Raw genomic sequence first — 121,896 nt, 5'->3', positions numbered from 1 at the left:
TGATCTCTTCCAGACAAGGGAAGGTGTTGGGCAGTGTGGCAGAGCTGAGGGAATGATTCAGAAGAAAATAAGTACATTTGAATGGGTGGGTGAATGGATGGATAAGTAGGTGGATGGAGGAATGTGTGGATGGATGGGTGAGTGAGTGGATGAATGACAGTTTCTTTTTTCTCCCCAATTTCATGGTATCCAATTGTTTTAGTAGCTACTATCTTGTCTCATCGCTACAACTCCCGTACCGGCTCGGGAGAGACGAAGGTTGAAAGTCATGCGTCCTCCGATACACAACCCAACCAAGCCGCACTGCTTCTTAACACAGCGCGCATCCAACCCGGAAGCCAGCCGCACCAATGTGTCGGAGGAAACACTGTACACCTGGTAACCTTGGTTAGCGCTCACTGCGCCCGGCCCGCCACAGGAGTTGCTGGTGCGCGATGAGACAATGATTTCGCTACCGGCCAAACCCTCCCTAACCCGGACGACGCTAGGCCAATTGTGCGTCGCCCCACGGACCTCCCGGTCGCGGCTGGTTACGACAGAGCCTGGGCGCGAACCCAGAGTCTCTGGTAGTACAACGCCCTTAACCACTGCGTCACCCGGGAGGCCCCTGGATAAATAACAGTTTCAATCATAAGACCTTCCTCAGGACCCTGAGTTCCTTCATTTATGTTATTTGGTATAATAACAAACAATAACGTTTCCCTTAAAACCACTTCCTGAAGTCAAACCAAATATCCAGTGTGTACAGTATTTCTTATGAGTAGCCTCACCTAGATGAGGTTCCCAGGGCTGTGAGTAGTGCTTGCAGCAGGCCGATTAACAAGTAGAGGGTTCCCGTGTGTCATGGTGAGGTAAAGTAGAGGCGGTGTAACCAGGCTGTGAACCAGCTGGCCTGTCATCACACACAGACTGTGCAGCTGACATCCACCCACCTCTCCAAGATCTTCCCTGCTATCAAGGACAGGATCCTCACTGGGGCGTACCTGATGGACGGAGACAAAGCAGAGTTGTGTTGCATTTATGTGCACCACTGAACATTGGAAAGAAAGAAACAATCCCACAGGGAAACCTCTAAGAGAGCATGAACGCAGCTTTAGGGCCACCCAGAATATACACAGGCAGAATGTTATCAAATGCCTTCTTTAGAAATTGTGTTCTAAAATTATTTATATAGTAATTATTGTTATTGTTATTATTTAAAAAATATATATACATAGCAAGATGGTCTAGCCCACTATTAATTATTTGTTTACTTACCAGATGATAGTAAGTAACCTGGCACATGATGGCTTCGTTCAGGCAGTCAAAGAAGTCCTTCAGAGGTCTTCAACTCTCTCAGGACCAGACCAGACCAAAGCCTATAGAGAAAGACCACTAGACCTAGAGCATTCACCCTACTGGAGGAGCCCACAACGGGCACCATGTCACCCCCCTGAACCCCTGTAGGGCTGGGTGGGCTGGAGGAGGAGGGCTGCTTTCTACCATGCTGTCTTAGTACATGTGGGGTCAAACGACATTAGGAGGGCTAACTCCAAACTGCTGAAAATGGATTTGAAAGAACTGATTCTAACTCTGAAAGACTCCAAAATCGTCCGATTATTTCAAGCCCTATATCATTGCTGGGCAACAGGCTACTGGCTTTACACATCTGGCTAAAAGACTACTGTAGGTCTGTTGGCATAATTTGTATAGATAACTTTGACACATTTTGGAAACAGAGGATGCTCTAGTCTACAGGAATGACGGAATCCATCCAAATGATCTTGTTGCCTGGACTTTGTCCTCATATTTCAAGGCCGCGTTGAGACAATGACTTAATAGGGACCCGAGCCATGCGCCCTATCATTGTGTTACTGAATTGTTGTAGTGTTGCTGCAAATGTACATTGTCCCAGGGGCGTTGAAAGTCATAATGTAAGTAATCTAATTTATGCTCGTCTATCTCCCCTGAATGCCTCTGTCAATCCAACAGCTATTGTCAGCAATCATGCGCCCATGAACCTGAGCTATACTGTGCCCTAGTAGGAAGACCACTGTGGAGGTGTGCCCTAGTAGGAAGACCACTGTGGAGGTGTGCCCTAGTAGGAAGACCACTGTGGAGGTGTGCCCTAGTAGGAAGACCACTGTGGAGGTGTGCCCTAGTAGGAAGACCACTGTGGAGGTGTGCCCTAGTAGGAAGATCACTGTGTGCAGCTCACCCTGCACTATACAAATAAATACCAATAAAAACAATATAGAGTCCCCAATAAATATCCCACATTAACATATGTAGCCAGGGAAACAAGGTTCATGAATCCGGTACTAAATGGGTATACCCAATAAACAGTCCGATGAGTGTATATTGGGCTCTCATTATTTCTGTGACAATATAGGGCCTACTTAAACCTTTTAAACGATGCAGTGTTCTTTAATGCCAATTCAAATTCATTTTTGATTCTACTCCTCAATAGTTAAGTTGGATACAACCTATTGTGCCGGGAGTTGAATGCAGGTCCTAACAGGTGGTTTTCTCATCAATGTGCCACTGCCAAGAAGAGAGGCCATGTGCAGTGACCCTAAATACCAGAACACTGGCCTTATCCAAGAGTTCACCCACGGTGTGCTGAGATGGATATCATTTATCAACATATTGGTTGTGTCAATAATCATGTTTCAATTAACATGGGAAAAAAACGATGTCAATATAGCCAGTAAACATGTAGATATAAAATTCTCAGAGTTATACATAAATAAAACATACATTCCTCATAATCCCGCCCACTCCCAAGCCCCAGTTGTAAAAGACAATGGCACCCTATTTCCCTGTATGGTGTACTACTATTGACCACAGCCCCTACTTTTAACCAGGGGCTCCGGTCAAGTGTAGTCCAATATATAGGGAATAGGGTTCCATTTTGGGACACATGCAGTGTAACCTGAGAGCAGTGTGAGGCATCAGTCAGCCACAGAGCAGCACTAAAGGCTGATACAACGCTGAAGGCATGCTGGAAGACAGCCCTTATTCTCTGCTGTCAAAGCGGCTGCCATTCAGATGGTGGTGGTGGTGGTGGTGGCGGTGGTGGTGGTGATGGTGGTGGTGGGGGGAATGATGAAATGCTGCCATTATAAAGAGAACTAAAGGGCTCGGTGGCAGGAGACACCCGATCTAACCTGGCAACCTGGCCTCCCTTTGTCCCCCATGCAGCCATTTCATATCTGACATATCCACAGTCCACCACACCACAGGCCTGGCTTCATACTGATACGTGCCATGGCACAGAGGCACCAGGGTGGTGGGCTGAGAAATGGGGAATAAGCAGACGATCTTCACGGCGCAGCAGCTTGATGCGTATCAGGTCGGTGTGTGTGTGTTTGTGTGTGTGTGTGTGTGTGTATGTGTGTGTGTGTGTGTTTGAGTGTGTGTTTGAGTGTGTGTGTGTGTGTGTGTGTGTTTGTGTTTGAGTGTGTGTTTGAGTGTGTGTGTGTGTGTGTGTGTGTGTGTGTGTGTGTGTGTGTGTGTGTGTGTGTGTGTGTGTGTGTGTGTGTGTGTGTGTGTATTTATTTAACCCCCTCAGTGTGGTGATGACTAACTTTCTTCAGATAGCTTGTTGATTGAGACAAATTGCTTCACCCGTCTAGCTTGGTGTTGCTTTCATGTGGGTACTGTAATTAGTGAATGGGGGTATTGTAATTTGTGATTGGGGGTACTGTAATTAGTGAATAGGGGTATTGTAATTTGTGATTGGGGTACTGTAATTAGTGAATGGGGGTATTGTAATTTGTGATTGGGGGTACTGTAATTAGTGAATAGGGGTATTGTAATTTGTGATTGGGGTACTGTAATTAGTGAATAGGGGTATTGTAATTTGTGATTGGGGTACTGTAATTAGTGAATGGGGGTATTGTAATTTGTGATTGGGGTACTGTAATTAGTGGAAGGGGGTACTGTAATTATTGAATGGGGGTATTGTTATTTGTGATTGGGGTACTGTAATTAGTGAATTGGGGGGTACTGTAATTAGTGAATGGGGGTACTGTAATTAGTGGATGGGGTACTGTAATTAGTGAATAGGGGGTACTGTAATTAGTGAATGGGGATACTGTAATTAGTGAATGGGGTACTGTAATTAGTGGATGGGGGTACTGTAATTAGTGGATGGGGTACTGTAATTAGTGGATGGGGGTACTGTAATTAGTGGATGGGGTACTGTAATTAGTGGATGGGGTACTGTAATTAGTGGATGGGGTACTGTAATTAGTGGATGGGGTACTGTAATTAGTGAATGGGGTACTGTAATTAGTGAATGGGGGTACTGTAATTAGTGAATGGGGGTACTGTAATTAGTGGATGGGGGTACTGTAATTAGTGGATGGGGGTACTGTAATTAGTGGATTGGGTACTGTAATTAGTGGATGGGGGTACTGTAATTAGTGGATGGGGGTACTGTAATTAGTGGATGGGGGTACTGTAATTAGTGGATGGGGTACTGTAATTAGTGGATGGGGTACTGTAATTAGTGAATGGAGTGCATTGATACAAAACACAGGTCTTGGCACACTTCCTTTGCAGCTGTGAGCTGAGAAAACAGACACAGCAACAGACACAGAGAAACGGTCAAGTGCTTAATGTGATGTTATGGACCACAGCTGTGTGGTCTTATTCAGGTCTAACAAACCAAAGCTAGTGAGACAACCACAGCACAATGTTTAATCTGAACCACAAGTCACTTTCTTAAAATGAAAAAGGAACCTCTTGAATTGTTGCAGCTGTGAATCATTATTTTTTTTAATAGTATTTTGGGACTCCCTAGTGGCGCAGCGGTCTAAGGCACTACATCTCAGTGCTAGAGGCATCACTACAGACCCTGGTTCGATTCCAGGGTAGGGTTTGGCCGGGTTAGGGTTCGGCCGGGGTAGGGTTCGGTAGGGGTTCGGCCGGGGTAGGGTTCGGCCGTCATTCGGTAGGGGTTCGGCCGGGGTAGGCCATCATTGTTAATAACAATGTCTTCTTAACTGGCTTGCCTACTACAATAAAGATTAAATAAAATACATTTTAAAAAATGTTGCATTTGCAGGACTGCACATTCTTCACAAGGAAGGAAATTCTAAGGTGAGAGGAAGCTCCTACATAATGTTTTAAACTAGTTCAGTATTCAGTATAACTAACTAAGCCTAGGCAGAATATGACACTTAACCACTGATAAGTTCTTAACCACTTTCAAATGTAGCTGCTTGGATTTTGTTCAGTTCTGCATCGTGAAACCTTTCACTAGGATGAAAGTTATTCTGTACACACACACACACACATGTAACAGTAGACCAAAGATGCTGGGACATACATACTGTATTGTTATCTGAGCTCACATGTCAAAACAAAAGCCTGAGACCAATGCTTTTGCTTTACACATTGCTTAGGTTGAATATACTGTATCTACTGCAGTTTCAACAAAGTTGTTTACTAGGCTTTAACAGTACATGTATATTTGTTCACTTCACAAATTGACCTGCTATTCTTTGAAATATCTTATTATTTGATTTGATAAAGAAAGTCTGCACATCTGATATACTTCAGGTTCAACTTTCTTTCCCCCCTCCTAGACTATTCGACCGTTATCGAGACTTGGCACCACAGCTCGTTCCTCTCGACTACACAGACCAGCCAGATGTGAGGCTACCATACGAGCTCATTGGCAGCATGCCAGAACTGAAGGTATACCCTCTGTCCCGTGTTTGCACACACATATTAGTGGATAAGTCCCAAATGACAACTTGTTCCCTTTCTACTGCACCTGTTTTGACCCTAAACGCTATCTAGGGCATAGGGTACAATTTGGAATGTGTCCATCCATTATTAATACACAACTAATTGACAGTAGTCTCTGAACGGTTGGCTATATGTTATCTGACTCTAATAAACCACAAGAAGGCCAGGGCGACCTACAGGGCACTGAGTACGACTGGGTCCACTATGAGCTTCTTTACATATCGAGACACATTTCCTCACAACGACAACAGCAGAAACAACTGATATCAACGCAGTCCTCTTGTATTTCCTATCCTGTCCCTTCTGGCTTATTCCCTGTGATTGTGTTAGCGAATGTCAAAGCTTTAGCTCAGCGTGCTAACGCAGTCAATGTGTCTCTCCTCAGGACAACCCGTTCCGCCAGAGGATCGCTGAGGTTTTCTCGGAGGACGGAGAGGGAAACATGACCCTGGATGACTTCCTGGATATGTTCTCCGTGCTGAGTGAGATGGCTCCACGAGATCTGAAAGCCTACTATGCATTTAAAATCTACGGTTAGTGTGTGAGATGTGTATGCCTTTAATAACATCTACCATCAGCAGGTCAGAAATACTTCTGGTTTGCTCTCAAAACAGTTTTGGTTATGTGAAACAATCTGCCCAGCAAGAAATAATATCATGATAACATAATCAGCAACTTGATGTTTGGTATTTGGAGTTTTGGTATTTTATTAGGATCCCCATTAGCTGTTGCAAAAGCAGAAGCTACTCTTCCTGGGGTCCAACACAGAACAGGAAACATGATATAATACAGAACATTAAATAGACAAGAACAGAACTACATAAATAGCTACATATTAATACACACAGAATATCTAGGTCCAATAGGGGAGAGGCGTTGTGCCGTGAGGTGTTTCTTCATCTGTTTTAAAAAAAACAGGTTTGCTGTTTATTTGAGCAATATGAGATGGAATGGAGTTTGATACAAAATGTCTCTATGAAATACTGTACGCTATCTTGAATTTGTTCTGGATTTAGGGACTGTGTAAAGATCCCTGTTGGCGTGTCTGGTGGGATAAGCCTGTGTGTCAGAGCCAGTGGTGAGCCATGGCATCATAATGATGGTAATAAGAGGTGGATTAATTCGGGTGGGACTGTGTAGGACCTCACTGAAGGCCCAGGGCCCACCACTGGTCAGAGCTGTGTCTAAGTTGACTGCAACACAATTTGGGATTTTCAACACATGAATGTTTCTAAATAGAAAGAAGAAGTGATGCAGTCAGTCTCAACTCTTAGCCAAGAGAGACTGGCAATGCATAGTATTTATATCAGCCCTCTGATTACAATGAAGAGCAAGATGCCCCACTCTGTTCTGGGCCAGATGCAGCTTAACTAGGTCTTTCCTTGCAGCACTGGACCACACGACTGGACAATAATCAAGATCAGACAAAACTAGAGCCTGCAGAATTTCTGGAGTGTGGTGTCAAAAAAGCAGAGCATCTCTTTATTACGGACAGACCTCTCCCCATCTTTACAACCATTGAATCTATTATGTTTTGACCATGGCAGTTTACAATCTAAGGTAACGCCAAGTCATTTAGTCTCCTCAACTTGTTCAACAACCACACCATTCATTACCAGATTCTGCTGAGATCTAGAACTTAGGGAATGATTTGTACCAAATACAATGCTTTTAGTTTTAGAGATGTTCAGGACCAGTTTATTACTGGCCACCCATTCCAAAAACAGACTGCAACTCTTTGTTAAGGGTTTCAGGGATTTCATTAGCTATGGTTGCTGATGTGTATCTGGTTGAATCATCAGCATACATGGACACACATGCTTTGTTTAATGTCAGTGGCAGGTCATTGGTAAACATAGAAAAGAGTAGAGGGCCTAGAGAGCTGCCCTGCGGTACACCACACTTTACATGTTTGACATTAGAGAAGCATCCATTTAAAGAAAACCCTTTTTGAGTTCTATTAGATAGATAGCTCTGTATCCACGATATGGCAGAGGCTGAAAAGCCAAAACACGTACATTTTTTTCAACAACAGGTTATGGTTAATAATATCAAAGGCTGCACTGAAATCTAACAGTACAGTTCCCACAATCCTTTTATTATCAAGTTCTTTCAACCAATCATCAGTCATTTGTGTCAGTGCAGTACATGTTGAGTGCCCTTCTCTATAAGCATGCTTAAAGTCTGTTGTTAATTTGTTTACAGAGAAATAGCATTGTATTTGGTCAAACACAATTTTTTCCAACAGTTTGCTAAGAGCTGGCAGCAAGCTGATAGGTCTGCTGTTAGAGCCAGTAAAGGCTGCTTTACCACTCTTGGGTAGCGGAATGACTTTGGCTTCCCTCCAGGCCTGAGGACAAAGACTTTCCTCTAGACTCAGATTAAAGATATGACAGATAGGATTGGCTATAGTATAGTTCTCAATGCCAGGAGGTTTGTCATTATTATTATTAGGTTTGTCATTATTGATTGATAACAATAATTTTTCCACCTCTCCCACACTAACTATACAAAATTCTAACTTGCAATGCTTTTCCTTCATTATTTGTTTTTTTATGCATGAATACGATGGCTCACTGTTCGTTGTTGACATTTCCTGTGAAGTTCGCCAATGAAGTAATCATTCAAATAATTGGCAACATCAAATAGTTTTATGATAAATATGCCATCTGATTCGATGAAAGATTTGCAGTAAGTCAGCCAATCAGATGCAGTGCAGCCAGACTTATTAGCCACTCATTTTGCCCCATCTCTGTGAATGATTGATAAGGGCATTATAGAGGGGCCCAAACAGGCTGTATGGACAGGGCAGGCAGGCCTGTACAAAAAAAGGCCTTGCACGGTCTGTGTTGCTAGAGTCACCCTAATTAACTGGCGATGACAGATGACGTTTCACCGCAGGCGGCTATGCAGTGACATGACCACGGTCATGGGTCAATAAAACCCAAAGGAAGGCTCTGTTTGGAATTGTTTAGTTACAGGACAAAAAGGGAAGTCTATGCTTCCCGAAAAGCACCCTAGCCTAGTGTTCAGAGCGTTGGGTCAGTAACCAAAGGTTGCTGAATTGAATCCCTGAGCTGACAAGGTAAAAATCTGTTATTCTGCCCCTGAACAAGGCAGTTAACCCACTGTTCCCCTGAGCAAGGCAGTTAACCCACTGTTCCCCTGAACAAGGCAGTTAACCCACTGTTCCCCTGAGCAAGGCAGTTAACCCACTGTTCCCCTGAGCAAGGCAGTTAACCCACTGTTCCCCTGAGCAAGGCAGTTAAGCCACTGTTCCCCTGAGCAAGGCAGTTAACCCACTGTTCCCCTGAACAAGGCAGTTAACCCACTGTTCCACAGGCGCTGAAGACATGGATGTTGATTTAAGGCAGCCCCCTGTACCTCTCTGATTCAGAGGGGTTGGGTTAAATGCAGAAGACACATTTCAGTTGTACAACTGACTAGGTATCCCTCTTTCCCTTTAGTACACTGCTACTACCAGGGACCAAAGTAAGCTGTAAACTAAAAGAGGGGAATGTGAACTTTCATCTTTAACTGGTCATTTGAATAATGACATCCTACTAATGTTTCTGTTCCTCCTCCAATCCTCTCAGACTTCAACAATGATGACTTCCTGTGTAAGTCTGACCTGGAGAAGACGCTGAACAAGCTGACGCGGAATGAGCTAACGGAGGATGAGGTCCGGATGGTATGTGAGAAGGTGATCGACGAGGCCGACCTGGACAACGATGGACGTCTCTCACTGGAGGACTTCCAGCACATGATCGTCCGTGCTCCAGACTTCCTCAGGTCTGCAGTAGTTGTCACGTAACCAATGGCCAAGTGTTTTTTTTCCTGGGCAGTTCTTAACTTTAATTTAGCCAAACAACTGGGAACTCAGGAAAAAAATAATCTCGGACTTGGAAAATCATGACATCAGTGATCTTTAGGTCGGAGAAGTCAGAGCTCTAGGATGATGTCAGAGTTTCCGACTTGTAATTCTGAGTTGGATGACTTTTCAAAACAATTTTTCGCAGTTCTGAGTTGTCTTGAACGCACTGAAGTAGGAGTTTTCCCAGTTCTGAGTTGTCATCAACGCACTGAAGTAGGAGGTTTCCCAATTCTGAGTTGTCTTGAACGCACTGAAGTAGGAGTTTTCCCAGTTCTGAGTTGTCATCAACGCACTGAAGTAGGTTTCCCAATTCTGAGTTGTCTTGAACACGGTGAAGTCGGAGGTTTCCCAATTCTGAGTGTTCTTGAATGCAGCATAACTCATTTAGAACAAATTCTAACATGTTGACTTTTCTTCCACAGCACCTTCCATATAAGGATATGAAGACTAAAGAGATGCCATGGACACTACCACCATGGATCCAAACATTTTCTCTACCAAAGATGTTATAGGGACCTTTAAAGTGTGCACTATGCAGGCTTAGGCTAGTTGTTTTTTACTTTGATGTAGGCCGGAGACAGCCCACTGACCTGTTGACAGCTGAATAGTCTATTATTATAGAGCTATTGTAGCTATCAGGACAGGGCTCATTAGCTATGACGGCCAACAGTTGATTAGTATTCTCTTCTATGAAGGCTCAGTTACACCAGGCTTTAAAATAAACATCTTCCCCCATATTCCACTGAACCATGGAGGGGCAGTGGAGGGTGAGGCATCTGTGTCATGTATAAATTAACGCTCCATTATAAAATCATGGGTTCAGCTAACAGTCAATTGTGCTTAATCATTCTGGATACATTCATACAATGTCATTTAAAGAGTCAATCTGAGGGTGAAACAACAACAAAGCAGCCCAACTCTTCTTTGGTAAACAGCTGAGGGAGGCGGCTGGAGAAATGTAACCACTCTCAAATTCATAGATGAAGCTCTGGATGCGAGGACCGACCATCCATGAGATCAAAATGATAGTTTCAAGCTATACCGTGTATGTTTACAATTATATTGTTTACATTTTTTTGTTTTTTGTAAAACAAGCTTGTATTTGGGGTTCTGATGGGGGTAAGACAGTCAAACTAAGCTCATGAGGAATGTATACGTTTATTCTTCAGGAATCAGTGACTATATATTAAGATTAAAGTCCAAAAATGTATGTACCAATTCCAGACTGCCCCTTTGAAGAAAAGAAATGATGACTCACAGCTCTTTAAAATTATTGTATTTTATTCAATCAAAGTGCAGATATCTACAAAAACTGTAGATCAATTTCAATATGATTGTATTAAGTATAGTACAATTACAGTAGATCTCTTCTCTCTTTTGAATGTGATATATTAAAAACAGCATTTTATATTTTCTTAAAATGTCATTTCTTTCTCATGGTGTACCTCACAATCGACAATGGAATACAGATGTGGTCATAAAAAAAAGCAATGTAAGTGATATGCATTTAGGGGGGTGAACTCTGACTTTTCCTAAACCTACATTTCCACTTAGTCATGCATTGGTGTCAAGCGGAAGTTCGCCACGTACTGACAGAGAGAACAAGGAGAGATGGATAACACATTTTAGAGGTCGTTTTGACAGAAAATGTTTGGACTAAAATGACACACACCTGTCTTTTTCTACACTGTTGTAAAGATGTCAAGCTATCAAAATAAAAAAGATAAAAGTAGTCTCCTTTGTGCTCACCTCTACCTGAATTGGTATCTCGAACCCACAACCCTAGCACTACAAGTACCATGCATGCTCTACTAACTGAGACACATTATCACATCACATTACTGTAGTGGTCATTGTTTTTCTTCATGGTGATAGAAAGTCTACAGGTACAAACCTAGATTATCAGCCTACTGTATGTACAATACAGTAATGTATATTTACATTGTGGTTTGTAAGGATGGTAAATTAATACTGCACAAAAATGGGTTGTTTTCCATGTTATTTGATCAAGAAAAATCTATGTTTTTATCTTTGTCCATAACTTTGCACCTTTTGATGTAAATGTTTGAGGACAGGTGTATTTATTTCTGCATTCCATTAGAATGACATCACAGAGAAAGAGACAGGGTTGTGTTCTTTCTGGATCCCATTAGAATGACATCACAGAGAAAGAGACAGGGTTATGTTCTGTCTGGATTCCATTAGAATGACATCACAGAGAAAGAGACAGGGTTGTGTTCTTTCTGGATTCCATTAGAATGTCATCACAGAGAAAGAGACAGGGTTGTGTTATTTCTGGATTCCATTAGAATGACATCACAGAGAAAGAGACAGGGTTGTGTTCTGTCTGGATTCCGTTAGAATGACATCACAGAGAAAGAGACAGGGTTGTGTTCTTTCTGCATTCCATTAGAATGACATCTCAGAGAAAGAGACTGGGTTTTGTTCTTTCTGGATGCCATTAGAATGACATCACAGAGAAAGAGACAGGGTTTTGTTCTTTCTGCATTCCATTAGAATGACATCACAGAGAAAGAGACTGGGTTGTGTTCTTTCTGGATTACATTAGAATGACATCACAGAGAAAGAGACTGGGTTGTGTTCTTTCTGGATTCCATTAGAATGACATCACAGAGAAAGAGACAGGGTTTTGTTCTTTCTGCATTCCATTAGAATGACATCACAGAGAAAGAGACTGGGTTGTGTTCTCTCTGGATTCCATTAGAATGACATCACAGAGAAAGAGACTGGGTTGTGTTCTTTCTGGATTCCATTAGAATGACATCACAGAGAAAGAGACTGGGTTGTGTTCTTTCTGGATTACATTAGAATGACATCACAGAGAAAGAGACTGGGTTGTGTTCTTTCTGGATTACATTAGAATGACATCACAGAGAAAGAGACAGGGCAGAAAGATACTGATCTTACTGTTCTTATTTATACCTTTTTTTGTGTGCCAAAGATGAGATACTAAAAATAACTTTTGCTCGCCCTACAGACATGGACACTCAGCAAAAAAAAGAAACATCCTCACTGTCGACTGTGTTTATTTTCAGCAAAATTAATATGTAAATATTTGAATGAACATAAGATTCAATAAACTGAGACAAAAACTAAATAAGTTCCACAGACATGTGACAAACAGAAATAGAATAATGTGTCCCTGAACAAAGCGGGGGTCAAAATCAAAAGTAACAGTTATGTGGTGTGGCCACCAGCTGCAATAAGTACTGGAGCGCATCTCCTCCTCATGGACCGCACCAGATTGGCCAGTTCTTGCTGTGAGATGTTACCCCACTCTTCCATCAAGGCACCTGTAAATTCCCGGACATTTCTGCGGGGAATGTCCCTAGCCCTCAACCTCCGATTCAACAGGTCCCAGACGTGCTCAATGTGATTGAGATCAGGGCTCGTCGCTGGACTTGGCAGAACACTGACATTCCTGTCTTGCAGGAAATCACCCACAGAATGAGCAGTATGGCTGGTGGCATTGTCATGCTACGGTCACAAGACGCAGGCCTCCTAATTGTCCCTAGAATTTCTAAGCAAACAGCTGGAGGCAGGGCTTTCTCCTATAGAGCTCCATTTTTATGGAACGGTCTGCCTACCCATGTCAGAGACGCAAACTCGGTCTCAACCTTTAAGTCTTTACTGAAGACTCATCTCTTCAGTGGGTCATATGATTGAGTGTAGTCTGGCCCAGGAGTGGGAAGGTGAACGGAAAGGCTCTGGAGCAACGAACCGCCCTTGCTGTCTCTGCCTGGCCGGTTCCCCTCTTTCCACTGGGATTCTCTGCCTCTAACCCTGTTACGGGGGCTGAGTCACTGGCTTACTGGGGCTCTCTCATGCCGTCCCTGGGGGGGTGCGTCACCTGGGTGGGTTGATTCACTGTTGTGGTCAGCCTGTCTGGGTTGGCGCCCCCCCCTTGGGTTGTGCCGTGGTGGAGATCTTTGTGGGCTATACTCGGCCTTGTCTCAGGATGGTAAGTTGGTGGTTGAAGATATCCCTCTAGTGGTGTGGGGGCTGTGCTTTGGCAAAGTGGGTGGGGTTATATCCTTCCTGTTTGGCCCTGTCCGGGGGTGTCCTCGGATGGGGCCACAGTGTCTCCTGACCCCTCCTGTCTCAGCCTCCAGTATTTATGCTGCAGTAGTTTATGTGTCGGGGGGCTAGGGTCAGTTTGTTATATCTGGTGTACTTCTCCTGTCCTATTCGGTGTCCTGTGTGAATCTAAGTGTGCGTTCTCTAATTCTCTCCTTCTCTCTTTCTTTCTCTCTCTCGGAGGACCTGAGCCCTAGGACCATGCCCCAGGACTACCTGACATGATGACTCCTTGCTGTCCCCAGTCCACCTGGCCATGCTGCTGCTCCAGTTTCAACTGGCCTGGGCCCTAGGACCATGTCCCAGGACTACCTGACATGATGACTCCTTGCTGTCCCCAGTCCACCTGGCCATGCTGCTGCTCCAGTTTCAACTGTTCTGCCTTACTATTATTCAACCATGCTGGTCATTTATGAACATTTGAACATCTTGGCCACGTTCTGTTATAATCTCCACCCGGCACAGCCAGAAGAGGACTGGCCACCCCACATATGCTCTCTCTAATTCTCTCTTTCTTTCTCTCTCTCGGAGGTCCTGAGCCCTAGGACCGTGCCCCAGGACTACCTGACATGATGACTCCTTGCTGTCCCCAGTCCACCTGACTGTGCTGCTGCTCCAGTTTCAACTGTTCTGCCTCATTATTATTCGACCATGCTGGTCATTTATGAACATTTGAACATCTTGGTCATGTTCTGTTATAATCTCTACCCGGCACAGCCAGAAGAGGACTGGCCACCCCACATAGCCTGGTTCCTCTCTAGGTTTCTTCCTAGGTTTTGGCCTTTCTAGGGAGTTTTTCCTAGCCACCGTGCTTTTACACCTGCATTGTTTGCTGTTTGGGGTTTTAGGCTGGGTTTCTGTACAGCACTTTGAGATATCAGCTGATGTACGAAGGGCTATATAAATAAATTTGATTTGATTTGATTTGATTTGATGCTGGAGGGTCATGTCAGGATGAGCCTGCAGGAAGGGTACCACATGAGGGAGGAGGATGTCTTCCCTGTAATGCACAGCGTTGAGATTGTCTGCAATGACAACAAGCTCAGTCCGATGATGCTGTGACACACCGCCCCAGACCATGACGGACCCTCCACCTCCAAATCGATCCCGCTCCAGAGTACAGGCCTCGGTGTAACGCTCATTCCTTCGACGATATACGTGAATCTGACCAGCATGAGACAAAACCGCAACTCGTCAGCGAAGAGCACTTTTTGTCAGTCCTGTCTGGTCCAGCGATGGTGGGTTTGTCCCCATAAGCAACGTTGTTGCCTGCCTTACAACAGGCCTACAAGCCCTCAGTCCAGACTCTCTCAGCCTATTGTGGACAATCTGAGCACTGATGGAGGGATTGTGTGTTCCTGGTGTAACTCGGGCAGTTGTTGTTGCCATCCTGTACTTGTCCCGCAGGTGTGATGTTCGGATGTACCGATCCTGTGCAGGTGTTGTTACACGTGGTCTGCCACTGCGATCAGCTGTCTGTCCTGTCTCCCTGTAGCGCTGTCTTAGGCGTCTCACAGAACAGACAATGCAATTTATTGCCCTGGCCTCCTTGCAGCATGCCTAAGGCACGTTCACGCAGATGAGCAGGGACCCTGGGCATCTTTCTTTTAGTGTTTTTCAGAGTCAGTAGAAAGGCCTCTTTAGTTTCCTATGTTTTCATAACGGTGACCTTAATAGCCTACCGTCTGTAAGCTGTTAGTGTCTTAACGACCGTTCCACAGGTGCATATTCATTAATTGTTTAAGGTTCATTGAACAAGCATGGGAATCCGTGTTTAAACCCTTTACAATGAAGATCTGTGAAGTTATTTGGATTATATATATATATATATATATATATATATATATATATATATAAAAATATCACCTTTATTTAACCAGGTAGGCTAATTGAGAACAAGTTCTCATTTACAACTGCGACCTGGCCAAGAATAAAGCAAAGCAGTTCGACACATACAACACATATGCGTCCACTAACACTAATAAATGCCCAATGCCCTAATTTTGTGAGATAAAAATATAGAGAAATATATATATATATTTTTTTTTTTCAGGGGGTACTTCGTGTGGTTACACTACTGTCTACCAATCTTCAGGATCAAACACTTGGCATATCATTGCATTGAAAGTATCAACATTTGAAAAATAATTATAAATTACTAATGTTCTTGTCTCAATGCAAGACAAACAAATCCCATATTCTTTCTTTAAGAGTGCCATTAAATTTCACATCAGTACATTTAAAAAAAACAAAACAATGTATGAATTATTTGCAGGGCAACAATTTTCCCAGATAAATAACTCTCAAAATATCACATGAAAGCAAACAAATACACAAAAATGCAGGAGGTATAAATGTCATAATGCAATAGCTCCAAACTGATGTTTCTACTCTCCTGCCAACTGCTTTTGGAATTGTCATGACAAAAGTTTGCAAAAGCTTGACAAGAACCATGTTTCCATCGCACATATTTATGCGAGAAAACGTCAGATAAAACCTGTAATGACAGGCCTAATGGAAACATAACATTTTGAAGTAAACTTTCCGAATGTCAACAAAACAAAAATATGCTAGAGAGAAGGTGGGATCTTGGTGTGTCTGTAAAATGTTTTAATTATTTATTTAACCTTTATTTAACTGGGCAAGTCAGTTAAGAACAAATTCTTATTTACAATGACGGCCTACCAAAAGGCAAAAGGCCTCCTGTGGGGATGGTGGCCTGGGATAAAAAATACAATATAAATATAGGACAAAACACACATCATAACAAGAGAGACAACACTACATAAAGACAGATCTAAGACAACAACATAGCAAGGCAGCAACACATAACACAGCATGGTAGCAACACAACATGACAACAACATGGTAGCAGCACAAAACATGGTACAAACATTATTGGGCAGTCAACAGCACAAAGGTCAAGAAGCAGCCACAACTGTCAGAAAGAGTGTCCATGATTGAGTCTTCGAATGAAGCTCTTGAGATAAAACTTTTCAGTTTGAGTGTTTGTTGTAGCTCGTTCCAGTAGCTAGCTACAGCAAACTGAAAAGAGGAGCGACCCAGGGATGTGTGTGCTTTGGGGACCTTTAACAGAATGTGACTGGCAGAACGGGTGTTGTATGTGGAGGATGAGGGCTGCAGTAGATATCTCAGATGGGGGGAGTGAGGCCTAAGAGGGTTTTATAAATAAGCATCAACCAGTGGGTCTTGCGACGTGTATATAGAGATGACCAGTTTACAGAGGAGTATAGAGTGCTGTGATGTGTCCTATAAGGAGCATTGGTGGCAAATCTGATGGCCGAATAGTAAATAACATCTAGCCGCTTGAGAGCACCCTTACCTGCCGATCTATAAATTATGTCTCCTTAATCTAGCATGGGTAGGATGGTCATCTGAATCAGGGTTAGTTTGGCAGCTGGGGTGAAAGAGGAGCGATTACGATAGAGGAAACCAAGTCTAGATTCAACTTTAGCCTGCAGCTTTGATATGTTCTGAGAGAAGGACAGTGCACCGTCTAGCCATACTCCCAAGTACTTGTATGAGGTGACTACCTCAAGCTCTAAACCCTCAGAGGTAGTAATAACACCTGTGGGAAGAGGGGCATTCTTCTTACCAAACCACATGACCTATGTTTTGGAGGTGTTCAGAACAAGGTTAAGGGTAGAGAAAGCTTGTTGGACAGCTTTGTTGTAGAGAATTTAGCACAAAATCCAGGGAGGGGCCAGCTGAGTATAAGACTGTATCATCTACATAGAAATTTGATGAGAGAGTTCCTACTGCCTGAGCTACGTTAATGATGTAAATTGAGAACAATGTCGGGCCTAGGATTGAGCTTTGGGGTACTCCCTTGGTGACAGGCAGCGGCTGAGACAGTAGATTTTCTGACACTGCACTTAGAGAGGTAGTTAAGCAAACCAGGCCAAACACCCCTCAGAGACACCAATACTCCTTAGCCAGCCAACAATAATGGAATGGTCTACTGAATCAAAAGTTTTGACCAAGTCAACAAAAATAGCAGCACAAGCAGCACTTGCTTAGAATCAAGGGCAATGGTGAGATCATTGAGGACCTTTAAGGTTGTAGTGACACATCCATAACCTGAGGGGAAACCAGATTGCATACCATAGAGAATACTATAGGCATCAAGAAAGCCAGTCAGATGATTATTGACAAGTTTTTCTAACACTTTTGATAAACAAGGCAAAATAGAAATAGGCCTATAACAGTTATGATCAGCTTGATCCCCCCTTTAAGTAAAGGTTGAACTGTGGCTGCCTTCCAAGCAATGGGAACCTCCCCAGAAAGGAGAGACAGGTTCAAAAGGATGGAGATAGGCTTGGCGATGACAGGTGCAGCAACCTTAAAGAAGAAAGGGTTTAAACCATCTGACCCAGATTTTTGGGGGGGGGTCAAGTTTAAGGAGGTCCTTTAGCACCTCGGACTCAGTGACTGCCTGCAGGGAGAAACTTTGTAGCGGGGCAGGGGAAAAAGAGGGAAAGATGTAGAAGCATCGGGGATAGTCGCATTAGAAGAGGTGGGAGATGAGGAAATGTTGGATGGGCAAGGAGGGATGGCTGAGTCAAATAGGAATCCTAACTTAATGAAGGTGTGATTAAAGAGCTCAGCCATGTGTTTCTTGTCAGTAGCAACCACATCATCAACATTAAGGGACATGGGCAGCTGTGAGAAGGGTTTATTCTCCAGGTCTTTAACCGTTTTCCAGAACTTCTTGGGGGTAGACCCACAGAGAGAGAACTGTTCCTTAAAGTAACTAATTTTGGCCTTCCGGAAAGCCTGAGTGCTCTTATTTCTCATTTGCTTGAATGATAGCCAGTCAGCTTGTGTATGCGTGTGCTGAGCCTTTCGCCAAATGCAATTCTTGAGGTGGAGTAACTCTGCAAGATCATGGTCGAACCAGGGGGCTGAACCTGTTTTTAATTCTCTTGTTCTTTATGGGGGCGTGTTTGTTAACACTACCACTGAAAATATACCAACAGAAAGTCCAAGCGTCTTCGACAGAGGGGATCAATCTGATTCTATACCAATTTACACAAGCCAGTTCATGAAGGAAGGCTTGCTCGTTATTTTTTTAAATCGTCTATGACAAATCAGGACAGGTCGTTTCACTGAGCAGCCATTACGAACACAGGCTGTAAAACAGTGATCACTAAGGTCATTACAGAAAACACCAGACTGATACCTATCAGGATTATTTGTGAGGATAACATCGAGGAGAGCAGCCTTTTCTGGGTGTTTGGAGTCATACCTTGTGGGATTGGTGATAATCTGAGAAAGATTTAGGGAGTCCCATTGCTTTAGGACTTGGTCAGGTGGTTAAAGCATGTCCCAGTTTAGGTCACCTAGCAGGACAAATTCCGACTTAGTGTAAGGGGCCAGGAGAGAGCTTAGGGCAGGTAGGGTACAGGCCGGTGCTGATGGAGGACGATAACACCCAGCAACAGTCAACAAAGAGCTATTTGAAAGTTTAATGCTTAAAAGTAAATCAAATTGCTTGGGAACAGACTTGATGGAGACAACCGAGCACTGAAGGTGATCCTTGGTAAAGATTGCCACTCCTCCACCTTTGGAAGATCTGTCTTGCCGAAAAAGGTTATAACCAGAAAGGTTAACATCAGTATTCAAAACACTCTTAACCACGTCTCAGTAATGACCAACCCATCTGGATTGGAGCTATGAACCCACACTTTCAATTGATCCATTTTAGGTAATAAGCTTCAATTGTTAACGTGCAGAAAAACCAGGCTTTTACGAGAGCAGAAATCAGTGAAGCAGATATCAGAGCACAAGTAAGAATTGGGGCTAGCAACAATAGATGGGTCAGGGTGTACATGCACATTTCCAGATATCATCAGCAGTAATACAATCAGGGCACGGCAGAGGACAGGGAGAGATCTGCAGTGCTGATTTATGACATCTTAATGTGCATCAGATGGTAACAAGATCATATTGTACAGCAATTTCATCAAGTAACATGAATACAAAGCTGGAGAGAGGTGGTTAGAATAGGATGGAGGCCAAAAGTCTGTGTAACCAATAGAGAGTCAGAGTCCCAAGTGTGGGCACAAACATAGTCTGTCCCAATGTTGGGTAAAGAAAGTTTGTAGTCAACAAAGTATTCAGGAGTCATGAAGTAAATAGCAAAAAAGCTAAATGCACAATAATTAAAAAATATATATAACGACTTGAGACTACCCATTGTAAGTTCAGAGTCACTCACCCAAACAGCGCGTGTGTGCTGGGGGCGAGAGAAAGCTCGGGAGAGAGGGGGGAGTATGGTGGAGGTACCTGTACCAGACAGGGGGAGACAGACCAGGGAGAGAGGGGTGAGTGTGGTGGAGGTACCTGTACCAGACAGGGGAGACAGGCCAGGAGAGAGGGGTGAGTGTGGTGGGGGTACCTGTACCAGACAGGGGGAGACAGGCCAGGAGAGAGGGGGAGTGTGGTGGAGGTACCTGTACCAGACAGGGGAGACAGGCCAGGAGAGAGGGGTGAGTGTGGTGGGGGTACCTGTACCAGACAGGGGGAGACAGGCCAGGGAGAGAGGGGTGAGTGTGGTGGGGAACCTGTACCAGACAGGGGGAGACAGACCAGGGCAGACGGTGAACAGAGAGGGGTGAGTGTGGTGGGGGTACCTGTACCAGACAGGGGGAGACAGGCCAGGGAGAGAGGGGGAGTGTGGTGGGGGAACCTGTACCAGACAGGGGGAGACAGGCCAGGGCAGACGGTGAACAGAGAGGGGTGAGTGTGGTGGGGGTACCTGTACCAGACAGGGGAAGACAGACCAGGGAGAGAGGGGTGAGTGTGGTGGGTGTACCTGTACCAGACAGGGGGAGACAGGCCAGGGAGAGAGGGGGAGTGTGGTGGGGGTACCTGTACCAGACAGGGGGAGACAGACCAGGGAGAGAGGGGTGAGTGTGGTGGGTGTACCTGTACCAGACAGGGGGAGACAGGCCAGGGAGAGAGGGGGAGTGTGGTGGGGGTACCTGTACCAGACAGGGGGAGACAGACCAGGGAGAGAGGGGGAGTATGGTGGGGGTACCTGTACCAGGCAGGGGGAGACAGGCCAGGGAGAGAGGGGGAGTGTGGTGGGGGTACCTGTACCAGACAGGGGAGACAGGCCAGGGAGAGAGGGGTGAGTGTGGTGGGGAACCTGTGCCAGACAGGGGAGACAGACCAGGGCAGACGGTGAACAGAGAGGGGTGAGTGTGGTGGGGGTACCTGTACCAGACAGGGGGAGACAGGCCAGGGAGAGAGGGGGGTGTGGTGGGGAACCTGTACCAGACAGGGGGAGACAGGCCAGGGCAGACGGTGAACAGAGAGGGGTGAGTGTGGTGGGGGTACCTGTACCAGACAGGGGGAGACAGGCCAGGAGAGAGGGGGAGTGTGGTGGGGGTACCTGTACCAGACAGGGGAGACAGACCAGGGAGAGAGGGGGAGTGTGGTGGGGGTACCTGTACCAGACAGGGGAGACAGGCCAGGGAGAGAGGGGGAGTGTGGTGGGGGTACCTGTACCAGACAGGGGGAGACAGACCAGGGAGAGAGGGGGAGTGTGGTGGGGGTACCTGTACCAGACAGGGGGAGACAGGCCAGGGAGAGAGGGGGAGTGTGGTGGGGGTACCTGTACCAGACAGGGGGAGACAGACCAGGGAGAGAGGGGGAGTATGGTGGGGGTACCTGTACCAGACAGGGGGAGACAGGCCAGGGAGAGAGGGGGAGTGTGGTGGGGTACCTGTACCAGACAGGGGGAGACAGGCCAGGGAGAGAGGGGGAGTGTGGTGGGGGTACCTGTACCAGACAGGGGAGACAGACCAGGGAGAGAGGGGGAGTATGGTGGGGGTACCTGTACCAGACAGGGGGAGACAGGCCAGGGAGAGAGGGGGAGTGTGGTGGGGGTACCTCTACCAGACAGGGGGAGACAGGCCAGGGCAGACGGTGAACAGAGAGGGGTGAGTGTGGTGGGGGTACCTGTACCAGACAGGGGGAGACAGGCCAGGGAGAGAGGGGGAGTGTGGTGGGGGTACCTGTACCAGACAGGGGGAGACAGGCCAGGGCAGACGGTGAACAGAGAGGGGTGAGTGTGGTGGGGGTACCTGTACCAGACAGGGAAGACAGACCAGGGAGAGAGGGGTGAGTGTGGTGGGTGTACCTGTACCAGACAGGGGGAGACAGGCCAGGGAGAGAGGGGGAGTGTGGTGGGGTACCTGTACCAGACAGGGGGAGACAGACCAGGGAGAGAGGGGGAAGTGTGGTGGGGGTACCTGTACCAGACAGGGGAGACAGGCCAGGGAGAGAGGGGGAGTGTGGTGGGGGTACCTGTACCAGACAGGGGAGACAGACCAGGGAGAGAGGGGGAGTATGGTGGGGGTACCTGTACCAGACAGGGGAGACAGGCCAGGGAGAGAGGGGGGAGTGTGGTGGGGGTACCTGTACCAGACAGGGGGAGACAGGCCAGGGAGAGAGGGGGGAGTGTGGTGGGGGTACCTGTACCAGACAGGGGGAGACAGACCAGGGCAGATGGTGAACAGATCGCCAGGTGGAATCCAAGCAGCAGTGCAGCAGGCAATGGGAGTAGGTATCACACCCACTTGGGAGAAGCTTTCATTTCTGTAGGCAAATTTCCTGTAGAAAATGCCAGTGACTGGTCTTTGAACAGCAGGAGGGGACTTCTGAGGATGCTTCAAAGACTCCTGACACTTGTTGGGCCCAAAGGCCTTTTACGTCACACCTTAGTGCTAATTGAATTGGTATCTGGCTCAATTCCAGGTTGGAATGGCGTCCTCGGGACTCTGCTGTTTGTTGGCTAGAGCAACCTCCGTAAAAATAAAACCTTGGCAGCAGTAATCTCTTTGGTTAATCTTGGTCAAAATTAGGTTGTAGGTTTGGAGTTTTGATCTGGGGCGAAGGCCATGCTGTGGAGTGTAGCCTCCTACATACAGTTGAAGTTGGACGTTTACATACACCTTAGCCAAATACATTTAAACTCAGTTTTTCACAATTCCTGTAATTTAATCCTAGTAAAAAGTCCCCTGTTTTAGATCAGTTAGGATCACCACTTTATTTTAAGAATGTGAAATGTCAGAATAATAGTAGAGAATGATTTATTTCAGATTTGATTTCTTTCATCACATTCCCAGTGGATCAGAAGTTAACATTTTGGCCCATTCCTCCTGACAGAGCTGGTGTAACTGAGTCAGGTTTGTAGGCCTCTTTGCTCGCACACACTTTTTCAGTTCTGCTCACACATTTTCTATAGGAATGAGGTCAGGGCTTTGTGATGGCCACTCCAATACCTTGACTTTGTTGTCCTTAAGCCATTTTGCCACAACTTTGGAAGTATGCTTGGGGTTATTGTCCACTTGCGACCAAGATTTAACTTCCTGACTGATGTCTTGAGATGTTGCTTCAATGTAGCCAAGTGCACAAGTCCCTCCTGCAGCAAAGCACCCCCACAACATGATGCTGCGGAGGTCTTGTGGAGGTCTACAATTGTTTTCTGAGGTCTTGGCTAATTTATTTTGATTTTCCCATGATGTCAAGCAAAGAGGCACTGAGTTTGAAGGTAGGCCTGGAAATACATCCACAAGTACACCTCCAACTGACTCAAATGATGTCAATTAGCCTATCAGAAGCTTATAAAGCCATGACATCATTGTCTGGAATTTTCCATGCTGTTTAAAGGCACAGTCAACTTAGTGTAAGTACATTTCTGACCCACTGGAATTGTGATACAGTGAATTATAAGTGAAATAATCTGTCTGTAAACAATTGTTGGAAAAATTACTTGTGTCATGTACAAAGTATATGTCCTAACCGACTTGCCAAAACTATAGCTTGTTAACAAGAAATGTATTGAGTGGTTGAAAAACAAGTTAATGACTCCAACCTAAGTGTATGTAAACTTCCGACTTCAACTGTATATACCTGCCTAAAATCCAAGTTTATCCAACTCCAAATCTATCCTTTTGCAATGAGAGAAATGTTGGTGGAAAAGCTTTTATGAGCAAATATGGATATAATAACTATCATATCAATATCCATTTTGGAGTCACGCGATTACATGCTATTTGTCCTCCTACTATGACTCGTCTTTGAGAAAGCATGCAGTTTATTAGGCTACAGATGAAATACATTATGAATTTAACAGGGTGGTTATAGTGTATAGTGATGAGCTTTCCAATAAATGCCGAGGGCTTTATTCTGGTGACGCGGCCACTGATGCTTGGCTGCCATTTGACAAACAAAATTAATCTCGGTCTTTTGTCCAGAATTATCTCATGCTGGAGGCTATACTCGCACTGTATCTGCGAGCTGTACTGTATCTGCGAGCTGTTGGCTAGAGTGCAGGTTCTAATACCAGTGGGCATTTGCTATACAACACAACATTTTTAGTGAGAAAACCATCAGCAGAGTGGAAAATGGAAACACATTTCACTTGTAAAAAAAGAAATGGCCCTTTTTCAGGACCCTGTCTTTCAAAGACAATTCGTAAAAATCCAAATAACTTCACAAGTATTCATTGTAAAGGGTTTAAACCATAAACAATTAATGAACATGCACCTGTGGAAAGGTCATTAAGGCACTAACAGCTTACAGATGATAGGCAATTAAGGTCACAGTTCTGAAAATGTAGGACACTAAAGAGGCCTTTCTACTGACTCTGAAAAACACCAAAAGAAAGATGCCCAGGGTCCCTGCTCATCTGTGTGAATGTGCCTTAGGCATGCTGCAAGGAGGCATGAGGACTGCAGATGTGGCCAGGGCAATAAATTGCAATGTCCGTACTGTGAGACGCCTAAGACAGCGCTACAGGGAGACAGGACGGACAGCTGATCGTCCTCGCAGTGGCAGATCACGTGTAACAACACCTGCACAGGATCGGTACATCCGAACATCACACCTGCGGGACAGGTACAGGATGGCAACAACTGCCCGAGTTACACCAGGAACGCACAATCCCTCTATCAGTGCTCAAACTGTCCGCAATAGGCTGAGAGAGGCTGGACTGAGGGCTTGTAGGCCTGTTGTAAGGCAGGTCCTCACCACACATCACCGGTAACAACATCACCTATGGGCACAAACTCACTGTTGCTGGACCAGACAGGACTGGCAAAGCAGGAATGTCAGTATCCTGCCATGGCCAGCGAAGAGCCCAGATCTCAATCCCATTGGGCACGTCTGGGACCTGTTGTACTGGAGGGTGAGGGCCATTCCCCCCAGAAATGTCCAGGAACTTGCAGGTGCCTTGGTGGAAGAGTGGGGTAACATCTCACAGCAAGAACGGGCAAATCTGGTGCAGTCCATGAGGAGATGCACTGCAGTACTTAATGCAGCTGGTGGCCACACCAGATACGGACTGTTACTTTTGATTTTGATCCCCCCCCCCTTGTTCAGGGACACATTATTCCATTCCTGTTCATCACATGTCTGTGGAACTTGTTCAGTTTATGTCTCAGTTGTTGAATCTCATGTCCATACAAATATTTACACATGTTAAGTTTGCTGAAAATAAACGCAGTTGACTGCGAGAGGACGTTTATTTTTTGGCGGAGTTTATTTTCCTATTCGGCACATTGAATTGTTTTTATGTGCACTACGTCATCACTTACGTCTTTTATCAGGAACTATACAATTTGACGGAAACATCTCTGGTGGGAAAATGCATGTATTGTTTTTATGCAGATTTTTTTACAAATATTCACATGGAAATCTGTCCCCAATTGGATGGAAAACTAGCACAAACAGATCTGGGACCAGGCTAGGTCCAAACCGGGAAGAGTATTAGTTATTATTAAGACGTGGTTGAGAGGCAGGTGCAGCAGCAGGTCCCAGTACAGTAGATATCGAAAAAGGGGAAGGCTAGTTTAAAGGAGCCCTCCTGTCAATGTTGTGCATGTATTTTCATTGTTTTAGCCTGGTCCTAGATCTGTTTGTGCCCCTGCCAACTTCATTGTCAAGCTAAACATGACGATGAGTGACAAGGAGTTGGTATTATAACACAAACAGACTGGAACTCAGGCTATTTTTTAAACTCTTCAAAACACAGACATTTAATAGAACAGGAAGGGACAAACTGGGAAGTGTTGGGAGTAAGAGGACTCAATGGTTAAACACTGTATCAACGTAGGACACAAGCGATGCTAGGTGTGTATCACATATACACACCATTTTATCCTAGCACTTCCAAAACATATTCAAAAATATCACACTGCTTTTCAATGGATTTTTCAATTCATAACTAAGGACATTTCTTTCAATGCATTATTCCAATGTTATAAACAGCTGCCGGTGGTGATGTGCTGCCACCTAGCTGTCAAACAAGGTACTGACCAAAAAAAGACAGACACGACCACATAAAACCAAGACTCACAAGACCTTGATGAAGTTTTAGCTTGACTTCATAAGCCAAGAGAACATCACATTTAGATTATACTCAAATTTGTCAGGGCAGTAGCATACAACTAAAAACCCTTTTTACTAAAAACTGATACCAGGGCCTGTATTCTTAAAGCGTCTCAGAGCAGGATACTGATCTAGAATCAGTTTTGTCTTTAAATCACAACGAATAAGACAACCTTAGCCTAGGTCAGCATTAATATTCAGAGACATTTGTGACCAAAGGCCCTGAACCATAGAACACAAGTCATATCAGAAGTAGCAACGGGGAGGAAGCAATTTATAAAGGCGTAATACAGGCGTAATAAACAACACTAATCTAAAATGTGCCCAAAGTATCTACCAACCATTACCAGATCATGTCATTCAATTAAAATGGACAAAAATATGCTTGTTCTATATTGCAAAACTATCACTTGGCACAGACTACACACAACACTCAGGTTTACTGGTAAAGTGCAAAGGGATGGATTGCATTGGATCTGTTTGTCCGTCCACATTGTAACATGGATGTTTGTACTAGCAGACAGCCACTCCAGTTTAGAATGAAAAAGCGGAGTGTTTCACTAGCTAACTACCAGAGACGTCATATAGCTGGGAATAAACATGAGCTTATAAATGGATGTTGTTGCTGTAACTTGGACCGAAGAGAAAAAAAACCCCACTATCGCTGCTTTCGAAATGGCACCCTAATTTCCATACAGTGCACTCGTTTTGACCAGGTCCCATAGGGCTCTGGTCAAAAGTAGTGCACTAGAGAATGGAGTGCCATTTCAGACACTAATCAGTCCGTCTCTCCACTACCAGGAGCTAATGCTCAGGTTGGCTACGTGTCAACGCTCTATTGGCCTCAAACTCAACTCTGGATCTCGAAGCCAGTTCCACTGCATTTTCTCATTGTCACCTCTAAATCAGGGACTGATTTACACCTGGGACACCAGGTAGGTGCAATTAACTATCAGGTAGAATGGAAAACCAGCAGGCTCCGGACCTCGTAGGTTAAGAATTAAATAGCCCTGCTCCATTGGGCCACATTTCAACAGATTTCACACAAGAATGTTCTAGAGTAGAAAAAGTAGCCTCAGGCCTTGTGTTAAGAGCACAGCCGTGGGAAGCTAATACAAGACTATTTAAGGCCCAGTGCTGTACACTTGTCAAAACATACAGTACCAGTCAAAAGTTTGGACACACCTACTTATTCCAAGGTTTTTCTTCTTATTTTTTAACATTGTAGAATAATAGTGAAGCCATCAAAACTATGAAATAGCTAATATGGAATCATGTAGTAACCACAAAAAGTGTTAAATCAGAATGTATTTTAGATTCTTCAAAGTAGCCACCCTTTGCCTTGATGACAGCTTTGCACACTCTTGGCATCTCTTAACCAGATGTTCTTTTACCAAATAGGGCAAAGTCATTATTATGGCAAGAACAGCTCAAATAAGTAAAGAGAAACGACAGTCCATCATTACTTGAAGGTCAGTCAAGTCGGAAAAGTTTCTCCAAGTGCAGTTGTAAAAACCATCAAGCGCTATGATGAAACTGGCTCTCATGAGGACCGCCACAGGAAATGAGTTCCCCAGGAAGACCCAGAGTTCCCTCTGGTGCAGAGGATACGTTCATTAGAATAACTGCACCTCAGACTGCAGCCCAAATAAATGCTTCGGAGTTCAATTAAAAGACATCTCAACATCAACTGTTCAGAGGAGCCTGCGTGAATCAGGACTTCATGGTCAAATTTCTGCAAAGAAACCAGTACTAAAGGACACCAACAAGAAGAAGAGACTTGCTTGGGCCAAGAAACACGAGCAATGGACATCAGACTGGTGGAAATCTGTCCGTTGGTCTGATGTGAGTCCAAATGTGAGATTTTTTAATTCCAACTGCACGTGTCTTTGTGAGATGCAGGGTAGGTGAACGGATGATCTCTACATGTGTGGTTCCCACCATGAAACACAGAGGTGGTGTGATTTGCTACAATTCAAGGCACTCTTATCCAGCATGGCTACCACAGCATTCTGTAGAGATACACCATCCCATCTGGATTGGGCTTAGTGGGACTTTAATTTGTTTTTCAACAGGACAATGACCCAACAGACCTCCAGGCTGTGTAAGGGCTATTTGACCAAGAAGGAGAGTGATGGAGTGCTGCATCAGATGACCTGGCCTCCACAATCACCTGACCTCAACCCAATTGAGTTGGTTTGGGATGAGTTGGACCACAAAGTGAAAGAAAGCAGCCAACATGTGCTTAGTACTTTTCCTTCAAGACTGTTGGGAAAGCATTCCAGGTGAAGCTGGTTGAGAGAATCCCAAGTGTGCAAAGCTGTCATCAAGGCAAAGGGTTGCTACTTTGAAGAATCTAAAATATATGTTGATCTGTTTAATAAAAAAATGTTGGTTACTAAATAACTATGAAATAACACATGGAATTTTGATGTCTTCACTATTATTCTACAATGTAGAAAGAAATAGCACAAATAATGAAAAACCCTTGAATAAGTAGGTGTCCAAAATTTTGACTGGTACTGTATGTATGTAAAAAAAAAAGTCTAAATATATTTTTAAATTCAAATTTTTCAGGTGGTGCTGCAGCACTATGGTTAAGAGGCTGTGTGTTTGTTCTCAAGACAACATCTGGGACTGGCAGTAAACAAGTCAAACACTTCGGTACAATAACTTTGTCCAGGAAGAGAGGCCTGTTGCAAGTATAGAATAGCATCAAATTATTATCTTGGAATGTAAACAAAACGGAATATCATTAAATTGAATTTTCTTTTAGTCTGCGTAATTAAATTATTTAGCGATCAATCTTTCCTGAAGGATTGTGAATCTTCAAGTCATATTATATTCATTTAAAAACTCTGTTTCATCAAAAAATAAGCTTATCAGTCTCTGGCTCATGTTAACAATGTGGCTAGGGGAAGAGAGGTCTACAAATAGTATCTAAACATCCACGCATCATGTTCCCAATCCCAAACCTTTGGGTCATTCAAGCGATTGGAACTGAAAAGTAAACGGGGCTCCAACTTTGGCAGGTGTGGAGCCAGGTGGCTGCGTGTGAAAAATGTATGTACATAGAGACTAGTGTGAAACAGGAAGAAGAGCACATCTTTTCTGTGTGACATGTCATTTGAACCTTCTTTAAAAAAAAAAAAACAAGTGGTGTTTCCACCGGTTGGTCTGTCTGTCCGACCCGTGGTGAGAGAAAACAGGAGGTTGGTGTGTCTGTCCGACCCGCGGTGAGAGAAAACAGGAGGTTGGTGTGCCGCAGGAAGGACAGCAGCATTACCAGGTGTCACGGGGCCATTGTGGATGGAGTCGCGGTTACCGTACTCCAGCTACCCCAGGGCGTGACGTTGGGAGAGGTGGACAGTGAGGGAGAGAGAGAGGCAACCTGTCCTAATTATCTCCTTACCAATTACCATTGGCCCCAAGTCTTCGATGTTCACAAACAGCGAGCTCCAAAAGTATCGGGACAGTGACACATTTTTGGCTGTTTAGGTTCGGTACTCCAGTGCAGACTGTCAGCTTTAATTTGAGGGTATTTTCAATGTCGGGTGAACCGTTTAGAAATTACAGCACTTTTTTGTACATAGTCCCACCCCATGTTAGGGGAACTAAAGTATTGGGACAAATTCACTTATGTATTCACGTAATTAAAAGTGAAGTATTTGGTCATATATTCATAGCACACAATGACTACGTCAAGCTTGTGATTCTACAAATTTGTTGGATGCATTTGCTGTTTGTTATTGTGCTATTTTTCAGTCACTTTTATTGTAAATAATAATATAATTGTTTCTTAACACATCTACATTAAATGTGGATGCTACCATGGTTACGGATAATCCTGAATGAATCGTGAATAATGACGAGTGAAAAGGAAAATGACAGATGCACAAATATCCAAAGTGCTGGAGTACAGAGCCACAACAACCACACACGTGTCACTGTCCCAATACTTCTGGAGCTCACTGTATATGCAAGGTGTAAACAACTGCATGTACCTATTCAAACACTTCAGATACACACACATCTAAGGGTTAGGGCCGAGGGGAAGAGGCGGGGAGTGAATTGGGACTGGCTGAAGGGAATAGGGTAGAAGGAGAGGGGGGTGCTGGGAGCAAGCACAGTCCAGTTGTGTCCAGCCAGCACCCCAGCATATCCCAGCCAGGGCAGGCGGAGGGTAAGTAAGGCCTTTGGTATGCATCCCAAATGGCACCCTAGTCCCTACATAGTGCACTACTTTTGACTAGAGTTCTATGGGCCCTGGTCAAACATAGCACACTATATATGGAATAGTGGGCCATTTGGTATACACCCATGGTCTGGTCCTCACAGTAGGGCACAGCGGAAGAAGCTGCTCTTCTTCTGGGGCTGAGAGATCTTCACCTTGTGGCTGCTCCCCTGAGGACTGCTGCCCTCCTGCAACAAAGACAGACAGTTCAGTTTTTCAAATCAAATGTCCAGCATTTTTTTTATCTTTAAAAAAAGTTCCTTCTAAAACCTTATATGAGTTTGAATTTACCAATTTTGTGTCCATCTTTGATTTGATGTCTCTGGCAAGTGTCAAAAACGAGTTTTCCACGTTGATGTTGGCCTTTGCACTAGTCTCCATGAACTTAATACCGTACTCCAGCGCCAGCTGAGAAATGGGGGGAGTAATGCTTTGACTGTTGTTACGATCATCATTCTACACAGTTTCTATCTGGTTTTGGTCATTCAAGCAGGTCTTTGTTGTTGTTGACCTAGACAACATGGCAACGCTTAAGTTTGACAAGTGCTCTATATCATCCCAAGCCCTTTAATGTTGTACAGTACACAACCAGAACGGAGCTTGTGATTCATCACCATTGCAGCAGAACTCACCTTCTCTCCCCGGTCTTTGGACACCTGCCGTTTGTCATTGATGTCACATTTGTTACCGAGGACCATCTTTTCAACATCAGCCGATGCATGCTAAGGAGATAAGAGTAGTTGAACACCACAATACATACAGTATACAACCGTGAGGGGAAAAAGCATTTGATCTCCTGCTGATTTTGTATGTTTGCCCACTGACAAAGAAATGATCCGTCTATAATTTGAATGGTAGGTTTATTCGAACAGTGAGAGACAGAATAACAACAACAAAAAAACAGAAAAACCCATGTCAAAAATGTTAGAAATTGATTTGCATTTTAACGAGGGAAATAAGTAAGTATTTGACCCCCTCTCAAATCAGAATTCTGGCTCCCAGGTGTATTTTATACAGGTAACGAGATGAGATTAGGAGCACACTCTTAAAGGGAGTTAAACAGCACACTCTTAAAGGGAGTGCTTCTAATCTCAGTTTGTTACCTGTCTAAAAGACACCCGTCCACAGAAGCAATCAATCAGATTCCAAACTCTCCACCATGGCCAAGACCAAAGAGCTCTCCAAGGATGTCAGGGACAAGGTTGTAGACCTACACAAGGCTGGAATGGGCTACAAGACCATCGCCAAGCAGCTTGGTGAGAGGGTGACAACAGTTGGTGCGATTATTCGCAAATGGAAGAAACACAAAAGAACTCTCAATCTCCCTTGGCCTGGGGCTCCGTGCAAGATCTCACCTCGTGGAGTTGCAATGATCATGAGAACGGTGAGGAATCAGCCCAGAACTACACGTGAGGATCTTGTCAATGATCAAGGCAGCTGGGACCATAATCACCAAGAAAACAATTGGTAACACACTACACCGTGAAGGACTGAAATCCTGCAGCGCCTGCAAGGTCCCCCTGCTCAAGAAAGCACATATACATGCCCGTCTGAAGTTTGCCAATGAACATATGAATGATTCAGAGGACAACTGGGTGAAAGTGTTGTGGTCAGATGAGACCAAAATGGAGCTCTTTGGCATCAACTCGCCGTGTTTGGAGGAGGAGGAATGCTGCCTATGACCCCAACACCACCATCCCCACCGTCAAACATGGAGGTGGAAACATTATGCTTTGGGGGTGTTTTTCTGCTAAGGGGACAGGACAACTTCACCGCATCAAAGGGACGATGGACGGGGCCATGTACCGTCAAATCTTGGGTGAGAACCTCCTTCCCTCAGCCAGGGCATTGAAAGTGGGTCGTGGATGTGTATTCCAGCATGACAATGAATCAAAACACATGGCCAAGGCAACAAAGGAGTGGCTCAAGAAGAAGCACATTATGGTCCTGGAGTGGCCTAGCCAGTCTCCAGACCTTAATCCCATAGAAAATCTGGAGGGAGCTGAAGGTTTGAATTGCCAAACGTCAGCCTCGAAACCTTAAATGAATTGGAGAAGATCTGCAAAGAGGAGTGGGACAAAATCCCTCCTGAGATGTGTGCAAACCTGGTGGCCAACTACAAGAAACGTCTGACCTCTGATTGCCAACAAGGGTTTTGCCACCAAGTACTAAGTCATGTTTTGCAGAGGGGTCAAATACTTATTTCCCTCATTAAATTGCAAATCAATTTATAACATTTTTGACATGTGTTTGTTTTTGTTATTCTGTCTCTCACTGTTCAAATAAACCTACCATTAAAATTATAGACAGATCATTTCTTTGTCAGTGGGCAAACATACAAAATCAGCAGGGGATCAAATACTTTCCCCCTCACTACATACGGTTGACTTTGACAAGAGTACACCGAATATTTACTAGTCAGTCAGTATGGTATTCGTGTTTAGAACAGAATAGAACTTTAAGCAAACATACCTCCTCTATATTCCGTATCCAGTTCTTTATGTTTTCGAAGGACTTCTCGTTGGTGATGTCATAGACTAGCATGATACCCTGTGATGAGAAACAATGAAACGTCAAAATGAAAGAATACAACCAGGAAGTCAACACCTCAACGTTGTGATGAAGAAGAAAACACGCATAACAACATATGAAAACGTAACAAGCATGTTGTTAACCCACCATCGCGCCTCTGTAGTATGCTGTTGTGATTGTTCGAAATCGCTCCTGCCCTGCTGTGTCCCTGCAAAAACACAAGGACAACAGTTAGTTAGGTACATAGACAGTCATACATTTCCTTTTCGAATAGTTACCTAGCTATAACTGCAAGGCAAAATGCGTTGGGTGTAAGCCTACCCGTTTTCTTTCCTGTATAAAAAGCAGTCGTGGTGCTCGAGGTGACATGGAGGGCTTACCATATCTGTAACTTTATCTTCTTGTTGTCAAGCTCTATCGTTCTAATCTTAAAGTCAATGCCTACAGGAGAAACAGAAGAGAAGAATGATGAAATTAAACAACCTAGCCTTTACACACTATGGCTATGACTGTAGCTGTAGTTATACTCCAATCAATGCAATACACCATGGAAAAGGGGAACAAGCTCTAAAGCTAACTAGCGAGTTCGTTAAATAAAAGGTTAGTTAAGTTAGTTGTACACACTTATGAACATTTAGTGGCTAGTTAACGTTCATAACGGTTAGCCAGAGCAGGTAGCAAACGTTACCTAGTTAACGTACTGTAGCACTTTATCGTTTGGATTTCCAGCTGCGAGTTACAGAGTTAAGCAACGTTAGCTAGTAGGGCTAACTGTTAGCTAGTAGGGCTAACTGTTAGCTAGTAGGGCTAACTGTTAGCTAGTAGGGCTAACTGTTAGCTAGTAGGGCTAACTGTTAGCTAGTGGGGCTAATTGTTAGCTGGTAACGTTACTAGTAAGCTACAGGAAGTTAGCCAACAGGCTAGCTTTCTATATACCGACCGTTAGCTAGCATTACCTATATAGCTTGCTATAATGCAGCTATTACACAGCTAATGCCACTGTTACTTGTCACCTAGTGTTACTTGTCACCTAATCAGCAAGTTAACTTGAGTTAGTCAGTTACTTGAATCAATTTCGCCTAATAAGCTACAGTTAACAGCATATACTAGTAACGTTAGCTAGCTGCTTTCTGGTCGGGATGACTGTCGTTTTGTAAACATTGCATTGTGGCTAACCAAAGTCACACCTACCTATGGTGGAGATGAATGTCGAGTTAAAAGCATCCTCTGAAAACCTGAACAGCACGCAGGTCTTCCCGACACCGGAGTCTCCGATTAGCAGTAACTTAAACAAATAATCGTACGTCTTCGCCATAGTTGATATTGCGGAAATCCCGCCCGGCGAAAAGCTGCGCGCTGCCGCGTCGTTACAGGACGGCGACGCCCCCTTCTGTCACGTTATGAGGTCAGTATCCAAATACACATCTAAATAAATCATTATGATTGAATGACTAATTCAACGTTTATCACACCTACTAGCAAACATAACATTGTGATGTAACATAAATATGTAAACGTTGAATATGTGTTCATTATTTCCGATTGCGGATTTATTACACAAAATGTCCGCATACAAACATGTGCATGAGCATCCATGCAGCTATGTCTTACTATACTTGTGAGGACTTTGGGGACCAACAATTGATTCCCATTCAAAATCCCATTTTCCCTAACCCCAACCCTGACGCTAAAATAGCCTTTTTACAAGTGAGACCCAGCAAAATGTCCTCACTTCTCTGAATTTATGTTGGCTTACTATTCTTGTGAGGACTTCTGGTACTCAGTATAGGAAAACATACACACACAAATTAAAAGTTGTATTATACATTTTTATTATTATAGCTAACCACAGACATTTCAACCCCCAAAATGTTTGTTTGCAGAATATGTCTGTGAAAAAAAACTGGTCCATGGTAGCTATACAACTGATACAAGCATTCCTATATAGAGTCAGAGAGGAATCTTTGATAGTGTTTTGGTATCCAGCTACAGCTGTCAGTATATGCTCATTGTACTTATAAAAACTGTACTCATGACAGTAGGAAAGGACGTCGAAACATAAAAGCTACCGGTAGTATACGAAAATAGAGAATGGAAAAACAAGAATTACAAATAGTGGTCGGAAAGTACAACGTCTTTTCATGGTTGAGACGTTAAAACTGGACATGCCAAAAAAAGAATGGAACGTTGATTCTTCTTCTTCGGCTCCTAATTATGTTTAATTTCTTTACAAACTATTCAGCTCTATCAGTGTTTGGTCCAGGACTTGATGCATATCCAAGTTCTCTTCTTTTGCACTGGATAAATGTTCTGTAATAAAAGGTTGTAATATTCAAACTTTAGAAATTCGGTCCCCTTTGATATCTCTCTTTATGAGATTTGCTGGGACACAGACATTGTGAAGACAAAACGTGTAATGACTGCATCTGTAAACTGTTTTGTTATTCTTTAGTTGATAGTTATATACTATGTTAAAAATAAAAAAAAACTATATTTATTAGCAGAAAAAGGAGAGGATAAAAGCAGTAAAGTTGAGGTAGCAGATTTACAAAGTAAGGATTCAAGGAGAGGAAGTGCATAGAACAGGTCAAATTTTATTGAAACGTTGATTTTACAGAAAAGGTCTCGCAACAAGACAGAAAAGGCACGAAGAGATGATAAAATAAGAGAATGCAATAGAAGAGAGGAGAAGAGAAGAAAATAAAGGAAGGGAGGAGAAGAGAAGACAGGAAAAGAGAAAAGACGAGACAAGAAAAGGTGAAAGCGTCCCATTTCTATAAGTGAAGTGTGAAAGGTTAAAGGTCATCTATATGGCGGTCATGTCGGTGAGGGCATGGTCCAGCTCCTCACTGATGGCCTTGTACTTCAGCTTCTGAGAGTACAGTTCATCTAGAGGTCAGCCAAAGGTCAGCAGATCAGAGGAAATGAGCAGGCGTGGCAGGATGCAGCAGGGTCAGAAGAGCAGAGAGAACAGCACAGAGACCATAGAGGAAAAGGAGAGGGAGAGAGAGAGAGGGGTTAGAGGGAGAGAGAGAGAGGGGTTAGAGGGAGAGAGAGAGAGGGGGTAGAGGGAGAGAGAGAGAGAAAGAGGGGTGGAGGGAGAGAGGGGGTGGAGGGAGAGAGAGGGGGTGGAGGGAGAGAGAGAGGGGGCGGGGGGTGGAGGGAGAGAGAGAGGGGCGGGGGGTGGAGGGAGAGAGAGAGGGGCGGGGGTGGAGGGGAGAGAGAGGGGGTGGAGGGAGAGAGAGGGGGTGGAGGGAGAGAGAGGGGGGTGGAGGGAGAGAGAGGGGGGGTGGAGGGAGAGAGAGGGGGTGGAGGGAGAGAGAGGGGGGTGGAGGGAGAGAGAGAGGGGGTGGAGGGAGAGAGAGAGAGGGGTGGAGGGGAGAGAGAGAGGGGGTGGAGGGGGAGAGAGAGGGGGTGGAGGGGAGAGAGAGAGAGGGGGTGGAGGGGAGAGAGAGAGGAGGGTGGAGGGAGAGAGAGAGGGGGTGGAGGGAGAGAGAGGGGGTGGAGGGAGAGAGAGGGGGGGGTGGAGGGAGAGAGAGAGGGGGTGGAGGGAGAGAGAGAGGGGGTGGAGGGAGAGAGAGGGGGGGTGGTGGGGAGAGAGAGGGGGGTGGAGGGGAGAGAGAGAGGGGGGGGGGGTGGAGGGAGAGAGAGAGGGTGGAGGGAGAGAGAGAGAAAGAAAGAGGGAAATTGAGAGATTAGGGTCAAAGAATAATACAGCAGTAGAGATCAGTGTTGAATCCAGATGGTTTGACTCTGAGGAACCACAGTGTGCATAGACAAACAGTAATGAAATGCACTGTGTGTGAACTGTACCTTCTAAGTCATCAATGGTTTTTTCCAGTTTAGCCACCGATCTCTCTGCAAACTCAGCACGAGTCTCAGCCTAGAGAGATGGGACAGAGGACTGGTTATAGCCAGTAACGACAGATATCCCCTTACACATTATATGTGTGAAATAGGACCAATATACACGGAGTATAACAAACATTAGGAACACCTTCCTACTGTATGAGTTGCATCTCAAGCGCCGCACAATTGGCAAAGCGTCGTCTGGGTTAGCGGAGGGTTTGGCCGGGGTAGGCCGTCATTGTAAATAACAATTTGTTCTTAACTGACTTGCCTGGTTAAATAAAGGTTCAATAAAAATGTAAATAAAAGTTTGGGAGCCGAAGTCTATCCCTATTCGTCGGGTCATTGGTCAACAGTAGGGATTCTTCAATGAAGTGTGTGTGTGTTGTCGTTCAACGATAGACGACTTGTTTTCATTTACATTTTTTCCACTGTGAAATACTGTACCAAACATCTTAGTTCGATGTAAATTTACACAACTAAGGCGTCAAAATTAAAGACAGATTTATTGAGTTACCTTCGATTAATTCAGACTATTTTAAAGGAAGTGCATACTGGCTACGGTGTCTCAAGATGGACAAACAGTACTATTTTTTTCTTGTTTTTCAAACAATGGTCTTTTAAGGGAGTATGTGAGCACACTTGTTCGGTTCACTTAGCCGAGTTCGGCTGGAGCCTTAAGGGCAACATGCCACCAGGCAGCAACATGCCACGGCTGTCCTCACCTCTTTCAGTTTGTCAGTCAGCACTTTGATTTCATCCTCATACTTGTCTTCTTTTTCTGAATACTGCAGAGACAAAACATATTTATTAAAATGGAACTCATGTTACATGTCATTAATTATTATTCAGTAGCAGATTTCAGAGCTGATATTTTGCAAGAGTATTGTTCAGACAAAGGACACTCACCTTAACAGACTGAGCCTCTAGGGACTTGAGGTTGTTGGTTACATTCTTCAGCTCTTCCTCCAGGTCACCACATTTACTGTAGAGGAGGACAGAGGGAATCAACTTACATCAACAAGGCAATCTTGTTGTAACAGTATAACTTTAGACCGTCCCCTCGCCTCATACCTGGGCCCGAACCAGGGACCCTCTGCACACATCAACAACTGACACCCTCGAAGCATCGTTACCCATCGCTCCACAAAAGCCGCGGAACTACTACTTCAAGGTCTCAGAGCAAGTGCCGTCACAAGTTGAAACGCTATTTAGTGCGCACCACCGTTAACTAAGCTAGCCGTTTCACATCCATTACATTGGCCCAAGGTTGATTTGTCACTAGCCTGCAAAGGGGGGGGGGGGGCTGATTGGTGTGCCCCAACTATCACACCAGACTCCAATAATCAACTAATCACGATCTTCAGTTTAGAACGCAATTTGTTTAATCAGCTGTGTTTGCTAGGATGGAGGTAAAAGAAAGACACCAATCAGGCCCCAGAGGACTGGAGTTGCAAACCCCTGCGAGTAGCAAGTAAAAGCATTCTAACACAAGAAGTCTGACCAGGGCCAGCACCAGAACAAATCAGTTGGACTGGCATTTGATTTCCATAAGGGGCAAGTTTTTTTTTTCTTCAATGGGACCTCCTACACATTTTTTTTAAATGGGTTTTATCGTAAAGACATGTAATTTTACATGCCATACCATTTATGGCCAGAGAGCATCAGATACATGGGCTATTCATACAGAGACAGAGGGGGCGCTGTTTCCCTGTCCAGACAGCATCAGATACATGGGCTATCCATACCGAGACAGAGGGGGCGCTGTTTCCCTGTCCAGACAGCATCAGATACATGGGCTATCCATACCGAGACAGAGGGGGCGCTGTTTCCCTGTCCAGATAGCATCAGATACATGGGCTATCCATACTGAGACAGAGGGGGCGCTGTTTTGCTTGCTCCGATGCTTTATTTGAGATTGATGAGTCTTTCTGTTGGCTCGCATCTCGGTCAAATAAATTGTCAATCTTTTCATATTTGATTTGGACATGCAACGATGCACGTTAGGGTCGGCCAGGCCCCCTAAGGCCTGCCCCTAACGCCACCCTGTAGTCTGACTAACATAGTTGACACACATCTAGTGTGATGAGTATTGGTACTTACAGCTCAGAGATCTCTGCTCGCTCTTCAGCCCTCTCCAGTTCCCCTTCTAGGATGACCAGCTTACGAGCAACCTGAAACAGAACAACACAAACCATGGGTCAGAAGGGATCTCTTGGAGACTAAATTCAACATGAAATCAATAATCGTGCCTCATTACATTGACTCATCTGAAAATGTATGATGTCATGAACGGCGCCTGAGGTCTTCCTGACCACAACAACTAACCAAGAAAAACTCTGGGTTATACTGGTTATGACCAGCTATACCAGGGCCTTACGGATTAGACCCAGAGGTTTTCCTGGTCAGGGGAAACTCTTGGCTTAGTGGTTAGAGTGTTGGGCCAATAACCAAAAGGTTGCTGGATCAAATCCCTGAGCTGACAAGGTAAAGATCTGTCGTTCTGCCCCTGAGCAAGGCAGGTAACCCAGTATTCCCCAGGTGCCGAAGATGTAGCTGTTGATTAAGGCAGCCCCCTGCACCTCTCTGATTCAGAGGGGTTGGGTTAAATGAGGACGACACATTTCAGTTGAATGCATTCAGTTGTACAACTGACTAGGTATCCCCCTTCCTCTAATAACAAACTATGCTGTGACTCCAGGGTGAAGTTTTCACTGGGCACAGGATCTAGGATCAGCTTCCATTTAGTGGGGAAAATGCAAAACAGACCCAAGATCAGCATCTAGGGGCACCTTCACCCTACTATTCTGTGCTTCTTACCTCCTCGTACTTCCTGTCGGCCTCCTCAGCGATGTGCTTGGCCTCCTTCAGCTGCATCTCCTGGATCTCCATCTTCTCCTCGTCCTTGGAGGCTCGGTTCTCGATCACCTTCATGCCTCTGGAGCAACAGCAACACAGGGTTAGCTACAGTATAACCTACAGTATGTGAAGACTTAATACAAATGCTACATAGCTCTGTAAACTATCTACCTGTAAGCTAACTCTGATTACCATTATATCAAAAATAACTGTGTATAACCCCCCCCCCCCCCCCACACACACAGAGGAAGTCCGCAAAGTGTGGAGGCCACTTTCTCCTTTGTCCAAAAAGAAACACAATCCCTCCTTATAGCAGTCCATACCCATTGATAAACATGGACCCATAGAAAAGCCCTGTAGCGCTGTCCTATCTATATAATGACAGAGCAAATGGTGACTTGTTGTAGTCCTGATCTGACCTCTCACTCTCGTCGGCAGCCTTCTCCGCCTCCTCTAGTTTCTGCAGGGCAGTGGCCAGCCTCTCCTGAGCCCTGTCCAACTCCTCCTCCACCAGCTGAATCCTACGGTTCAGAGCCGCCACATCGCCCTCCGCCTGCAGAGAGGGAGGGGAGGAGGGGGGGCACAGGTCACAGGTCATGATAAAGATCAGAGGAAACAAAAAAGGAAAAAATATTCCCAATGGTACAGAACAACAGGTGATGAGGTGAAACAGGGAGCCTGCAGATAGCGTATCGTCACTGTTCAAGTCAGTCCTCAACCCACACAGTGTATTACCCAAGAATTAAGGACTCATTCAGAAGAGTAGGGGGACTCATGATGGGAATGGTTGAATCTTGATAAATTGTACACACTAGTGAAACATCCCCTCCTCAACAACGTACTGTAAACAGTCACTCAGTGTGAATAGTTGGCAGTCTGGGATGGCTGCTTATCAATATGCTTCCTGTGAGACGTCCATTGTAAAAGATAATCCTGACGTCTGTCTGTCTGCTTCTCTCCTGTCTGGTCCCTTCATTCAATAGGAAAAACTAACCTCTGCTTGTTCAAGACAAGGCATTTAACAAGCCTATCATTGTTAGTTTTTCAATGTAACGCTAATAGCAAATTAGGGGGTTAGCCACGACTGGGACTCAAATCTGGGTCCAGCAACTGTCAAGCCAAGAGGGCCGAACACCTTGATGAGGTCTCTAGGTGTTGGGTTAAGGTCGGTACATTACCCATCCTTCAGGAGAGTGGTCCCCACACTTCTCTACACCAAGCCCCCTCACGTGTACACAACTCTCCGATGGCCACACGGGTGCCATCCCACTTCTGACACCAGTGTAGCGAACCCGGGTCCATCGAATGTCATGCCAACACCTTTACCGTTGCTAGGTGTTGGGTTTTAAGGTCGCTACAATACAATTAAACGTAATCAAAAGTGAATGATTTTGTGGGAATTAAATTTGAAGGCACTTGACTTGACTATAGGAATACTTGGTTTCCTGACTGTCCTCTTCTCTTCACATCTCAATAGAAAACGTTCCTCAACTTCCAATGATCAGCCGACATTACAACCAGAATATGAATGAACTCAATTACATGCCTCACTTCAAGGTAGTGCATAGTAGCACTGACTTTTTAGTCGATATAATTTTAGACTACTTTAAAATGGGTTTTCTGCCAAAGAATAAGTAAGTAAAATAAACGTGGCGAACAGGTAATGATAAAACTGTAGCCACAACATTCTCACGTTTTCGCGCATTTCCCGTTCATCGTCCAACTGTTTCTGTAAAAGTATCGTGTGATCTTCTGCATCGTCCGCTTGCTGTTGAAGCGCCTGGATTTTCCTTTTCACCGCGTCCAATGATCCACCTGTCATTATCGAACTAAGTGATCGATCTAGCCTACTGTAAATTGGATATCAAAGTTAAAATAGGTTTAAGAAGTAGAGGTCCGGGAAAGGGCTGGAGGTTTGAGGAAAGTTATGGCTGAAATCCTCCAATCCTGAGCAGTCTCAGATGACATCATGATTAGATTAACCAGAGGGAGGGAGGTTTTCGTGCATGAAGGTCTTGATCTTTGTTCCCATGAGAGGGTGTGGATTTATAGCTGGTTTTAATGTCTATGGTTTTTAGCTTTCACTTCAGTTTCAGTGCAAGGTGTGTGTAGGTTTATGTCTGCAGTTATGTACACCCTGAACTGATTAGAGAGAGAGAGAGCGGAGTACCCGAGAGAGAGACTATGAACTTCTTTAGAACTTCTGTGAGTGTAATGTTTACTGTTCATTTTTATTGTTTATTTCACTTATGTTTATTATCTACTTCACTTGCTTTGGCAATGCTAACACATGTTTCCCATGCCAATAAAGCCATTGAATTGAGTATGCTAGAGAGAGAGAGAGAGAGTGTGTGTGTGCAGGGCTGGGTTAAGGCAGGGGCTTACCGGGCTGAAGCCCCTGGGCCCCAGGCCCTTGGGGGGCCCAAGAGGCAGCAAAAAAAAAGAGAAGAAGAAAACAAAAATGATGAAGGAAATATATTAAATAACTGATTAAAAACATAAAATAATAAACAACTGCATAATAAATATTATATTGGGTAACTGATTAATACATTTGTTTAAATACATAATAAATCATATATTGGGTAACTGATTAATACATTTGTTTAAATACATAATAAATATTATATTGGGTAACTGATTAATACATTTGTTTAAATACATAATAAATCATATATTGGGTAACTGATTAATACATTTGTTTAAATACATAATAAATATTATATTGAGTAACTGATTAATAAAATAAAATACAAAAACACAATAAATAATATATTGGGTAACTGATTAATAAAAAATCAAAATAAATACATAATAAATCAATGTGACTGGATTGTGACTTTGGACGTTTTATCACAAGCACATACAAGTATCTACCAAAATAAAGGAAACACCAACATAAAATGTCTTAAAAGGGTGCTGGGCCACCACGAGCTGGCAGGACAGCTTCAATGCTCCTTGGCATAGATTCTACAAGTGGACCTAAACCATGCCAGGAAAACGCACCCCACATCATGACATATACTTTGTATTCCTTGTTTACTCAAGTGTTTCCTTTATTTTGGCAATTACTGGTATTCATACAGTTTGGAAGGCTGCAGTTTGGGCAGCATCTGCACCAAATACCGTATAGGCTACAGCTTGTTGCATTGTGGCCATAGATATATAATCCATAGATGGGTCTTGTAACCTCTTACCCTGGCAATATGAATGTTAATACTCATCGGTACACTAGTAATGAATGCCAGTCCTGACTTGATTGGGAACTGCCATCTATGGATTATATTTCTATGGTTGGTTAAGGCTGTTGGTTTGCATTTTTACAGATTTCAAAATACAATTTTCACACCCAATTTGTCGCTAACAGCAGCGCCGTCATCTTGAGACGAGCTCATCGGTCATCACTGTGATTAGCCTATGTCTTCATCTTCATCTTGAGACGAGCTCATCGGTCATCACTGTGATTAGCCTATGTCTTCATCTTCATCTTGAGACGAGCTCATCGGTCATCACTGTGATTAGCCTATGTCTTCATCTTCATCTTGAGACGAGCTCATCGGTCATCACTGTGATTAGCCTATGTCTTCATCTTCATCTTGAGACGAGCTCATCGGTCATCACTGTGATTAGCCTATGTCTTCATCTTGAGACGAGCTCATCGGTCATCACTGTGATTAGCCTATGTCTTCATTTTCATCTTGAGACGAGCTCATCGGTCATCACTGTGATTAGCCTATGTCTTCATCTTCATCTTGAGACGAGCTCATCGGTCATCACTGTGATTAGCCTATGTCTTCATCTTCATCTTGAGGCAGAGCTCATCGGTCATCACTGTGATTAGCCTATGTCTTCATCTTCATCTTGAGACGAGCTCATCGGTCATCACTGTGATTAGCCTATGCCTTCATCTTCATCTTGAGACGAGCTCATCGGTCATCACTGTGATTAGCCTATGTCTTCATCTTCATCTTGAGACGAGCTCATCGGTCATCACTGTGATTAGCCTATGTCTTCATCTTCATCTTGAGACGAGCTCATCGGTCATCACTGTGATTAGCCTATGTCTTCATCTTCATCTTGAGACGAGCTCATCGGTCATCACTGTGATTAGCCTATGCCTTCATCTTCATCTTGAGACGAGCTCATCGGTCATCACTGTGATTAGCCTATGCCTTCATCTTCATCTTGAGACGAGCTCATCGGTCATCACTGTGATTAGCCTATGTCTTCATCTTCATCTTGAGACGAGCTCATCGGTCATCACTGTGATTAGCCTATGTCTTCATCTTCATCTTGAGACGAGCTCATCGGTCATCACTGTGATTAGCCTATGTCTTCATCTTCATCTTGAGACGAGCTCATCGGTCATCACTGTGATTAGCCTATGTCTTCATCTTCATCTTGAGACGAGCTCATCGGTCATCACTGTGATTAGCCTATGTCTTCATCTTGAGAGGCTCATCGGTCATCACTGTGATTAGCCTATGTCTTCATTTTCATCTTGAGGCAGGCTCATCGGTCATCACTGTGATTAGCCTATGTCTTCATCTTCATCTTGAGGCGAGCTCATCGGTCATCACTGTGATTAGCCTATGTCTTCATCTTCATCTTGAGACGAGCTCATCGGTCATCACTGTGATTAGCCTATGTCTTCATCTTCATCTTGAGACGAGCTCATCGGTCATCACTGTGATTAGCCTATGTCTTCATCTTCATCTTGAGACGAGCTCATCGGTCATCACTGTGATTAGCCTATGTCTTCATCTTCATCTTGAGACGAGCTCATCGTTCATCACTGTGATTAGCCTATGCCTTCATCTTCATCTTGAGACGAGCTCATCGGTCATCACTGTGATTAGCCTATGCCTTCATCTTCATCTTGAGACGAGCTCATCGGTCATCACTGTGATTAGCCTATGTCTTCATCTTCATCTTGAGACGAGCTCATCGGTCATCACTGTGATTAGCCTATGTCTTCATCTTCATCTTGAGACGAGCTCATCGGTCATCACTGTGATTAGCCTATGTCTTCATCTTCATCTTGAGACGAGCTCATCGGTCATCACTGTGATTAGCCTATGTCTTCATCTTGAGACGAGCTCATCGGTCATCACTGTGATTAGCCTATGTCTTCATTTTCATCTTGAGACGAGCTCATCGGTCATCACTGTGATTAGCCTATGTCTTCATCTTCATCTTGAGACGAGCTCATCGGTCATCACTGTGATTAGCCTATGTCTTCATCTTCATCTTGAGACGAGCTCATCGGTCATCACTGTGATTAGCCTATGTCTTCATCTTCATCTTGAGACGAGCTCATCGGTCATCACTGTGATTAGCCTATGTCTTCATCTTGAGACGAGCTCATCGGTCATCACTGTGATTAGCCTATGTCTTCAACTTCATCTTGAGACGAGCTCATCGGTCATCACTGTGATTAGCCTATGCCTTCATCTTCATCTTGAGACGAGCTCATCGGTCATCACTGTGATTAGCCTATGTCTTCATCTTCATCTTGAGGCAGAGCTCATCGGTCATCACTGTGATTAGCCTATGTCTTCATCTTCATCTTGAGACGAGCTCATCGGTCATCACTGTGATTAGCCTATGTCTTCATCTTCATCTTGAGACGAGCTCATCGGTCATCACTGTGATTAGCCTATGTCTTCATCTTCATCTTGAGACGAGCTCATCGGTCATCACTGTGATTAGCCTATGTCTTCATCTTCATCTTAAGACGAGCTCATCGGTCATCACTGTGATTAGCCTATGTCTTCATCTTGAGACGAGCTCATCGGTCATCACTGTGATTAGCCTATGTCTTCATCTTCATCATTAGGCGAGTCAGTGTGCCACTGAAAACATTATTTAGTAGCCTACTGTAGTTCATGATATTAATACTGTATCTACATTGCCTCATAATATTGTACAATCTGTGTGTTGCTTAATTGTCAGTGTAGCCACTCATTTCTATAAAAATAGAACCCTGAGGCCCTGTGTGTGTGTGTGTGTGTGTGTGAGAGAGATAGATTCATATCAGTGCATAATAAAGTAGGTGTGATGGGCAAAGTAAACTTGCCTCTAAATATGGTTTCATGTCTGTAAAAACAATCTTATAACATGTATACTGGACAAAGAAATGGTTTGGAATGTTAACTGATTTATTGGCTGAAATAACCTGCAGTCGTTGGTCAGCAACACATTCCACAGGCTAGTGTTTCCTGTCTTTCTTTCTCCTTCCCCTCTGGGGTTGGATGACGCTGATTTAAGGTTGAATATGAACACAGGAAGAAGATCAATCATTCTAATCATTCAAATCAAATCAATGCGCTGAATACAACAGGCGTAGACCTTACCGTGAAATGCTGAATACAACAGGTAAACTTACTGTGAAATGCTGAATACAACAGGTAAACTTACTGTGAAATGCTGAATACAACAGGTAAACTTACTGTGAAATGCTGACTTTTACAAGCCCTTAAACCAACAATGCAGTCGTAAGAAAAATAAGAGTTAAGAAAATATTTACTAAATAAATTAAAGTAAAAAGAAAGTAACACAATAAAATAACAATAGCAAGGTTATATACAGGAGGTGACGGTACTGAGTCAATGTGCGGCGGTACAGGTTAGTCGAGGTAATTGAGGTAATTTGTACATGTAGGTAGAGGTAAAGTGACCATGCATAGATAATAAACAGTGAGTAGCAGCAGTGTAAAAAAATGGAGGGTCATTGCAAATATTCCAGGTAGCCATTTGATTAATTGTTCAGCAGTGGATTCGCGCAAGAAGCTGTTAAGGAGCCTTTTGGACCTAGACTTGAGAACAGTCTATGGCTAGGGTGACTGGAGTCTTTGATCATTTTTAGGGCCTTCCTCTGACACCGCCTTGTATAAAGGTCCTGGAAGGGCAGGAAGCTTGGCCCCACTACCCTCTGTAGGGCCTTGCGGTCAGATGCCGAGCAGTTACCATACCAGGCGGTGATGCAACCATGCTCTCGATGGTGCAGCTGTATAACTTTTTGAGGATCTGGGGACCCATGACAAATCTTTTCAGTCTCCTGAGGGGGATAAGGCATTGTTGTGCCCTCTTCACGACTGTCTTGGTGTGTTTGGACCATGATAGTTTATTGTGATGTGGACACCAAGGAACTTGAAGCTCTCAACCTGCTCCACGATGAGAATAGGGGTGTGCTTGGCCCTCCTTTTCCTGTAGTCCACATTCAGTTCCTTTGTCTTGATCAGGTTAACGGAGAGGTTGTCATCCTAGCACGACACCGCCAGGTCTCTGACTTCCTCCCTATAGGCTCATCGTTGTCGGTGATCAGGCCTACCACTGTGGCGTCGTCGGCAAACTTAATGATGGTGTTGGAGTCGTTCTTGGCCATGCAGTCATGGGTGAACAGGGAGTACAGGAGGGGACTAAGCATGCACCCCTGAGGGGCGATATTAACATTGACATTTTCAGTCAAAACACCTCAAAATAAAACATGGTATCAAAAACAAGGTGAAACGACCTGAAACAAGCCACTTACTATTTCTCATATGGCAGTTTCTTGTCATTCTTACTAGCAATCTGTCCATCCAGAATCACAACATGTTGACTGTGTCTGTGACCGTGTCTGTATCTGTGTCTGTAACTGTGTATCTGTTATTGTGTCTGTAACTGTGTCTGTAGCGGTGTCTGTTATTGTGTCGGTATCTGTGTCTGTAACTGTGTCTGTAGCGGTGTCTGTTATTGTGTCGGTATCTGTGTCTGTAGCGGTGTCTATAGCTGTGTATCTGTTATTGTGTCAGTATCTGTGTCTGTAACTGTGTCTGTATATGTGTCTGTAACTGTGTCTGTAGCTGTGTCTCTGTTATTGTGTCGGTATCTGTGTCTCTATCTGTGTCTGTAGCCGGGTCTGTAAACGCGTCTGTGTCTGTTGCTGCGCCTGTCATTGTGTCTGTAGCTATGCATGTAACTGTGTCCGTGGCTGTGCCTGTAAATGTAGCTGTGTCTGTAACTGTAGCCGTGTCTGTGTCTGTAGCCGTGTCTGTAACTGTAGCGGTGTCTGTAACTGTAGCCGTGTCTGTAACTGTAGCAGTGTCTGTAACTGTAGCGGTGTCTGTAACTGTAGCGGTGTCTGTAACTGTAGCCATGTCTGTAACTGTAGTGGTGTCTGTAACTGTAGCGGTGTCTGTAACTGTAGCGGTGTCTGTAACTGTAGCCGTGTCTGTAACTGTGTCCGTGTCTGTAGCCGTGTCCGTAACTGTAGCCGTGTCTGTAACTGTAGCCGTGTCTGTAACTGTAGCGGTGTCTGTAACTGTAGCGGTGTCTGTAACTGTAGTGGTGTCTGTAACTGTAGTGGTGTCTGTAACTGTAGCCGTGTCTGTGTCTGTAGTGGTGTCTGTAACTGTAGCCGTGTCTGTGTCTGTAGCGGTGTCTGTAACTGTAGCCATGTCTGTAACTGTAGCGGTGTCTGTAACTGTAGCCGTGTCTGTAACTGTAGCCGTGTCTGTAACTGTAGCGGTGTCTGTGTCTGTAGCAGTGTCTGTAACTGTGTCTGTGTCTGTAACTGTGTCTGTAGTGGTGTCTGTAACTGTAGTGGTGTCTGTAACTGTAGCGGTGTCTGTAACTGTAGCCGTGTCTGTAACTGTAGCCGTGTCTGTAACTGTAGCCGTGTCTGTAACTGTAGCGGTGTCTGTGTCTGTAGCCGTGTCTGTAACTGTGTCTGTGTCTGTAACTGTGTCTGTAGTGGTGTCTGTAACTGTAGCGGTGTCTGTAACTGTAGCCGTGTCTGTAACTGTGTCTGTAGTGGTGTCTGTAACTGTAGTGGTGTCTGTAACTGTAGTGGTGTCTGTAACTGTAGCGGTGTCTGTGTCTGTAGCCGTGTCTGTAACTGTGTCTGTGTCTGTGTCTGTAGCCGTGTCTGTAACTGTGTCTGTGTCTGTGTCTGTAGCCGTGTCTGTAACTGTGTCTGTGTCTGTAACTGTGTCTGTAGTGGTGTCTGTAACTGTAGTGGTGTCTGTAACTGTAGCGGTGTCTGTGTCTGTAGCCGTGTCTGTAACTGTGTCTGTGTCTGTAACTGTGTCTGTAGCGGTGTCTGTAACTGTAGCGGTGTCTGTAACTGTAGCCATGTCTGTAACTGTAGCCATGTCTGTAACTGTAGCGGTGTCTGTAACTGTAGCGGTGTCTGTAACTGTAGCGGTGTCTGTAACTGTAGTCGTGTCTGTAACTGTGTCCGTGTCTGTAGCCGTGTCTGTAACTGTAGCCGTGTCTGTAACTGTTGTCACGAACCGGCTCAAAGCCCGTAACAAAGGGAGACAACGTGGAGATAATGAGTAGAAAGATATATATTTATTACCTAAAGCAAATAAATATAATATACAATGGTGTGTGTAATCAGTAATCAGTAGTGTAAGTGAGTGTTTTGCATGCGTGAATGTGATAATGCAGGGTGATGAAAGGTGCCAAAGCAAACAAACAAACAAACAAACGGCCATCAAGAACCACAACACAATCTACAGAGGGTGTCTGCATGGAGAGAGTCTCCTCCATGAATGGGGAAGTGGTGTATTTATCCTGGGAGACACCGGGCCCAGGTGTTTCCCATGTAGCTGACGACCCTCCCAACTCCGCCCACCAGCATCCTAATAAGGAAATAACAGAGAGAATACGGCAGACAGAGTGGGAGGGTCGTCACATCCCCCCCATAAAACCGGGGACCAACAAGGACCCCGGAACAAAATACCAGTCTCTAAGTTCCAAATAAACAGCGCACCCGGTCAGACCGGCGACAACCCTGTTCATAAGTCGCTGAAAAGTGGCAGGTGCATTGCGCAGACCGAAACTCATAACTGAATACGAGTACAGACCAAAGGGTGTAATAAAGGCAGAGATTTCACGTGCCCTACTCGTCAGTGGCACCTGCCAATAGCCTTTTAACAGGTCAAATTTGCTCACAAACTTAGCTGCACCGACTTGATCAACACAGTCCTCCATCCGAGGAAGAGGAAATGAATCTGGTTTTGTGACACTGTTTACCTTATGGTAGTCCGTACAAAAACGGTTTGTTCCATCCGGTTTACTGACCAAGATACAGGGAGAAGCCCAACTGGAGAAAGAAGGCTCTGCTATCTTACTCTCCAGTATGTACTTGACCTCAGCATCCAGACAACGTAGTTTCTCTGAAGAAACTCTATAGAAGCGTTGACGAATGGGGTCAGCACCTCCAATGTCAATATCATGTTCTATTAAGTTTGTACGTGTAGGTGTATCAGAAAACAAACCTGGAAATCTCTGAATCAGACCAACTATCTCTTTCCGCCCATCAACAGGTAGGTGAGTGAGAAGACTGTCTAAAATATCCAGTGTTTCTGAATTTTTCAATCTACCCTGCAATATACAATCGTCAGGACCAGGAACATCTTCCTCCTCAATGACAGATCTAGCACGACAAGAACCCAAGGAAACAACGGTATCAGCCAAAAGAACAGGTTTTACCGTCCTCTGTAGAATCCCACTGTTCAGTCTCAGAGGAACGTGCATAATAGGGTTTTAACAGATTTACATGGCACAGCTGGTGTGCTTTCCTCCGTTCTGGAGTGGCAACTAGATCATTTTGCTCAGTGCACTGGCGCACCACTGTATATGGACCTTGAAACTTGGCTTGAAAAGGAGAACCAACAATTGGCAGCAGAGCAAGAACCTGGTCACCTGGACTAAAGTGACGAGGCTCAGTTCGGCGATCAAATATGCCCTTCATCCTCTCCTGTGAAGATGATAACTTCTCTTTAGCCATTTCACAAGCGGCATACAGCCGTCGCCGGAAATCACACACATACGATAACAGGGACTGAGGAGGCTCGGGAGACTTCCAGTCATCCTGGAGAACAGATAAAAGTCCACGCACCCTATGTCCAAACACAAGGTCATTTGGACTGAAACCTGTGCTCTCCTGTGAAACTTCCCTAGCAGCTAACAGTAACCAAGGCAACCCCTCCTCCCAATCCTTATCCATCTCAGTACAATAAGCTCTCAACAAAGACTTTAGTGTTTGATGGAAACGTTCCAGTGCTCCTTGACTTTGCGCGTGATAGGCGCTAGACAAATTGTGTTTAATATGGAGCTGTTGAAGAACCTGACCAAACAGATTAGAGGTAAAATTAGATCCTTGATCACTCTGAATGACCTTAGGGATTCCAAACAATGAGAGAAACTGAGTCAAAGCTTTTAACACCGATTTAGTCGTGATAGATCGGAGAGGATAGGCAGCAGGAAACCTAGTGGTCTGACACATCACAGTGAACAGGTAACTACTACCCTTTTTAGAACGAGGCAGAGGACCCACACAGTCAATAATCAGATACTCAAAAGGTTGGCTGAGTACAGGAATAGGAAACAATGGTACTGGTTTAATAGCTTGATTAGGCTTACCAGTTAATTGACAGGTGTGACAAGTTTTGATAAAATCAGAAACATCCCTCTTTAATCTAGGCCAAAAGAAATGTCTTAATATGCGATTGTAGGTTTTCCTCACCCCCATATGTCCAGCCACGTCGCTGTGAGAAGTTTCCAACACCAACTTACGAAGCTTAACTGGTACAACAACCTGACTAATTGCCTCCCCAGAAAAACACTATCATGAGACACCCACTTTCTCATCAGGACATCCTCTTGGAGAAAATAGCCATGGGCGACATCTCCCAACTGTTCTATAGGCACAATTTGATCACGCAACTCTTCCAACGTGGGGTCATCCCGTTGCGCATTGATTAGATCTGAGCGGGTTACAGATAACGGGATAACAGGGAAAACAGTGACATACTTTGTATTATTATCATTAGTCGGCGCAGTGACCAGTTCGCCACGGCTCATAGAACGTGTCACTGCACACGCAGAGAACACCTCTGGGAAACTCTGTACACTCTCATCAGGAATCCCAACAAATGACGGCTTAGTGGAAACCACTAGAGATGGAGACACGACAGGCCATACACGCTCACCAGCCAAGTTATTCCCAAGGATAACATCGATACCCTCAATAGGCAACGAAGGACGCACACCCACAACAACTTCACCCTTCACCAGCCCACAATCCAACATCAGTTTATGCAATGGAACTGACAGAGTGTTCAAACCTATTCCCCTAATTAGAACACTATTCCCGAATCAGTCTCAGCAGAAAAGGGTAACACAGACTCCAACACAAATGATTCAGAGGCACCTGTGTCTCTCAGGATCTTCACTGGCACTAGGTCTTTACTTCCTAACATAGACACAAAACCTTCTGTAATGAAAGGTAAATAGTCTGGATCAATATGGACTTTCACATTCTCCTGGGCCTGAGGAAATGAGTTATGAATGAACTGATGTGGAACAGGTGCAGCTAATGCAGTAGGCTTAGATTTAGCGTAAGCACCCTTTGACCTGAGAAGTGGACATTCGTTTTTCCAATGCCCTGAACCTTGACAGTAGTGACACTCCTGCCCAAAGTCAGCTTTACCATGGGAGTCAGGTTCAACCCTAGTTGAATAGAACTCTGCCCGAGAACCAAAGTATCTCGGTGAGCGAAGCCCAAATCTATCCGAACGCCCCCACTCTTTCCGAATACGGGGTTCTGCAAAGACACTTTTGTGAGTCAACACATACTCGTCTGCCAAAACTGCAGCTTCAGCAACATTCTTTACTTTCTGTTCATTAATATACGTGGCAATACGATCAGGAATTGTGTCCTTAAATTGCTCTAACATAATCAGATCACACAGCCCTTGAAAGTCACAACTGCAGAGGCGGAACACCAGCGATTAAACTGTAAAGACAACTGTCGCGCAACACTCAACATGAGTCTGGTTATCATCCCTTTTTAAAGTTCTAAATCGTTGGCGGTAAGCCTCAGGGACCAATTCATAAATCTGTAACACAGCTGTTTTAACTTTATCATAACTGGCACTATCGTGTACACTAAGAGCTGAATATGCTTCCTGCGCTTTACCAGTCAGCACACACTGCAACATTAAAGTGCGGTCAGAATCAGGCCAACTCCTAGCGTCAGCAACCCGCTCAAACAACGAAAAGAATGTCTCGGGGTCCCTTTCATTAAACCGAGGCAATAACCGTAAGTTCCCAACAATATCAAATGTCTCTGGGGCACGACCAAAAGCGGAACTACCCCTAGGTAAATCTGGGTCACCTTCCCAAAACAAACTCTCCCCTGAGATCTTTCCTTCCCTAACCAAATCTATACGTTCTTGTTGCAACTTGATTTTAGCACGCTCCATATCTTGTTTAAATGCCAATTCCTTTTCATATTTTACACGATCATGCTCTAGCTTCTCACGATCATGCTTTAGCTTCTCACGATCATGCTCCAGCTGTAACAAAAGCAGTTCTTTCTGCTGTTCAAAAAGAAGGCTACTAGGCCTAACTGATGGAATGGCCATTGTAACGTTATGGGGAGACGACAAATCCTCAGCAGAGGCTGGCCCAGTGGTAACTTCTAGAATACCACTCTCCATCAGATTGGCCTTCAATATCAACCTAATAGAATTCTTTAGACGTTTATCACTAATCTCAACCTTGTAGTGTTCCGCGACCTTCAACAGCTGTTCTTTAGTACCTAAATCTAACAATTCCTCTGATGGAGAGCGAATGAACTTATCTACATAAGACGCCATAATCACACAAAAAAAAAAAAAAATTCTGGCTCTTCCCTTCTGCTGAGCACACCAGACCACAACCCGAGAATTACAATCACCCTGAGTACCACAGAAGAGAGATGGATACGGAGCTTCCCCAAAACCTACAATAACTCAACCCTAGTCTTCGTGCAGATTTGCGGTGGGAATTTACGCACTGTAGCCCGCTGGCAAGGAAATAGAACTCCCCAGCATGCTGGAAAAATTCCACCAAGCCACGGATGTGCCCCCGAGACAACTGCTCAGTCCACAGACACCACACAAAAATAACAAACATTAACCATGCCCAACATATTCCAAAAATTGAAACACGTCGCTAAACCTATCAGAGGAAAAAGGCTATAGCTCCGGGTAGCAAGTTTCACTACCCTACCCAAATCTCCCACCGAGGTACACAGCAGATTACTCACCTCAGACTGATGTCCCAACAGAAAGTAGAACAAGAGTTCAGGCTAGGCAGGGCCTGGAAACTAACCATTATAGTCTCTCCAACACAGCACACAAACCAAACAACAAAAGGCAACCAATACTGGGCCTATCAAACTCAAACAAAATATGCAAACCAAACACGTACCTCCACGGTCTCCCAAACCAATAGTTCAAATATCCCGGATGAGCCCCCACTTGTCACGAACCGGCTCAAAGCCCGTAACAAAGGGAGACAACGTGGAGATAATGAGTAGAAAGATATATATATTTATTACCTAAAGCAAATAAATATAATATACAATGGTGTGTGTAATCAGTAATCAGTAGTGTAAGTGAGTGTTTTGCATGCGTGAATGTGATAATGCAGGGTGATGAAAGGTGCCAAAGCAAACAAACAAACAAACAAACAAACAAACAAACAAACAAACAAACAAACAAACAAACAAACAAACGGCCGGCCATCAAGAACCACAACACAATCTACAGAGGGTGTCTGCATGGAGAGAGTCTCCTCCATGAATGGGGAAGTGGTGTATTTATCCTGGGAGACACCGGGCCCAGGTGTTTCCCATGTAGCTGACGACCCTCCCAACTCCGCCCACCAGCATCCTAATAAGGAAATAACAGAGAGAATACGGCAGACAGAGTGGGAGGGTCGTCACACTGTAGCCGTGTCTGTAACTGTAGCAGTGTCTGTAACTGTAGCGGTGTCTGTAACTGTAGCGGTGTCTGTAACTGTAGTGGTGTCTGTAACTGTAGCGGTGTCTGTAACTGTAGCCGTGTCTGTGTCTGTAGTGGTGTCTGTAACTGTAGCCGTGTCTGTAACTGTAGCCGTGTCTGTAACTGTAGCCGTGTCTGTAACTGTAGCCGTGTCTGTAACTGTAGCGGTGTCTGTGTCTGTAGCCGTGTCTGTAACTGTGTCTGTAGTGGTGTCTGTAACTGTAGCGGTGTCTGTAACTGTAGCCGTGTCTGTAACTGTGTCTGTAGTGGTGTCTGTAACTGTAGTGGTGTCTGTAACTGTAGCGGTGTCTGTGTCTGTAGCCGTGTCTGTAACTGTGTCTGTGTCTGTGTCTGTAGCCGTGTCTGTAACTGTGTCTGTGTCTGTAACTGTGTCTGTAGTGGTGTCTGTAACTGTAGTGGTGTCTGTAACTGTAGCGGTGTCTGTGTCTGTAGCCGTGTCTGTAACTATGTCTGTGTCTGTAACTGTGTCTGTAGTGGTGTCTGTAACTGTAGCGGTGTCTGTAACTGTAGCGGTGTCTGTGTCTGTAGCCGTGTCTGTAACCGTGTCTGTAACTGTGTCTGTAGTGGTGTCTGTAACTGTAGCGGTGTCTGTAACTGTAGCGGTGTCTGTGTCTGTAGCCGTGTCTGTAACCGTGTCTGTAACTGTGTCTGTAGCGGTGTCTGTAACTGTGTCTGTAGCGGTGTCTGTAACTGTGTCTGTAGCGGTGTCTGTAACTGTAGCTGTGTCTGTAACTGTAGCCGTGTCTGTAACCGTGTCTGTGGTCTCCTTACCAGAAGCATTTCCAGTATAGTCTTCAATAGTCACAGCAGTGTGAGGTTCTCTGTTTGTTTTAGCTGCATTCCTCACATTTCTGTGTTGCTGCATATGTGGAGTAGTGGAGCTGAGACTCTGGATGTGTCCCAAATGGCTTCCTAGTCCCTATACAGTGCACTACTTTTGACCAGAGCCTTATGGGTCCAGGTGAAAAGTAATGCACTATATATATATATATATATGAAATAGCAGCCCCTGAACCTTTGTTTCAGACCTGGGAGAAGACCGTAACGCAGTTCAGTAGATGCTATCTTTGAGAAAACCTCATAGAGAGAGAGGAGACTGTTGACTTTGTTCATATATGATGGGAGTGAAGGTTAGAAAGTCACATTGACTGTACTTCGTTGATTTATTGGGTGTTTTCTGTTGATGAAAGAGACCCTGCTGTGGTCTGAGGGTAAGCAGGTTGTTGTGCTGTTGATGAAAGAGACCCTGCTGTGGTCTGAGGGTAAGCAGTTGGTTGTACTGTTGATGAAAGAGACCATGCTGTGGTCTGAGGGTAAGCAGTTGGTTGTGCTGTTGATGAAAGAGACCCTGCTGTGGTCTGAGGGTAAGCAGTTGGTTGTGCTGTTGATGACAGAGACCCTGCTGTGGTCTGAGGGTAAGCAGTTGGTTGTGCTGTTGATGAAAGAGACCCTGCTGTGGTCTGAGGGTAAGCAGTTGGCTGTCCTGTTGATGAAAGAGACCTTGCTGTGGTCTGAGGGTAAGCAGTTGGCTGTGCTGTTGATGAAAGAGACCCTGCTGTGGTCTGAGGGAAAGCAGTTGGATGTGCTGTTGATGAAAGAGACCCTGTTGTGGTCTGAGGGTAAGCAGTTGGCTGTGCTGTTGATGAAAGAGACCCTGCTGTGGTCTGAGGGTAAGCAGTTGGTTGTGTTGTTGATGAAAGAGACCCTGCTGTGGTCTGAGGGAAAGCAGTTGGCTGTGCTGTTGATGAAAGAGACCCTGCTGTGGTCTGAGGGTAAGCAGTTGGTTGTGCTGTTGATGAAAGAGACCCTGCTGTGGTCTGAGGGAAAGCAGTTGGCTGTGCTGTTGATGAAAGAGACCCTGCTGTGGTCTGAGGGTAAGCAGTTGGTTGTGCTGTTGATGAAAGAGACCCTGCTGTGGTCTGAGGGTAAGCAGTTGGTTGTGCTGTTGATGAAAGAGACCCTGCTGTGGTCTGAGGGTAAGCAGTTGGCTGTGCTGTTGATGACAGAGACCCTGCTGTGGTCTGAGGGTAAACAGTTGGCTGTGCTGTTGATGAAAGAGACCCTGCTTGTGGTCTGAGGGTAAGCAGTTGGTTGTGCTGTTGATGACAGAGACCCTGCTGTGGTCTGAGGGTAAACAGTTGGCTGTGCTGTTGATGAAAGAGACCATGCTGTGGTCTGAGGGTAAGCAGTTGGTTGTGCTGTTGATGAAAGAGACCCTGCTGTGGTCTGAGGGTAAGCAGTTGGTTGTGCTGTTGATGAAAGAGACCCTGCTGTGTTCTGAGGGTAAGCAGTTGGCTGTGCTGTTGATGAAAGAGACCATGCTGTGGTCTGAGGGTAAGCAGTTGGCTGTGCTGTTGATGAAAGAGACCCTGCTGTGGTCTGAGGGTAAGCAGGTTGTTGTGCTGTTGATGAAAGAGACCCTGCTGTGGTCTGAGGGTAAGCAGTTGGTTGTACTGTTGATGAAAGAGACCCTGCTGTGGTCTGAGGGTAAGCAGGTTGTTGTGCTGTTGATGAAAGAGACCCTGCTGTGGTCTGAGGGTAAGCAGTTGGTTGTGCTGTTGATGAAAGAGACCCTGCTGTGGTCTGAGGGTAAGCAGTTGGCTGTCCTGTTGATGAAAGAGACCTTGCTGTGGTCTGAGGGTAAGCAGTTGGCTGTGCTGTTGATGAAAGAGACCCTGCTGTGGTCTGAGGGAAAGCAGTTGGATGTGCTGTTGATGAAAGAGACCCTGCTGTGGTCTGAGGGTAAGCAGTTGGCTGTGCTGTTGATGAAAGAGACCCTGCTGTGGTCTGAGGGTAAGCAGTTGGTTGTGCTGTTGATGAAAGAGACCCTGCTGTGGTCTGAGGGTAAGCAGTTGGCTGTGCTGTTGATGAAAGAGACCCTGCTGTGGTCTGAGGGTAAGCAGTTGGTTGTGCTGTTGATGAAAGAGACCCTGCTGTGGTCTGAGGGAAAGCAGTTGGCTGTGCTGTTGATGAAAGAGACCCTGCTGTGGTCTGAGGGTAAGCAGTTGGTTGTGCTGTTGATGAAAGAGACCCTGCTGTGGTCTGAGGGAAAGCAGTTGGCTGTGCTGTTGATGAAAGAGACCCTGCTGTGGTCTGAGGGTAAGCAGTTGGTTGTGCTGTTGATGAAAGAGACCCTGCTGTGGTCTGAGGGTAAGCAGTTGGTTGTGCTGTTGATGAAAGAGACCCTGCTGTGGTCTGAGGGTAAGCAGTTGGCTGTGCTGTTGATGACAGAGACCCTGCTGTGGTCTGAGGGTAAACAGTTGGCTGTGCTGTTGATGAAAGAGACCCTGCTTGTGGTCTGAGGGTAAGCAGTTGGTTGTGCTGTTGATGACAGAGACCCTGCTGTGGTCTGAGGGTAAACAGTTGGCTGTGCTGTTGATGAAAGAGACCATGCTGTGGTCTGAGGGTAAGCAGTTGGTTGTACTGTTGATGAAAGAGACCCTGCTGTGGTCTGAGGGTAAGCAGTTGGTTGTGCTGTTGATGAAAGAGACCCTGCTGTGTTCTGAGGGTAAGCAGTTGGCTGTGCTGTTGATGAAAGAGACCATGATGTGGTCTGAGGGTAAGCAGTTGGCTGTGCTGTTGATGAAAGAGACCCTGCTGTGGTCTGAGGGTAAGCAGTTGGCTGTGCTGTTGATGAAAGAGACCATGCTGTGGTCTGAGGGTAAGCAGTAGGTTGTGCTGTTGATGACAGAGACCCTGCTGTGGTCTGAGGGTAAGCAGTTGGCTGTGCTGTTGATGAAAGAGACCATGCTGTGGTCTGAGGGTAAGCAGTTGGTTGTACTGTTGATGAAAGAGACCCTGCTGTGGTCTGAGGGTAAGCAGTTGGTTGTGCTGTTGATGAAAGAGACCCTGCTGTGTTCTGAGGGTAAGCAGTTGGCTGTGCTGTTGATGAAAGAGACCATGCTGTGGTCTGAGGGTAAGCAGTTGGCTGTGCTGTTGATGAAAGAGACCCTGCTGTGGTCTGAGGGTAAGCAGTTGGCTGTGCTGTTGATGAAAGAGACCATGCTGTGGTCTGAGGGTAAGCAGTAGGTTGTGCTGTTGATGACAGAGACCCTGCTGTGGTCTGAGGGTAAGCAGTTGGCTGTGCTGTTGATGAAAGAGACCATGCTGTGGTCTGAGGGTAAGCAGTTGGTTGTGCTGTTGATGACAGAGACCCTGCTGTGGTCTGAGGGTAAGCAGTTGGTTGTGCTGTTGATGAAAGAGACCATGCTGTGGTCTGAGGGTAAGCAGTTGGTTGTGCTGTTGATGAAAGAGACCCTGCTGTGGTCTGAGGGTAAGCAGTTGGTTGTGCTGTTGATGAAAGAGACCCTGCTGTGGTCTGAGGGTAAGCAGTTGGTTGTGCTGTTGATGAAAGAGACCCTGCTGTGGTCTGAGGGTAAGCAGTTGGTTGTGCTGTTGATGAAAGAGACCCTGCTGTGGTCTGAGGGTAAGCAGTTGGCTGTGCTGTTGATGAAAGAGACCATGCTGTGGTCTGAGGGTAAGCAGTTGGTTGTGCTGTTGATGAAAGAGACCCTGCTGTGGTCTGAGGGTAAGCAGTTGGTTGTGCTGTTGATGACAGAGACCCTGCTGTGGTCTGAGGGAAAGCAGTTGGTTGTGCTGTTGATGAAAGAGACCATGCTGTGGTCTGAGGGTAAGCAGTTGGTTGTGCTGTTGATGACAGAGACCCTGCTGTGGTCTGAGGGTAAGCAGTTGGTTGTGCTGTTGATGAAAGAGACCATGCTGTGGTCTGAGGGAAAGCAGTTGGTTGTGCTGTTGATGAAAGAGACCCTGCTGTGGTCTGAGGGAAGTGGATGTTATCCCACATGTTATTTTTCTGACCTGATCTCTCTAAATGATCAGGAAAAAGGAATGCTGTTTAATCTTGATGACGCAACCAGACTAGATCAGAGTCTGTTGTCCAACAGTATTCGAAGATGTCTGAACAAACTTGCCAAGACAGAACCAAGGTTCTCTAAACCATGTGTGTACACTGGTGCAATGCTTGAGTATAGAGGAAGGTGTTTTATTGCTTAACCTTGGATGTGATATGATACATTTAAAACATCTGTATGTGTCTGAAATAGGGATTATTTGAGCGTTACAGTGACAACCCGGCAGTATCTCTAGTACTGTACTGTACTCACGTCAGTAGCCTTCTTCTCTGACAGCTCCAGTTTCTCCTGTGCGTCCTTCAGAGCCTCAGAGTATTTATCCAACTCGTCTTCTGTCCCCTTCAGCTTCTTATGCAGCCCCAGTAGCTCATCTTCCAACTGGGGGCACACAGAGTCAGAGCGAAGCAGAGAATCAGGGAAGGGTGTTCAGATATCAATATTTTATACAACAGACATACCTGTACTTCTGTCACAGAAAGGACAGACTAGGTGACAGAGTCAGGAAATGTTCAGATATGCGTTCTGTCACACAGAATCACATCAGCTCTATAAAAAACAGAATCGTGTCAGCTCTATATAAAACAGAATCACATCAGATCTATATAAAACAGAATCACATCAGATCTATATAAAACAGAATCACATCAGATCTATATAAAACAGAATCACATCAGATCTATTTAAAACATAATCACATCAGCTCTATATAAAACAGAATCACATCAGATCTATATAAAACAGAATCACATCAGATCTATATAAAACAGAATCACATCAGATCTATATGAAACAGAATCACATCAGATCTATATAAAACAGAATCACATCAGATCTATATAAGACAGAATCACATCAGATCTATATAAAACAGAATCACATCAGCTCTATATAAGACAGAATCACATCAGATCTATATAAAACAGAATCACATCAGATCTATATAAAACAGAATCACATCAGATCTATATAAAACAGAATCACATCAGATCTATATAAAACAGAATCACATCAGATCTATATAAAACAGAATCACATCAGCTCTATATAAGACAGAATCACATCAGATCTATATAAAACAGAATCATGTCAGCTCTATATAAGACAGAATCATGTCAGATCTATATAAAACAGAATCACATCAGATCTATATAAAACAGAATCACATCAGATCTATATAAAACAGAATCATGTCAGCTCTATATTAAACAGATGTATATCTACAACATTGTGCCTCCAGTGGGGAACTCAGGAGAAAAGGCCTGCAAAGGAAGAGAATAACCAACCACTCAGTATTTTGTAGCTAGAAATGTAGAATTGAATTGACTCCAACATTGCATGTATATTGCTAATGTTTAGGTGCTTGTTCCAAAGACTAGAATGTTGTTGTTGTTGGATTCAACCGTACTTTGTCCTGCAGTGCTTTATAGCCATGAAGTGTGAACCCAGTAGATGGCAGAAGGATACAAGTGTTCACTACCCCGCTGGCCTTTGCCTCACAGGCTGCTGACGGGGCTCTGGTCAAACGCAGTGCACTATACAAGTCATATGGTGCCCTTTGAGACAAAGCCCCAGAGACTCATAGAATACCAGAGGAAAGCATCAACACTCATCACTGTTTAACTCTATCCACCTAATTGTCTAAAGAGGTCTGTGTAATCCACCATGATTCAGGCAAACGGAACTCCCCCATATCTGAAATGGCTGAGGGTATTGTGTATAGTGCTACTGAGGACTGCCTGCCACTACGGTGCTCACACTTACGCACGCGCTTCTAAGAATGTTGTGCTGTTAGTTCGACTACATCCACAATGGAAGTCTACTCCCTATATAGTGCACTACTTTCGATCAATACCTACAGGGCTGTGGGCAAAAGTAGTGCAAAGTAGTGCACTATAAAGGGAATAGGCTGCCATTTGGGACATATCCTTAGTATCTCCTCTGGTATGTTCTTGAACTTTAGACAGATCAGACAAAGGAATGTTGGTGAGTGGATCTGCACCCCAGAGCCATGTAAAGTCACACCAAAGTGAGGAGCAGAGCGACAGCTGGCATAGCTCGCTTTTTATTCGTGATACCCCTTGTTGTTCCTGTACAAGGGGGGGGGGGGGGGGGCTGGGCTAATCCTTCTGGAGCTCTATGGCTCTCTTATGATCTATCTATGATCAGTCGTCATGCATCCTGCTGCTGCTGGATACCAAATGGACAGGGGAACCCCTATCCCCTTAGCCTGGAGATACAAAATGATTAGATCTGGTAGCTTTAATGATTCATAGATTGATTCACCAAGCCTTCTGATGTGCTGCATGGAATTTGTTATCACATTGGAATTTTCAACCATATTAATAGATAACATGGGTGGAATTTGGGCCATATTTTTTCCTTTCACGTCTACAGGAGTATCTGGGAGGTTACGGGGAAGGGGTGGGTTTGGGATGCAGAAGAACTCATTCACTGCTCTTTTCTCTCTCCCTGAGGGCTTATCCCTCTCTCCATCCCTCTCTCCCAGATGGATCATCCCTCTCTCCATCCCTCTCTCCCTGAGGGCTCATCCCTCTCTCCATCCCTCTCTCCCTGAGGGCTCATCCCTCTCTCCATCCCTCTCTCCCAGATGGATCATCCCTCTCTCCCACCCTCTCTCCCTGAGGACTTCATCCCTCTCTCCATCCCTCTCTCACTGATGACTCATCCCTCTCTCCCTGATGACTCATCCCTCTCTCAATCCCTCTCTCCCTGAGGACTTCATCCCTCTCTCCATCCCTCTCTCCCTGAGGACTTCATCCCTCTCTCCATCTCTCTCTCCCTGAGGGCTTCATCCCTCTCTCCATCCCTCTCTCCCTGAGGGCTTCATCTCTCTCTCCATCCCTCTCTCCACCCCTCTCTCCCTGAGGGCTTCATCTCTCTCTCCATCCCTCTCTCCCTGATGACTCATCCCTCTCTCCATCCCTCTCTCCCCGAGGGCTTCATCTCGCTCCATCAGAGGAAAGGAGAACCATCCTCAGTACAATCAGCTAGCTGTTCTATGTCTCAGAGCTTATTTTAATCAATCAATTTCAAGTAGCTCTTTTTCCCCGGACTCATTTTACTCTGCATAAACTACTTTATACTCTGTGAGGAGTATAGGTCATCCACAAATGTATTCCATCACACTCTGCCTTGGGCTAGTTTCTTAAATTTCTTCCATGAGAAGAACTGCATTTATTTATACCTCAGAAATGACATTTATGATATATATACAACATCTATTTACTAATGATCATTTCCACCCATGGGTCTAATACATTGGATCCGAGATATGACATTCAAGCAGACAGCCCAAGAGGAACAGCATCACGTTCATTATCAAGTACTTCAACATTAGCCTATATTACAATAAAAAAAAATTAAAGTACCCATGTATATTTTACCACTCTGTACAATTCATCACTTGTATCCATTAGCTGCTTTCTGTCTCCCCCTCCTCAACATTTCCCTCTCTCACTTTCCCCCTCCTCAGCCCTTCCCTCTCTCCCTTTCCCCCTCCTCAGCTCTTCCCTCTCAGCTCTTCCCTCTCTCCCTTCCCCCCCCTCAGCTCTTCCCTCTCAGCTCTTCCCTCTCTCCCTTCCCCCTCCTCAGCTCTTCCCTCTCAGCTCTTCCCTCTCTCCCTTTCCCCCTCCTCAGCTCTTCCCTCTCAGCTCTTCCCTCTCTCCCTTTCCCCCTCCTCAACATTTCCCTCTCTCACTTTCCCCCTCCTCAGCTCTTCCCTCTCTCCCTTTCCCCTCCTCAACACTGCCCTCTCTCCCTTTCCCCCTCCTCAGCTCTTCCCTCTCAGCTCTTCCCTCTCTCCCTTCCCCCTCAGCTCTTCCCTCTCAGCTCTTCCCTCTCTCCCTTCCCCCTCCTCAGCTCTTCCCTCTCAGCTCTTCCCTCTCTCCCTTTCCCCCTCCTCAACACTTCCCTCTCTCCCTTCCCCCTCCTCAACTCTTCCCTCTCTACCCTTTTTGGAGTTGCAAAATTCCAGTAGCTTTTCAAAATTCCCAGGTTTCCCAGAAATCCTGGTTGTAATATTCCTGCAATCAGGAGAGAATAAGCAGGAAATCTGGGAATCCTACATCCGGAATTTCTAGATTACCTTGGAATTTGGGAAAGTTACAGGAATTTTGCAACCCTACCCTCTTTACAGTCCTTCCCTCACCTTATCTTTCCTCCCCCCGCTCAATATCCTTCCCTCACCTTATCTTTCCTCCCCCCCGCTCAATATCCTTCCCTCACCTTATCTTTCCTCCCCCCGCTCAATATCCTTCCCTCACCTGTTTGCATTTGTCCTCAGCTGATTTCTTGTCGGTCTCTGCCTGCTCTGCCCGGTCGATGGCGTTCTCTTTGTCCAGCTTCAGCATCTGCATTTTCTTCTTGATGGCCTCCATGGTCGACGGTTGTTAGGGGTCAGTGGCTACAGAAACTGGGGAAACTTTTCAAGTTTGGGACAGGGAGGTCTAGTTAGACACTTAAAGACAAACCCTCTCACAGAGAGAGAGAGAGACTAGTCCTTTCTAAGTTTCCAAGTCCACCAGAGCCAATACGCCAGCTGATACAGAGAGCGAGAGAGAGAGAGAGAGAGAGGAGAGAGCAGAGGATGCAGACTAGAAACCAGGGCTGATATAAGTGATTTAAACCTGACTGGTTTTGAAGAGACAGCCCCATGCAGTCCCCAGTGACATAGACCACTACCCCCTTCCACCCCCCCACCCCCCGCGCCTGGTTAGCTAGCTAACCTCAGCAGCCACAGTACCCCCCCTCCCTCTACCCCTCCCTCTCTGGTCTGAACCTCCCCACTCACTCCTCCTAAGGCTTTCTTAAGAACGTAACAGACACTCTGGCAATATTCACCCGCTCTCCTTATTTGGAAGCATGTTCTCATTTCCTTTTTTTTCTTAAGGGGACGGGTTGGAACGGAGAGAGAAAGATCTTGAGGAAGGGAGAGAAAAAGATCTTGAGGAACAGAGAGAGAAAGATCTTGAGGAAGAGAGAGAAAAAAATCTTGAGGAAGAGAGAGAGAAAGATCTTGAGGAACGTAGAGAGAAAGATCTTGAGGAACAGAGAGAGAAAGATCTTGAGGAAGAGAGAGAGAAAGATCTTGAGGAATGTAGAGAGAAAGATCTTGAGGAACAGAGAGAGAAAGATCTTGAGGAAGGGAGACAAAAAGATCTTTAGGAACGTAGAGAGAAAGATCTTGAGGAACGTAGAGAGAAAGATCTTGAGGAACGTAGAGAGAAAGATCTTGAGGAAGGGAGAGAGAAAGATCAGAGGAAAAGCATCATTGCTGAGATAACACACACCTGTCTGGAGAAGAACCTGTGGCACAGGTATTATAGAAATAACCGTTGATAGACGTTCATAACAGATTAACGCTTGGCCTACGCACCACACATACGACAAAACATCTACAATTAGTAGTATGTGCGAGCAGGGTTTTCCCTTTTTTGTTTTTACAAGATAAATAACCAAAACATAAGTTTCAGTCTCTGTCTGAACAACACAGGGCTCTGTAAAGCCTTTTATTCCAGGCTTGGGTTTCCTCCCTCACTGAGGAATGCTGAAATTGATGTTAATACCAGCGTTGGTTGGGGGAGACATAGTTATCATTCTACCGTGGATTAAAAAGAGTCAGACGGAAAAAGACCCAGCCAAGGAAATGGGGTAGAATTTCTGAATGTGTGCAGATATTATCTTCAAAAGGATTTACATTCAAGGCTGTAAACTAAAACTCCAATTGAATACAATTACCCTACTTTCTAATTAAGATCTCTTTAATTACTGCTCGGTTGACCAACCTATGTGTATGATTGGAATATTTGCTGTATTTTTTATATATTTTTTAGAAGAGCAGCATCACTACTATAGTTTAGTAAGGTGATTACCTCCCTGTGTCTGAAAATGGGTTTGTAACTAACTAAGCAGGTGGCCAACGGCTGTTTTTAACCGTTTGTCGGCACGGCGATGTGATGTGCTGTAAAGAAAGTGTGAGGTTGATTTCACCACACGTGACAGAAGGCAGCTGGGAACTACTGTCTCTGATGACAGAAAGACTCAGTCAGCTGGCAGCTACTGTCTCTGATGACAGAAAGACTCAGTCAGCTGGCAGCTACTGTCTCTGATGACTAGGGACAGAAAGACTCAGTCAGCTGGCAGCTACTGTCTCTGATGACTAGGGACAGAAAGACTCAGTCAGCTGGCAGCTACTGTCTCTGATGACTAGGGACAGAAAGACTCAGTCAGCTGGCAGCTACTGTCTCTGATGACTAGGGACAGAAAGACTCAGTCAGCTGGCAGCTACTGTCTCTGATGACTAGGGACAGAAAGACTCAGTCAGCTGGCAGCTACTGTCTCTGATGACTAGGGACAGAAAGACTCAGTCAGCTGGCAGCTACTGTCTCTGATGACTAGGGACAGAAAGACTCAGTCAGCTGGCAGCTACTGTCTCTGATGACTAGGGACAGAAAGACTCAGTCAGCTGGCAACTACTGTCTCTGCACAGCAAATTCTCCAGTGTTAATTCAACACTGTGCTTAGTGCTGACGCTGTTACACTCTGTCAGTGAGGTGCAATAACAGCTCCTATAGTATTTTTAATCGCTACACCAAGAGGTCCGTATATCTTGACAAGGTCACTCAGTGCTGAGTTAAGACATTACACTAATATTTATATTTAAGTCTTTATTGTCACATACTCTTATGTAAACATTTACAAAAACATCAGAACGGGCAGCAGACACTCTCAATCTTTAATTAACATTACCACTTAAACTGGTACAACACTTCCACTCACGGGGAGCCAAAAATAACTAATTGAAAGTCACGCCTCCAACAAGCCTCACCTCCAATATAATTTCCCATTCATTGTGCCTTGTTTTTTTGAGTGAATTGTAGAGTTACTACCCATGACTGTATTTGTTAGTGACAGAGACATGGTTGTTGAATTGATTCATTTTCAGTCTTGTGGACTTCACCAAGTGAGTTTCTTACCAGAGTGGTGTTAGGAATCTCCTGGTTTACAGGCCACATCAGGCCTGCAAGTCACGTTATGCAAACAGATCCAACAGTTGGAAATTGTATTCACCTGCAACATTCAGAATGACTGTCAGGGTCAGGAACACTGACAAAGGAGACGACCTAAACCATTTCAACTGGAACAACCATCTCCGTAACGGCTGCAATAAATCTAACTAACTGATCGGATTAGTTTCAAATGATTGTATTATTATTTCTATTTTTTTTTTACTCTGTCCAGTTTTAACCTTACTCTTTAAAGATCTAATAGTAGAACGCACAAGGTGCCATTTCTAAATTGGGTAGTGCATCATCAGTTCCTCTTGTCATGTCAGTCATTGTAGACCTTAGAGAGATATTTACAACTTGTCAGAAAGGTCAACTAGACCATGTCAACTGTTTTTTAGCCCATAGATATTGTTGTCATTTTTTAGTCACTCAAATATCACACGAATGCACGTTAGACGTGGCAAAATGTATAGAATTGCAAGAATATTAGCTTTAGGGTTAGGGTTAAAATAGACGTGGTGTGGACACATGTGTGCAAGGGGGTGGGGGGGGGGGCATATTTATACCAGTGTATGTATCTACCACCTATTTAACACACATCACCATGAAGAGAATTATATTTATATCCATAATTATGTATTTCTCTATAGTACAGATCAGGGACCCATGATGTGATTCTGTTACCGTAATTCCGTTACCGTAATTCCGTTACCGTAATTCCGTTACCGTAATTCCTTCACCTACTGTAGTTCAATAAGCAAATACAAATAGATCAGACTCAAGGTGTCATGTTTTAGCTAAAAGAAATGTCCACAGCTCTAGGTGATTTAAATCACAATAAAGACAATGGATCTTCGTCAGGTCATCGGAAAACGTTGTCTTTATTGTGTGTCTGATTAAATCACCATGGGAGCAAACCAGAGTTGATTAAATCACCATGGGAGCAGACCAGAGTTGATTAAATCACCATGGGAGCAGACCAGAGTTGATTAAATCGCCATGGGAGCAGACCAGAGTTGATTAAATCACCATGGGAGCAGACCAGAGTTGATTAAATCACCATGGGAGCAGACCAGAGTTGATTAAATCACCATGGGAGCAGACCAGAGTTGATTAAATCACCATGGGAGCAGACCAGAGTTGATTAAATCACCATGGGAGCAGACCAGAGTTGATTAAATCACCATGGGAGCAGACCAGAGTTGATTAAATCACCATGGGAGCAGACCAGAGTTGATTAAATCACCATGGGAGCAGACCAGAGTTAATTAAATCACCGTGGGAGCAGACCAGAGTTGATTAAATCACCATGGGAGCAGACCAGAGTTGATTAAATCACCATGGGAGCAGACCAGAGTTGATTAAATCGCCATGGGAGCAGACCAGAGTTGATTAAATCACCATGGGAGCAGACCAGAGTTAATTAAATCACCATGGGAGCAGACCAGAGTTGATTAAATCACCATGGGAGCAGACCAGAGTTGATTAAATCACCATGGGAGCAGACCAGAGTTGATTAAATCACCAAGGGAGCAGACCAGAGTTGATTAAATCGCCATGGGAGCAGACCAGAGTTGATTAAATCACCATGGGAGCTGACCAGAGTTGATTAAATCACCATGGGAGCAGACCAGAGTTGATTAAATCACCATGGGAGCAGACCAGAGTTGATTAAATCACCATGGGAGCAGACCAGAGTTGATTAAATCACCATGGGAGCAGACCAGAGTTGATTAAATCGCCATGGGAGCAGACCAGAGTTGATTAAATCACCATGGGAGCAGACCAGAGTTGATTAAATCACCATGGGAGCAGACCAGAGTTAATTAAATCACCATGGGAGCAGACCAGAGTTGATTAAATCACCATGGGAGCAGACCAGAGTTGATTAAATCACCATGGGAGCAGACCAGAGTTGATTAAATCACCATGGGAGCAGCCCAGAGTTGATTAAATCACCATGGGAGCAGACCAGAGTTGATTAAATCACCATGGGAGCAGACCAGAGTTGATTAAATCACCATGGGAGCAGACCAGAGTTGCGGACATTATTTTCTTCTTCTTCGATATACGTTCTTCTGTCCTGCACCTGGATGTGCAATTCCCTGCAGACATCTTTGGGTTTTAATTCAGAGCAGATATTCAACATAGTTTTTAGAAAACTTGATGGAAAATAAAAAACTGACGTGATTTTACCGTAATTCTGTTACCAAGCTTTGCACTTGCACAGTTCTTTCAGTTAATGTGTGATTTTTTAAAACATTTTTATTTTATTCAACCTTTATTTAACTAGGCAAGTCAGTTAAGAACAAATTCTTATTTACAATGACGGCCTACCCAGGCCAAACTCTAACCCAGACGACGCTGGGCCAATTGTGCGCCGCCCTATGGGACTCCCGATCACGGCTGGTTGTGATACAGCCTGGAATCAAACCAGGTTCTGTAGTGACACCCCTAGCATTGAGATGCAGTGCTAGACTGCTGCGCCACTCAGGAGCCCGAAAATGTCTGTGTAAATTGTTCAAAGTCCTTGTGCATAGAGTTGTATGGCTTGTTTAACTTTGAAATCAGTGGTTTTGGTTTGGCATCCATTTTAAAGTTAAAAATAATCACAGCGTAATTCCGTGACTGTGGAATTGACTTTCACGAACACTAACAGCTGCTCTGTCTAATTGACTTTCACTAACACTAACAGCTGCTCTGTCTAATTGACTTTCACGAACACTAACAGCTGCTCTGTCTAATTGACTTTCACGAACACTAACAGCAGCTCTGTCTAATTGACTTTCACGAACACTAACAGCTGCTCTGTCTAATTGACTTTCACGAACACTAACAGCAGCTCTGTCTAATTGACTTTCACGAACACTAACAGCTGCTCTATCTAATTGACTTTCACGAACACTAACAGCTGCTCTGTCTAATTGACTTTCACGAACACTAACAGCAGCTCTGTCTAATTGACTTTCACGAACACTAACAGCAGCTCTGTCTAATTGACTTTCACGAACACTAACAGCAGCTCTGTCTAATTGACTTTCACGAACACTAACAGCTGCTCTATCTAATTGACTTTCACGAACACTAACAGCTGCTCTGTCTAATTGACTTTCACGAACACTAACAGCAGCTCTGTCTAATTGACTTTCACGAACACTAACAGCAGCTCTGTCTAATTGACTTTCACGAACACTAACAGCTGCTCTGTCTAATTGACTTTCGCGAACACTAACAGCTGCTCTGTCTAATTGACTTTCACGAACACTAACAGCTGCTCTGTCTAATTGACTTTCACGAACACTAACAGCAGCTCTGTCTAATTGACTTTCACGAACACTAACAGCTGCTCTGTCTAATTGACTTTCGCGAACACTAACAGCTGCTCTGTCTAATTGACTTTCACGAACACTAACAGCTGCTCTGTCTAATTGACTTTCACGAACACTAACAGCTGCTCTGTCTAATTGACTTTCACGAACACTAACAGCTGCTCTGTCTAATTGACTTTCACGAACACTAACAGCTGCTCTGTCTAATTGACTTTCGCGAACACTAACAGCAGCTCTGTCTAATTGACTTTCACGAACACTAACAGCTGCTCTGTCTAATTGACTTTCACGAACACTAACAGCTGCTCTGTCTAATTGACTTTCGCGAACACTAACAGCAGCTCTGTCTAATTGACTTTCGCGAACACTAACAGCTGCTCTGTCTAAAAATAAAGGGTGGTGAAATTAGAGAGCAGTGTTGTCACAACGGTAATAAAAAGTTGTTTTTGAGATTTTGTTTTAAGCTATATCCCAAAACTTAACCCTTATTTGAACCATTCAGAGTTCATTTCTAACCTTAAACTTAAACACTTTGAAATTTGACATTTGGAACAACATATAAATTTGATGTTTGAGAACCACAGATTAATGTCTAATTCTAACTTGAAACTGTGTGAGCTTGTTGAATATAGACAAATGCCCCAGGGAATAACATTAATTCTGACTTTAAACTGTGTGAGCTTGTTGAATATAGACAAATGCCCCAGGGAATAACATTAATTCTGACTTTAAACTGTGTGAGCTTGTTGAATATAGACAAATGCCCCAGGGAATAACATTAATTCTGACTTTAAACTGTGTGAGCTTGTTGAATATCGACAAATGCCCCAGGGAATAACATTAATTCTGACTTTAAACTGTGTGAGCTTGTTGAATATGGACAAATGCCCCAGGGAATAACATTAATTCTGACTTTAAACTGTGTGAGCTTGTTGAATATAGACAAATGCCCCAGGGAATAACATTAATTCTGACTTTAAACTGTGTGAGCTTGTTGAATATAGACAAATGCCCCAGGGAATAACATTAATTCTGACTTTAAACTGTGTGAGCTTGTTGAATATAGACTAATGCCCCAGGGAATAACATTAATTCTGACATTAGACTGTGTGAGCTTGTTGAATATAGACAAATGCCCCAGGGGATCAAATTAAAAGAATGTAATGTTATGTTTGATAAATATGGTGATAATGATGATTGTGATGATGGTCAGAGAGGAAGACAATGAGACACCGACTATTGATGGTTAGAGCAGAACACACACACACACACACACACACACACACACACACACACACACACACACACACACACACACACACACACACACACACTCTCTCTCTGTATATCAGGTTACCCTGTAGTAGCATCTGAATACATCACTAAGGTACAAATCCCCCACAACTACTAAAATCGACATGAGTGAGACATGAGTCTATAGTTCATGTCCTGAGGAAATCTTTGACCCTCTAAAACTCAGATTACGTTGTTGAGGGGAATCTTTGACAGCCATTGTAGTGGATGAATACGGACAGTGTATTTGGGAAATATTCAGACCCCTTTACTTTTTCCACATTTTGTCACGTTACAGCCTTATTCTAAAATGTATTAAATATTTCTCCCCCCCTTACCAATCTACACACAATACCCCATAATGACAAAGCAAAAACTCTTTATTTTATTTTTATTTTTTAATGTTTGCAAATGTATTAAAACCCCAAAACTGAAATGTCACATTTACATAAGTATTCAGACTCTTTACTCAGTACTTTTTTGAAGCTTGGCACACCTGTATTTGGGGAGTTTTTCCCATTCTTCTCTGCAGATCCTCTCAAGCTCTGTCAGTTTGGAAGGGGAGTGTTGCTGCACAGCTATTTTCAGATCTCTCCAGAGATGTTCAATCGGGTTCAAGTCCGGGCTCTGGGTAGGCCATTCATGGACATTCAGAGACTTGTCCCGAAGCCACTCCTGCGTTGTCTTAGTTGTGTGCTTAGTGTCGATGTCCTGTTGGAAGGTCAACCTTCACTCCAGTCTGAGGTCCTGAGTGCTCTGGAGCAGGTTTTCATCAAGGAGCTCTCTGTACTAATCTCTGTTCATCTTTCCTTCAAACCTGACTAGTCTCCCAGTCCCTGCCGCTAAAAAACATCCCCAAAGCATGATGCTGCCACCACCATGCTTCACCGCAGGGATGGTATTGGCCAGGTGATGAGCAGTGCCTAATTTCCTCCAGATGTGATGCTTGGCATTCGAGCCAAAGAGTTCAGTCTTGGTTTCATCAACCCAGATAATCTTGTTTCTCATGGTCTGAGAGTCCTTTAGTTGCCTTTTTGTAAACTCCAAGCGGGCTTTCATGTGCCTTTTACTGAGGAGTGGCTTCCGTCTGGCCATTCTACCGTAAAGGCCTGATTGGTGGAGTCCTACAGAGATGGTTGTCCTTCTAGAAGGTTCTCCCATCTCCACAGAGGAACTCTAGAGTTCTGTCAGAGTGACCATCGGAGCTCAATTTCGAGTCTCATAGCAAAGGGTCTGAATACTTATGTCAATTCTGTATTTCTGATTTTTTTTTTAAATAAATGTACAAACATTTCTAAAAACCTGCTTCCACTTTGTCATTATGGGGTATTGTGTGTAGATTGATTTTTAAAAAAATAGGCCCGTAACGTGACAAAATGTGGAAAAAGTGAAGGGGTATGAATACTTTCTGAATGCACTGTAGATTAATAAATGTGTTCCCTCTCTCTCTCTCTCTCTCTCTCTCTCTCTCTCTCTCTCTCTCTCTCTCTCTCTCTCTCTCCCTCCCTCTCTCTCAAAAGTTTCAGTTTATTCCTGTGTTGATTTGCTTTCCGGTTGACATACAAGGATTCTACATCATCTGACATTGCTGTCAAAATGACAGCACACTCCTAGAAAAAAAGGGTTCGGCTCTCCCCATAGGATAACCCTTTTTTGTTTCCAGGCAGAACCCTTTCGGGTTCCATGTAGAACCGTCTGTAGAATGGGCTTAGATGTAACCCAAAAAGGTTCTACCTGGAACCAAAAAGGGTTCTTCAAATGGTTCTCCTATGAGGACAACTGAAGAACCCTTTTAGGTTCTAAATAGAACCTTTTTTGTCCTAAGAGTCTCACATTCCTTCAGGATGGACAGAGAGTGAGTAGAGAGGTGGGTAGACCCTTTTAGAGAGGGAGAGAGAGAAAGAGAGAGAGAAAGAGAGGGAGGGAAATAGGGAAGGAGAGGTTGGGAGGGAGGAGAGAGAGCGAGAGAGAGAGAGAGAGAGGGGGGGGTGAAGGAGAGAGAGAGAGAGGGAAGGAGAGAGAGAGGGGGAAGGAAGGAGAGAGAGAGAGAGAGAGGGAAGGAGAGAGAGAGAGAGAAATCAGAACCCTCCCACAGGAAATGCAGCTCAAATCCTCTTCTCCTTGTATGGTAAAAACTCCCCTAAAAGCAGCCAGGTCCCCCTGGGACCATGCAGTCCAGCCAAAGTACAGCTAAGTTCATACACAAACGCTATGGGAATGGATACACTGTGTGTATGTATGTTTGTGTGTGTCACAGATCGGTTACATTTCAAGTTTCATAAAGTTGTTCTATCAACATGTTGATAGGTAAACACAAGAATACATAAAGGGTTATGACACCCCCCTACCACACACACACACACACACACACACACACACACACACACACACACACACACACACACACACACACACACACACACACAGTAGGCATGCATACGCTATATACAAAAGTATGGGAACACTCCTTCACTGGCCACTCCATTTGTGCTTACGTTTGACTTCTGGAACATTTGATATTATCATCCTCGGGATCAGGGGACTCATAACTGGAGCCCACCTCAGCCACTTTTGATGAAACCCAGCCCTGTATCCCGGTTGTGATACAGCCCAGGACCGAACCAGGGTCTGTAGAGATGCCTCAAGCACTGAGACGCAGTGTCTTAGACCGCTGCGCAACTCGGTAGTCCTCTCAGTAACAGTTGCCCCCTCTGCCATTTTTGACGAAACACAGCCCTTTCTCCTAACCCCAGGGTAGACCTCTAGTTTGTGACTGTTGGAATGGAATGTACAGGGACTAGATTCACCTGGGATGCACTTGCCACCGCAGAGTCCTGGGTTAAGCCCCGGTCCTGGACTAAAAGGTTCCCACAGCGTTTATATTAAAGCCCAGGCTAGACATGTTGTATTTATATTTCTATTCAGGACGGTCATCTCCCTCGGCGGAGACCCTCCGTCCGTCATCATTCCAATCACTTCTATTCTGAGGCAGTGGCGTAGGTTGGGAGAGCTTGAGACGGTGGATTCAAGCAGCATAGTGGTGAAATATCATCCTGTTCTTCTCCTCGTGTCTCCCTGAGGTAACTCAGGTTTCCTATCCTATCTTAAGTGTGTGTGTATGTATGTGTGTGTGTGTGTGTGTGTGTGTGTGTGTGTGTGTGTGTGTGTGTGTGTGTGTGTGTGTGTGTGTGTGTATGTGTGTGTGTGTGTGTGTGTGTGTGTGTGTGTGTGTGTGTGTGTGTGTGTGTGTGTGTGTCTGTCTGTCTGTTTTTCAGTCTGCCGTCTTTCCGCGTGTCAGTCAGGACCCAGCTTCAGCTTTGAAGTAGGCTAAAAGACTGACTGGGTACTGGCATAGGTCAACAGACACTTAATGTTGATGTTTACATTTTCGTCCAAGGTGCAGACAGAAGCAAGTTATTTCACTCAAGAGGGCGATCAGGCTCCCTCTGACCACTGACAGCTGGGCAGTAGGCTTTCACTCATTTCTATGCCGTGATATATAGACAACATGGCCCTCTAGTGGTCAGATGTGTTACTCTCCTTAACATTTAAATCCAAGCATTCTGTGATGACTGTGGTCAGCAGCAGAGGGCGATGTAGGATACAAGAGAAAACTAAGGACACAACATTCTCAAGTCAGTTTGATCCACAGCCATCCATCCCACTGTGTAGTTTGTCCAGTTAGATTCAGATTTGAATAGAATTAACAGGACACTCATCAACGTGTAGTAACGGGACACTCATTAATATGTAGTAACAGGACACTCATTAATATGTAGTAACAGGACACTCATTAATATGTAGTAACAGGACACTCATTCATATGTAGTAACAGGACACTCATTCATATGTAGTAACAGGACACTCATTAATATGTAGTAACAGGACACTCATTCATATGTAGTAACAGGACACTCATTCATATGTAGTAACAGGACACTCATTAATATGTAGTAACAGGACACTCATTAATATGTAGTAACAGGACACTCATCAACGTGTAGTAACAGGACACTCATTAATATGTAGTAACAGGACACTCATCAACGTGTAGTAACAGGACACTCATTGATATGTAGTAACAGGACACTCATTAATATGTAGTAACAGGACACTCATCAACATGTAGTAACTGGACACTCATCAACGTGTAGTAACAGGACACTCATTAATATGTAGTAGCAGGACACTCATTAATATGTAGTAAGAGGACACTCATTAATATGTAGTAACAGGACACTCATTAACATGTAGTAACAGGACACTTATTAATATGTAGTAACAGGACACTCATTCATATGTAGTAACAGGACACTTATTAATATGTAGTAAGAGGACACTCATTAATATGTAGTAACAGGACACGCATTAATATGTAGTAACAGGATCATTAATATGTAGTAACAGGACAATTATTAATATGTAGTAACAGGACACTCATTCATATGTAGTAACAGGACACTCATTAATATGTAGTAACAGGACACTCATTAATATGTAGTAACAGGACACTCATCAATATGTAGAAACAGGACACTCATCAACGTGTAGTAACAGGACACTCATTAATATGTAGTAACAGGACACTCATTAATATGTAGTAACAGGACACTCATTCATATGTAGTAACAGGACACTCATTAATATGTAGTAACAGGACACTCGTTAATATGTAGTAACAGGACACTCATTAATATGTAGTAACAGGACACTCATCAACGTGTAGTAACAGGACACTCATTAATATGTAGTAACAGGACACTCATTAATATGTAGTAACAGGACACTCATTCATATGTAGTAACAGGACACTCATTAATATGTAGTAACAGGACACTCATTAATATGAAGTAACAGGACACTCATTAATATGTAGTAACAGGACACTCATTCATATGTAGTAACAGGACACTCATTAATATGTAGTAACAGGACACTCATTAATATGTAGTAACAGGACACTCATCAACGTGTAGTAACAGGACACTCATTAATATGTAGTAACCGGACACTCATTAATATGTAGTAAGAGGACACTCATTAATATGTAGTAACAGGACACTCATCAATATGTAGTAACAGGACACTCATTCATATGTAGTAACAGGACACTCATTAATATGTAGTAACAGGACACTCATTAATATGTAGTAACAGGACACTCATCAACGTGTAGTAACAGGACACTCATTAATATGTAGTAACAGGACACTCATCAACGTGTAGTAACAGGACACTCATTGATATGTAGTAACAGGACACTCATTAATATGTAGTAAGAGGACACTCATTAATATGTAGTAACAGGACACTCATCAATATGTAGTAACAGGACACTCATTCATATGTAGTAACAGGACACTCATTAATATGTAGTAACAGGACACTCATTAATATGTAGTAACAGGACACTCATCAACGTGTAGTAACAGGACACTCATTAATATGTAGTAACAGGACACTCATCAACGTGTAGTAACAGGACACTCATTGATATGTAGTAACAGGACACTCATTAATATGTAGTAACAGGACACTCATTAATATGTAGTAACGGACACTCATTAATATGTAGTAAGAGGACACTCATTAATATGTAGTAACAGGACACTCATCAATATGTAGTAACAGGACACTCATTCATATGTAGTAACAGGACACTCATTAATATGTAGTAACAGGACACTCATTAATATGTAGTAACAGGACACTCATCAACGTGTAGTAACAGGACACTCATTAATATGTAGTAACAGGACACTCATCAACGTGTAGTAACAGGACACTCATTGATATGTAGTAACAGGACACTCATTAATATGTAGTAACAGGACACTCATTAATATGTAGTAACAGGACACTCATTCATATCTAGTAACAGGACACTCATTAATATGTAGTAACAGGACACTCATTAATATGTAGTAACAGGACACTCATTAATATGTAGTAACAGGACACTCATCAACGTGTAGTAACAGGACACTCATTGATATGTAGTAACAGGACACTCATTAATATGTAGTAAGAGGACACTCATTAATATGTAGTAACAGGACACTCATCAATATGTAGTAACAGGACACTCATTCATATGTAGTAACAGGACACTCATTAATATGTAGTAACAGGACACTCATTAATATGTAGTAACAGGACACTCATCAACGTGTAGTAACAGGACACTCATTAATATGTAGTAACAGGACACTCATTAATATGTAGTAACAGGACACTCATTAATATGTAGTAACAGGACACTCATTAATATGTAGTAACAGGACACTCATTCATATGTAGTAACAGGACACTCATTAATATGTAGTAACAGGACACTCATTAATATGTAGTAACAGGACACTCATCAACGTGTAGTAACAGGACACTCATTAATATGTAGTAACCGGACACTCATTAATATGTAGTAAGAGGACACTCATTAATATGTAGTAACAGGACACTCATCAATATGTAGTAACAGGACACTCATTCATATGTAGTAACAGGACACTCATTAATATGTAGTAACAGGACACTCATTAATATGTAGTAACAGGACACTCATCAACGTGTAGTAACAGGACACTCATTAATATGTAGTAACAGGACACTCATCAACGTGTAGTAACAGGACACTCATTGATATGTAGTAACAGGACACTCATTAATATGTAGTAAGAGGACACTCATTAATATGTAGTAACAGGACACTCATCAATATGTAGTAACAGGACACTCATTCATATGTAGTAACAGGACACTCATTAATATGTAGTAACAGGACACTCATTAATATGTAGTAACAGGACACTCATCAACGTGTAGTAACAGGACACTCATTAATATGTAGTAACAGGACACTCATCAACGTGTAGTAACAGGACACTCATTGATATGTAGTAACAGGACACTCATTAATATGTAGTAACAGGACACTCATTAATATGTAGTAACCGGACACTCATTAATATGTAGTAAGAGGACACTCATTAATATGTAGTAACAGGACACTCATCAATATGTAGTAACAGGACACTCATTCATATGTAGTAACAGGACACTCATTAATATGTAGTAACAGGACACTCATTAATATGTAGTAACAGGACACTCATCAACGTGTAGTAAAAGGACACTCATTAATATGTAGTAACAGGACACTCATCAACGTGTAGTAACAGGACACTCATTGATATGTAGTAACAGGACACTCATTAATATGTAGTAACAGGACACTCATTAATATGTAGTAACAGGACACTCATTCATATCTAGTAACAGGACACTCATTAATATGTAGTAACAGGACACTCATTAATATGTAGTAACAGGACACTCATTAATATGTAGTAACAGGACACAGAGATTGATTCAGAGATGTTCTGTCTCTGACTGTAGACGAGAGTAAAAGTAAAATGTGACAGAAATCACTGTGCTGCAAACAGTATCGCTTCCTCCACTGTCACTTTCCATTCCATGGCTGGAACTAGTGACACTCTGCTCATCAACACACGTGAATGCCCTGCTTGACAATGTACAAACCAGTTGGTTGCCCTGGCACCGGAAAAGGTCATTGGTACTATTTCAAGCTGTGGAGTGACCTTATCTGATACAATCTCATTACATGAACCCTTGTCCCTTAACTGATGACTAACACCTGTTACAGTGCCTTCAGAAAGCATTCATACCCCATGATTCATTCCACATTTTGTTGTGTTACAGCCTGAATTCAAAATGGATTCAATTGTTATCTCACAATACCCCATAATGACAAAGTAAAAATGTGTATATCTCATTTACAATAAGTATTCACGCCCCTGAGTCAATACATGTTAGAATCACCTTTGGAAGTGATTAAAGCTGTGAGTCTTTCTGAGTAAGTCTCTAAAACAGAGATCATTAACTAGATTCAGCCGCGGGCCAATTGTTTCTTGAGCTGATGGCTGGGGGGCTGGAACATAATTAAATACATATTTTTAGACTGCAGCCCTAACCCCAACCCTAACCCACAATAAGCCTAACCCTAACCCCAACCCTAACCCACAATAAGCCTAACCCTAACCCCAACCCTAACCCACAATAAGCCTAACCCTAACCCCAACCCTAACCCACAATAAGCCTAACCCTAACCCTAACCCCAACCCTAACCCACAATAAGCCTAAACAGATCTAATATTTGACATAAACATACTATTTTCAAATCTTGATTACATTTGGGGACATTGCCGTGCGTAAGGTGCCATCTTTCGAATGGGAGGATGGAACGTTAAAATGCGAGTCTCCAGTTGATGAACCCTGCTCGAAGAGCTTTGCACACTGGGATTATACAGTATGTGCCCATTATTCTTTTAAAGAATGTGCCAATTTTAAGACAAGACTGTAACTCTGCACCTCAGGAACATTCACTGTCTTCTTGGTAACCAACTTTAGTGTAGGTTTGACCTTGTGTTTCAGGTAGTCCTGCTTAAAGGTGAATTCGTCTCCCAGTGTCTTGTGGAAAGCAGACTGAACCAGGTTTTCCTCTAGGATTTGGCCTGTGCTTAGCTCCATATTTGTATCCTGAAAAACTCCCCAGTCCTTCACGATTACAAGCATATCCATTACATGATTCAGCCACCACTATGCTTGAAAATATAGAAAGTGGTACTCATTAATGTGTTGTATTGGATTTGCCACAAATATAACACATCATTTTAATGCCTTGTTGCAAACAGGATGCATGCTTTGGAATATTTATATTCTGTACAGACTTCCTTCTCTTCACTATGTCAATTACGTTAGTATTGTGGAGTAACTACAATGTTGTTGATCCATCCTCAGTTTTCTCCTATCACAGCCACTCAACTCTGTAACTGTTTTAAAGTCACCATTGGCCTCATAGTGAAATCCCTTAACAGTTTCCTTCCTCTCTGGCAACTGAGTTAGGAAGGACGCATGTATTTTTGCAGTGGCTGGGTGTATTGATACACCATCGAAATTGTAATTAATAATGAATAAAAGGGATATTTAATGTCTGCTTTTATATTTTTACTGATCTACCAATAGGTGCCCTTCTTTGCGAGGTATTGGAAAACCTCCCTGGTCTTTGTGGTTGAATCTGTCTTTGAAATTCACTGCTCGACTGAGGGACCTTACAGATAACTGTATGTGTGGAGTACAGAGATGAGGTAGTCATTCAAAAAATCATGTTAAACACTATTATTGGACACAGGGTGAGTCCAGGCAACGTATTATGTGACCTAATTATGCATATTTTTACTCCTGAATTTATTGAAGCTTGCCATAACAAAGGGGTTGAATACTTTTTGTAAACACTTCTAATATCATAATTCCACTTTGACATTATGGGGTTTGTAGACCAGTGACAAAACACAATGTGGGAAAAGTCAAGGGGTGTGAATACTTTCTGAAGGCACATAACATAACATAACATATGCCATTTAGGGGACACTTTTATCCAAAGCGACTTACAGTAGGGTGTGTATACATTTTCATATGGGTGTTCACAGCATGAAACGAACCCACTCCACTGATGTTACAAGCACCATTCTCTACCAGCTGAGCACCAATTGTAACACTCATAGGTTACTGGACTGAAGACTCATAGGTTACTGGACTGAAGACTCATAGGTTACTGGACTGAAGACTCATAGGTTACTGGACTGAAGACTCATAGGTTACTGGACTGAAGACTCGTAGGTTACTGGACTGAAGACTCATAGGTTACTGGACTGAAGACTCATAGGTTACTGGACTGAAGACTCATAGGTTACTGGACTGAAGACTCATAGGTTACTGGACTGAAGACTCATAGGTTACTGGGCTGAAGACTCATAGGTTACTGGACTGAAGACTCATAGGTTACTGGACTGAAGACTCATAGGTTACTGGGCTGAAGACTCATAGGTTACTGGACTGAAGGCTCATAGGTTACTGGGCTGAAGACTCATAGGTTACTGCACTGAAGACTCATAGGTTACTGGGCTGAAGACTCATAGGCTTCTGGATCAAATCAAAGTTTATTTGTCACGTGCGCCGAATACAACACTTACTTAACTATACATTCATGTACATACTACCTCAATTGGCCCGACCAATCTTACAGTGAAATTGTAACGGTTTTCTTGACTTGAAGGAGAGGCGGACCAAAGCGCAGCGTGGTTGTTTTGATTCATGTTTATTAAAGCACTTCACATGAACAAACTAACAAAAACAAGAAACGTGAAAACCCACAACAGTCCTATCTGGTGCAAAACACAGAGACAGGAACAATCACCCACAAACACACAGTGAAACCCAGGCTAGCTAAGTATGATTCTCAATCAGAGACAACTAATGACACCTGCCTCTGATTGAGAACCATACTAGGCCGAAATATAGAAATACCCAAATCATAGAAAAACAAACATAGACTGCCCACCCCAACTCACGCCCTGACCATACTAAATAATGACAAAACAAAGGAAATAAAGGTCAGAACGTGACAGAAAGGCTTACTTACAGGCTCTAACCAATAGTGTGAAAAAAGGTGGGTGTGTGTGCATGTGTGTGTGTGTAGGCAAGTAAAGAAATAAAACAACAGTAAAAACATATTTGAAAATAACAGTAGCAAGGCTCTATACAGACAGTGGTTAGTCAGGCTTATTGAGGTAGTATGTACATGTAGATATGGTTAAAGTGACTATGCATATATGATGAACAGAGAGTAGTAGTACCGTAAAAGAGGTGTTGGCGGGTTGTGGGTGGCGGGACACAATGCAGATAGCCCGGTTAGTGGTTGGTTGGGCCTATTGAGGCAGTATGTACATATGTACATGAATGTATAGTTAAGTAAGTGACTATGCATATAAGATAAACAGAGAGTAGCAGCAGCGTAAAAGAGGGGTTGGGGGGGAGACAATGCAAATAGTCCGGGTAACCATTACCTGTTCAGGAGTCTTATGGCTTGGGGGTAAAAACTGTTGAGAAGTCTTTATGTCCTAGATTTGGCACTCGGTACCGCTGACATGCGGTAGTAGAGAGAACAGTCTATGACTGGGGTGTTTGACAATTTTTAGGGCCATCCTCTGACACCGCCTGGTGTAGAGGTCCTGGATGGCAGGCAGCTTTGCCCCAGTGTTGTACTGGGCTGTATGCACTACCCTCTGAAGTGCCTTGCGGTCGGAGGCCGAGCAATTGTCGTACAAGGCAGTGATGCAACCGGTCAGGATTCTCTCGATGTTGCAGCTGTAGAACCTTTTGAGGATCTCAGGACCCATGCCAAATCTTTTTAGTTTCCTTTTCCTGTAGTCCACAATCATCTCCTTAGTCTTGGTTACGTTGAGGGATAGGTTGTTATTCTGGCACATAGAGACGCACATAGAGACGCATACAAAGCACTGCTTCTATAACAGCCTCCACTCTTCTGGAAAGACTTTCCACTAGATGTTGGAACATTACTGCGGGATCTTGCTTCCATTCAGCCACTGACTTGTTGGAAAGGTGGCATCCTATGACATTGCCACATTGGAAGTCACTGAGCTCTTCAGTAAGGCCATTCTACTACCAATGTTTGTCTATGGAGATTGCATGGCGGGGTGCTCGATTTTATACACCTGTCAGCAACGGGTGTGGCTAAAATAGCTGAATGCACTCATTTGAAGGGATGTCCACATACTTTTGTAAATATAGTGTATAACAAATTACAAGGGGAAACCCAGGAGTGAGCTGTCCAGTGAGGCAAACCTACCAGACGAGCTACATACCTATGCTCGCTTCGAGGCTAGCAGTCTGTAATACCTACATGTTTCAAGCAAACCACCATAGTCCCTGTGCCCAAGAACTCCAAGATAAGCTGACTAAATGACCATCGCTCCGTGTCCCCATCCTGCACTCCCTGTTCACCCACAACTGCGTGGCCAGCGCAGGACTCCAACACCATCATTAAGTTTGCTGACGAAACGATGGTGGTAGGCCTGATCACCGACGATGATGAGACAGCCTACAGGGAGGAGGTCAGAGACCTGGCTGTATGGTGCCGGGACAACAACCTCTCCCTCGGCGTGATCAAGACAAAGGAGGAAATGAGGGCTGAGCATGCACCCATCCACATCAATGGGGCTGTAGTGGTGCAGGTCGACAGCTTCAAGTTCATCAGTGTCCATATCACTAAGGAAGTATCATGGTCCACACACACCAACACAGTCACGAAGAGAGCAAGCATGACAACACCTATTCTCCCTTAGGAGGCAGAGGGCATGGGCCCTCAGAGCCTCAAAAATGTATACAGCTGCACCATTGAGAACATCTTGACTGACTGCATCACGCCTGGTATGGCAACTGCTTGACACCCGACCGCAAGGAGCTACCGAGGGTGGTGCGTACAGGCCAGTGCCATCCAAGACCTGTATACCAGGTGGTGTCAAAAAAAGGCCCTATCTTCCGGGAACCGTCCTCAGGCACCGTCCTCCATCACAGTCCTCAGGCACCGTCCTCCATCACCGTCCTCAGGCACCGTCCTCAGGCAATTGCTTTCATTTTGGGTCTAATTCTCATTTCTGGATAATGCTATAGTATAGTATAGTATAGGATAAAATGTTGCTACATTATGTCACATGAATGTGCAAAAAACACCTACCTGTCTACGAGACTGTTCTAAGGTGAACTCTTTAACAACATGGTGAAAAAACACCTACCTGTCTACGAGACTGTTCTAAGGTGAACTCTTTAACAGCATGGTGAAAAAACACCTACCTGTCTACGAGACTGTTCTAAGGTGAACTCTTTAACAACATGATGAAAAAACACCTACCTGTCTACGAGACTGTTCTAAGGTGAACTCTTTAACAACATGGTGAAAAAACACCTACCTGTCTACGAGACTGTTCTAAGGTGAACTCTTTAACAGCATGGTGAAAAAACACCTACCTGTCTACGAGACTGTTCTAAGGTGAACTCTTTAACAACACGGTGAAAAAACACCTACCTGTCTACGAGACTGTTCTAAGGTGAACTCTTTAACAACATGGTGAAAAAACATGTACCATTTCTGACGTACTGTAGAGTTACATTGTAACTCCTCTCGTAAGAACAATGGAAAACACCAAAGATGAGCGAGTTTCATAGATAATACTATAAGTGATTTCCCACCTGAAGCCCCTTTTGATTTGATTTCAAGGAATGTTCCACCGGGTCACGTTGGAGGTAATTGGACAAATCTGATTGAATAGTTCCTGATCTAAGAGCTTTAAAAAACTCCCCTTTATTATCATTACTGATTCTTCACCACCTGTCAAATCCAATCAGGATCAACTGAAGACGGTCCTGTATACATATATATCCCAATTATATATCCCAATTATATATCCCAATTGTCACAGACGGAAGTTCCCTCTGAGAGAAATAAAGTTATTCTAATCTTTTCTGTTCTATGCAATCAGATTTCTATAGCATGGGGATATTATTGTGAGACGCCAAGCGAGCACACATTTCTGTCTGGTATTTCATGAGTCTTGCAAGTGCGATGGTTGCATATGAGAATGGAGAAATGGTCAGGAATGATGAAACAAGATTTCAACATATTTCAAAATGGTTATTTTTAGACAGATGTTTGCTACTGCCAAGCTTTTTTTTTTTTATAGTCCTTGGGATTATATGAATTGATATTGGTAAATGATGTAATCATTTATTACAGTCCTATGCCTGCCTTAGTGAAACAGGTATATTCGATGTTTCATTGGTGCCTGTGATTAACGATGTAGTACACTTATTGAGACATGGTACACGAGCAACATCAGTGACAAACCGTACAACATGTGGTAGGCTAAATGGAAAAATAAATATGTCAAACGTCAATGACAGCAGAAGCACGCTAACTGTGGATGGTGTGTTCTTGACAAGAGAACAGGCATTGGCAGCCTATCAGATTGTCTGAAATGGGGGCGTGGGGGTTGAACTAAATAGGGGCAGCCTATCAGATTGTCTGAAATGGGGGCGTGGGGGTTGAACTAAATAGGGGAAGTTTAACAGATTGTCTGAGATGGGGGCATGGGGGTTGAACTAAATAGGGGCAGTTTAGCAGATTGTCTGAGATGGGGGCGTGGGGGTTGAACTAGAAAAGGGCAGTTTAGCAGAATGTCTGAGATGGGGGCGTGGGTGTTGAACTAGAAAAGGGCAGTTTAGCAGAATGTCTGAGATGGGGCGTGGGGTTGAACTAGAAAAGGGCAGTTTAGCAGAATGTCTGAGATGGGGGCATGGGGTTTGAACTAGAAAAGGGCAGTTTAGCAGAATGTCTGAGATGGGGGCATGGGGTTGAACTAAATAGGGGCAGTTTAACAGATTGTCTGAGATGGGGGCGTGGGGTTGAACTAGAAAAGGGCAGTTTAGCAGATTGTCTGAGATGGGGGCGTGGGGGTTGAACTAAATAGGGGCAGTTTAGCAGATTGTCTGAGATGGGGGCGTGGGGGTTGAACTAAATAGGGGCAGTTTAACAGATTGTCTGAGATGGGGGAATGGGGGTTGAACTAGAAAAGGGCAGTTTAGCAGATTGTCTGAGATGGGGACGTGGGGGTTGAACTGGAAAAGGGCAGTTTAACAGATTGTCTGAGATGGGGACGTGGGGGTTGAACTAGAATAGGGCAGTTTAGCAGATTGTCTGAGATGGGGGCGTGGGGGTTGAACTAGAAAAGGGTGGATAGGCTAAAATGGAATGATTAATTATATTAATTATGATTATATGTTATTTTTGACATATTATTACAAGATGTTGCTGTCTGCTAAAGTGAGTAATTCTACAATGAATACAATATTAGTCATTACTAATATTTACAACAACAGTAAGTGGTCTATATAATAAACTAAAGGTGATGTACACGACATGATCAAAGGTATGCGGACACGTGCTCGTCCAACATCTCATTCTGAAATCATGGGCATTAATATGGAGTTGGTCTCCCTTTGCTGCTATAACAGCTGCCACTCTTCTGGGAAGGCTTTCCACTAGACGTTGGAACATTGCTCTGGGCATTCAGCCACAAGAGCATTAGTGAGGTCGGGCACTGATGTTGGGCGATTAGGCTTAGCTCGCAGTCGGCGTTCCAATTCATCCCAAAGGTGTTCAATGAGGTTGAGGTCAGGGCTCTGTGTAGGCCAGTCAAGTTCTTCCACACCATCTCGACAAACCATTTCTGTATGGACCTCGCTTTGTGCATGGTGCCATTGTCATGCTGAAACAGGAAAGGGCATTCCCCAAACTGTTGCCATAATGTTGGAAGCACAGAATCGTCTAGAATGTCACTGTATGCTGTAGCATTACGATTTCCCTTCCCCGGAACTAAGGGGACTAGCCCGAACCATGAAAAACAGCCCCAGACCATTATTCCCCATCCACCAAACTTTACAGTTGGTATTATGGATTGGGGCAGGTGGCGTTCTCCTGGCATCCACCAAACCCAGATTCGTCTGTCGGACTGCCAGATGGTGAAGAGTGATTCATCACTCCATAGAAAGCATTTCCACTGCTCCAGTCCAATAGTGGCGAGCTTTACACCACTCCAGCCGATGCTTGGTATTTCGCATGGTGATCAGGCTGTTCAGCCATGGAAACCCATTTCATTAAGTTCCCGATAAACAGTTCTGGTGCTGACCTGGCTTTCAGAGGCAGTTGGGAACTCGGGAAATGAATGTTGCAACCGAGGACAGGCGATTTTACACGCCATGCCCATCAGCACTCGGTGGTCTCGTTCTGTGGACTTGTGTGGCCTACCACTTTGCGGCTGAGCAGGTGTTTCTCCTAAATGTTTCCACTTCGCAATAACAGCACTTACAGTTGACCAGTGCAGCTCTAGCAGAGCAGAAATTTGACAAATTGACTTGTAAAGGTGTTATCCTGTGATGGTGCCACATTGAAAGCCACTGAGCTCTTCAGTGACAACGTTTGTCTATGGAGATTGCATGGCTGTGAGCTCTATTTTATACACCTATCAGCAATGGGTGTGCCTGAAATAGCCGAATCTGCTCATTTGAAGGAGTGTTCCCATACTTTTGTATATAGTGTATGCATGCCTACTGTGTGTGTGTGTGTGTGTGTCTGTGTGTGTGTGTGTGTGTGTGTGTGTGTGTGTATATGTATTTTTATACACAGACAGTGTACCATACCAGGTAAGTACTCGGGAAAGAACAGTAGTCCTGAAGCAGACGTGATTTGTTGACATTGTCCCCATTTGGGAAGGTTGTCCACGCCTTGCCCATGTTTTAAACCAATAGAAATAGGGTTGGATTTACATGCGTCTACGGGGCCAGTATAAATAAACCATTTGAAACCTTCAAGTTCAAGTGAATATCATTTTACGTAGTTGGACAACTTTACAAAAATAGACTTTTACAAGCAGTAAAATACATTCCGGCGGATTAAAGTGACAAACAATTTACTTTTTCATTTGGAAAGTTGTTCTTTAATTCTATTGAATCAACTGTACTATGGGAAAGGAAATCCCCTGGTTGATCATAATTGGGATTTGTATCAAGTCATCATGTGAGTCTCTCTTCAACACTGAAACTCCTGTTCTCAGTAAGTTGGACGATTCTTCTACTCTCTCAAATTAATTAATGCATTATTCTGAATACAAAACGTTATGTAAAAAATGTAATACATTTATGTTTTGTAAGCAGATTATAATAGGCTACATGTTGTTTATAAAAGGTGCAGTGAATTTTTTAACAATTGGAACATTTGTGCCACGGGAATTGGAAAGTTGGCATTTGGCTGAGGCAGTTTCCATGAAGGCAGTTTCCATTAACCTGTTTTGAGTTCTGACATCCAGACAGTTCATTATTCGGAGGAACAAAACTCCCCTAACCTGTTGGTGTTTTATTAGGATAAGAGGAGTGTCCCCCGATCCCAGATCACCTGAACATATGGGCTAGAAGAGATTTCACGAAATCATGACACATTCATATGTACATGAACCCTGTACATTATAAACATATTTTTATGTATGCGTATTAATATTTAAATATGTAGCATATTATGTTTTTAAACTTTAACAAAATATTGCAAATGATGAGGTTTGGGATGATTTTATAATTTTGCAATCTGAGAGAGGAATGAATACTCTCTCTGGTTGAACCTCTACAGCCCCTAAGGGCCATTTTGTGCTTTTCAACTCATGAGAATATGCATTATGCGTCGGTGCTTTCGAACACCGGTGTCTATAAACATCTGTAGCCTATAATGTTCCTGTATCTGCCAGCATAATAGGTCATTAATTGCCACGTACTAAATGTTTTTGAAACACTTGATACAAAGTGGGGATCATGTCTTGAATCTCTCCCTCTGTCCCTCCAGGCAACGGTACAAAGTGGATACTGGACTACACTGATATAGAGACCAGGTTCTCTGTGCGTTCAGTCGAGGAGCCAGAGGAGGATCTGTGTTACCTGGTGCCAGGCGATAAGAATACAGTCACACGGTGTGGCTTCAACATCAACTTACCCACGTTCGCCATCATACATGGCTGGTCGGTAAGTAGCTACCTGTATAACAGGGATGTAGCCTGGTCTCAGATCACCTGAATAACAGGGATGTAGCCTGGTCTCAGGTCACCTAAATAACAGGAATGTAGCCTGGTCTCAGATCACCTGAATAACAGGAATGTAGTCTGGTCTCAGGTCACCTGAATAACAGGGATGTAGCCTGGTCTCAGATCACCTGAATAACAGGAATGTAGCCTGGTCTCAGATCACCTGAATAACAGGAATGTAGCCTGGTCTCAGATCACCTGAATAACAGGAATGTAGCCTGGTCTCAGATCACCTGAATAACAGGAATGTAGCCTGGTCTCAGATCACCTGAATAACAGGAATGTAGCCTGGTCTCAGGTCACCTGAATAACAGGAATGTAGTCTGGTCTCAGATCTCCTGAATAACAGGAATGTAGCCTGGTCTCAGGTCACCTGAATAACAGGAATGTAGCCTGGTCTCAGGTCACCTGAATAACAGGAATGTAGACTGGTCCCAGATCAGCTGGATAACATGAATGAAGACTGGTCCAAGATCAGCTGGATAACAGGAGTATAGATTGGTCCCAGATCAGCTGGATAACATGAATGAAGACTGGTCCAAGATCAGCTGGATAACAGAAGTGTAGATTGGTCCCAGATCAGCTGGATAACAGAAGTGTAGATTGGTCCCAGATCAGCTGGATAACAGGAGTGTATCCTGGTCCCAGATCAGCTGGATAACAGAAGTGTAGATTGGTCCCAGATCAGCTGGATAACAGGAGTATAGATTGGTCCCAGATCAGCTGGATAACAGGAGTGTATCCTGGTCCCAGATCAGCTGGATAACAGGAGTGTATCCTGGTCCCAGATCAGCTGGATAACAGAAGTGTATCCTGGTCTAAGATCTGTTTGTGAAGCCACAATAATAAAGTCTCTCTTACTGCTACCACTGCTGCCTGCTAAGTGCTGTTACATGCTGCTACATGCTGTTACATGCTGTTACATGCTGTTACATGCTTGTTACATGCTGTTACATGCTGTTACATGCTGTTACATGCTGCTACATGCTGTTACATGCTGCTACATGCTGCTACATGCTGCTACATGCTGTTACATGCTGGTACATGCTGTTACATGCTGTTACATGCTGTTACATGCTGTTACATGCTGCTACATGCAGCTACATGCTGTTACATGCTGTTACATGCTGCTACATGCTGCTACATGCTGCTACATGCTGTTACATGCTGCTACATGCTGCTACATGCTGCTACATGCTGCTACATGCTGTTACATGCTGTTACATGCTGCTACATGCTGTTACATGCTGCTACATGCTGTTACATGCTGCTACATGCTGCTACATGCTGCTACATGCTGCTACATGCTGCTACATGCTGTTACATGCTGCTACATGCTGTTACATGCTGCTACATGCTGTTACATGCTGCTACATGCTGCTACATGCTGTTACATGCTGTTACATGCTGCTACATGCTGTTACATGCTGCTACATGCTGCTACATGCTGCTACATGCTGTTACATGCTGCTACATGCTGTTACATGCTGCTACATGCTGCTACATGTTGCTACATGCTGTTACATGCTGTTACATGCGGTTACATGCTGCTACATGCTGTTACATGTTGCTACATGCTGTTACATGCTGCTACATGCTGCTACATGCTGCTACATGCTGCTACATGCTGTTACATGCTGATACATGTTGTTACATGCTGTTACATGCTGCTACATGCTGTTACATGCTGTTACATGCTGCTACATGCTGTTACATGCTGTTACATGCTGCTACATGCTGCTACATGCTGCTACATGCTGCTACATGCTGTTACATGCTGTTACATGCTGCGACATGCTGTTACATGCTGCTACATGCTGCTACATGCTGCTACATGCTGTTACATGCTGTTACATGCTGCTACATGCTGCTACATGCTGCTACATGCTGTTACATGCTGCTACATGCTGTTACATGCTGCTACATGCTGCTACATGTTGCTACATGCTGTTACATGCTGTTACATGCGGTTACATGCTGCTACATGCTGTTACATGTTGCTACATGCTGTTACATGCTGCTACATGCTGCTACATGCTGCTACATGCTGTTACATGCTGCTACATGCTGTTACATGCTGATACATGTTGTTACATGCTGTTACATGCTGCTACATGCTGTTACATGCTGTTACATGCTGCTACATGCTGTTACATGCTGTTACATGCTGCTACATGCTGCTACATGCTGCTACATGCTGTTACATGCTGTTACATGCTGCGACATGCTGTTACATGCTGCTACATGCTGCTACATGCTGCTACATGCTGTTACATGCTGTTACATGCTGCTACATGCTGCTACATGCTGCTACATGCTGTTACATGCTGTTACATGCTGCTACATGCTGTTACATGATGTTACATGGTGCACATGTAGCACTGGTTAGTAGTGCCCTACATAGGGTCTGGTTAGTAGTGCCCTACATAGGGTCTGGTTAGTACTGCCCTACATAGGGTCTGGTTAGTACTGCCCTACATAGGGTCTGGTTAGTACTGCCCTACATAGGGTCTGGTTAGTACTGCCCTACATAGGGTCTGGTTAGTACTGCCCTACATAGGGTCTGGTTAGTACTGCCCTACATAGGGTCTGGTTAGTACTGCCCTACATAGGGTCTGGTTAGTACTGCCCTACATAGGGTCTGGTTAGTACTGCCCTACATAGGGTCTGGTTAGTACTGCCCTACATAGGGTCTGGTTAGTACTGCCCTACATAGGGTCTGGTTAGTACTGCCCTACATAGGGTCTGGTTAGTACTGCCTTACATAGGGTCTGGTTAGTACTGCCCTCAATAGGGTCTGGTTAGTACTGCCCTGCATAGGGTCTGGTTAGAACTGCCCTACATAGGGTCTGGTTAGTACTGCCCTACATAGGGTCTGGTTAGAAGTGTAGTACATAGGGTCTGGTTAGTACTGCCCTACATAGGGTCTGGTTAGTACTGCCCTACATAGGGTCTGGTTAGTACTGCCCTACATAGCGTCTGGTTAGTACTGCCCTACATAGGGTCTGGTTAGAAGTGTAGTACATAGGGGATAGTGTGGCTTTGAGGTTTTCCCTAACGACCCTGTAAGTCATCCCTAATACACTTGTATCTTCCTGCTTTGTGTTCCAGGTGGCAGGTCTGTTTGCGAGCTGGATCCACGAGCTGGTAGCGGCCCTGTTTGAGCGTGTGCCCAATGCCAACGTTATAGTGGTGGACTGGCTGGATCGGGCCCAGCACCACTACCCCAACTCTGCTGCCAACACCAAGCTGGTTGGAGAGGATGTGGCCAGGCTCATCAACTGGCTGGAGGTGAGGGTTTGATCATGATGCCGGTTAAATACGCTACTGTAAGGATCATGTATTGGATTTAGACAAGGGCGAAAGTAGACGTCATTTCTTCCCATAACAGAACCTCTTAATCTTAGAAATCCGTATAGAATCCCTATTAATTCAATAGGATCAGCGAGAGAGAGAGAATTAGCAATGGCGATCGACGCAGTTTGATGTGATAGTAGACTGTTCTACCACACTGATAATTCCAGAACCATAATCCATGTGTTCTCTTACTTGAAATGTGCAGTTATTTATGTGGATCTGAAATACACCAATCATCTGTTAAAAGTAAATGATACCTCCCCTCAGGGGGATCTGAAGTATGACCTGAAGAACCTCCACCTGCTGGGCTACAGCCTGGGAGCACACGTGGCTGGCGTAGCTGGAAACCTGACCAACAACAAGGTCAACAGGATCACTGGTGGGTAGGACTAGACGCTCTCATCCCTCGTGTGATGCCTGTAGGAGCAGGTTTCTGTAGGACCAATAGAGACATATAACCATCTCTCAATCCACCTCAACTCTGCAACTCAGGGACCCACTGGTGGGTAGGACCAGACCACAGCCAGATAACAGAGTAATATCACTAGTGGATAGGACCAGACCACAGCCAGATAACAGAGTAATATCACTAGTGGGTAGAACCAGACCACAGCCAGATAACAGAGTAATATCACTGGTGGGTAGAACCAGACCACAGCCAGATAACAGAGTAATATCACTGGTGGGTAGGACCAGACCACAGCCAGATAACAGAGTAATATCACTGGTGGGTAGGACCAGACCACAGCCAGGTAACAGAGTAATATCACTGGTGGATAGGACCAGACCACAGCCAGATAACAGAGTAATATCACTGGTGGATAGGACCAGACCACAGCCAGATAACAGAGTAATATCACTGGTGGATAGGACCAGACCACAGCCAGATAACATAGTAATATCACTGGTGGATAGGACCAGACCACAGCCAGATAACAGAGTAATATCACTGGTGGGTAGGACCAGACCACAGCCAGATAACAGAGTAATATCACTGGTGGGTAGGACCAGACCACAGCCAGATAACATAGTAATATCACTGGTGGATAGGACCAGACCACAGCCAGATAACAGAGTAATATCACTGGTGGGTAGGACCAGACCACAGCCAGATAACAGAGTAATATCACTGGTGGATAGGACTAGACCACAGCCAGATAACAGAGTAATATCACTGGTGGATAGGACCAGACCACAGCCAGATAACATAGTAATATCACTGGTGGATAGGACCAGACCACAGCCAGATAACAGAGTAATATCACTGGTGGGTAGAACCAGACCACAGCCAGATAACAGAGTAATATCACTGGTGGGTAGGACCAGACCACAGCCAGATAACATAGTAATATCACTGGTGGGTAGGACCAGACCACAGCCAGATAACATAGTAATATCACTGGTGGGTAGGACCAGACCACAGCCAGATAACATAGTAATATCACTGGTGGGTAGGACCAGACCACAGCCAGATAACAGAGTAATATCACTGGTGGATAGGACCAGACCACAGCCAGATAACAGAGTAATATCACTGGTGGGTAGGACCAGACCACAACCAGATAACAGAGTAATATCACTGGTGGGTAGAACCAGACCACAGCCAGATAACAGAGTAATATCACTGGTGGGTAGGACCAGACCACAGCCAGATAACAGAGTAATATCACTGGTGGGTAGGACCAGACCACAGCCAGATAACAGAGTAATATCACTGGTGGATAGGACCAGACCACAGCCAGATAACATAGTAATATCACTGGTGGATAGGACCAGACCACAGCCAGATAACAGAGTAATATCACTGGTGGATAGGACCAGACCACAGCCAGATAACAGAGTAATATCACTGGTGGATAGGACCAGACCACAGCCAGATAACATAGTAATATCACTGGTGGGTAGGACCAGACCACAGCCAGATAACATAGTAATATCACTGGTGGGTAGGACCAGACCACAGCCAGATAACATAGTAATATCACTGGTGGATAGGACCAGACCACAGCCAGATAACAGAGTAATATCACTGGTGGATAGGACCAGACCACAGCCAGATAACAGAGTAATATCACTGGTGGGTAGGACCAGACCACAACCAGATAACAGAGTAATATCACTGGTGGGTAGAACCAGACCACAGCCAGATAACAGAGTAATATCACTGGTGGGTAGGACCAGACCACAGCCAGATAACAGAGTAATATCACTGGTGGGTAGGACCAGACCACAGCCAGATAACAGAGTAATATCACTGGTGGATAGAACCAGACCACAGCCAGATAACAGAGTAATATCCCTGGTGGGTAGGACCAGACCACAGCCAGATAACAGAGTAATATCACTGGTGGGTAGGACCAGACCACAACCAGATAACAGAGTAATATCACTGGTGGGTAGAACCAGACCACAGCCAGATAACAGAGTAATATCACTGGTGGGTAGGACCAGACCACAGCCAGATAACAGAGTAATATCACTGGTGGATAGGACCAGACCACAGCCAGATAACATAGTAATATCACTGGTGGATAGGACCAGACCACAGCCAGATAACATAGTAATATCACTGGTGGATAGGACCAGACCACAGCCAGATAACAGAGTAATATCACTGGTGGATAGGACCAGACCACAGCCAGATAACATAGTAATATCACTGGTGGGTAGGACCAGACCACAGCCAGATAACATAGTAATATCACTGGTGGATAGGACCAGACCACAGCCAGATAACAGAGTAATATCACTGGTGGATAGGACCAGACCACAGCCAGATAACAGAGTAATATCACTGGTGGGTAGGACCAGACCACAACCAGATAACAGAGTAATATCACTGGTGGGTAGAACCAGACCACAGCCAGATAACAGAGTAATATCACTGGTGGGTAGGACCAGACCACAGCCAGATAACAGAGTAATATCACTGGTGGGTAGGACCAGACCACAGCCAGATAACAGAGTAATATCACTGGTGGATAGAACCAGACCACAGCCAGATAACAGAGTAATATCCCTGGTGGGTAGGACCAGACCACAGCCAGATAACAGAGTAATATCACTGGTGGGTAGGACCAGACTACAACCAGATAACAGAGTAATATCACTGGTGGGTAGAACCAGACCACAGCCAGATAACAGAGTAATATCACTGGTGGGTAGGACCAGACCACAGCCAGATAACAGAGTAATATCACTGGTGGATAGGACCAGACCACAGCCAGATAACATAGTAATATCACTGGTGGATAGGACCAGACCACAGCCAGATAACATAGTAATATCACTGGTGGATAGGACCAGACCACAGCCAGATAACAGAGTAATATCACTGGTGGATAGGACCAGACCACAGCCAGATAACATAGTAATATCACTGGTGGATAGGACCAGACCACAGCCAGATAACATAGTAATATCACTGGTGGGTAGGACCAGACCACAGCCAGATAACATAGTAATATCACTGGTGGGTAGGACCAGACCACAGCCAGATAACAGAGTAATATCACTGGTGGGTAGGACCAGACCACAGCCAGATAACATAGTAATATCACTGGTGGGTAGGACCAGACCACAGCCAGATAACAGAGTAATATCACTGGTGGATAGGACCAGACCACAGCCAGATAACATAGTAATATCACTGGTGGGTAGGACCAGACCACAGCCAGATAACAGAGTAATATCACTGGTGGGTAGGACCAGACCACAGCCAGATAACAGAGTAATATCACTGGTGGATAGGACCAGACCACAGCCAGATAACAGAGTAATATCACTAGTGGGTAGGACCAAAAAATATATATAACAGAGAAATATATGGCTCTGGGTAGGACCCAGCCCTCGCACGATGTCTGTCCATCTGTCAATCAACCTAATCACTACTGTGTCATTAGGCTCTGTTCTAAACCTAAGATATACAAGTTTGCCCTGAATAATTTTTTGGTATTTACGTTGCACCCCTATAGCAGTTATAATGGTTTGTTGGCTATCAATTTGCAGTCACCCCACTTTGGTCAGCCAATCACTGCTTAAGTAAACACACAAAATGACTATTTATAACACTCAAAAGGACTATTTATAACACCCAAAAGGACTATTTATAACACTCAAAAGGACTATTTATAACACTCAAAAGGACTATTTATAACACCCCAAAATGACTATTTATAAAACTCATAATGACTATTTATAACACTCATAATGACTATTTATAACACTCAAAATGACTATTTATAACACTCAAAAGGACTATTTATAAAACTCATAATGACTATTTATAACACTCATAATGACTATTTATAACCCCTTGAAATGACTATTTATAACACTCAAAATGACTATTTATAACACTCAAAATGACTATTTATAACACTCAAAAGGACTATTTATAAAACTCATAATGACTATTTATAACACTCATAATGACTATTTATAACCCCTTGAAATGACTATTTATAAAACTCATAATGACTATTTATAACACTCATAATGACTATTTATAACACTCATAATGACTATTTATAACACTCATAATGACTATTTATAACCCCTTGAAATGACTATTTATAACACCCAAAAGACTGTTGTATAACTTTCAGAAGGCTCGTACCTTGAACCATGTGTTCTAATACATCATGGCAGGCTGACACAATAACAGCAGGCTGGCACCATAACAGCAGGCTGACACCACAACAGCAGGCTGGCACCATAACAGCAGGCTGACACCATAACAGCAGAATGGCACCACAACAGCAGGCTGACACCATAACAGCAGGCTGACACCATAACAGCAGGCTGACACCACAACAGCAGGCTGGCACCATAACAGCAGGCTGACACCATAACAGCAGAATGGCACCACAACAGCAGGCTGACACCATAACAGCAGGCTGACACCACAACAGCAGGCTGACACCATAACAGCAGGCTGACACCATAACAGCAGGCTGACACCACAACAGCAGGCTGACACCACAACAGCAGGCTGACACCATAACAGCAGGCTGACACCACAACAGCAGGCTGACACCATAACAGCAGGCTGACACCACAACAGCAGGCTGACACCACAACAGCAGGCTGACACCACAACAGCAGGCTGACACCATAACAGCAGGCTGACACCACAACAGCAGGCTGACACCATAACAGCAGGCTGACACCACAACAGCAGGCTGACACCACAACATCAGGCTGACACCATAACAGCAGGCTGACACCATAACAGCAGGCTGACACCACAACACCAGGCTGACACCACAACAGCAGACTGACACCATAACAACAGGCTGATACCACAACAGCAGGCTGACACCATAACAGCAGGCTGACACCACAACAGCAGGCTGACACCATAACAACAGGCTGACACCATAACAGCAGGCTGACACCACAACAACAGGCTGACACCACAACAGCAGACTGACACCATAACAACAGGCTGATACCATAACAGCATGCTGACACCATAACAGCAGGCTGGCACCATAACAGCAGGCTGACACCATAACAGCAGAATGGCACCACAACAGCAGGCTGACACCATAACAGCAGGCTGACACCATAACAGCAGGCTGACACCACAACAGCAGGCTGACACCATAACAGCAGGCTGACACCATAACAGCAGGCTGACACCACAACAGCAGGCTGACACCACAACAGCAGGCTGACACCATAACAGCAGGCTGACACCACAACAGCAGGCTGACACCATAACAACAGGCTGACACCACAACAGCAGGCTGACACCATAACAGCAGGCTGACACCACAACATCAGGCTGACACCATAACAGCAGGCTGACACCATAACAGCAGGCTGACACCACAACACCAGGCTGACACCACAACAGCAGACTGACACCATAACAACAGGCTGATACCACAACAGCAGGCTGACACCATAACAGCAGGCTGACACCACAACAGCAGGCTGACACCATAACAACAGGCTGACACCATAACAGCAGGCTGACACCACAACAACAGGCTGACACCACAACAGCAGACTGACACCATAACAACAGGCTGATACCATAACAGCATGCTGACACCATAACAGCATGCTGACACCACAACAGCAATGGCTGACACCATAACAGCAGGCTGACACCACAACAGCAGGCTGACACCATAACATCAGGCTGACACCATAACAGCAGGCTGACACCATAACAACAGGCTGACACCACAACAGCAGGCTGACACCATAACATCAGGCTGACACCATAACAGCAGGCTGACACCATAACAACAGGCTGACACCATAACAGCAGGCTGACACCACAACAGCAGACTGACATCATAACAGCAGGCTGACACCATAACAACAGGCTGACACCATAACAACAGGCTGACACCATAACAACAGACTGACATCATATCAACAGGCTGACACCATAACAGCAGGCTGACACCACAACAGCAGACTGACACCATAACAGCAGGCTGACACCATATCAACAGACTGACAGTGTTCTGAATATATGCAGTAGCTACTAACTATTAACAACAGAGCAGAATATAGTAGTTCTACCACTGGAAGTTACTGTAACATACCAGTCTTCTAATGTCCCTCTCCCTGTCCTGCTCTCTCTGTCAGGCATGGATCCGGCTGGGCCTCGCTTCGAATACGCTGAGCACCTAAACCGCCTGTCTCCTGACGATGCAACATTTGTGGACGTCCTCCACACCAACACCAGGGGGTCTCCAGATCTCAGTATCGGTATCCAGAGACCAGTGGGCCACGTGGACATCTACCCCAACGGAGGAACCGAGCAGCCAGGCTGCTCCTTCCGGCACACCGTAGACATGATGAGAAGCTTTGGCCTTCACAGTGAGTAGACCCAGGCTTCACTCCAACTCCCACAAACCCTCACACTGTAGTTTAATAGATCTAGGCATCTAACAGTGAGAAGACACAGGCTTAACTCCAACTCCCACAAACCCTCACACTGTAGTTTAATAGATCTAGGCATCTACAGTGATGAGACACAGGCTTCACTCCAACTCCCACAAACCCTCACACTGTAGTTCAATAGAGTACCACAGTATGAGTCATAATACCCATGAAATATCAAATCAAATCAACAATTTTTTGGGGGCCTCATACACATATTTATCAGATGTTATTGCGGGTGTAGCGAAATGCTTATGTTCCTAGCTCCAACAGTGCAGTAGTATCTAACAATACACAACAATACACAAAGTAAAAGAATGGAATTAAGAAATATATAAATATTAGGACGAGCGATGTCGTAGTGGCATTGACTAAAATACAGTAGAATAGAATACAGTATATACATGTATATGAAATGAGTAAAGCAGTATGTAAACATGATTAAAATGACCAGTGTTCCATTATTAAAGTGACCAGTGTTCCATGATTAAAATGACCAGTGTTCATTTATTACGGATTCTTCCCATAGGGGATTCTTCCCGTAGGGGATTCTTCCCGTAGGGGATTCTTCCCATAGGGGATTCTTCCCTCTTCCCATAGGGGATTCTTCCCACAGGGGATTCTTCCCATAGGGGATTCTTCCCACAGGGGATTCTTCCCACAGTGGATTCTTCCCACAGGGGATTCTTCCCACAGGGGATTCTTCCCACAGGGGATTCTTCCCATAGGGGATTCTTATTCTTCCCATAGGGGATTCTTATTCTTCCCATAGGGGATTCTTATTCCCACAGGGGTTTCTTCCCGTAGGGGATTCTTCCCATAGGGGATTCTTATTCTTCCCATAGGGGATTCTTATTCCCACAGGGGATTCTTCCCATAGGGGATTCTTATTCTTCCCATAGGGGATTCTTCCCGTAGGGGATTCTTCCCATAGGGGATTCTTCCCTCTTCCCATAGGGGATTCTTCCCTCTTCCCATAGGGGATTCTTCCCATAGGGGATTCTTCCCGTAGGGGATTCTTCCCATAGGGGATTCTTCCCTCTTCCCATAGGGGATTCTTCCCATAGGGGATTCTTCCCGTAGGGGATTCTTCCCATAGGGCATTCTTCCCTCTTCCCATAGGGGATTCTTCCCACAGGGGATTCTTCCCATAGGGGATTCTTCCCATAGGGGATTCTTCCCACAGGGGATTCTTCCCATAGGGGATTCTTATTCTTCCCATAGGGGATTCTTATTCCCACAGGGGATTCTTCCCGTAGGGGATTCTTCCCATAGGGGATTCTTATTCTTCCCATAGGGGATACTTATTCCCACAGGGAATTCTTCCCATAGGGGATTCTTATTCTTCCCATAGGGGATTCTTCCCGTAGGGGATTCTTCCCATAGGGGATTCTTCCCATAGGGGATTCTTCCTATAGGGGATTCTTCCCTCTTCCCATAGGGGATTCTTCCCATAGGGGATTCTTCCCATAGGGGATTCTTCCCGTAGGGGATTCTTCCCATAGGGGATTCTTCCCACAGGGGATTCTTCCCACAGGGGATTCTTCCCATGGGATTCTTATTCCCACAGGGGATTCTTCCCATAGGGGATTCTTATTCTTCCCATAGGGGATTCTTCCTATAGGGGATTCTTCCCATAGGGGATTCTTATTCTTCCCATAGGGGATTCTTATTCCCACAGGGGATTCTTCCCGTAGGGGATTCTTCCCATAGGGGATTCTTATTCTTCCCATAGGGGATTCTTATTCCCACAGGGGATTCTTCCCATAGGGGATTCTTATTCTTCCCATAGGGGATTCTTCCCGTAGGGGATTCTTCCCATAGGGGATTCTTCCCACAGGGGATTCTTCCCATAGGGGATTCTTATTCTTCCCATAGGGGATTCTTCCTATAGGGGATTCTTCCCATCGGGGATTCTTCCCATAGGGGATTCTTCCTATAGGGGATTCTTCCCACAGGGGATTCTTCCCATAGGGGATTCTTATTCTTCCTATAGGGGATTCTTCCCATAGGGGATTCTTCCCATAGGGGATTCTTCCCGTAGGGGATTCTTCCCATAGGGGAATCTTCCCATAGGGGATTCATATTCTTCCTATAGGGGATTCTTCCCACAGGGGATTCTTCCCATAGGGGATTCTTCCCACAGGGGATTCTTCCCATAGGGGATTCTTCCCACAGGGGATTCTTCCCACAGGGGATTCTTATTCTTCCCATAGGGGATTCTTATTCCCACAGGGGATTCTTCCCGTAGGGGATTCTTCCCATAGGGGATTCTTCCCATAGGGGATTCTTATTCTTCCCATAGGGGATTCTTATTCCCACAGGAGATTCTTCCCATAGGGGATTCTTATTCTTCCCATAGGGGATTATTCCTATAGGGGATTCTTCCCATAGGGGATTCTTCCCATAGGGGATTCTTCCCACAGGGGATTCTTCCCACAGGGGATTCTTCCCATAGGGGATTCTTCCCACAGGGGATTCTTCCCATAGGGGATTCTTCCCACAGGGGATTCTTCCCATAGGGGATTCTTCCCACAGGGGATTCTTCCCATAGGGGATTCTTCCCATCGGGGATTCTTCCCACAGGGGATTCTTCCCTCTTCCCATAGGGGATTCTTCCCACAGGGGATTCTTCCCATAGGGGATTCTTCCCACAGGGGATTCTTCCCACAGGGGATTCTTCCCATAGGGGATTCTTATTCTTCCCATAGGGGATTCTTATTCTTCCCATAGGGGATTCTTATTCTTCCCATAGGGGATTCTTATTCCCACAGGGGATTCTTCCCGTAGGGGATTCTTCCCATAGGGGATTCTTATTCTTCCCATAGGGGATTCTTATTCCCACAGGGGATTCTTCCCATAGGGGATTCTTATTCTTCCCATAGGGGATTCTTCCCATAGGGGATTCTTCCCTCTTCCCATAGGGGATTCTTCCCTCTTCCCATAGGGGATTCTTCCCATAGGGGATTCTTCCCGTAGGGGATTCTTCCCATAGGGGATTCTTCCCTCTTCCCATAGGGGATTCTTCCCATAGGGGATTCTTCCCGTAGGGGATTCTTCCCATAGGGGATTCTTCCCTCTTCCTATAGCGGATTCTTCCCACAGGGGATTCTTCCCATAGGGGATTCTTCCCATAGGGGATTCTTCCCACAGGGGATTCTTCCCACAGGGGATTCTTCCCATAGGGGATTCTTATTCTTCCTATAGGGGATTCTTCCCACAGGGGATTCTTCCCATAGGGGATTCTTCCCACAGGGGATCTTCCCATAGGGGATTCTTCCCATAGGGGATTCTTATTCTTCCCATAGGGGATTCTTCCTATAGGCGATTCTTCCCATAGGGGATTCTTATTCTTCCCATAGGGGATTCTTATTCCCACAGGGGATTCTTCCCGTAGGGGATTCTTCCCATAGGGGATTCTTATTCTTCCCATAGGGGATTCTTATTCCCACAGGGGATTCTTCCCATAGGGGATTCTTATTCTTCCCATAGGTGATTCTTCCCGTAGGGGATTCTTCCCGTAGGGGATTCTTCCCATAGGGGATTCTTCCCACAGGGGATTCTTCCCATAGGGGATTCTTATTCTTCCCATAGGGGATTCTTCCTATAGGGGATTCTTCCCATCGGGGATTCTTCCCATAGGGGATTCTTCCTATAGGGGATTCTTCCCACAGGGGATTCTTCCCATAGGGGATTCTTATTCTTCCTATAGGGATTCTTCCCATAGGGATTCTTCCCATAGGGATTCTTCCCGTAGGGATTCTTCCCATAGGGAATCTTCCCATAGGGATTCTTATTCTTCCTATAGGGGATTCTTCCCACAGGGGATTCTTCCCATAGGGGATTCTTCCCACAGGGGATTCTTCCCATAGGGGATTCTTCCCACAGGGGATTCTTCCCACAGGGGATTCTTCCCATAGGGGATTCTTATTCTTCCCATAGGGGATTCTTATTCCCACAGGGGATTCTTCCCGTAGGGGATTCTTCCCATAGGGGATTCTTATTCTTCCCATAGGGGATTCTTATTCCCACAGGAGATTCTTCCCATAGGTGATTCTTATTCTTCCCATAGGGGATTATTCCTATAGGGGATTCTTCCCATAGGGGATTCTTCCCATAGGGGATTCTTCCTATAGGGGATTCTTCCCTCTTCCCATAGGGGATTCTTCCCATAGGGGATTCTTCCCGTAGGGGATTCTTCCCATAGGGGATTCTTCCCATAGGGGATTCTTCCCACAGGGGATTCTTCCCACAGGGGATTCTTCCCACAGGGGATTCTTCCCATAGGGGATTCTTCCCATAGGGGATTCTTCCCATAGGGGATTCTTCCCATAGGGGATTCGTCCCGTAGGGGATTCTTCCCGTAGGGGATTCTTCCCATAGGGGATTCTTCCCATAGGGGATTCTTCCCACAGGGGATTCTTCCCACAGGGGATTCTTCCCACAGGGGATTCTTCCCATAGGGGATTCTTCCCATAGGGGATTCGTCCCGTAGGGGATTCTTCCCATAGGGGATTCTTCCCACAGGGGATTCTTCCCATAGGGGATTCTTCCCACAGGGGATTCTTCCCACATGGGATTCTTCCCACAGGGGATTATTCCCATAGGGGATTCTTCCCACAGGGGATTCTTCCCATAGGGGATTCTTCCCATAGGGGATTCTTCCCACAGGGGATTCTTCCCTCTTCCCATAGGGGATTCTTCCCACAGGGGATTCTTCCCACAGGGGATTCTTCCCACAGGGGATTCTTCCCTCTTCCCATAAGGGATTCTTCCCACAGGGGATTCTTCCCATAGGGGATTCTTCCCATAGGGGATTCTTCCCACAGGGGATTCTTCCCATAGGGGATTCTTCCCACAGGGGATTCTTCCCATAGGGGATTCTTCCCACAGGGGATTCTTCCCATAGGGGATTCTTCCCACAGGGGATTCTTCCCACAGGGGATTCTTCCCATAGGGGATTCTTCCCATAGGGGATTCTTCCTATAGGGGATTCTTCCCTCTTCCCATAGGGGATTCTTCCCATAGGGGATTCTTCCCGTAGGGGATTCTTCCCATAGGGGATTCTTCCCTCTTCCTATAGCGGATTCTTCCCACAGGGGATTCTTCCCATAGGGGATTCTTCCCACAGGGGATTCTTCCCACAGGGGATTCTTCCCATAGGGGATTCTTATTCTTCCTATAGGGGATTCTTCCCACAGGGGATTCTTCCCATAGGGGATTCTTCCCACAGGGGATCTTCCCATAGGGGATTCTTCCCATAGGGGATTCTTATTCTTCCCATAGGGGATTCTTCCTATAGGGGATTCTTCCCATAGGGGATTCTTATTCTTCCCATAGGGGATTCTTATTCCCACAGGGGATTCTTCCCGTAGGGGATTCTTCCCATAGGGGATTCTTATTCTTCCCATAGGGGATTCTTATTCCCACAGGGGATTCTTCCCATAGGGGATTCTTATTCTTCCCATAGGGGATTCTTCCCGTAGGGGATTCTTCCCATAGGGGATTCTTCCCACAGGGGATTCTTCCCATAGGGGATTCTTATTCTTCCCATAGGGGATTCTTCCTATAGGGGATTCTTCCCATCGGGGATTCTTCCCATAGGGGATTCTTCCTATAGGGGATTCTTCCCACAGGGGATTCTTCCCATAGGGGATTCTTATTCTTCCTATAGGGGATTCTTCCCATAGGGGATTCTTCCCATAGGGGATTCTTCCCGTAGGGGATTCTTCCCATAGGGGAATCTTCCCATAGGGGATTCTTATTCTTCCTATAGGGGATTCTTCCCACAGGGGATTCTTCCCATAGGGGATTCTTCCCACAGGGGATTCTTCCCATAGGGGATTCTTCCCACAGGGGATTCTTCCCACAGGGGATTCTTCCCATAGGGGATTCTTATTCTTCCCATAGGGGATTCTTATTCCCACAGGGGATTCTTCCCGTAGGGGATTCTTCCCATAGGGGATTCTTATTCTTCCCATAGGGGATTCTTATTCCCACAGGAGATTCTTCCCATAGGGGATTCTTATTCTTCCCATGGGGGATTATTCCTATAGGGGATTCTTCCCATAGGGGATTCTTCCCATAGGGGATTCTTCCTATAGGGGATTCTTCCCTCTTCCCATAGGGGATTCTTCCCATAGGGGATTCTTCCCGTAGGGGATTCTTCCCATAGGGGATTCTTCCCATAGGGGATTCTTCCCACAGGGGATTCTTCCCATAGGGGATTCTTCCCACAGGGGATTCTTCCCACAGGGGATTCTTCCCACAGGGGATTCTTCCCATAGGGGATTCTTCCCGTAGGGGATTCTTCCCATAGGGGATTCTTCCCGTAGGGGATTCTTCCCATAGGGGATTCTTCCCACAGGGGATTCTTCCCACAGGGGATTCTTCCCATAGGGGATTCTTCCCACAGGGGATTCTTCCCATAGGGGATTCTTCCCATAGGGGATTCTTCCCACAGGGGATTCTTCCCTCTTCCCATAGGGGATTCTTCCCACAGGGGATTCTTCCCACAGGGGATTCTTCCCACAGGGGATTCTTCCCTCTTCCCATAGGGGATTCTTCCCACAGGGGATTCTTCCCATAGGGGATTCTTCCCATAGGGGATTCTTCCCACAGGGGATTCTTCCCGTAGGGGATTCTTCCCATAGGGGATTCGTCCCGTAGGGGATTCTTCCCATAGGGGATTCTTCCCACAGGGGATTCTTCCCATAGGGGATTCTTCCCACAGGGGATTCTTCCCGTAGGGGATTCTTCCCACAGGGGATTCTTCCCACAGGGGATTCTTCCCATAGGGGATTCTTCCCATAGGGGATTCTTCCCACAGGGGATTCTTCCCACATGGGATTCTTCCCACAGGGGATTATTCCCATAGGGGATTCTTCCCACAGGGGATTCTTCCCATAGGGGATTCTTCCCATAGGGGATTCTTCCCACAGGGGATTCTTCCCTCTTCCCATAGGGGATTCTTCCCACAGGGGATTCTTCCCACAGGGGATTCTTCCCACAGGGGATTCTTCCCTCTTCCCATAAGGGATTCTTCCCACAGGGGATTCTTCCCATAGGGGATTCTTCCCATAGGGGATTCTTCCCACAGGGGATTCTTCCCATAGGGGATTCTTCCCACAGGGGATTCTTCCCATAGGGGATTCTTCCCACAGGGGATTCTTCCCATAGGGGATTCTTCCCACAGGGGATTCTTCCCACAGGGGATTCTTCCCATAGGGGATTCTTCCCATAGGGGATTCTTCCCACAGGGGATTCTTCCCATAGGGGATTCTTCCCACAGGGGATTCTTCCCACAGGGGATTCTTCCCATAGGGGATTCTTCCCATAGGGGATTCTTCCCGTAGGGGATTCATGTCCGTTCGAGATGAAGGTGTCAGCTCGAGATGATTTGCAGCAACTGGCAGGGATTTGTAGTCTGGCATGATGTCTACTTTGATGATAATTAGCAATTTCGAATCTGAGAGTAAATAGCCGAATACATTGATAAAAGTCACCTTGTCTCAGAGAGATTTATATGGTTATCAAAACGTCATGCCAGGGTAAACCTACACGAAACACAGCCCTTATTTGAAGTGTTTCTAAAAATAAATGGAGGAAAAACAACATTTCCCTGTTTGACCGCTAGGTTTTATGGGTATTATGACACCTCCACTGTGGGGCTCTATAGAACTAGGCATCTACAGTAAGTAGACCCAGGCTCAGCTCCAACTCCCACAAACCCTCACACTGTAGTTTAATCGAATTATATCTACAGTCATAGAATTCCATATATAATTATTGGATTTCTCTACCTGGTATCAAAGTAGACTTACCAGACTTAGCCTCGTCCTCAAACAACCCTGGATTCACACTGTAGTGATTTTTGTTTGTCATTACACAAGCGAAGGACAAAAAAAACACACACAAGAGAACATCATTGTTTCCAAATCTGTTTTTCATTGACCTTCAGACATGCCCGTTGCACATTGCCATTTCCGATTCTATCCAACTCATCATCAAGAGTTTACGTGTTGAATAAAACATACTAATGCTGGAACAGAACAGAATGTTCAAAACAGCGCTGATGTTCTTTAGTTTGTAGTTCAACACAACAGTATAGTGTGGCGATTAGTAGTAAGAGGACACTCGCTCTGCATTGGTGTTCTGAAGGTGAACATAATGTCCGACACACATCGCTCATAACTAATCCTCTCCTGTGCCATACCCTGCATTTATTTATTTATTTTATTGAACCAGACATGGATCAGATCGTGAAGTGCGCCCATGAGCGCTCTGTGCACCTGTTCATCGACTCGCTGGTGAACAAACAGCAGCAAAGCATGGCCTACCGCTGCAACTCCAAAGACGCTTTCGACAGGGGCCTGTGTCTCAGTTGCCGTAAGAACCGCTGCAACAACATGGGCTTCGGGGTCAACAAGATACGCACCACCAGGAGCGCCAAGATGTACCTGAAGACCGGCGCCAGTATGCCCTTCAAAGGTGGGTTGGTGAATCTGTTAAACATCTGATTGATAGCTGGGCGGTGTGTTCCTAAACAATGCAGATCAAACTGAGAAAGCTCGTCAAAGTTCCATATTGTAGTATCTAGGTTCTCCTCCTTCTTCTTCTTCTTCTTCTTCTTCTTCTTCTTCTCCTTCTCCTTCTTCTTCTTCTTCTTCTTCTTCTCCTTCTTCATCTTCTCCTTCTTCTTCTTCTCCTTCTTCTTCTTCTCCTCCTTCTTCTTCTTCTTCTTCTTCTCCTTCTTCTTCTTCTTCTTCTTCTTCTTCTTCTTCTTTTCCTTCTTCTTCTCCTTCTTCTTCTTCTCCTTCTTCTTCTTCTTCTCCTTCTTCTTCTTCTCCTCCTCCTTCTTCTTCTTCTCCTCTTCTTCTTCTTCTTCTTCTTCTTCTTCTTCTCCTTCTTCTTCTTCTTCTCCTTCTTCTTCTCCTTCTTCTTCTCCTTCTTCTTCTTCTCCTCCTCCTTCTTCTTCTTCTTCTCCTCTTCTTCTTCTTCTTCTTCTTCTTCTTCTTCTTCTTCTTCTTCTCCTTCTTCTTCTCCTTCTACTTCTTCTCCTTCTTCTTCTTCTTCTTCTCCTTCTTCTTCTTCTCCTCCTCCTTCTTCTTCTTCTTCTTCTTCTTCTTCTTCTTGTTCTTGTTTATGCTGCGTAAACAATCTGTCCTGTTCTCCACCCTCAGTCTTCCACTACCAGATGAAGTTCCATGTCTTCAAGCAGCAGAACCTGAGTCTGAACGAGCAGCCTTTCATAGTGTCTCTTTATGGAACCCACGGAGAGAAGGAGGACGTCCAACTCCTTCTGTAAGCAGCTCTGCTACACATTCAACTTCTTACAATTTAGTACTTGGTTCTGTATTTTTTTGTTAATTTTCTGTTTAGGTTACAGTCGATTTACATTAGGTTATTTCATTGTTACTTTACATTGTCCATATGAAATGGTACAGTGAAGTTGCACTGCTGATTTACGATAGAGCAAAACAAATAATAATTTCTGTCCCAGCACCCCGTTTTAAAAGTTCTGGTTGTTTTAATTTCATGTGCGTTTACCTAACTATGCTAACCCACCCCAACACAGGTCCAACGTGACCACCAACACTACCGTGTCCTTCCTACTGACCACTGACGTAGACCTGGGAGAGCTGCTGAGAGTCACTCTGCAGTGGGATAGTGACTCCTACTTCTCTTTCTTCAACTCAAACGAGTTCATGGTCCGCAGGATTAGAGTCAAAACGGGAGAGACCCAGTCCAAGTCAGCATCTACTTTTATCTATCTACTGCAGTCTACCATATTTATCTCTTGTATATGAATTTACCTTAGGGAACTACTTGATTGACTTAACTCTAGTAGAGTACAGGAGAGTACAGTAGAGTACAGTAGAGTACAGTACAACACAGTACAGTAGAGTGGGCTCTACTCTACTCTACTGTACTGTACTCTACTCTACCCCACTCTACTCTACTCTACTTTACTCTACTCTACTCTACTCTACTGTACTCTACTCTATTCCACTCTACTCTACTGTACCCTACTCTATTCTATCCTACTCTACTCTCCCCTACTCTCCCCTACCCTACTCTATTCTATTCTATTCTAACCTAACCTAACCTACTCTATTCTACCCTACTATATTCTATCCTACTCTACTCTATCCTACCCTACTCTACTCTACCCTACACTATTCTATTCTATTCTACTCTACTCTACTCTATTCTACCCTACTTTACCTTACTCTACTCTATTCTACCCTACTCTACTCTACTGTACCCTACTCTACCCTACTCTACTCTACTCTACTCTATTCTACCCTACTCTACCTTACTCTATTCTATTCTATTCTACTCTACTCTACTCTACTCTGTTCTACCCTACTCTACCTTACTCTATTCTATTATATTCTATTCTACTCTACTCTACTCTACTCTATTCTACCCTACTCTACCTTACTCTACTCTATTCTACCCTACTCTACTCTACTGTACCCTACTCTACCCTACTCTACTCTACTCTACTCTATTCTACCCTACTCTACCCTATTCTACTCTACTCTATTCTACTCTACTCTATTCTACCCTACTCTACTCTACTGTACCCTACTCTACCCTACTCTACCCTACCCTACTCTACCCTACCCTACTCTACTCTACTCTACTCTACTGTACTCTGCTATACTGAACTCTACTCTATTCTACTCTATTCTACCCTACTCTACCTTACTCTACTCTATTCTACCCTACTCTACCTTACTCTATTCTATTCTATTATACTCTACTCTACTCTACTCTACTCTATTCTACCCTACTCTACCTTACTCTATTCTATTCTACTCTACTCTACTCTATTCTACCCTACTCTACCTTACTCTACTCTATTCTACCCTACTCTACTCTACTCTACTGTACCCTACTCTACCCTACTCTACTCTACTCTACTCTACTCTATTCTACCCTACTCTACCTTACTCTACTCTATTCTACCCTACTCTACCTTACTCTACTCTATTCTACCCTACTCTACTCTACTGTATCCTACTCTACCCTACTCTACTCTACTCTACTCTACCCTACTCTACCTTACTCTACTCTATTCTACTCTACTCTATTCTACTCTACTCTATTCTACCCTACTCTACTCTACTGTACCCTACTCTACCCTACTCTACTCTATTCTACCCTACTCTACTCTACCCTACTCTACCCTACTCTACCCTACCCTACTCTACCCTACCCTACTCTACTCTACTCTACTGTACTCTGCTATACTGAACTCTACTCTATTCTACTCTATTCTACCCTACTCTACCTTACTCTACTCTATTCTACCCTACTCTACCTTACTCTATTCTATTCTACCCTACTCTACCTTACTCTATTCTATTCTACTCTACTCTACTCTACTCTATTCTACCCTACTCTACCTTACTCTACTCTATTCTACCCTACTCTACTCTACTCTACTGTACCCTACTCTACCCTACTCTACTCTACTCTACTCTATTCTACCCTACTCTACCTTACTCTACTCTATTCTACCCTACTCTACCTTACTCTACTCTATTCTACCCTACTCTACTCTACTGTATCCTACTCTACCCTACTCTACTCTACTCTACTCTACCCTACTCTACCTTACTCTACTCTATTCTACTCTACTCTATTCTACTCTACTCTATTCTACCCTACTCTACTCTACTGTACCCTACTCTACCCTACTCTACTCTAGTCTATTCTACCCTACTCTACTCTACCCTACTCTACCCTACTCTACCCTACCCTACTCTACCCTACCCTACTCTACTCTACTCTACCCTACTCTACTCTACCCTACTCTACCCTACCCTACCCTACCCTACCCTACCCTACCCTACTCTACTCTACTCTACCCTACTCTACCCTACCCTACCCTACCCTACTCTACTCTACTCTACTGTACTCTGCTATACTGAACTCTACTCTAGTCAACAATCCACGCTGAGTGATTTTAAGTGTGTGTGTGATGGTGATGGTAACTTTCTTCTCCTGCAGGGTGATTTTCAGAGCAGACAGTGACAAGAAGTTTGCTCACCTGGTCCAAGGAGGTGACCCTGTGACCTTCACCAAGTCTAAAGAGGATCAGAACAGCAGGAGGCATGAGAGGTGAGAGTCTCGGTGACACTGACTTGGTTGATTTAATTTATTACACAAGAAAAAAAATATCCAGCCACAAACCAGTGCAACGACAATTCACTCATAAAAAATAATCAAGTATAACATTAAATATTATAGGATAACATAAAGAAGTATCTTATTTCCATTGGTTGGTTTCAGTATAGTTAGGGAGTTCTTCCTGATCATGTGACTAAGAGATATGACATGACCAGTCACAGCCCAACCAATGACATACTTCCTTTGCCAACCCTCTGTGTTTGTGTCTGTTTTCAGAATCCACAGACTGAAGATGCAGGGCAGCTTCTTCAAACAAGGTTTGAACGACGCTGCCACAGACACATCATCGTCATCGTCACCCCCATCACCAGAGCATTGAGGTCAAATACTGTAGATATGATTGTAGTAGCTGGTTAGTAGAAGAGTGTACCCTCTGGTTAAGTGTATGTATGGGCGCGTCTCAAATGACACCCTATTCCCCATACGGTGACCCTCTATGTACCCGGGGTCATGATCTGCATCAAGGATTCGCGTTACATCCTCAAATTTCAAGTCAGGATTTCAGCCAAAGATCTGTGGAAGTGTTTGTGATTGTGAGAGCCAACACAGCATAGTCCGGGTCCAACATAATAGTGTAAACACAGTATATGTTTCTATAATAATATATATGTTTTAACATTCCAATCAAGAAGTCAAAGTCGGTTTGGTAAGTTCTCCTTCATAACAGTCAGCTCTGAAAACGTGATGGTGAATTAATTTCATGATAGTGTGATTTCTTTGTTCCTTTCATTGCGTATTTAGACATGTGACGTTTCTTTAATTAAAATATATCTTACTGAATTGTTATTTATCACACATGTATCCTTATGTATATATATATATATATATATATATATATATATATATATATATATATATATCTACCCTACCCTACTCTATATATATCTACCCTACTCTATTCTACTCTATTCTACCCTACTCTATTCTACTCTATTCTACCCTACTCTATATATATCTACCCTACTCTATTCTACCCTACTCTATATATATCTACCCTACTCTATTCTACTGTATTCTACCCTACTCTATATATATATCTACCCTACTCTATTCTACCCTACTCTATATATATCTACCCTACTCTATTCTACCCTACTCTATATATATCTACCCTACTCTATTCTACTCTATTCTACCCTACTCTATTCTACTCTATTCTACCCTACTCTATATATATCTACCCTACTCTATTCTACCCTACTCTATATATATCTACCCTACTCTATTCTACTGTATTCTACCCTACTCTATATATATATCTACCCTACTCTATTCTACCCTACTCTATATATATCTACCCTACTCTATTCTACTCTATTCTACCCTACTCTATATATATCTACCCTACTCTATTCTACCCTACTCTATATATATCTACCCTACTCTATTCTACTCTATTCTACCCTACTCTATATATATCTACCCTACTCTATTCTACCCTACTCTATATATATATCTACCCTACTCTATTCTACTCTATTCTACCCTACTCTATATATATCTACCCTACTCTATTCTACTCTATTCTACCCTACTCTATATAGATCTACCCTACTCTATTCTACCCTACTCTATATATATCTACCCTACTCTATTCTACCCTACTCTATATATTTCTACCCTACTCTATTCTACCCTACTCATATATATATACAGTATATATCTACCCTATTCTATTCTACTCCATTCTACTCTATTCTACCCTACTCTATATATATATATATATATATATATATATATATATATATATATAAAATAATGTTTTATTATTGTAATTAACTTTGTCAACCCTTTAGCTGATATAGTTTTTGAATTAAAGGAATCAAAGTTTAGGATGTGAGCAATATATTTACATTAGTATTGTAAACACGTTGTTGTTGTTGTTGTTGTGTGTGCCAATTGTGTTACAACGCTGTGAAATCCAAGTCACCTGCCGGTAATACCGATCAGCACAGGACACTAGACAGGCTGTCAATAACCCAGGTCACCGTATTGAAGGAAATCTAGGATGTACCCCAAATGGCACCCTATTCCCTATATAGTGCACTATGGGGCCTGGTCAAAAGTAGTGTACTATATAAGGAATAGGGTGCCCTTTACAACGCAGACCTACATTCAGCAGTTCACCCAGCTACACATGGTTGCCTTAATATATTATAGACCTTTTGGAGGTTAAATGTTTTCCCTCTTTATAAATGATTGATGAAATGTCCCTTAAAAAAGAAAGAAAATAACAATATTGTCTGTTTCCTAGCTGACTTGGATGGGTAGTGCAGTATGTAAACAATATTGTCTGTTTCCTAGCTGACTTGGATGGGTAGTGCAGTATGTAAACAATATTGTCTGTTTCCTAGCTGACTTGGATGGGTAGTGCAGTATGTAAACAATATTGTCTGTTTCCTAGCTGACTTGGATGGGTAGTGCAGTATGTAAACAATATTGGTTGTATATAATTTATCATTTAGATTGTATATAATGGTTTGTTTCCTGGGGTAAGTCTGCTTTTTTAAAGCCTATATTTAAATGTTTTCATCCCAATAAACACTGTAGCTTGGATTTGATTGAGTTTCTGGTTGAGTTCTTGAGTCAGTTACGGTACATTACATTTGGAAACATTTTGGGAGTGGGGCGATTGCATCTCTTCATCTCAAATGCTCATCGGCATCACATTCACATTCCACATGCTTTCCACCTCAAGACTACTTTACCCAGTGGAATAGCTGACTCTGTATAATACTGAATAATGGTAATGGGTTAATCAGAACTACAATACTGAATAATGTTCATGGTTTCATCAGAACTACAATACTGAATAATGGTAATGGTTTCATTAGAACTACAATACTGAATAGTGGTAATGGTTTCATCAGAACTACAATACTGAATAGTGGTCATGGTTTCATCAGAACTACAATACTGACTAATGGTCATGGTTTCATCAGAACTACAATACTGAATAATGGTAATGGTTTCATTAGAACTACAATCCTGAATAGTGGTCATGGTTTCATCAGAACTACAATACTGAATAATGGTCATGGTTTAATCAGAACTACAATACTGAATAATGTTAATGGTTTCATCAGAACTACAATACTGAATAATGGTAATGGTTTAATCACAACTACAATACTGAATAGTGGTCATGGTTTCATCAGAACTACAATACTGAATAATGGTCATGGTTTAATCAGAACTACAATACTGAATCGTGGTCATGGTTTCATCAGAACTACAATACTGAATAATGGTCATGGTTTCATCAGAACTACAATACTGAATAGTGGTCATGGTTTAATCAGAACTACAATACTGAATAATGGTCATGGTTTAATCAGAACTACAATACTGAATAATGGTAATGGTTTCATCAGAACTACAATACTGAATAGTGGTAATGGTTTCATCAGAACTACAATACTGAATAATGGTAATGGTTTCATTAGAACTACAATCCTGAATAGTGGTCATGGTTTCATCAGAACTACAATACTGAATAATGGTCATGGTTTCATCAGAACTACAATACTGAATAATGGTAATGGTTTCATCAGAACTACAATACTGAATAGTGGTCATGGTTTCATCAGAACTACAATACTGAATAATGGTAATGGTTTCATCAGAACTACAATACTGAATAATGGTCATGGTTTAATCAGAACTACAATACTGAATCGTGGTCATGGTTTCATCAGAACTACAATACTGAATAATGGTCATGGTTTCATCAGAACTACAATACCCAATATTTTAAGTTAGAGTTCAAGTTCAGGTAGATTTCCAGTACTAATGGTAATAGTTTAACAGGGAAACTTGACTGGAGAAACTCTCCCTGTCGCCTCAGCTGGGAGTGTATACATTACTCACCAACGACACAGTCTGCTGGTGCCGATGTTATAAAAAGCACTTTGGCCCCGAATCCACTCATGTTGTACAGCGCATTTGACACAACGGTTGTGATACAACCGATATTGTTGGGATAAAACAGAGTTTGTCTTACATAATCTACAGTGTGTATACAACCTGAGCGTGTATGGGATCATCGTAGCTCCTAGGGGTCCCAGATGTCTGGGGAGAGTAGGAGGTTTATAGTATTGACACAGACATTACAGCCCTGCCTGTCCATCTATCTACCTAGCTGCCTGCCTGTATCTGGTTAAAGGAAGTTCACTTTATATTGGAAATGGGTTGCCATTCAGGACCGCATACAGTAATGCTAAATGGGTACCGTCAGAACAACAGCATTATGACAGCTTTTGGAATTTAAACCAGTGTTTCACAATCCGGGTCCTGGTTCTGTTGTGTTTTTGCCCTGCGACTAAGACACTTGATACAACTAAACAACTCGTCATCAAGCCTTTCCTAAGTCATTTCAGGTCTTATTGCTGGTGCAAAAAAACAAACATGAGAACCATGTTGAGTCCCCAAAAACTGGATAGGGAAACACTGTTTTGACCATTCAACAGAGGGCTTGATATTTCGATGAATATTAAGTCAGGATAGGGTGAGGACGATAAATAAATAAAAATTAAAACATGAACAAAAATCTGATATGGGTTAACATTTAATATTTTCAATTTAGAAATATAAGGTTGTTTTCACATTTGGGTCAGCTGTGAATCATTTCGATCTGAAAGTCTGGATCAAGTCCTACTGTGACAGTAACAGACAAAAATAGACCCTGTTGCGAGTTCCAAATAACCCCCTATTTCCTATATAGTGCACTAACTTTAACCAGGGCCATAGGGCCCATTGGGTTCTGATCAAAAGTAGTGCACTACACAGGGAATAGTGTCATGTGGGATGTACCCCCTAACCCCCTAACTCCCTAACCCCCTAACAACCTAACTCCCTAACCCCTTAACAACCTAACTCCCGAACTCCTTAACCCCCGAACTCCTTAACCCCCTAACTCCCTAACCCCCGAACTCCTTAACCCCGAACTCCTTAACCCCCTAACTCCTTAACCCCATAACTCCTTAACCCCTAACTCCTTAACCCCTATCTCCCTAACCCCTAACTCCTTAACCCCCTAACTCCCTAACACCCTAACTCCTTAACCCCGAACTCCTTAACCCCGAACTCCTTAACCCCTAACTCCTTAACCCCATAACTCCTTAACCCCCTAACTCCTTAACCCCCTATCTCCCTAACCCCTAACTCCTTAACCCCTAACTCCCTAACCCCGAACTCCTTAACCCCTGAACTCCTTAACCCCTAACTCCTTAACCCCATAACTCCTTAACCCCCTAACTCCTTAACCCCTATCTCCCTAACCCCTAACTCCTTAACCCCTAACTCCCTAACACCCTAACTCCTTAACCCCTAACTCCCTAACCCTCTAACCTCCGAACTCCTTAACCCCGAACTCCTTAACCCCTAACTCCTTAACCCCATAACCCCTAACTCCCTAACCCCTAACTCCTTAACCCCTAACTCCTTAGCCCCCTAACCTCTAACTCCCTAACTTCCTGTTTTGGAAATGACCATGACCAAATATAGGGATGTACCCCCTAACCCCTAACTCCCTAACCCCTTAACTCCCTAACTCCCTAACCCCGAACTCCTTAACCCCGAACTCCTTAACCCCGAACTCCCTAACCCCTAACTCCCTAACCCCATAACTCCTTAACCCCCTAACTCCTTAACCCCTAACTCCTTAAACCCCTAACTCCCTAACCCCTAACTCCTTAACCCCCTAACTCCCTAACCCCTAACTCCTTAACCCCCTAACTCCTTAACCCCCTAACTCCCTAACCCCCTAACCCCTAACTCCTTAACCAAATATTCACCAAATATTCACTAACACTTGACCTTCCCAAGGCCAAACTGCCTCCCCAGTAAAGTAGTGCACTATATAGGGCTACTCCCATAGGGCTTTGGTCAAAAGTAGTGCACTATATAGGGAATTGGGGGCCATTGTGGATTTGTTCTTAACTGACTTGCCTTGTTAAATAAAACATTTAAATATGGACTTTGGACCCTTTCTTGGAAATCACCATGTCAGTGTCTGTCACGTTCTAACCTTAGTTCTTTTGTTATGTCTTTGTTTTAGTAGGGTCAGGGCCTGAGTTAGGTGGGTTGTCTTTGTTTTAGTAGGGTCAGGGCCTGAGTTAGGTGGGTTGTCTATGTTTTAGTAGGGTCAGGGCCTGAGTTGGGTGGGTTGTCTTTGTTTTAGTAGGGTCAGGGCCTGAGTTAGGTGGGTTGTCTTTGTTTTAGTAGGGTCAGGGCCTGAGTTAGGTGGGTTGTCTTTGTTTTAGTAGGGTCAGGGCCTGAGTTAGGTGGGTTGTCTATGTTTTAGTAGGGTCAGGGCCTGAGTTGGGTGGGTTGTCTTTGTTTTAGTAGGGTCAGGGCCTGAGTTAGGTGGGTTGTCTTTGTTTTAGTAGGGTCAGGGCCTGAGTTAGGTGGGTTGTCTTTGTTTTAGTAGGGTCAGGGCCTGAGTTAGGTGGGTTGTCTTTGTTTTAGTAGGGTCAGGGCCTGAGTTAGGTGGGTTGTCTTTGTTTTAGTAGGGTCAGGGCCTGAGTTAGGTGGGTTGTCTTTGTTTTAGTAGGGTCAGGGCCTGAGTTAGGTGGGTTGTCTTTGTTTTAGTAGGGTCAGGGCCTGAGTTAGGTGGGTTGTCTTTGTTTTAGTAGGGTCAGGGCCTGAGTTAGGTGGGTTGTCTTTGTTTTAGTAGGGTCAGGGCCTGAGTTAGGTGGGTTGTCTATGTTCCTTTTTTATATGATTTGGGATTTCTGTGTTTGGCCTGGTATGGTTCTCAATCAGAGGCAGCTGTCATTCGTTGTCCCTGATTGAGAACCATACTTAGGTAGCCTGGTTTCACTTTTGAATTGTGGGTGATTGTTTCCTGTGTCTGTACCACACGGGACTGTTTTGATTTTTGTTTGGTCGTTCACGGTGTTATTTTGTATTTTTGTAGTGTTCAGTTTTAGATATTAAAATGGACACTTACCAAGCTGCGCATTGGTCCTCCGATCCATCCTACTACTCCTCTTCGTCAGAAGAAATGGAAATCACCATGTCAGTGTCCACTAACTCTTGGCGGTCACAAGGCCGAACTGAGCCGCCAAAAGAGGTAACATATCAACACACACCTCCTAAATATAAATATTCAATGTCACTTCCTCCTTAGAATTTCACGACTGAATTTACACAAACACTCATCAACACACACACGCATAAATACAATCACATCAACACACACAGACACATACACACATAAATACAAACACATCAACACACACACACACATAAATACAAACACATCAACACACAGACACACACGCATAAATACAAACACATCAACACACACACACACACGCATAAATACAAACACATCAACACACACACACACACACACAAACACACACACGCATAAATACAAACACATCAACACACACAGACACATACACATCAACACACACACACGCATAAATACAAACACATCAACACACTCAGACACATACACATCAACACACACACACGCATAAATACAAACGCATCAACACACACAGACACATACACATCAACACACACACACGCATAAATACAAACACATCAACACACACACACGCATAAATACAAACACATCAACACACTCAGACACACACACACAAACACACACACGCATAAATACAAACACATCAACACACACAGACACATACACATCAACACACACACACGCATAAATACAAACACATCAACACACTCAGACACATACACATCAACACACACACACGCATAAATACAAACACATCAACACACACACACACACGCATAAATACAAACACATCAACACACACAGACACATACACATCAACACACACAGACACATACACATCAACACACACACACGCATAAATACAAACACATCAACACACACAGACACATACACATCAACACACACACACGCATAAATACAAACGCATCAACACACACAGACACATACACATCAACACACACACGCATAAATACAAACACATCAACACACACACGCATAAATACAAACACATCAACACACACACACACACACACACACGCATAAATACAAACACATCAACACACACACGCATAAATACAAACACATCAACACACACACACACACGCATAAATACAAACACATCAACACACACACACACACACGCATAAATACAAACACATCAACACACACACACACATACACATTAATACAAACACATCAACACACACAGACACATACACATCAACACACACAGACACATACACATCAACACACACAGACACATAAATACAAACGCATCAACACACACAGACACATACACATCAACACACACACGCATAAATACAAACACATCAACACACACACACACACACGCATAAATACAAACACATCAACACACACACACACACGCATAAATACAAACACATCAACACACACACACACACACGCATAAATACAAACTCATCAACACACACACACGCATAAATACAAACGCATCAACACACACAGACACATACACATCAACACACACACGCATAAATACAAACACATCAACACACACACACACACACGCATAAATACAAACACATCAACACACACACACACACACGCATAAATACAAACACATCAACACACACACACACACACACGCATAAATACAAACACATCAACACACACAGACACATACACATCAACACACACACACACATAAATACAAACACATCAACACACTCAGACACATACACATCAACACACACACACGCATAAATACAAACACATCAACACACACACACGCATAAATACAAACACATCAACACACACACGCATAAATACAAACGCATCAACACACACAGACACATACACATCAACACACACACACGCATAAATACAAACACATCAACACACACAGACACATACACATCAACACACACACACGCATAAATACAAACGCATCAACACACACAGACACATACACATCAACACACACACACGCATAAATACAAACACATCAACACACACAGACACATACACATCAACACACACACACGCATAAATACATACACATCAACACACACAGACACATACACATCAACACACACACAGCAACACACACACACATACACAAACACACACACATCAACATAGACACACGCATAAATACAAACACATCAACACACACACACGCATAAATACAAACACATCAACACACACACACACATACACAAACACACACACATACACAAACACACACACATCAACATAGACACACGCATAAATACAAACACACACACACACGCATAAATACAAACACACACACACATAAATACAAACACATCAACACACACCACACATAAATACAAACACATCAACACACACACACACACACACACCACACACACATCAACACACACACAAACACACGTACACACACACACATAAACACACACACACACTTACACAAATACATCAACATAAACACATGTACACACACAAACACACACACACATCAACACATACACATCAACACACACACACAAATACACACACACTACTCTGTAGTTTTACCCTGTAGTTTTACCCTGTAGTTTTACACTCTCACACAACAGCAAATTAGATGAAAGGGCAACTCCGCAAGAACACACTCCACTTCATAAATCTAGTCCAAGTCTCTGGTCTAATGCTCACATGTTCTCCAGATGTGTGTGTGTGTGTGTGTGTGTGTGTGTGTGTGTGTGTGTGTGTGTGTGTGTGTGTGTGTGTGTGTGTGTGTGTGTGTGTGTGTGTGTGGATTCAACATTACTGGGACCATAAGAGTTAAAGCAGAAGTAATGTGAAACACAAAGACTGGAGATTATCATGGGCGTGTTACCATGGTTGTGTTACCATGGTCGTGTTACCATGGTTGTGTTACCATGGTCGTGTTACCATGGTTGTGTTACCATGGGCGTGTTACCATGGGCGTGTTTGGTGTACTTGGGTCCCAATTGGCACCCTGCATAGAGCACTACCTGCCCTCCAGGACTGCTCTCCTGCCCTCCAGGACTGCCCTCCTGCCCTCCAGGACTGCCCTCCTGCCCTCCAGGACACCTACACCACCCAATGTCACAGGAAGGCCATAAAGATCATTAAGGACAACAACCACCCGAGCCACTGCCTGTTCACCCCGTTATAATTCAGAAGGCGAGGTTGGTACAGGTTCATCAAAGCAGGGACTGAGAGACTGAAAAACAGCTTCTATCTCAAGACCAGCAGACTGTTAAACAGCCACCACTAACATTGAGTGGCTGCTGCCAATATACTGACTCAACTTCAGCCACTTTAATAATGGAAAAATTGATGTAAAAAAATGTATCACTAGCCACTATAATGTTCACATACCTTACATTACTCATCTCATATGTACTGTATGGGTTGTATTTACAATGGTGTTTGTTCACTGGTTGCCCTTTTCTTGTGGCAACAGATCACAAATATTGCTGTTGTGATAGTAGACTGTGGAATTTCACCCAATAGATATGGGAGTTTATCAAAATAGAATTTGTTTTCGAATTCTTTGTGGATCTGTGTAATCTGAGGGAAATGTGTCTCTAATATGGTCATACATTGGGCAGGAGGTTAGGAAGTGCAGCTCAGTTTCAACTCATTTTGTGGGCAGTGAGCCTATCTTCTCTTGAGAGCCATGTCTGCCTACGGTGGCCTTTCTCAATGGCAAGACTATGCTCACTGAGTCTGTACATAGTCAAAGCTTTCCTTAAGTTTGGGTCAGTCACAGTGGTCAGGTATTCTGCCACTGTGTACTCTCTGTTTACGGCCAAATAGCATTCTAGTTTGCTCTGTTTTTTGTCAATTCTTTCCAATGTGTCAAGTAACTATATTTTAGTGTTCTCGTGATTTGGTTTGGTCTAATTG

At 44.1% G+C, this 121,896-nt stretch overlaps 4 protein-coding genes across 8 annotated transcripts; 2 read left to right on the top strand and 2 right to left on the bottom strand.

The window, feature by feature from the left end:
* The first annotated feature begins 3,154 nt into the window (after nucleotides 1-3,154).
* On the top strand, nucleotides 3,155-11,442 carry cib3 (calcium and integrin binding family member 3). Its single transcript, XM_029641938.2, has 6 exons — nucleotides 3,155-3,334; nucleotides 5,054-5,088; nucleotides 5,577-5,688; nucleotides 6,128-6,275; nucleotides 9,339-9,534; nucleotides 10,039-11,442. The coding sequence occupies exons 1-6, from the start codon at nucleotides 3,284-3,286 to the stop codon at nucleotides 10,058-10,060; spliced, it is 564 nt and encodes a 187-aa protein (XP_029497798.1). The 5' UTR covers nucleotides 3,155-3,283; the 3' UTR covers nucleotides 10,061-11,442.
* A 13,824-nt stretch (nucleotides 11,443-25,266) lies between these two features.
* On the bottom strand, nucleotides 25,267-34,260 carry LOC115114004 (ras-related protein Rab-8A-like). Its single transcript, XM_029641937.2, has 7 exons — nucleotides 34,095-34,260; nucleotides 33,284-33,344; nucleotides 33,051-33,111; nucleotides 32,844-32,921; nucleotides 31,004-31,093; nucleotides 30,663-30,779; nucleotides 25,267-30,559 (listed from the first exon to the last, which is right to left on the bottom strand). Exons 1-7 carry the CDS (start codon nucleotides 34,216-34,218, stop codon nucleotides 30,470-30,472), a joined length of 621 nt encoding a protein of 206 aa, XP_029497797.1. The 5' UTR covers nucleotides 34,219-34,260; the 3' UTR covers nucleotides 25,267-30,469.
* Nucleotides 34,261-34,711: 451 nt separating this feature from the next.
* LOC115114773 (tropomyosin alpha-1 chain-like) lies at nucleotides 34,712-63,983 on the bottom strand. 4 transcript variants are annotated; one of them, XM_065013760.1, is made up of 9 exons: nucleotides 63,614-63,983; nucleotides 59,583-59,708; nucleotides 40,031-40,164; nucleotides 39,573-39,690; nucleotides 38,856-38,926; nucleotides 37,662-37,737; nucleotides 37,478-37,540; nucleotides 36,717-36,786; nucleotides 34,712-35,213 (listed from the first exon to the last, which is right to left on the bottom strand). In XM_065013760.1, the coding sequence occupies exons 1-9, from the start codon at nucleotides 63,725-63,727 to the stop codon at nucleotides 35,131-35,133; spliced, it is 855 nt and encodes a 284-aa protein (XP_064869832.1). In that variant the 5' UTR covers nucleotides 63,728-63,983; the 3' UTR covers nucleotides 34,712-35,130. The 4 variants fall into 4 exon arrangements, with proteins under 4 accessions (XP_064869832.1, XP_029499127.1, XP_064869831.1 ...); XM_065013759.1 differs by lacking the exon at nucleotides 34,712-35,213 and adding an exon at nucleotides 35,478-35,792 and having other exon boundaries at nucleotides 63,614-63,982; XM_029643267.2 differs by lacking the exons at nucleotides 59,583-59,708; nucleotides 63,614-63,983 and adding an exon at nucleotides 41,305-41,542.
* Nucleotides 63,984-87,275: 23,292 nt separating this feature from the next.
* On the top strand, nucleotides 87,276-113,569 carry LOC115117068 (lipoprotein lipase-like). Of its 2 annotated transcripts, none has more exons than XM_029645509.2 (10): nucleotides 87,276-87,526; nucleotides 88,304-88,479; nucleotides 91,650-91,829; nucleotides 92,175-92,274; nucleotides 98,508-98,741; nucleotides 107,052-107,294; nucleotides 107,987-108,107; nucleotides 108,382-108,555; nucleotides 110,829-110,939; nucleotides 111,225-113,569. In XM_029645509.2, exons 1-10 carry the CDS (start codon nucleotides 87,436-87,438, stop codon nucleotides 111,325-111,327), a joined length of 1,533 nt encoding a protein of 510 aa, XP_029501369.1. In that variant the 5' UTR covers nucleotides 87,276-87,435; the 3' UTR covers nucleotides 111,328-113,569. The 2 variants fall into 2 exon arrangements, with proteins under 2 accessions (XP_029501369.1, XP_029501368.1); XM_029645508.2 differs by having other exon boundaries at nucleotides 92,163-92,274.
* The last annotated feature ends 8,327 nt before the right edge of the window (nucleotides 113,570-121,896 follow it).

The sequence above is a fragment of the Oncorhynchus nerka genome, linkage group LG9b, assembly GCF_034236695.1.
Source record: "Oncorhynchus nerka isolate Pitt River linkage group LG9b, Oner_Uvic_2.0, whole genome shotgun sequence".
Classification (NCBI taxonomy): domain Eukaryota; kingdom Metazoa; phylum Chordata; class Actinopteri; order Salmoniformes; family Salmonidae; genus Oncorhynchus; species Oncorhynchus nerka.
The sequence above is the reverse complement of the archived record's forward strand: the minus strand, read 5'-3'. Positions and strand labels throughout refer to the sequence as shown.

Coding starts and splice junctions, on each gene's coding strand:
- LOC115114004 (XM_029641937.2), bottom strand. CDS start 34,218: ATGGCGAAGACGTACGATTATTTGTTTAAGTTACTGCTAATCGGAGAC. Junction 33,112..33,283: donor AAGATAAAGTTACAGATATG/GTAAGCCCTCCA, acceptor GTGTTTTTGCAG/GGACACAGCAGGGCAGGAGC. Junction 31,094..32,843: donor GGATACGGAATATAGAGGAG/GTATGTTTGCTT, acceptor TTATCTCCTTAG/CATGCATCGGCTGATGTTGA.
- cib3 (XM_029641938.2), top strand. CDS start 3,284: ATGGGGAATAAGCAGACGATCTTCACGGCGCAGCAGCTTGATGCGTAT. Junction 5,689..6,127: donor GCAGCATGCCAGAACTGAAG/GTATACCCTCTG, acceptor GTCTCTCCTCAG/GACAACCCGTTCCGCCAGAG. Junction 6,276..9,338: donor CTATGCATTTAAAATCTACG/GTTAGTGTGTGA, acceptor CAATCCTCTCAG/ACTTCAACAATGATGACTTC.
- LOC115117068 (XM_029645508.2), top strand. CDS start 87,436: ATGGGAAAGGAAATCCCCTGGTTGATCATAATTGGGATTTGTATCAAG. Junction 91,830..92,162: donor GGCTCATCAACTGGCTGGAG/GTGAGGGTTTGA, acceptor ACCTCCCCTCAG/GGGGATCTGAAGTATGACCT. Junction 92,275..98,507: donor CAAGGTCAACAGGATCACTG/GTGGGTAGGACT, acceptor TCTCTCTGTCAG/GCATGGATCCGGCTGGGCCT.
- LOC115114773 (XM_065013760.1), bottom strand. CDS start 63,727: ATGGAGGCCATCAAGAAGAAAATGCAGATGCTGAAGCTGGACAAAGAG. Junction 37,738..38,855: donor CGAGCAGAGATCTCTGAGCT/GTAAGTACCAAT, acceptor CCTCCTCTACAG/TAAATGTGGTGACCTGGAGG. Junction 35,214..36,716: donor AACCATTGATGACTTAGAAG/GTACAGTTCACA, acceptor CTTTTATTACAG/AACATTTATCCAGTGCAAAA.